Source organism: Semicossyphus pulcher, unplaced genomic scaffold (genome assembly GCF_022749685.1).
Source record: "Semicossyphus pulcher isolate SPU_LCO1_2020_fin unplaced genomic scaffold, fSemPul1.0.p SCAF_13, whole genome shotgun sequence".
Classification (NCBI taxonomy): domain Eukaryota; kingdom Metazoa; phylum Chordata; class Actinopteri; order Labriformes; family Labridae; genus Semicossyphus; species Semicossyphus pulcher.
In genome coordinates this window covers 31555312-31685723 of record NW_027211637.1, presented here as the reverse complement: position 1 = coordinate 31685723, position 130412 = coordinate 31555312, and the positions used below count along the sequence as shown (strand labels likewise).

The window sequence follows — 130412 nt, the reverse complement described above, 5'->3', positions numbered from 1 at the left end:
TACACAAATACACACAGACATATACACACAAACACTCTGACAGGCCTACAAACAAGGTTGGCACACACACAAATACACACATTTGTCTGCACAATCATGCATGCATACTTTCTTTTGCTCTTTTTGGCTCTCACTTTCTCTCACACACACGCACACACACTCAAAAAGCACACACATTTAAACACGCTCGGCTCTGCTGCCCCCTGGTGGTGGTTTTACTGGGAACCAGAGCCAGCTGAGAAAAACTCGATCCGACTCGAATACTGATGAAACCACTTTCCTGAATGTGTTTGTGGGTTTTTGTGAGAACAAACTGCACAGTGAGAACATTTCTGCAGTGTGAGGACAGATTTTGGCTGCTCCTCACTTTCCTTTGTTTTCGGATCCTAATTCTTCACTCCACTCTACTACAGTACATCAGTGGTTCCCAACCCTTTTTGGCCTGAGAACTCCCACAGCCCTGTCAGATAGATCCACCTACCACTTCATTATTTCCCCACCATCATGTTCCAAATGCACACTACTGATGTTTAACAGTAGATATTAAAATATTCTTTTATACATTAAAAGTTTTTTAAAAAAAAGTAAATTTAAATGAACTGTTTACTTTTATCTTACTATATCAATGGTTTATTTATAACTTTGGCTAACTATTTCAACTGTTTACTTTAGCTAACCTTGTCAACCGTTTAACTTTTACATTAAGCTTACAGTTTAAACAGTTTATCTACTAGTTAAGCTGACAAGCACAGTTTTTATCCATTACTTCTGTCTGACCATTTCAACTGTTTACTTTAGCTAACTGTTTTAACTGTTCATCCATGACTGAAATATTTATCCTTTATTTTAGCAAACTATTCAGTTTATCCTTTACTTTAGCTAACTACTGAAATGGTTTACTTTAGCTAACTATTGAAATGGTTTACTTTAGCTAACTACTGAAATGGTTAACTTTGGCTAACTACTGAAATGGTTTACTTTAGCTAACTACTCAAATGGTTAACTTTAGCTACCTATTTAAATGGTTTAGCTAAGTATTGAAATGGTTAACTTAAGCTAACTATTGAAATGGTTTAGCTAACTATTGAAATAGTTAACTTTAGCTTACTATTGAAATGGTGTACTTTAGCTTACTATTGAAATGGTGTACTTTAGCTTACTATTGAAATGGTTTACTTTAGCTAACTATTTTAATAGTTTACTTTAGCTAACTATTGAAATGGTGTACTTTAGCTAACTATTTAAATGGTGTATTTAGCTAACTGTTGAAATGGTTTACTTTAGCTAACTATTGAAATAGTTTACTTTAGCTAACTATTTAAATGGTGTATTTAGCTAACTTTTTAAATGGTTTACTTTAGCTAACTATTGAAATAGTTAACTTTAGCTAACTATTGAAATAGTTTACTTTAGCTAACTATTTAAATGGTGTATTTAGCTAACTTTTGAAATGGTTTACTTTAGCTAACTGTTGAAATAGTTAACTTTAGCTAACTATTGAAATGGTGTACTTTAGCTAACTATTGAAATGGTTTATTTTAGCTAACTATTGAAATGGTGTACTTCAGCTAACTATTTGAATGGTGTATTCAGCTAACTATTTGAATGGTGTATTTAGCTAACTATTGAAATAGTTTACTTTAGCTAACTATTCGAATGGTTTATTTAGCTAACTATTGAAATAGTTTATTTTAGCTAACTATTTGAATGGTTTATTTAGCTAACTATTGAAATGGTGTACTTTAGTTAACTATTGAAATAGTTTATTTTAGCTAACTATTGAAATGGTGTACTTTAGCTAACTATTGAAATTGTTTACTTTAGCTATACTCAGAGGTGGGAAGTAACGAAGTACAAATACTTTGTTACTGTACATAAGTAGTAATTTACATTTGAACAGTTTGAATGCATGTGAGAGGAAATTTCACTTATTTTTATTGTGCTCTCTGCACGCTGCCTTCCCAACATCAAGCATGATTCCCGAACTGTAAAAAATGATCCAGGTCTTTATTTTTCTGTCTGAAATTTGGCTTGCAGCAAAACCAGACAGTGTAAACGAAGAAAACTATCCTTGTGTGCAGAGGACTGTTCTTTTTGCCCAGTTATCAAAAGAGGTATCGTGTATCGCTGAAGTTCAAAATTCTGCTGTTGTTACAACTCGAGAACAAAGTTAATGTTCATTATTGGCAGTATGTTGTTTTATTTTGTTTTAAGCTAGAATGTTTAAGTTCAGTCGTCTTTGAATCATTATTATAGTTATTATTATTGTTTGGTTGTGAGGAGTTGAATCAGTACTTCTACTTTTACCAAAGTCTTTTTTTACACAAGTATCAGTACTTCTACTTAAGTATTGAATGTGTACTTTTGCCACCTCTGACTATTCTTGCTTACTTGACGGTGTTTCATCAATTGATTTTAAAACAGTTATTTATTATTACTTAAAATATCTTCATAGTGCTGCTTTTATAAACTGATCAATTATTTTGATTAAATCGTGTCTGAAATGTTTCTAATTAGTTAAGCCACCAACTTCTTTTTTAATTCTTTATGCCACCCCTGAATCCCGATGACATCAAAGTCTGGTGATATTTTCTGATTGTCAACACATTGATTCATTGATTTGTATCGATCTAAAAGTACTGTGTGTGTAAAGCCTGCCAAAGTAACCCTAACCTGGAAGCGTCATGTGACAAAGAAAGAATCAGCTGGTAGTTTATTACAAACATCAGTTAAGTTTAGGACACTGAGGGAAACGTTTACTTTGTAGTATTTAACATGAGTGATATTTATATTTTCAGATGTCTTTGCTTTGGCCCGTCGACAAACAACCTGCAGTTCTGCTTTTCGCCACTAGAGGGCGGTGTTGTTCTGTGTTTGTGAGTCTGAGACTGATGGAGTCGCAGGACTTACCTCCTTTTCTTGGTACACTGATACAACAAGCAACTAATAAGAAGGTTCAGATCATGTACTGCAGTTTCCCCACATTTTGACATTAATCAACCTGCTGATTTCACTTCATTGTAACTGCTAGAAATTATGGCTGCAGGTACAACCCCCACCTGCCCGCCCCCCTTCCTTAAATTTCACCTAATCCGACACATTTGTCAGTCGTGTCGAGCGCACATACAAGAAGAAATGTAAGTCAAAAAGTTCTGAGAAAACTGCAGAAACACAGAACAGAACAGGAGATGAAACTTTAGGATTAACAAAGGTCACCTTATCAGGATGCTCTCAGGTCTCTGTGTAAATAACTGCTTCTCACACACACACACACACACACACACACACACACACACACAGCTTCTCATGGCGTTCAAACAGGAGGTGAGCATGTTGTTACAGTGATGTTATTTTGTCTGTGTGTGTGTGTCTACATTAATACAGTGTGTTGTGTGAGAACATCACCTGTATGTCGAGTGAATGTACAGTTAATGTACTGGTTGAGTGGGAGGTGTGAGTGTGTGTGAACAGGGTCTGTACAGTGTTTGCTAAATGGGCGGTGTGTTTGTGTGTGCGTGTCAGTCATCAGGTGGTTTCCCATGATGCATCAGGGCCGTGTTGATGTCAGGTGTCACAGCTCTGGATTGTTTTCACTCTCCAACACTTACATGTTTATATAACCGTATATTTAATATCTTGTGTTTGATAAAATATCAGAATGTATTATTTAGAGTGTTTATCAAGACTGTGTGCTTTACGAGCTCCCCAGCAGTTTATAAAGTGATTAAGATAAGCTGCACTTTCACCTGCTGCAACAATGAAGTGAGTAATGAACAAACGACACTCAAAGATTCAGAGACGGACAAAATAACATGCTCGTATATTTGGCTCATTATTACAGTATGCTGTATATCCCCGCTGTCCTCAGGAGGAGCTGCAGAACCAGAGGAGGATTCCTGACGACGGTCACCACGCTCCCAAAACCTGGATAAGCAGCGGAAAATGGATTTCCAGAAGATTAACTTTAATATCATTAATGCTTTCGACTCTTTTGGTGGCGTACAGCCTGCATTAGGAAGAACACTTAAACCTGCTGACTCACATTCTGCAGAACGCTCCTCGTCTGCCAGGACAGGCTGCCACCTGCCCGCCTGAATCACCTCATCCATCAGAGCTGACCCGTCTGACACAGAGCGGGCGGAGACAATGACTGTAACTGTTTCAGTTCAGGTTGACTTTTTACCTGCTGCTGCCAGTCTGTTGGCCAACACCTGTAAACAACTTTCACAACTAATCAGACTAAAACTAACGCAGACTTCTCATCCAACAGCAGGCCAACATTTCCTCTAGTCGAGCACTCAAAAGAGAATTCTCTTTTTTTTGTTTTGTTTTTTAACCACAAACAGACGTTACATCGCTCTCTTCAAAGACACCAGACTCCATTGACGAAAACAGTAATTTTACTGCACAGAACACAGGAGCTGCTGATCTGCTGCCGCCTCCTTTGGTTGGTGTGTTTGTGTGACTTTGGTGTTTTGGATGGTTAGTTTGGATCCAACACAACGTCTATGTAACAGACAACAACATAAAAACTAATCGATTGAGGCAGCAGGAGAGCAGCTCCTCCTGTGTGCTGTGAGGTAAAATCAGTGTTTTTGTAAATGGAGTCTGGTGTGTTTGCAGAGAGCGATGTAACGTCTGTGTGTGGTTAAAACAATCATCTTCCTCTGTAACAAAAAGGTCTATCTCTGTAGGGATCCTTTCTGTCATGTTGTCACACACTTAGAATAACAATCTGAGCCTGTCAGTGGAAACAACAAGAACTTTTAGTGGACGACCTTTGACCCATCAAGGATTATGTTGCAGCCGTTACAGCCTGTTTCACTGCTGCAGGATGAACACATCTACTGGAGACGTTCACACACTTTTTTACCTGTGAGTCATTTAAACCTGAAATATTTAAAAACAGGACCCAGGTTTAAAATGTTTTTCCTTTTAGTTCATGTTACCATGCTTACTTAACACATGACCACATTTAGCGTGTTAGCTGCTTTTACACTGAATGCCCCCGTGCATGTATGCCCCTCAATGAGAACAACAAAGAGATTCCATCTTTGCCATGACTTTTAGAACATTTCTAATCATTTGGAAGATTTTACTTTAAAGTTTGGCTGAATTTGTGAACTTTCGTGCCTGAAGAACATAAAAATCCTGCAATGAAAACGATATTTTCTGGCCCCGGTTTAAAACTAAAAGAGGTAAGACGTTTGCTGTTAAAATACTAAACTTAGTATTTCTGCATGAGGAGCTGTTCCTGTGCGTCTCTCTTCATGGACTCTATTGCCCCAAAACGTTTATACTTTTCACATGGTTTATTAATGTTCTGAAGATCTGTAAAAAACGTTACAGTTAATGTTATATTAAATGTTAAACTCAGCCCAAAGGATCTTCAACCAGGTCCAACTTAATGTGACAAATGTCTGCTCGGGCACATCCACATGAGACACTTTGCTTCACCGTCAGGAGTCATTTTTTCCTCACTGATAACAAGTGCTGAACGGAGCAAAGTGGGTTCAGCTCTGTTTTTAATCAAGCTTTAAAGATCCGACCACCGAGGATGGAAACAAGGAGAGGATGTTATTTTAAAAAGCCTGGAGGCAGGATGGTCTTAGTGGGCATTCAGACCAAACATGGCCTGAGGCTGCGCTGCTTCAGGTACCAGGGAGACCATGAAACCCAGAGAGGGAGTCTGAGCTACAGAGACGGTGCTGCTCTGTCACGGCCGGATGTGTTTCAACTATCAGGAGGTTAAACTGCAGAAATATGACGTTCAAGCTCGTCCACTTCTCATATCCAGTCTATGATCTTAACACACGGTGACATAAGCATCCTGATGTGTTTATCTTTGACGTGTGATTGACAGGTGTCCGGAGATGCAGCCTCTCAGGTGAGCTGACAGATATGGACACGCGGCCCTGCTCGGTCCTCTCTGCTGCTGCAGCTCTATATAAGGCTGTCAGTCTCTGCTGGAGAGACATGGAGGGCAGCGAGGGTCAGCACACACACACACACACACACACACACACACAGACACACACACACACACACACAAACACCTTATATGGGGCAGAAAGTCGGTGGAAAATGTTGGTGTGAAACAACAGAGCGTGAAATTCCTCCTTTCTGATAAATCCAGCGTAAATCTGCCGGAGCTGACGCTCGTGTTTGGCTTGGAGGAAGCTTCACTCTGCAGCTCTGAGACGACCTGGAAAATAATCTGCTGGGATTTAACCCACATTCACACATGATCCTCGTCCACTTCACCCACCGATCACACCGCCATCACACGACGGCAGCTCCCACACAGTTCCCCCCCCCCCGTGTCCTCACCTGCAGGTTCCTGATGACGTGTTTTCACCTCTTCAGCTTTGTTGTTCAAAGTTTGTTACTGATGCCTGACAGTTGGTCCGTAACTGTTGGTAACAATGTTTTCAAAGGATGAAGCGGAGAAATGTTAAATACTCCACACATTGAAATCATCACACAAAGACGCGTTTGAGGGAATCACTTCGTCTTTTGAAAAAGCTTCCTTCTTCCTTTTCTTGCTGAGGTGCAGAAATGATCGATGATCAGATTTCTGTTTGTATAAAACGTTGATTGATCAGCTGAGCACACACTGAACAAACCGAAGTGTAACAACAAAATGTGAATGTGCTACTCTACCTGTAAAGTTCAGACAGCTGACACCTGACGAGAGGCTTGAACTTTGCACTTGTGCTCGGTCTCGTTTGTTACACCGTACGCATCCTGTGTGCTGTGTGCTACACTGTGTACTTACCTGTGTAGGACATGAATTTGACAGGTGAGTGTTGTCTAAAATTAAACATGGCCGCTGTGCTCCTGAAATAAAGACGTTTGACGCTTCCTCTTCTTTTGTATCCATCTTGTTTTTTTGGGAGCCAGAAGTGACCATATTTGGTCGAGACGGTGGAGCAGCAGAGGAACGAGGGGTTACAAAACATTAAGGTATCAGCTGTAACTAGCACTGACCTGGTTAGCAAGGTGCATCCTTCATTTCTGACTAGTTTAAACTTTAAATAAAACGTACCTGCTGCAAAAATCATCAGCCGACTCCTCAGAGCGTCTTTGGCACAACCAGACATTTATAATCACAGGTAGCCCCGCCCTAACCCCTCCCCTCTCTGGTCTGTGTGACTCTCAGTGGGAGCATCAGTGACTAAATGAACATCATGCTGTGTTGAAGAAGACTTGAAACTAGAGACTGAGACCATAAACTCATTAGGAACATGTTTACTGAGGGAATAACTCAGGAGAGGAGGAGGAGCATGTTACAGCAGAGGGAGTGCTGATATACTGAATATCAGCACAGCAGTTATTCTCTTCTGTTGTAGCATCTTTCAGACCTGAAGGCTACGTCGCCTTCTTCTGTACAGTCTGTGGTTGTTGTGTACAAGCCTACTTCACTTCCTGTTAGGCTCTGCCATACTGATGTAAGGAGAGGAGGGGCTAAATGATTGAAATGTAACCTCACTTTTTATCACAGATGGTCCAAAAAAAACGTCCACAACTCGTAAAAGCAGACTAATAAAAAGTTCCGGCTGTGCTTTCATCGACTTTCGCTTTGCTTCCTCCTCCCTCTCCTCATTCCAGTTATCCGGCCTCGTGCGGAGAAGTTTGTGTTTTCAAGTTCAGATGGAAAATCTCGCCTCTACTCTCCTTTTTTTAAAATCTTCTCCCTATTTAGACAGCTGCTTTTTCTAAATCTGTCCATCCTCTGAGCGAGCAGCCCACATCACTTCAAGAGGTAGACCCAACTGTGTCACACGCTCTGACACACACACACACAAACACTCACACACACACACACACACTGCCACATGATGATCGGTCAGAGAAACATGGACTCTTCATAGCCTGATTCCTGAAACTTAAGAGCACAGTGAGGTCTGTGTCAGAGGAGGATTAGAGAAGAAGAGTCGTTAGACGTTAGAAAACGTTAGATAAAAATGTAACATGTAAAATGTAAGAAACCCACACGGAGCTCTGATTACCTGGTCACTTCTGTGAATGTTCTCTCGCTGCGTTGTGTTTGCTCTAAGCCTTCAGGTCCGTCCATCATCTATACAGCTTCTCCTGTTCAGGCTCACGGGGAGGCTGGAGCCTATCCCAGCTGTCATTGGGCGAGAGGTGGGGTTACACCTTGACAGGTCGCCTGTCAATCACAGGGCTGACACAAAAGCTCTCAGTTCAGGAGCTTCATCCTTCAACAGGATTTCCTGTTTGCGTCACCAGCTAACGCCTAGCAACATGTAGCTAGCCAACTAGCTATCACACCTAACGTCACTAACTTTGTATTTTGAGGATTATTTGAAGTTTCAACGCCCCTTTCCTTTTTCAATATTTGTAAATATTGTATATTTGCTTTTCGACTGAGTAGAAACCAAAATCTGCTACATATAAAGTGTCTTCCTCGGCTGCCTGAGAGTCCGCCATCTCGTTTGAAGTGGCACGCAATGGATCTTGGGATATCTTGGGCCATGAAGGATGCACCCGATGGATCCTTCGTGGCCCGGGAAACGGAGGACGCCTTCAAAATGGGACAGCCCCTCGACGCACCACTGTGACATAATCAGCCTTCAAATACGTCCGGACACAGCTAGAGGCAGATAGCCTCACGCTCACATTCACACCTGCGGACAACTTAGAGGCACCACTGAACCTAACGAGCATGTCTGTGGACTGTGGGAGGAAGTCGGAGTACTCGGAGGGAACCCACGCATGCACGGGGAGAACATGCAGACTCCACACAGAAAGGCCCACTACGTCTGTACCGGGACTCGAACCAGGAACCTTCTAGCTGTGACTCCGGCTTCCTCCCTCAGTCCAAAGACGTGCTTGTTAGGTTCACTGGTGCTTCTAAGTTGTCCGTAGGTGTGAGTGACAGCTGGGATGGGCTCCGGCCCCCCCACAGCAGCAGGTGGGATGGATGTTTAACTCCTCAGCCTCGTCATACTGCGTTAATGGTAAACAAATTATAACTTCATGTCAGTATGGAGTGACATTAAAACAAAATAAACAAAGTGAAAGTAACGATGATCACTCAGATGCAGGAATATTAGAGGTAACCTGCAATGATCAAATATAAAGTGAGAGAAGCACAAAGTTCACAATATCAAAAATGTAAACATTATAAACATTAGTCACAGAAGTAAAAGCATCAAAGCCCTCTTAAAGAACCAATAAAAGTAGTTCTAGTTCATCGTGTTTAGGTTATTGATCAGCTTCTCCTTCAGAAGTTGTTTTTGTTTGGTACTTTGTTCCTTCCTTCTTTTTCCTGGGGTCTTATACCTGGGACTTTCCAGGGAACGTAACACTCCCAGGTAGATCATAACATGACGATGAAGTCGGCAGTAAAGAGACTAAAGATTCTGCAGCCAGAGAGGAAAACGTGTTCCACAAGCTGTGAACCTGAGACACAAAGTTTGACCTTTCTCATTATTAAGTTCTGTGAACATGAACAGAAAGCAGCCAAGGTACAAGAAAGGATGTGAACTGTACCTCTGTTCTGAGGCATCACACACACACACACGCACACACACAGACACACGCACACGCACACGCACACGCACACACACACGCACGCACACACGCACACGCACACGCGCACACACACACACACACACACACACACACACACACAGAGGCTAGATTTATTCCTCACACTCTGCGGAAGTTTTATGCCTCCCGTGAAACAGGCGTGCTGTTGGCCTGTTGTGTCATCGTCATGGAAACCACAGGACCCCTGACTGCACACACACACACACACACACACACACACACACACAGTCCAGATGATAAATCTCTCTCCGGAGCAGACAGGTGGAGCGAGTAGACTGCTAATTAAAACATTAGTATTGGTGTTCACTCGTCTTTACTGAAAGCAGCTTAAAGCTGGAGCGAGGGACGTCTTCTTCTTCATCACATTTGTCTTTTGTTGTTTTGACGTTTTTATAGAGAGACCTCTAGTGGACAAACTTGACATGAACATGAAAAAGGAAGAACGAGAGCTCGTCCTTTGTTTGTCCTGAGGGAAACACAGCAGAACGAGTACGTCAAGATAACTTGTTCTACTGCCGGAACGCTCCAAAGTTACACAAAGATAAAAACTAAGTGAAATATAAAGTGTGTCTGTTGTTCATGCAAAGAGACAGCGCCTGAAACAATAAAACATTTACAGAATGAAGCTGAGTGGAAAGTAACAGTTACAGTGACATTTGCAGGGATAATAAACTTACATTGCAGGAGTTGATGAATGTAACGATTTATTACTGCATGAGATCAAATGTGACTGAACATGATAATAATAAAAAGTAATATTGCACGAGATAGAGAAAGTAATTTGCGCTCTATGAATAAAAACATGGCCGCTGATATTGGAGGAGATATTGCACATGATAGCAAACATAATTATGACGGAGTATTAGTGCACATCACGGGGCCGTGGCTCGCCTGTGTGTTATTATGAAGGGGCAGAGCAGGAGAGCAGCTGCGCTACAGTGACTCAAATCACAGTCCTGATGCTTGTGACAGAGTGGAGCTGATGTGCACATTCACTATTGTGTTGTTAGTGAAACTACACAAGATGCTCCACGCTCTTCATGTTAGCGCAGGCAGCTCCTCTGGTGTTCCTTCATAATAACATGCAGGCTAACGTAAGCCTCAAATTATACTTGTATTATTCCTACATTTTTCTCACATTTTTACGACTTTATTCCCGTGATATTGCGCCTTTGTCCTCATAATTAAATAACTTTATTCTCATAAGATCACATTATTCTTTTTTTCCTTAACGTGGCCCTAATGCCCCGACGTACATCATACGTCCTGATCCTTCACAGTATTATTGCACACGATATGAGAAGTTGTTTTGTAGCTGTAAGGGAGAAGCTGCACGAGGATGAAATGAAAAGACCTTCATGCTCCATGTTTCCTCCTGCTGAGCGGGGAGGAGTGCTACTGTCTGAAGAAGACTTCCTGTGGGGCTCCTCGGGGGTCTCAGCTGACCGCTGAAGGTGCTCTGGTCTGACTCCATTGCGGTGCTATATCAGCACCTGCAGGTGATGATGAAGTTTTAACCTGCGGTGGCATTGTGTAACCAAAAATCGAATACATTTAAAAATCTCCTGCCGACGCCGCCAAGACGAAGCTAAACGTTTAGTGAGCGGTGGGTTATCTGAAGTCAGTGTTTCTGATCAATCCGAAAATAACTTCCAACCAAAATGTCAGCTTCTGTCCAACGATGGAGGTTAATGTCTGATTTTAACTTTGAACCGACAAATGTTTTGGATCCGATATTGCATCAATATTTAACAGAGTGTGTGGTAGTGTGTTGCTGTGGGGGGGGGTCAGGATGGAAGACGTCCATGAATAGTTTAACTTTCAAGGTTTGGATTACAGGACTTGAACTTGTTATTTATAGAACTTCTACCACAGTAGCTAGGTTTTTTACCCAACAGACCGTGTGTGTGTGTGTGTGTGTGTGTGTGTGTGTGTGTGTGGAGTCATGCTGACTGGACTTCCTGTTTGAGCTGTTAAAGCAGCAGGTCTGATTCTGTGTTCCAGTAAACTCACCACAGACACCAGGAGGACGACCAGCGCTGCTTTACGTCCCTCTTGGCTCCATGTCTGTGTTTTTGTTGTGGTTTCTGTAAAGGACACACGCACACACACACACACACACACACACACACACACACACACACACACAGGGTGGAGATTTTGGGGCATTTTCAACTTGTTTTAGTTTCTTCTGTTCAGTTTGTTCTCCCTCTTGTCGTCTCTCTTCTCTCTGTTCTCAATGAGGAGAATAAACTCATTAACAGCGATACCAAACAAAATAGTTCCTCCTGATTGGCTGGCAGGTGCCTGTTAAAATCATCCAACATCACACCTCAAACACCGGCCTGTTTTCAGACCTCTGAATATCTCTGCCGAACCATGTCTCGTGTGTGACAGAGGGTAACAGATATATGACATGAGAAATTAAATCAATATAAAACTTTCCAACTTTTTTGTTTCTGTTATTTCTCAGAATATGTGCTTTACAACAACAACAACAACCCACAAACATCCACAGTTAACATGAAACACACCAAAACATGAGTCTTTATTTTAGTGACATTACAGTACTATATGATGCCACACTACATATTTCATAGTAAAAATATAACAACAGGTATTGTATTGTTTCCAGGTGTGTATAAAGTCAAGGTAGGTTTACTGACCACATTTACATGGCAGCCCTTTCCCTCCCACGTCACGCTCAGGGTGTGTTCCAGGTTTCTTAGTCGTACAGATTTCAGGTTTGTGCCATCGATTCTGTGCTTCTAGATTCATCAGCAACTAAAAAGACAAACAGCTTTTGATCTTATAATTCAAGATCAAACAACACATTGGACAATACATTAACTACGGTCAGGAAACAGCTAACGTTAGCGTCCCGCCACCGTCTAGCTAACGTTACTGTTGACTAGGAGGTCGTTGTAAGCTACCATTTAACACACAATACAAAATGAAATTCATAGCTAATGTAATGTTAGCTTGTAACAAATAACCATTTAAAGTACTTACTAGCTAACGTTATATTAGCTTACATTACGTTATCTAGGCAGAGCTTGAATGCTAGCATTAGCTGTTGCCTAATGGTAGCTAGTGGATTATCAGTTATGTTGTTTTACTTTGAAATACAGCCCAGCTGCCCACCAACATGGTTAGACACTGATATCTGGCTGAATGTACGTTGAGACGTCAGAGGATCAAAGTGAAATGTCAGAACGACTCTTAAAGCCACCTACAGTTAAAATTGAGTCCTGACAACAGCTGACTTTATATTTTGTTTCTAAGATGTTGATGTCGCAGCAGAAGCTGTATGAACGGGATGATGGAAGAAGCTAGCCTCGTAGCCTTCTGCTGTGTCACATGTTTTGTTGTTCTGATCGGTCGCAGCATCCAGACACGTTTTGGTCTGTGAGGTTGATTCTGCTGCTTAGAAATCATGTGATGTGCTGAAAGAAGGAGAGCTCTGGGACTGACAGGTAAGAGGACTGTTAGGTGATCCTTGTGTTAGATTTTAGTCAAACTATTTTAGAGGTCAAGACTTTGCTGGTTGTTACAGTGCACAGAATATGGTTAATATTAGTCTGAAGTACAGTTGCTAGCTAAAGGCACGTGTTAGCTAGCATTAAAACGTTGTCAGGGTGGTTATGGATGCGTGGGAAGTTTAGTTTTCTGCTTTTTCTCGTTTAAATCTTTTTTTTGTGTCTTTGTTGGAAGAGCTGACTTTGTTTGAGGTGATGTTCGTTTTCATGATATTTGGATGAAGATAAATCTAAATAAATGTTTGACAAACAACCGTATATTGGTTTAAATCTGGGAATATGTCACTTAACTTTGTTTAGTTAATGGGGGCTGATTTGGGGGGCGTGCACGTGCTTCAGAGGCATGTCTGTGCACGCTCCCTGCAGGCTGTCACGCCTGTGTTGCATACATGCATGTGTGTTTGTGTAGTGTGAGTGTGTGTGTTTGTGCCTGCAGCAGTTTTTCTTGCTTGAAGCTGTCTGTCAGCCTTATCAACACCTCGGCTCACTTCCTGGTTTTAAATACCGGAGTCTTCGGCGTGTATGCGCTCGTGCACGCCCACATACACATAGGCAGCGCGCGGAGGGAGGGAACAGCAGCTGAGAAGAGTTACGTCTGACTGTACACCTCTGTGAGCACACTTTAACCTCCTGGGCGACACACACTCACACACACACACACTCGGGGAGTTTCTCTGCTCTGATATGTCTGCAGTCTCGGCGAACGAGCTCCCGTTTCTTCTTCGTTTGGACTTCTTGAACTCCTCCGGACGTCTTCGGAGGGTTTCAAAGTTTGCTGCCTGCAGAACCCGGCAGTGACTGCGTGAGGGCTCACAGGGTGAACACAGCACTCTGCAGGTTGAATGTTGAGAGCGTTTTCTCCTCTTTGGACTCCAGCTGCTGAATGAGAGGAACAAACGGAACTTTATTATTGTTCGTGAAGTTTTCCCACGCGCACACAGAGCGGCGGGAGACGGGAGGAGACAGGTTGTGTCCGTCTCTACCTGTGGTTTTATTCTGACTGTCGGAGTCTGAACCAGCTGCAGGATGTCGGACTCTGCCTCCAGTTTCCTTCACATCGGGGATATCGTGTCCCTGTACGCGGAGGGATCAGTGAATGGCTTCATCAGCACCCTGGGGTGAGTGTGCAGTCTCTGTGTTCCCTCTAAAAAGGCATAAAAACGCCTCCATAAAACTCTAATCAAGTGCTACATTTACTTACCTGAGTACCTGTGCTTTGCTTCCAGTTCATGCTACTTTATACCGTCAGGGCTGTGTACTGGCACGGCGACATTCAAGGCGATATTTCGCTTTTTAAAAAAAAATCTAATTTTGGAAAAAAAAAGTCATCGTACAAGGAAGACGCCGGCATATATATGCTCAGAGTATCAGTAATAGTAGTTATATTTTATTGAATCACAGCAGTAGGACTGTGAGATGTTTATTACTGTCCCTGTAACATCCTACAACATGACACTGCTGTTAATGTAAAGTACACAATTAAAGCTCAACAATAGCTTCTAATAGAAAAACACTGAAGATGTAATAAAGTATAAACCTTCAATGCAGCGAGGTTGATGGGAGCACATTACACCTCGTCACAAGAGAAACAGGATCACAAACCATCATATTCAATCCTCAGGTGTGTCTGTGCAGACCTACCTAATACCTCCTCCACGGTATCTTAGAAGACAACATCCTACGTTTAACTCCACCTGAATCAACCGTCAGTTTAAGATTTAAAGTGTGCAGGCTGAAGTGTGTCGTTGTTATTCACAGTTTTGTTTCTGGTTTAATCTGAAGAAAGAAGAAGTGAGCCCGTGTTTAACAAAGAGTAAAGATGAATATGGATCCTGTGTAGGAACAAAGGGTCGGCCTTTTGAGCAGCCCGACCCTTATGTTGGAAAGACTGGACTCAAATAGATAACTGAACATACGGTGGTGATTCAAAGTGTGTTCACCTTCAGTTTAATATCTAATGTTTAGTGTTTGTACACAAAGTGATGTATGTGTGTACCTGCCAATCAAGCTGATTCTGATTCTTCAGCAGCTCTCACAGGACAGTGCTGCCCCGACACCATGCGTCAGTGTTCGCAGCATAATAATGTCCCGCGCAGTCATTTATCTGTGATACTGTGACGACCTGAGGCTGAGGATACGCCAGCACGTTTACACCGTTTGACTTAAAGGATGTGAGTGCTTCTTTGCCCGCTGCTTCGACTCATGTACTCCTCAGATACCCTGCAGAGGTTATGTGAGGATATTTATTCATGCAAAGTCTCTTCTAAGAATTTAAATCAGCAGCGTTATCCCTTAAAGGCGGGTTTATTAAAGGCAAATAACACAGGGATGTGAATATTAAGCCTGTTAGCTCAGTGTTCCTTAAATGGCTGAACGTTAATACTTCAACTTTTCACTTTCCTGACAGCCAAAGAGCCTCTGATAGATAAACAGATCAGATTAGTTTATCTGTTGTTTCAGCTCAGAGAGTCAGTGAGTAACGACACATGGCATCCTTAGATCAAACGGGACTCTAATAATTGACTGCCAGGACTAAAACAACCATTGCAGATGTTAAAAGTGAATTTACATGTAAAGTCGTTGAGAATCGTCATATTTTCATTACGAATAATAAGAGAAATAACTCAGCCTGGTGTCACAGCTGAGTGACAGACCAGACAGTCGACCCTGAGCAGGGGAAACATGACGCTGAAACAGGTGCAGCACTTTAGACAGGATGCTGTGGTTAATGAACATGCAACATCTGAGCATGCCCAAACGTAATGCAAGACCCCCCCCCGACTTCTGAGTCGCCCCCCAGCGTTGAAGCAGGAGGCTGGAGGAGCTTAAAAAGAGGACAGAGCCGGACGGTGTGCAGGCTGCGTCCTCTGAGGAGCACGATGCTCACCGCTGGTTACAGCAGAGTGATCGTTGGAAATGTTTCACTCTGGATTAAAGTGTTAAAACTCAAAGATATGTTGGGTGGGATTGTTAGAGGCGTACACGTGTTAGCGGTGCTCTGTGTGTTTATGGTCCCCTTATCTCACTCGGAGGTGTTCTGCATTCACTGTAATGTTTCTAACAGTGGCTCCTCTGGTTTATCTGCTGGGAGTTACATAAGCTTTAAAGGTGGTTAGTGTATGTTTAGGAGGGGTGTCGTATCAGACTTACCTTCGTCTTCATGCTGAGCTAACATTACAAACTGTGAGGGTCTGAGAGGTGGTCATTCCTCGTCCTCTTGATTTGAAGGAATTTCTGTCCATTGAAGGAAAAATCTGGAAATTTGGCCTTTTTGTTTCCTCCTATAAAAACACAGAACCTGCAGGGACGTTAAGATACGTGGACGAGTCCTTTACAGGAAGTTACTTTGTTACTACAGTCACAGTCATGACAGCACATCAAACACTGAACTGTAACACACTGAGGCACAAAGACAAACTGGAGGAGTCATGACGCGGCGAGTCAAAGTCACTGGGAAATCTGTGGAGAGCGCCAAAATATCTGTCAGCCCATCGATGATTGTGTTACATGAGTCATGACGACGATATATTATCAATATTTTGTCCCACACCTAGTTATAATAATGTTAAAAGAAAATACAACTCTGTCTATAGATAGCTAACGTTAGCTAGCTGAGAAGCTAATTCTCTTGTCTGGGCGAGTCTGCATCGTCCTCCGCTCCATCGTGCCTTCTCTTCAGATGCTCGCTCATCAGCGACGTGCTCAGTGATGATCACGCTCCACGTGACTCCTGCAGGCGATCCTTCTTTCTGCAGCGTCGAGGTTGAAGAACAAGATGGTGTCGCATCGGCCTCCGACATTTTGCTGTTTTGTTTACCTGTCGCTTCCCGGTCGCTGTTTTGCATGAGCAGCTCTCAGCAGAGAGAGTAAGGAGGAGAGATGTCTCACCCCTCAGCAACTCACCTCCAGAAAACGATGTTATGTCCTCGCACAGTGTGAAAAACACGTGATGACGTAAACAACTAATTATCAACAATTAAATTTGTTGGCAGCTAATTTTGTCATCGGTTTTCGCTGACAGTGTCGACTGATCGCTGCACTCCTTCCTGTAATGTGTGAAAGTCCTGCTGCCTGCTAAACGTAGGTGAAACTTTTTAGGTAAACTTGTAAATATCATTTTTGAAAATGAGGCTGCACGTTGAGAACGGTCAGGGGTCACGTGTTTGTGATGTATTCCATGTTTCTAAAGCATGCATTGACTCAGTGTTCACACTTCTTAAGTGTTCTAGAAGATTTCCGAGGTGTCAGAGAATGATATCGAGTGTCTGCGTGAAATGTTCAGTGACCTGCTTCAGTGAAAGGGTGAGAAAAACCCTTCAGACTGCCAGGAGCTGTTCAAAGCTTCATTTAGTGGTACAACTATTTTAGTTTCTATTTCTAACGCCGTCCTCTTCCTGCTTAGAATAATGTTTTAAACTTGTAGCTCATCTTTGCACCTCTCTTATTTTGAAGTTGTCTGTTTATTCCTATATTTCAGTCGTAAAGTGAACGACCTTTCTGTAATTTATCGGTTCATTTTTCTTGGTTTTATTTTGAGCCGTCGTCCTCGGCTGTCTTCGGCTCCCTGACTTGTTGCTGGTGTGTTTTGTATTTTGCAGATGAACATTTGTATCAAGGTTAAACATTCTGCAGAATGTGATGATTCTGCAACATTCTCCAGAGAGTTCATGAATTTCTCACGTACTGTCGACGCACGTACAACCTTTAACACACACACACACATACACACACACACACACACACACACACACACACACACACCAAATAGTGGCAGCCTTGTGTGATTGTATGGCCGGAAAAGGAAGTGGTACCAAGTATGTCCAGGAGAGATTTCCACTGTGCCAGTTTGTGTGTGTGTGTGTGTGTGTGTGTGTGTGTTTCCTGTGCTGTGGTCTTACACCCACTCTCCTGTGTCTGACTCTATCTTGACCTTTCCAGCGTCTCTGTAGCCTTTAGCTTCACGTGTTGACTTTCACTGCCTCCCATTGATCTAAATGGCAACATTAGAAACAATAGGCCAATATTTTTAGCTGCATTAGCGTCATATGCTAACCCCTGTGAGGAGGGATAGTTTGAAGTGACATTTGGTTAAGACATTTCTGTATCCAGAGCCATCAACAGGTTTGTAACTGATTCCTTTAGCTTTGGTGCTAGTTAGCCGATAGCATCGTTTCAAACACCTTTGTAACACCACTTCGTATTGTTGGGGGTTATTTTCTTGTAAAAGCTAAGAAAGTTTTTTAAACGTGCTTCATGATGTTCAAACTTCAAACGAGCTGGGCGAATGATAAAAACACTACTGAGCATGTGCAGTTGGCCACATAGCCTTTCATGACACCTGGAGGCTGGATGACCTGTTTGCCGCCATCTTGGATTCTGCTGAACAGTTTGTTTAGTACAGCTGTGGTTTCACAGAACACGCTACAGTTGAGATGCTACAGGTTATGTTTTATGTAGCTTCATGCTAATTTGCCCTCATTTGGGTTTTGGTCCGGACTTGCTTCTGTTTGTTGTATGTTTGTAGTCCGCGTAGTATTGACCAATCACGTATCAGCAGGCGTTGGTTACAGTCCGCGTGGAGAGCAGAACCGCAGAACATAATCCACCGTAATGACAACCCGGCTTCCACTGGCGTTCATCTGACTACAATTTAGCTTCTTTTTAATCTCTATAAACAGACATCTGCATGCTAACCGCTAACAATCTGTTCTTAGACGTCGTCTCAACTCCACTCTCGCTTCTCAAGTTTCTGTTGGACTGTAAACAATGCTGCGCACGGAACAGGAAGTCTTGGCAGGAAGGCCTTTATCGCTGACGCTGGCTACTCCGGAAGCCTTGAAAAGTTAGCCTTAGCTCCCACAGGCTAAATCGTCATCAGGCGATAGCAATCTAATAATGTTAGCATACTTAATATCAGTTTATTAACATACAAGCTGCTAACTTCACTGTGACATGCTAAATGTAGCTCCATGGTGTTTTAAATGATACAAATGTTGGTCAGCCAGTCCTTACACTTCGCTGCAGACTGAAATACAACGACTGTGATCACGCTCCCCTAAAAGTATTACCTCATGTGATCCTCTGTTTTAATGTAGCTGCATCATCAGGTCAAAATGTCCACATTTCCAGCACACAGGACGTCTCCAAAGCTTTGCAACATCAGGCTACATTTCAGTGTGCACAATATTTTTACTTTAAGGCCAAATTCCTGCAGAACTAATGCCATTCCACCTGCTTCAGCTGTTTATTTAGCATGCTAACATGCTAAACTATGTTAGCGACCTGCATGTTAACACTGTCTGACACACGGACAAGACAAATGTAAATAATCCTGGCCCTCTTTAGGCATCTGACCGTGTCCGTCCTCCGCCCGCTTAATCAAACAAACTGAACCGTTCCTGCAGCTCAGTGAAGAGCTCCGCTCACGTCATACACATCAGTCCTTTCTGATCACGAAGCTTCACGTTTGACCGGCTCTTTTTCTGGAGAAGGATGATCTCGTGCTTTAATTGAGTATCATGTCCTCTCGTCATCGCACTCCTCACCTTGGAGCCAGGTGTCCACATACTTTTGGCCATGTGGTGAACGTTTTAATTTGCCTTCCACTCTCAGTGAGTGTCGGCTGTTTGCTCAGAGAGTTTTATTACAAGTTTACTGCCGGTGACCGAATGAGAGATTTGAATAGGAAGTACCTGCCGAGTGAGAGAGGGAGGGTGGGCGAGAGACCTGATGTACATACAGAGAGAGAGAGATGAGTGGATGAACCTGCTGCTTTCCCTACAGTCAAATTGTGCTGCATAAACACAAACTGGATTGAACCAGGACGCAGCAGCTGCACTTTAACACAACACTGAGCAGAAACACAAACAAGCTCCTCGTCAAACCCCCCACACGTCTCCCTTCAGCTCTCGCCTCACCTGTTCACCTCACGTTCTTCATTTCACAGGAAGGTTCATCATTCATGATCTCTGATCTGCCTCCAAGCAGAATGAATGTCGATACGACGGTCGAATCGGTGCAGAGAGAGAAAAAGACTTTAAATGAAATCAAATGATTAATCGAGACTTTGACACATTCATTGCCGCTGAGTGAACCTGTGCTCGTTCAGATGCACGAATCCATATTCAAATGTGTTCTTAATAAGGAGCAGGGAGGTCGAACAAAACGCTAGAGAGGACCCGCAAACAGCTGCAAGATGGTACTTCAAATAGATGCTAATGGCTACCTTAAAAAAGGCGAATGGGTCCGTTAAAACAGAAGCTGAAGGGCACCTTGAAACATGCTAAATGACATTTAAAAAAGACGCTTTATGGCGCCTTAATAAGATAATAAGAGTTACCTTAAAACTGAGGCACATGTGCGTTAGTCACATCGCAGGACGTGCGATAGTGAAGCAAATGAACTGAAACAAGTCCAGCTGTTACTTTACTGTTTCTCCGTTTCCATCACTGATCTACAGGAAGCATCCGTCTGATTTCACATCAGCTCTTTGTGCGAGCACAGAGTGAACCGACCGCTGAGCTGCAGTCTGTGTGTCACCTGCATGAAAACATGCGCTGCAGCAGTCACAGAAAATGTCGACTCGATGATCGAGGCAAAGCCTCCTTTCATCGAGGCGGCTTGTGAGTGAGCGTATCCCTGTTTTCAGCGACACCTCAGCGCTGTGCTTGTTAACGCTGTGGCCTCGTAGACGGACCGTTCGCGGAGCAGACGTGCCGCAGACTGTTTACTTTTAGCGGATACACCTGCAGAGCACACACGCCGCGAGGTTGTGTGTGCTGACAGGAAGTAACGGACGGTGAGCTTTCGTTTCCGTCACGGGCTGATCCCGCTGATTAAACATACATGTGAACACTGTTAGAAATGGTACGTGGCATACTGTACAGTAACGACACTGCAGCTCACACGTCTGTTTGTATTATGTTAAACAGAAACGTGTCGCTCCTCCTGAACTCTACTCTTTCATGCAGGTGTCAGAGTCTCTGGAGCAAGAGTGTTAAAGAAGGTTTTTGTTTTCTTAGAAGAAAATAGACTTAAAATAATAAAATGTCTGATTGTTAATTGTTTATATAAATCAGAGTTTATCTGCTATGATTTCCTTTTATGTCGCAGAACAAAAAGTTCTCGCAAAGTCTGTTTTTTGTTGTGCAGCATTATTAAAAGGCAATTGAAGAAGACGCTTTATGGCAACTTATTAAGATGATGTAATCAACACCTGAACACGGACGCTTAAAGGAGTCTTAAAACAGATACTAAAGGTGCATCCTGCATCTATGAGCAACAAACAGGCCCAACAAAGAGTCAGTATGTACACGCTGGGATGACGGAGCGTTACCTGTGGAGTAACAAGTAAGTAGGAAACAACGAAACGATGTTTGACAGACTCAGACCTGCTGATTCACTGCTGAACAGATGTTACTCATCAGAGAGCTGAACATGTCTGTCACTGAGGCAACACACCTGAGTGTGTGTGTGTGTGTGTGTGTGGCAGCCCTGTGAATGGAGCAATCAGCAGACACACGTTTCCTAAAAAGGAACGCACACGCCTGTGACACACCTGGCAGGCAGACAAAGGACCTGATTGGCTCTTGTGGTTGTAGTGATGGCGGACTCCGTGGGTGGCAGGAAAGTCAGATGAAGGGGAAAGTGGGGAGAAAGAATGAAGGATTTAAAAGAAGGAAAGTGGTTCAGAAAAGGAGCACAGATGAAAGAGAAGGAGACATTCCGGACAAGAGAAAGAGGAGGGGACATTCGGCTGGAAGAACAGAAAGTAGATCGGAAATAGTAAAAAGAAGTTCTCAGCAAAGAAAAAGTGAAAAGGCAGGAATCAAGAAGAAAAGAGACAAACTGTTAGCTGAAAATCTTTTCAACACCACAAACACAAAAGGAAAAGTGTCAGGAATGGATGAAAAGGTTTCTCTGCTCTACTGTAGGCTAAAGATAGCATGCGGCTGCTAACCGCTACCTTACTAGCTTACTACCTGAAGTCGAAACATTGTATTATTTCCAAAGGTTAGCTTTAGCATTGCATTTGCTAACTAGATTAATTTGTAAGGTGTCTGGTGAGGTCAGAAGATCTTCAGGACTGGAACATCCACTGTTTGAGAGGTGCTCTGGATGATATCAGAGTTTAGGCTAAATCATGAATCCAATGTAAATGTGTGGCCTAGTCCGGGAAGTCTGTTTCAAAATCAAAAGGTTCGTGTTGAAACTTTTGTAGCTAACATTAGCGAGCTAGCTATGACAACCGCAGTCATTCTTTGTTTGAGAGCAGGCTGTGTCATGTGCTGAGACAGTAACTAAGGGTGGCGGGTTGGGTCAGCTGCTCATAACAAACATGCTAATTAAGTTTGGATAAGTGTTGTTCTCTTTGTGCTGATGAGATCTGCATTTACATACCGGGTGTGTTCAGTGTTTATTAAGTGAGGCTCAGTGATTTACATGATGGGCAATTAAGTCAATGACGTTTATACACACATGTAGGGCGGCGATGAGCTGTGTGTGTCAAGTCAAGTCAAATTTATTTATATAGCACATTTAAAAAAACGTAAGCTGACCAAAGTGCTTTACAGAACAGTGGCAGATAAAACAGTGCAAGAGATACACAGATTATGAATATAATACACCACAGTATACAATTTCACATGCATACACAACACCTATATACACCTATGCATACAAGATACTCATGAAGCATTTCAGAACTTCTTCATGCGCCTCAAGTATTTTCAAAGGCCAAGGAAAAGAGGTGGGCTTCGTGTGTGTGTGTGTGTGTGTGTGTTTGTGTGTGTGTGTGTGTGTGTGTGTGTGTTTGGTTTGACTGAGAGGACAGAGTACTGAAGAGACTGTTGTACAGATATTTTATAAACTTCTGGATAAGGACGGTATCCTAAGGTTGAACTATTTAAAGAAACATTTAATTACCAACGTGTTCCCGTGATAAACGAGGTCTGCTTTACAGATCCTGCAGGCGATCCTTTTCTTTGCAGCGTTGAGGCTGAAATGCTCCCAGACTCCCAGAAGTTTTAGGATTTGATGATGTTACATCGGCCGCCGCCATTTTGATATGTTCTGTTTACCTGTCGCTTCCTGGTTGCTGTTTTGCATGAGCTCTCATACCCCTTTCCCACCGAAATGCGCACGTTGACGCGTTCCGACGATGTTGGAGCGCTGCTCGGACGGAGACGGCCGGAATTTGTAGCTGAGATGACGAGGAGTCGCAGAAGTTACCGATGGAGCATAGCATCGCGCCAGAAAGGGGGCGTGTCAGGTTAGCGTGTCGAAACGGGTGTTGTGTTCCCATCTATGTCAATCGGAGCCGAGGTGATAATTACCCGGGTCTACTGCAGAGTCATGTGACCCGGGTCTGAATGCAGATTGTAACCTTTCCCACTAAACAAGAAGCCGAGTGTTAGCAGGTGTTAGCAGGTGTTAGCAGGTGTTAGCAGGTTTTTTGACCAGTGGGGAAGCGTCTTCAGCAGAGGTAATAAGGATCGAGATGGCCGGTGAGGACATGTTGGAAAATAATTATTAATTCATTTACCTTTAATCAAATCCAACACGTCTTTCGCACCATTGTTGTGTGTTTACGCTGTGTGGGAAAAAAAGAATTCAATGATTTAAATCTTAAATTTTGAAGCTAACGGTTCACCTTCGGCCTGGTACGGTTAACCTGACTGACAACCTCTGGAGGAAACAAATACATAACTACCAGCAACATTTTTAATGTCACAAACAACCACATCAGCCTGGACAGTTTCCATCTGTGCTCATTGTTTGTCTTCTGGTTTTGGTTATCTGATGAATCATGTGTACGGAGCTCATGAGCGCAGCATGTTTGGCAGGTGGTCAGGAGATACGGAGGCTTCCCACAGTCCACTGCAGACACCTGATTTGTTTACACGCTGTGGTTTCTAATTTGATCCTGAATGCAAATCTATGACTCAGGTGAGTTCAGTGAAAGAAGCTCAGCAGAGTGTAAATCATACAAAACAAGACTTTTATTGTGAAAGGATTGGTGGTCAACTTCTCAAAGAGATTTCAGTTGAAGCTTCTTGTTGTTCTGCAGTGCATGCACACACACACACACACACACACACACACGCACACACACGCACACACGCACACGCACACACACACGCACACACGCACACACACACACACACACACACACAGCTGGTAAATGTGTCTCTTCATGCAGAGCAGACGGTGTGCAGTCAGCAGGATTACCTGCTCATTCATACACACATTAGGTGCATTCAGCAGGGGGCCAGGTGTGTGTCTGTCTGTCACTATAGCGCCCCTCTGTTGCCTAAACACTGATGGTAAGAGAGATTTACTCTAATAGCCCCCCCCCCCCCCACACACACACACACACATCTATAAACTATCTGTGACGAATGCCCTTAAAAAGCTCTTAAAGTACCTCAACACATTGTTAAAACTACACTTCTTCTTCTTCTTTGGTTTTTGTCTGTAGGTTGGTAGATGACCGCTGTGTGGTCGAGCCAGCTGCTGGAGATCTGGAGAACCCTCCAAAGAAGTTCAGAGGTATGGCCGAGTTATGTGTGTGTGTTGTACTGTGTGCATGCACTGAGTAAAGGTGGAACAGTGAGACCAGAAATCTGAAATGTAATTGCGTGTTCAGACGTCACATCAGCCCAACCTGACAGACGTAGGCAGTGTGGAATGAAAGTGTGTTGGGTGCTCTGTGTCTGTCTCTCACAGCCGTTGACCTGACCTCTCATGTCAGACACCTCCTGACTTCTTGACATATAGAGGAGCATGTCCCAAGTCCTTCATGACAAAAAGGAGCCATCGACTGTAAACATGTAACAGAGAAACAGAAATGATGTTGCTGCTGCGCAGTGGATATTCAAACAGTTTCTGTTACTGTATTACATCTGTGATTCAGATGGTTAGTTCAGATCCAACACAACATTTGTATAAAACACAACAACACAGAAAGTCACAAGTACACAATCTCCTCCTGTGACTCTTAAAGCTTAAATCAGTGTTTTTCTGAATGGAGTCTGGTGTGTGTGCAGAGAGCGATGTAATGTCTGTGTGTGTGGTTAAAACAATCATCTTCCTCTGTAACAAAAAGGTCTATCTCTGTAGGGATCCTTTCTGTCATGTTGTCACACACTTAGAATAACAATCTGAGCCTGTCAGTGGAAACAACAAGAACTTTTAGTGGACGACCTTTGACCCATCAAGGATTATGTTGCAGCCGTTACAGCCTGTTTCACTGCTGCAGGATGAACACATCTACTGGAGACGTTCACACACTTTTTTACCTGTGAGTCATTTAAACCTGAAATATTTAAAAACAGGACCCAGGTTTAAAATGTTTTTCCTTTTAGTTCATGTTACCATGCTTACTTAACACATGACCACATTTAGCGTGTTAGCTGCTTTTACACTGAATGCCCCCGTGCATGTATGCCCCTCAATGAGAACAACAAAGAGATTCCATCTTTGCCATGACTTTTAGAACATTTCTAATCATTTGGAAGATTTTGCTTTAAAGTTTGGCTGAATTTGTGAACTTTCGTGCCTGAAGAACATAAAAATCCTGCAATGAAAACGATATTTTCTGGCCCCGGTTTAAAACTAAAAGAGGTAAGACGTTTGCTGTTAAAATACTAAACTTAGTATTTCTGCATGAGGAGCTGTTCCTGTGCGTCTCTCTTCATGGACTCTATTGCCCCAAAACGTTTATACTTTTCACATGGTTTATTAATGTTCTGAAGATCTGTAAAAAACGTTACAGTTAATGTTATATTAAATGTTAAACTCAGCCCAAAGGATCTTCAACCAGGTCCAACTTAATGTGACAAATGTCTGCTCGGGCACATCCACATGAGACACTTTGCTTCACCGTCAGGAGTCATTTTTTCCTCACTGATAACAAGTGCTGAACGGAGCAAAGTGGGTTCAGCTCTGTTTTTAATCAAGCTTTAAAGATCCGACCACCGAGGATGGAAACAAGGAGAGGATGTTATTTTAAAAAGCCTGGAGGCAGGATGGTCTTAGTGGGCATTCAGACCAAACATGGCCTGAGGCTGCGCTGCTTCAGATACCAGGGGAAATATTGAAGTAACAGACAATTACACGTGAAAACAATCAAGCAGTTAAATCAGTGTTTTTCTGAATGGAGTCTGGTGTGTGTGCAGAGAGCGATGTAACGTCTGTGTGTGGTTAAAACAATCATCTTCCTCTGTAACTAAAAGGTCTATCTCTGTAGGGATCCTTTCTGTCATGTTGTCACACACTTAGAATAACAATCTGAGCCTGTCAGTGGAAACAACAAGAACTTTTAGTGGACGACCTTTGACCCATCAAGGATTATGTTGCAGCCATTACAGCCTGTTTCACTGCTGCAGGATGAACACATCTACTGGAGACACTCACACACTTCTCATTTAGAGCTCAAAAAATTTGTGAAAAATAAAGGCCAAGGTTTAAAAACAGGAGAATTACTTTAAATCGAAAAAAACAAAACAAATGCTGTAACCTTGTTATTAGATACCTAATCTCTGTTTACAGATCTACATAGAAATGTAGAATCTGTAGAAAGGGACGCTGATTTCCGGGAGGGCACGTGTTCTGTTTGAACTACGCTTGTAGTCCGAGTAATATTGACCAATCACGTGTCAGCAGGCTGCGGCGTATGCAGGAAAAACAGCCCGTGAGGAGAACAGAAGCAGGCAGGATGTGATCCTCCGCAATGACATCCCGACTCCCATCAGCATCATCTGATGACGATTTAGCTTCTTATTAATCTCTATAAACAGACATCTGCATGCTAACAGCTAACAGCTAACAATCTGTTCTACATCTAAAAATTAATTTGAGATGAACTCCCTTGACGCTATGTCACCAAAGCTGTTCAGCGTTCAGATTTCCCAACTTCCTTGAATGCATCCGATCGATCCGACCTCCGTTCAACAAACAAGCATTGTAAAAGTTTTCTTCTCCTCTTGAGGACAGACCTGACAGAGCTTCAATTTTTACTTCTTACAAATCTGCATCATGATGTTGAAATGTGGGCAGAGGTCAGAGCCGTTAATAACAAATACATCACAAGAGAACGTTTCTCTTTCTGCAACAATGCAGCACGCGGAAAAGGAAGTGGATTATCGCTTACTGTCCGGCACGTTCACCGGTGTCCCCAGAGGCTGCATCGTCTCAGACTGCAGCCAGTGGGATCAGAGATTATTAGGTACCACCACAACCAGAAATCAGCAGCAACACTTAATAATGATTCAATATTCACTTGTTACTTTTCTATTAAAAAGCAGTTTGATCGAACATCAGGGCAGATGTGTCGTCCGTATCCCTCTTCAGCTCTTTATCTGTTCACAAACACAGCAGGTCGTATGTGAGTCAGCTGGTGCTGTCACTTTACTCGACAGTGTGAACATGAGGTAACAGCTAACCTCCACATAACAACTGGTTTCTGTGGTTGAACCTGTTTTAAATAAGTGTATGATGACAGCTGGGACAACCTGCTGCCGGACAGGAGTGTGTCATCGTCCTCAAACTTCACGACATTAATGACACATTCCGATGTCAGTGCAGTTTGGTTTGATTACATTGTTTTTACAGACCAGGCTTTTATTTTGAAGAGACAGGAGCATTAGACATCCAACACACACACCTGAGCCTCTCGGCCTATCAGACTTCAGGAAACTGCTAGAGAGTTTGAATACGGCTCCACTGGTTTCACGTTTATTTTGTCCTCTATGGCAGCGTTGGAAATATGAAAGATATAATATAGATATAAGATATAAGAAGATATAATCTGGAAGATTTTCATGTAAATTAATGTCTGTTAAGTCTCTATCGCCGAATGAGGTAACACAAGGTGACGATGGAAGCGTCTGAAGAAGAGCATATGCTCTGAACGTCACTCACCCGTGGTGGTAGTTAAATAAAAGAACTACTTGGGAGCGTGATCCAGTATGTGGACTCTATGTGCCTTCTCTGCCCAGCACCTGGACGTTATCGCCTGGATGTGCGCACCTTGGTAAACTTTACGATTGAGCTTACGGCCCACTGATGAAAGCCTTTGCATCTGCAGTATATAGTATTATTATGGGCTGGGTGTCTGTGGCGGCGCCCAGTTAGTGACGCGTTTCCCATCAGCCAGCAGTGGTTGGTCTGCCAGAGAGGGTAGGCGGAGCTAAGCGGCTGCTTTTCCGCTCTCTGCAAGTGTTGCGAGTAAACAGTAATCTACTATGGCTGAACAAACAAAGAAAAGATGGATGACTACAGATACAACTTCAACAAGAAGTGAAAATCCAAAGAAGAAGAAACAAACTCGACGCTCAGATGAAGCAAACAGTCTGAAAAGGAAAGCGACCGTCAGCCAGGAAAATCAAGAGTTACAACCGGAGCCAGCCGTGGACGTCACACATGCAGCACTGTGTGGATATCTGAAGAGTGCTCCTGCAGTTACCGTTTATCACCACAAGTGCCGCCAAAGAGAACGAAACAGAGATCTTTGAGATTACAACTTTAAGTTAAAGTAATAATTTGTATCAAGGCCGAAATATTAAAGATGAGCAGTAAAGTTATTCCAGAAACACAACCAAAGAGTGGACCATGACTTCGCTGTCAGCAGGTGAGCGTCAGAATCAGGTAACAAAGAGCCGGTCCGATTATCACCAGTGTCTCTGAGCTCAGTTTAACAGCTTGCAGTACCTGCAGGAGTGCTGACATCACAGCTGGTTTTGAGCCAATCATTGTCCAGTATACGACGGTGGAAATAATGATGTCAAAAGTAAAAACGGAGTGTTTACTGTGAAGACTTCTTGTGTCCAGCAGGTAAACCTGAGTGATGTCACGTCTGTGACTCTTCTGCTATTTTAGACTCAAAGCCTCCAGTGAAATATCAACAAGATGTGTGTGTCTGATGTAAGTCCAACTGTGGTCACTGGAGGCTGCTGGTGAAGTTTTCCACTGACTGCCTTCTGATGATGTCTAACACACACACACACACACACAAACACACACACACACACACACACACACACACTAATATGTGCTGTATATAAAACCGCATGTCGCACCATCTGTTCTGTGCTGTTTTGGGAGACTGAACTAGTTTACAAGTAGATCACAGTGACTGACTGACAGCTACAACTTTAATCCAGAGCACACACAGGTCATTAGAGGGCTTACAGGTGAGATAGCCCCGCCCCCTTTTCAAATGCACCTGGAGACGATACTAAAGGTGCGTTTACATCAAAAGCAAAGCAAACCTTTCACACGGTAGATCATTTATTTGGTGATTAGAGAAAGAAGAAAGAATGTTGTTTTAATCAGATACACCTTCAGGTGTTACGAGGTCCCCATCGATGCTTCGTAATGCTCCAACATGTCCGTTTCATCGTGTCTCTGCTGCTTCATCAGCTCAGACACAGAGAGACTATATTTGGTTGTAGGACGGATTAAACACACACTGACGCTCAGAGATGGGCTTAATGTCAGATGCTTCACCGCTTTGAGGTTCTGAAACCAAAACAACCAATTAGCCTCAGGTGCTGGTCCGCTGGTCCACTGGTCCACTGGTCCACTTGTCCACTGGTCCAAGCATCGCTCTGGAACTAATCACTTGAACTGACCACAACACAGTGAGACTTCACGTAACTGCACATCGTGTGAGTTTAAAGAGAATTCACGGAGAGTGTGGAGTAAAAGATTGTCCTGTCTTCTCTCAGACTGCCTGTTTAAGGTTTGTCCCATGAGCCGGTACTCGGCGCAGAAACAGTTCTGGAAAGCCAAACAAGCCAAACATGAGAAGGACAAGATCGGTGACGTGGTCCTGCTGCAGAAACTACAGGTAGGAGACATGCACATGTCACTTTATTTCATAACTGCACTTGCTGTTTAACTTTTTCTTGAGTAACACAGGTTTTAAACTTTAACAGATTAAGTCTTGCTTTAAAAAAACAATCCACCAAAGTGACAGTGATGGAAACCCAGTGCACCACACCTCCTGTTGGTTGCTCTGATGCTCTCTGCTGCTGTGCTGAATGTTATTGGAGTCGACCACATTAATCTGGAACCAGACGCTGGTTTAACCTCCTCTACTGCCATCCAGTGTGACCGAGCCGTCAGCAGCCAATCAGCAGAGAGCTACGGGCAGGACACAGCATTTTATTGCTCTTCATAAATACGCTTTCATATCACAGATTATAAAAACAGCATAAAAATATGACTCCTGGAGGTCAAACATGAAGCTGTTGAAGCTGATAAAGGAGCTTACTGTGTGTTGGAGTTAGCTAGGCTAACTGTTCCATCTGCTTCCAGTCTTTGTGCTAAGCTAAACAACTTCTTTGTAGTGGACGCACACACACGCTGATATTCCTCTAAAACATGCAACAGTGGAGAGTAAAGAGAGCATGAGGTTTACAACCACCACTACATCTGACTGTCTGCTGTACATGGTCATTATTTGGTGTATTGTAGAGCATGATGTGTGTGCGTGTGTGTGTGTGCGTGTGTGTGTGTGTGTGTGTGTGTGTGTGTGTGTGTGTGTGCGCGTGTGTGTGTGCGTGTGTGTGTGTGTGTGTGTGTGTGTGTGTGTGTGTGTGTGTGTGTGTGTGCGTGTGCGTGTGCGTGTGTGTGTGTGCGCGTGTGTGTGTGTCTTACAGCATGCGTCCAACCTGGAGCAGAAGCAGAACGAGACAGAAAACAAGAAAGTTCACGGAGACGTTGTCAAATATGGAACGGTCATGCAGGTAAATAATTTGTGTATTTAACTCTTTCAACAAGCACACACACACACACACACACACACACACACACACACACACACACACACTGTTTAGAGATCATTTACATGTTCAAACATGAAACTTGTGACCTGTTGCCACATGTTTCTGACACATTGTCATAACTCGTGAAAGCTGATGTTTCTGTTGTAATCCAGCACTAAGAATCAAACTGTTGACCTCAACAGGAAACTAAAGCAAAATCAACAGAACAACAAGTGTAGGTCGCTTTGTGAATGGCTTATAGGGCAGGGGGCCTCAGCGCTCAGGGGGCAATAATCCAGAGCCTCAGTTTGTAGTGACAAGTCAATGTGGGCTATCACATGAGAATAAGACACTAAACAACTCTGAAAAGATGCAAAGCGACTAAATGAAGACATAAAATGAACACAAAGACACAAAAATGAACTACAACAAGAAACATAACGACTTAACAAAACAACAAAGAGACGTGAAAAATTAAAAAGATACAAAAGCACCATAAAACGACATAAAATGAGCGGAGAGACACAGAAACAACCACAAAGAGACATAATGACTGTACAGAGATGTGTAACGGCCACAAAGAGACATAATGACTGTACAGAGATGTGTAACGACCACAAAGAGACATAATGACTGTACAGAGATGTGTAACGACCACAAAGAGACATAATGACTGTACAGAGATGTGTAACGACCACAAAGACACATAATGACTGTACAGAGATGTGTGACGACCACAAAGAGACATAATGACTGTACAGAGATGTGTAACGACCACAAAGAGACATAATGACTGTACAGAGATGTGTAACGACCACAAAGAGACATGATGACTGTACAGAGATGTGTAACGACCACAAAGAGACATAATGACTGTACAGAGATGTGTAACGACCACAAAGACACATAATGACTGTACAGAGATGTGTAACGACCACAAAGAGACATAATGACTGTACAGAGATGTGTAACGACCACAAAGAGACATGATGACTGTACAGAGATGTGTAACGACCACAAAGACACATGATGACTGTACAGAGATGTGTGACGACCACAAAGAGACATAATGACTGTACAGAGATGTGTAACGACCACAAAGACACATAATGACTGTACAGAGATGTGTGACGACCACAAAGAGACATGATGACTGTACAGAGATGTGTAACGACCACAAAGACACATAATGACTGTACAGAGATGTGTAACGACCACAAAGAGACATGATGACTGTACAGAGATGTGTAACGGCCACAAAGAGACATAATGACTGTACAGAGATGTGTAACGACCACAAAGAGACATGATGACTGTACAGAGATGTGTAACGACCACAAAGAGACATAATGACTGTACAGAGATGTGTAACGACCACAAAGAGACATGATGACTGTACAGAGATGTGTAACGACCACAAAGAGACATAATGACTGTACAGAGATGTGTAACGACCACAAAGAGACACAAACCAGCGACAGGAGACACAACACATCTAGTGATAGCTGCAAAGAGACCACGAAAAGACAGAACGACTAGAACAAAATGCACACTGTCCACAAACAGAAGCAGGGACAGGGACTCTTATATCTCTGGCAGATAACCGAACCTGACGTTTTCACCTTGTGTTATTTGCTCTCATTCGACAGCTGGAGGGTTTTTTGCCATCCCTGTTTATTCACTACAAACAGCCAAAGGACAGAGACCTGACACAGTCAAACAGCTGTGAGAAAACACCTCAGTTATTTCACCCTGGATGAACTGCTGAATGGTCTTTGTGTCTTTACCTTGAGTTTCGTTTCTACCTGTTCAGTCTGAAGACACCGTTACACCACTGCAACATCAGGATCTGTCTCCAGTGCAGCCAAACAGCTTCAGGTTGTTTTCATAAAGAAGTCAGTCAATAATAATTACAGCCTTCATCGGATTTCATGCTGCAAACACAGGAAGTCGTCTACCGCTCAGGACACAGTGAGAGGTGTAACGCCTGCAGCTCTGCGCCTAACAACTGAAAGATTAACAACTCATCCTCTGACATCATCGTCTGTGTGTAGAAGCACTTTTGATTGACAGATAACCCATTGTACTGTACTTCCTGTGGGTTCTTCAGAATAAAAGCCACCTGCTGTTTGTGCAGTTAACAGAGTGAACAGTGATGTCAGATTAAGTTACAAACATGAACACTGAATGACACGCTGCATCCAGGCAGTCCCTCGTGCAACAGTGATGATGTGGTGTGATGTTTTATACAAGAAGACCATGTTGTGTTTTTAAAAGTAAATGCAGAAGACGAACAACATAAAATATACAAGCTACGTTCAAGAAGCTCGAAGTTGTGCTACAGTTCGGTACTTAATATACTGAGAAACATGTCACACCTGGACGGTTTGATAGCATCCAAAATGACTCACCTGTATGCTATGACAACTAAATGACTCTGGCCCCTCCCCCCTGCCATCCTCACCATGGCAACAGGTGTCCTTTTACTATGATTACACATCTGGGATCACTTACTGTATCTGTCCAACACACACACACACACACACACACACTGTTCCTGTGTTTCACTCTGTGTATCGACGTTTTACTATCTGTTAGTGTCAATATTGACCGTACTCCATGGCTGAAGATTTGTCATAAAGACACACACACAGACACACACACAGACACACACACACACACACAGACACACACACACACACACACCGTGGCAGCCTGGGTGTGGTCACTGCTGAGTGAAGCTGTGTCAGATTGTTAAGATAAGGATCCCTGTCAGAGAAAGGTGTGTGTATGATGTGTGTATTGAAGGTGTGTAACAGGTTACGTTGATCTGTATCTCTACATTAAAACCAACTACAAATAATAACTGAGCTGCACCTTCCAGTTGTTTAAAGAGGCTCAGTACATTCCTTAAAGGACGGGTTAACAAGTGTCTTAAACCTGCCTTCTTTCTCACGTCCAGCAGGGGGCGACTCCAGAAGTCTGTTCCTATAGAAGTCTATGAGAAACTGCTCCTCCTCCTCTCCTGAGTTATTCCCTCAGTAAACATGTTCCTAATGAGTTTATGGTCTCAGTCTCTAGTTTCAAGTCTTCTTCAGCACAGCATGATGTTCATTTAGTCACTGATGCTCCCATTGAGAGTCACACAGACCAGAGAGGGGAGGGGTTAGGGCGGGGCTACCTGTGATTGACAGGTTGATGACAGCGATCTTTCAAAAGAAGAAATAACAGAATTACATGAGGAAAAATGTTTTGCAGAGTAATAAATGTTCGTGTTCTGTGTCTGCAGCTGCTCCACATGAAGAGTAATAAATACCTGACGGTGAACAAGCGTCTACCTGCTCTCCTGGAGAAGAACGCCATGCGGGTCACTCTGGACGGGACGGGGAACGAAGGCTCCTGGCTCTTCATCCAGCCCTTCTGGAAGCTCCGCGCCAACGGAGACAACGTAAACACACCTTCTACTACACACCTGTGTCTCACACACGACAGGCCTGCGCGTCAAGAGAGGATGAATCTTAATGACTTCATGACATCCTGTCTTTACATGCAGCGCCACCATCAGGCCAGACTTTACACTGGGACACACATAGATCAATATACACAGATTTCCGGAACAGTTTGACCCAAACCTTCTGTCCGGATCTGTCAAGGTCCTCGAGGAACACCACAGATAGTGTAGCAGCACCATTAGCAGGCGTAGTGATGGAAGTTTGAACAGATTTTACTCTTATATTACTTACTGTGCTCGTCTAATCTAATCCTGTACTTATTCAGAAATCATTCTTACCATAAGGTTTTATATATTTATGGATCTTTTATCTCGTCACATCACTGAATTCTGCTTTTATTCTGCTCTTCTGCTGCTCTTTGTAACTTCAGTTTTTAAAGGTGCCATACAAATAAATTACTTCTTTCATTACGATCCCACAGAGATGAGTAGTCCTGGTAAGTGAAGCAGCTGTATTTGTAGCAGTATTTAGTGTCTGCGTCCCGTTGCAGGTGGTGGTGGGAGACAAAGTGATCCTGAACCCGGTGAACGCCGGGCAGCCGCTTCACGCCTCAAACTACGAACTGACCGACCACCCGGGCTGCAAGGAGGTGAGACACACAGAGGCCCCCCTCTGTCTCTGACTCTATATACTGTATCAGGAGCTGTCAGTCAGCAGCTGTGTCTCCCTCTGCAGGTGAACTCTGTGAACTGCAACACCAGCTGGAAGATCAACCTGTTCATGATGTTCAGCGACCACAGAGAGGAAGTCCTCAAAGGAGTGAGTCACTTCACCGACACAATACTGCAGTTAAAAGTTTTCTCTATTCTAGCACTATTATTACAGAGTCATAGAAGTATTATATGTTTCCCTGTGCCGTGCAAAGAGTCGTATATGTGAGTGCTGAGCTACGATATCTTTAGTTTTTGGTAACATGGCAATGATTCTTTTTTTTGTAACATTATGTAATAAATGTAGATTCCAGCATAAATGACGATCAGTTATCACGCCTCATTTATCATCATATTTCCTTGATTTTACTTTGTGGACTGCCGAAAGTTGCAAACTTTGTTTTGCTTTAACTCAGTGATAACTTGTTATTATCAAACCATTTCTTTAATAGCCGACTAGTATAGATATTAATTGGATAAAATGTGAACAATCTAGACACTTTACAGCGTTAGAGACTTGAATTTCCATCAGGATTATTAATGACTTCCTGTCTCTCAGGGCGACGTGGTGCGTTTGTTTCACGCCGAGCAGGAAAAGTTTCTCACCTGTGACGAGTACAAGACCAAAATCCACGTTTTCCTCCGAACCACGCTGAGACAGTCCGCCACCTCGGCCACCAGCTCCAACGCCCTGTGGGAGGTCGAGGTACGCGCACACACACACATAAAGACACACACACACACACAGTAAAGCTGAAGTGATATTAAACTCTCTGTGTGCTGATTGGTCTATCAGGTTGTCCATCATGACCCGTGTCGTGGGGGGGCGGGACATTGGAACAGCCTCTATCGATTCAAACACCTGGCCACAGGGAACTACCTGGCTGCTGAGGTAAACATGGAGAGAGTGTGGAAGGACGGATGAATGAGTGAATTCATGTGATCTACGGGTCGGACTGTAAACAGGAACAGCTGTTTGTAACCAAAGGAACTCACACTTTTTTAATCACCAAATTAAACTGAAACATCAAAAGAAAAAGAGACATGTTGGTGCCTCACTGATATGAATGTTTGTGTGTGTGCTGACGGTTAAATAGGAAATCATGTTTTCTCATTTGAGATGATGAATTTAAGATTTGTTCAGTTGGTCATTTAGCTTTTGTTTTAGTTCACTGATTCTGGGGTAGGGTTAGTTATTCTATGAACTGTTTATAGACTATATTTTATTCTATTACTCTTTTATACTTTACAGTAAATCTCAATGTACATATTTAGCATAGTTATTATAGCATAGCATATTTAGTGTGCTCTAACTTGAACACTATGAACATTTTTTGTTGATTGTTTTCTAAATTAATGGATAAATGAATTCATTAAATTGATAAATTAAACATATATATAATTCATATATTTCATATACTAGGATTAAACATACAAAAGGTTAATTGATAATCAAAATCCATGCAGATATTTTCCCCATGACTAATTGATCTTTGATGAGCTGTTTCAGCAACATGTCACTTTTAATGATTATTAATTATTATTATTATTTGTGTTTTTTCATGAATTGAGGACGTTAAGAAATGTACGGGAACCAGAAAGAGTTCAGTTATTAAAGAATCAAACATCTAGTTTTTTTTTCAACATAATTTTTATTTAAAGGAAAGTTAAAGTTTCCTGTCGGAGGGAAGTTTAGACAGATGGATGTGGTTATTTTAAAACAGTTATTCTCTTAATCTCTGACAGTAAGAAATTCTTATTGACTGAAATCATTAATTGAATATGACTGAAGTGTTGCTGTCGTTTTAGGAGAACCCGGGCTATAAAGGAGACAACGCAGAGCCGCCGTCCTCGGTGAGTCACCGTTTTTACTTCTTTACCATCATCACTTGTTCAGCACCTCCTCCTCATCCTCACCCTGACCTCTGACCTCTCTGCAGATGGACGGTAGTCGAAGCAACAAGCGTTCCCACGGCGAGAGGATAAAGTACAAGTTGGTGGCGGTGGCTCATGGGAACGACATCGCCTCGCTGTTCGAGCTCGACCCGACCACGCTGCAGAAGACCGACTCCTTCGTACCGCGGTAGGATCTCACAGGAGTTTCTTTTACTTCCTGTTGATGTTTCACATTAAACAGAGCGTGATTTCGTTTAACTACGTTTTAAAACATAGAGATAAATTGGAAGTATCCACACATTGAAATAAAGCTCCTAAAACGTTATTGTCGTGAATCTCACTGACAGCTTGAAAACGATCAAACAAACCGAACAAAAGAGAATTATTTATTGAGTGGAAACAGGAATATTGTGAAACTCAAAGCAGCATCTCAGTGAGACATTATAGTGCAACCAACCCTGCAAAGTTTTCTACCAGGCTGGTATTTATTCCTCATCCCAAATACAAGAGTTTAACTCTGAATGAGGGGAAGCAGAGAAGCAGAGTGATCAAAACTGTTTGTCTTCCAGAAACTCGTACGTACGACTGAGACACCTGTGCACCAACACCTGGATCCAGAGCACCAACGTCCCCATCGATATCGATGAAGAGAGGCCCATCAGGCTCATGGTGAGTCCCACTCCGGGTCAGACATGCTTTGAATTGTTTGTCTGCAATGGTTCCAGAAATTGTTTATTTGAATGATAAAAGGCATTAATTCTGTAATTAGATTTATAACCTGTTTCCTTTTTCTGACCAGGTAGCTCCCGACGTGTGTGTGTGTAGAGTCTTGTTACATAGAAGAGATTTAAAAACCAAAAAGTAGCCATAACTTAAAATACCTTTGACCTCATCTGGAGCAGAACAAATGTTACAACATGTGCTACAATAATGTGCTTGTATCTCTATTGTTGAATACATATGAGCTGGAGATTTTATCGGTCAGTGTGAGAAGTGTACATTACTGTCACTCCTCCTGCAGCTGGGAACGTGTCCCACTAAAGAGGATAAGGAGGCGTTCGCCATCGTCTCAGTTCCTGTGATGGAGATCAGAGATCTGGACTTTGCTAACGATGCCAGCGCCATGCTGAGCGTCGTGGTCGACCAGTTCAGTCAGGGCTTCATCAGCCAGAACGACCGCCGGTACGACACTCTGTCTGTGTGTGTGTGTGTGTGTGTGTGTGTGTGGGCAGTGGTGGGAGAAGGTTTCAAATCAAAAGGAAAGTACTCATCCAGACAAGTGAAATACCTTCATGTAAGGCTGCAAGTTTGAGCCAAAATGTGTTTAGTTTAAGGTTTGGGTAGATGAAGCAGATTGTGGGAAGATTCGTGGGAACAAAGTCTTGATGGAAAAGTTAATCACCATTTTTTTGTTGCTGGCCAGGTATGCCATCAAGCTGCTGGAGGACGTGGTGTTCTTCGTAGCTGATGTCATCAACAGCGGTCAGGCGGTCCTGGAAGTCGTCATGACCAAAGCCAACCGAGAGAGACAGAAACTGATGAGAGAACAGAACATCCTCAAACAGGCATGATCCAGGAATTACTCGGGGATCAGAAGGAAATGTTTGATAAAAAAGTCACTGACTGCCAACTTACTGCTGTGTGTGGCTGTGTGTTCAGATCTTTGGCATCCTGAAGGCTCCCTTTAAGGACCGGGGGGGAGGGGAGGGTCCTCTGCTGCGTCTGGAGGAGCTGGCTGACCAGAAGAACTCTCCCTATCAGTACATGTTCAGACTCTGTTACCGAGTCCTTCGACACTCCCAGGAGGACTACCGCAAGAACCAGGTGAGGAGGAAGTGGATGATGAAAAGGATGAAGATGATGCCCCCCCAACAACTATCTCAGTATATGTCTGTATGAAGTTCTCCGCTGAGCCAAGGATTCTTTAATAGCACCATATTTGTTTTCTTCACTACACTGTATATAAAAGGCTTGTGATAACTTGTGATACTGTTGCTAACCCTCCTCCCACCTCCAGGAGCACATAGCGAAGCAGTTCGGTGTGATGCAGAGTCAGATCGGTTATGACATCCTGGCTGAAGACACCATCACCGCCCTGCTGCACAACAACCGAAAACTGCTCGAGAAACACATCACCAAGACCGAGGTGGAGACTTTCGTCAGCCTGGTCCGCAAGAACCGAGAGCCCAGGTACACATGCCGGGGGTGAAGCTGGGGGGAGGAGCCGTCAGAATGTTGTTGTGCTGAGTTTATAATTATTACGTATTTAGATTTATAATTATTTTCTGTGTGTGTTTGTGCAGGTTTCTGGACTACTTGTCAGACCTCTGTGTGTCCAATAATGTAGCCATCCCCGTCACTCAGGAGCTCATCTGCAAATGTGTGCTGGACCCCAAAAACCAGGACATCCTCATCAAGACAGAGTGAGAACGCAAGGAGGGATGATAACCTTTGACCTGTCAATAACTGTACAGGGGCATGATGGGATTTTTTTTATTTATTTGTTTTATTTAACCTTTATTTAACCAGGTAAAAGCTTGTTGAGATATAGAATGTCTTTTTCAAAAGTGACCTGGACATTTTTAACCATGGTGTTGAGAAAGCTCAATATATTCAAAAATGTGTGGTGAGAGTCATAAATAGTTATACGAGTTGTTTCTGATGTCTATCCATGAAAAGGTCCATAAATCCATCACGCTGTTCGGAGGTTTTCTTCTCTATCTAAGGACCGAATCATATTTGTCTACTCATTCATTGGTTCACTGCTAATAGCTTAATATGTGTACTTTAAAAGGCCAAGGCTCAAAAAAGAATACTGCAACATTTGTTGATGTAGCTGACAATATGACATCTAATCTAAAGAGTAACATGTTGGTGTCAGATGTCGAACTCAGCTTATGATCTAATGGAAAATTGTACAAGCAGTTTTTCCTGACGAGCAGAACTTATATGACAGGTGGAAAACACGAGGCAGTTGAGGCTGAGATTATTACTGGGGTGTAGGTGATCTGTTGCACTGTAACCAGATGATGTTAAAATTACTTCACCTGCCATCGAGACAAAAACACACTCCCAGTGTGTCTTTAGATAACGCTGTACATCAGCGGTCTGATCTGTCTGCGTTGTAAGCTTTTGGAACTTCTCTTGATTTTTGTTTGACTTCATCCAGACGGCGGGTCCCGAAGGAGGCGCCCCCTGGTGGTGTTCAGGGGGAATACATGGGGATGGATGACTATGGAGATGAGGACGAGGTAGATATACGCCTGCTGTCTGTTTTTTACTTTTGTAAAATGGTTCGTTAAATGTTAAAGATTGATCTGAATTGGTTATGTTGAGTCTGTTAATAACAGATGTTGTTCTCTGTACCAAAGAGAATGTCTGTGAAGGTTCTCAGTCATCCTGGTCCTGGTATTTCGAAGCTTAATCCAAAAGGCAACTGGACTTGAACTAGGTGATTAGTATGCTAATAGAGGTGTAATCAAGGGTGAGTCGTTAACCTGAGCTGTCTCAGTATCACTGAGACTCGGTAGTACCCTCTGGTGCTGATGGGTCGTTAAGCTCACATGATCCTGAGTGTGATCTTAGCTGTTTGGGCAGAGAGTTCAACACTGCGTTGTAAGATAAGATAAGGTAGTCCTTTATTCGTCCCACAACACAGACATTTACAGCAGTGGGTGATTGGTGGTGTCTTTGGCCACCACCTCTGTTAAGGGATGGTTTTTCCATCTTAACATAGATGGCTTCCTTGACCGCTGTGTGTGATCCTTGCTGTCTTCAAAGGAGTGTCCTTCGTCCTTTAGATCAGTGGTTCCCAACCTTTTTGACTACACGGACCTGACTAGCTATAATACTTCCCATGGACTGGTGGGGGGGGATCCATGATCCATCAGGATCAAACAAAGTTTCATATCACATCATGGTATGCGAAGCCAGGGTTGCCAGGTCTGCGTTTTTTTCAGCTGAATTGGGTTACACTTTTGTTGCTGCAGGTGCAAGGTCCTGTGTGGTTGCACACTTGGCACAGCCCATGCGACAACTCTGACTCCGTGTATGTTTGGAATATCAGAGACCTATTGGGCAGCCCGGTACTAAACGACCCAAGGTCCGGTACCGGTCTGCGAATCGGGGGATGGAAAAACCCTGCTTGAGATGTAGGTGATGACAGCTGAGTCCTGACGTGAGCTGGAAACCTACGCTGGGCCATGTGTTTGTGGAGGTTGTTTTTATGTTTGGTTTCCCTCTCAATCCCTTGATTACACATCTATTAGCATACGAATGACCTACAGAGGCTTATGTCTCGCTCCGTCCACCAGTCAGTTTAGAACTGAAGAAGCCTTTCGGATGAGCGGTGAAACTTCAACCAGTCCAGTTGCCTTTTGGATTAAGCTTCAAAATACCAAAGACAAGGCAAACTGCATGTATAACCATGAATTACATCAAGGGGGATAAGATCATACCTGACAAAGCACTTGTATTTTACTCTTGGCTCTCTCTGTAGGTGTGGCTGGTGTGGACTGACAAAACTAATGAGAGACAGGAGAAGGGCATCAGACAGCTCGCTCAGGAGGCAAGACAAGGAAACGCTCACGATGAGAATGTCCTGACCTACTACAGGTAGACAAACACAAGAGATAATCCTACAATTAACAGTCAGTTTACTGTAAATAAACCGTAAAGTCTCAAAGATCCTGTCTGTCCCTGTGGACATCAGGTACCAGCTGAAGCTCTTTGCCCGGATGTGTCTGGACCGTCAGTATCTAGCCATAGACGAGATATCGAAGCAGCTGGACGTGGAGCTCATCTTCCTGTGTATGATGGACGAGACACTGCCCTTTGACCTCCGAGCCTCCTTCTGTCGCCTCATGCTTCATGCCCACGTCGATCGAGACCCTCAAGAGTTGGTGACACCTGTCAAGTTTGCTCGCCTCTGGACAGAGATCCCCACCTCCATCACCATCAAAGAGTTGGTAGATTTTACTACTGAAAAAATTCTCAGTTAAAAGAATTGTCTTATCTTTGTTCGTGTGTTTCCAAAGGCTTTCAAAGTCTCTCCGAAGGTGTGTCATTATACTGCCTGGGTAGCGGCACCTCACCCCTGTCCGACTGTTTCTGAGCCTCCAAGCACGTCTTCCTAATTTCAGCCTTTAAAGCCAATTGCGTCACGGGGATTTCACAATTCTCATCTTTCCCAGCCATGGCGTTCAGAGGATTTCAGTTTCCGAGCTCCCGCCCCCCTCTTGCTTTCAGCCAATCCCAACCATGCAAGCCCAGCTTTCACGGGTCATGGTCTGCACCAGATGCGGTGGCAAGCCCAAACTCAAAGCGGAATTTCATCTCTCAATCTCAAGGTAAATGCCATCAATAAAATTATTGTCATCCATATATTACTATTGATCGTGCATCGTAGTTAGCGTCTTTGTGTCAAATCCAGTTGTCGGTAAAAAGACCGACAGTCGTCGATGTCTTCATTCACTACAATGATTATTGTTGTCAGAGTTAGAGACGTGTAAGTTATGTTTGTATTGTATTTTGTTACATCGTCATGCATCCGGTATCTCCGCACGTTGTTGTCGTAACCTCGATACTAACGTTGTTGAGGCCATTTCGGCTAATATATTTATATATAGAATATAACATTGCCCTATTTCATGAGCGCATTGATTATTTATTAACATCCTGTGGAGGGAGTTCAGTTAGTAAAAAAGAATGGGGAGTGTTGCTGTGATGTAGGCTAAATAACAAGATGAGATGTTTTCTCCGTGTTGTCACAGTAACAGTGTTTTGTTTACAGTATGACCTTATAACTTATAATGAAACTAGAATTATGACACACAGCATTACCTTGTGACCCTTACTTTTACCTTTTGTACCCTTCATTTATGTATTTTTGCCCTATATACCATGCTTAAGCTCTATGTTTTATTATACTATATTAACATTGAGTTTGTTCCATCTTATCTTATCTTATGATGGTAGCATTTTGTGTGAAGATGGTGGGATTTGATAGTGTAGTCTACACGTCTTTTCTCCTCTTTGGCCACAGATGGATTCAACACAAAGAAAACACAGGGCATGACCTCTATCAGAAGGTTGAGTTGTATAAACCACTTAGCATACAGTTATAAATGATAAAGCTAAATGTTTTTAAAAAGACACTTGCTTATTTGTTGTCATGAAATATTACAGATTGAGAAATGCCCAATGCAGCTGAGGGGGCAGGCAACTCTGTTCAGGGGCCCACAGACATGTGACTGTGGTTTCCATACTAAGAAGGTATTTGTAAACTAATATCAAATTGTCATGTGCAGATATTTAATGTTGTGTTCTTTAAACTAATGTTTCTGCTTCTCTTTAGCCTCCCAAGAAAGTGTGGCCACCAAAGAAAGTTACCACAGCCAATTTTATGGGACCATCTTCTGTCAGACCCATGCAGGGATGCCACTGTAGACGTGGCTAGAAGACAAAAGGGCAGAGAAGAAGAAAATATATATTTTATTTATTTTTTTGTATTGTATTTATTCATTATTGTGTTCTTTTGCACTACTGGAGTCATTCGATTAATATTTTCTGGTATCATTTTTGTTATTTATTTTGTTGTGTTCAATTAATTGTCGTTCCATAATTTTGTGTGTGTGTGTGTGTGTGCGTGTGGAGATGGGGTGCATGAAAGAGAGGGTTTGGGGGGTGGGACATGAAGTTTGTTTTTACAGTTGTTCACTGTTTTTTTTTTTACTCTGTTTCAACTTTTCCATTTATAATAAATGTGTGGTTTGTTTCTAGAACAATTCTTTCATTTGACTTGTTTAAATCTCAGTGTAATACCAGGAGTCAAACAAGGTTTTGCAAGATGATAACACAATACAGTACCATAATATTGTGACAATAAAATAACCCTTTCTTAAATGGAAAGGAGACGATAGAAGATAATATTTTCGATTCGTTAGTAATAATATCTTATACCTAAAACAGTTCTGTGAATTAATGTCAATAAAACTTCTGAGGGGGAATGGAAATCATAATAATAATAATCACTTTGCTGCACATCATGAATGCATAATAGAATACAGAATAACAAGAGTACTGATTTAATTAAATTTTAATACTAATAAGTGTTTTCTTATGTCATATAGCTCATTTAACTTTATCCAAAGGACTTTGGATAAAATGTGTTTTGATCCAGGCTGGGTTTGAACTGGCGACCTTTGGATCCATAATTCCCATTCACAGACATAGCAAACTTCAACATTTGGGTAATTTCTGGAATTATTATGAAGAATGACGACCTGGAGGGGCTTTTCACATGCAGAAGAGACATGAAGAGTCCTCACTTCATCTCTCTTCCTTATCTTGCGTATTCATTTTGGCATTTGTTCTCTCCAGAGGATGGCCTTCTTGGAGCCTGGGTAGCTCAGTCGGTAGAGCATCAGACTTTTAATCTGAGGGTCCAGGGTTCAAGTCCCTGTTCAGGCGAAACCTTTATAATTTCATGTGTCTGAAGTGCTCCTTCCTCATGGCCACTCTAGGCCTTCAATAAATTGCACATTTGGAGAGGTGAAAGCATGCAACCAATGCCAGTTGACTTTCAGCCAATAATTCTTGTATAAGAACTGCAACCGTCCACCCTATGGTTCCTCATCTTGCATATTCATTTTGGCATTTGTTCTCTCCAGAGGATGGGCTTCTTGGAGCCTGGGTAGCTCAGTCGGTAGAGCATCAGACTCTTAATCTGAGGGTCCAGGGTTCAAGTCCCTGTTCAGGCGAAACCTTTATAATTTCATGTGTCTGAAGTGCTCCTTCCTCATGGCCACTCTAGGCCCTCAATAAATTGCACATTTGGAGAGGTGAAAGCATGCAACCAATGCCAGTTGACTTTCAGCCAATAATTCTTGTCCGGGAACTAACGACCCTATTGGCATTTGTTCTCTCCAGAGGATTGGGATATTGATGCCTGGGTAGCTCAGTCGGTAGAGCATCAGACTTTTAATCTGAGGGTCCAGGGTTCAAGTCCCTGTTCAGGCGAAACCTTTATAATTTCATGTGTCTGAAGTGCTCCTTCCTCTTGGCCACTTGAGGCCTTCAATAAATTGCACATTTGGAGAGGTGAAAGCATGCAACCAATGCCAGTTGACTTTCAGCCAATAATTCTTGTACGGGAACTAACGACCCTATTGTTCCTTATCTTGCGTATTCATTTTGGCATTTGTTCTCTCCAGAGGATGGCCTTCTTGGAGCCTGGGTAGCTCAGTCGGTAGAGCATCAGACTTTTAATCTGAGGGTCCAGGGTTCAAGTCCCTGTTCAGGCGAAACCTTTATAATTTCATGTGTCTGAAGTGCTCCTTCCTCATGGCCACTCTAGGCCTTCAATAAATTGCACATTTGGAGAGGTGAAAGCATGCAACCAATGCCAGTTGACTTTCAGCCAATAATTCTTGTATAAGAACTGCAACCGACCACCCTATGGTTCCTCATCTTGCATATTCATTTTGGCATTTGTTCTCTCCAGAGGATGGGCTTCTTGGAGCCTGGGTAGCTCAGTCGGTAGAGCATCAGACTTTTAATCTGAGGGTCCAGGGTTCAAGTCCCTGTTCAGGCGAAACCTTTATAATTTCATGTGTCTGAAGTGCTCCTTCCTCATGTCCACTTGAGGCCTTCAATAAATTGCACATTTGGAGAGGTGAAAGCATGCAACCAATGCCAGTTGACTTTCAGCCAATAATTCTTGTATGAGAACTGCAACCGTCCACCCTATGGTTCCTTATCTTGCGTATTCATTTTGGCATTTGTTCTCTCCAGAGGATTGGGATATTGATGCCTGGGTAGCTCAGTCAGTAGAGCATCAGACTCTTAATCTGAGGGTCCAGGGTTCAAGTCCCTGTTCAGGCGAAACCTTTATAATTTCATGTGTCTGAAGTGCTCCTTCCTCATGGCCACTCTAGGCCTTCAATAAATTGCACATTTGGAGAGGTGAAAGCATGCAACCAATGCCAGTTGACTTTCAGCCAATAATTCTTGTATAAGAACTGCAACCGTCCACCCTATGGTTCCTCATCTTGCATATTCATTTTGGCATTTGTTCTCTCCAGAGGATGGGCTTCTTGGAGCCTGGGTAGCTCAGTCGGTAGAGCATCAGACTCTTAATCTGAGGGTCCAGGGTTCAAGTCCCTGCTCAGGCGAAACCTTTATAATTTCATGTGTCTGAAGTGCTCCTTCCTCATGGCCACTCTAGGCCCTCAATAAATTGCACATTTGGAGAGGTGAAAGCATGCAACCAATGCCAGTTGACTTTCAGCCAATAATTCTTGTATAAGAACTGCAACCGTCCACCCTATGGTTCCTCATCTTGCATATTCATTTTGGCATTTGTTCTCTCCAGAGGATGGCCTTCTTGGAGCCTGGGTAGCTCAGTCGGTAGAGCATCAGACTCTTAATCTGAGGGTCCAGGGTTCAAGTCCCTGTTCAGGCAAAACCCTTATAATTTCATGTGTCTGAAGTGCTCCTTCCTCATGGCCACTCTAGGCCTTCAATAAATTGCACATTTGGAGAGGTGAAAGCATGCAACCAATGCCAGTTGACTTTCAGCCAATAATTCTTGTATAAGAACTGCAACCGTCCACCCTATGGTTCCTCATCTTGCATATTCATTTTGGCATTTGTTCTCTCCAGAGGATGGCCTTCTTGGAGCCTGGGTAGCGGCACCGCACCCCCGTCCGACTGTTTCCCAGCCTCCAATCGCGTCCTCCCGATTTCAGCTTTCAAAGCCAATCGCGTCGCGGGGATTTCAGAATTTTCATCTTTCCCAACCAATGGCGCTCGGGGGATTTCAACTTTCTAGCTCCCGCCCCCCTCCCTGCTCTCAGCCAATCTTAGCCACGCAAGTCCAACTTTCTGCGGGGAACCGGATGCGGCGGCAAACTCAAACTCGAAGCGGAATTTCAGCTCTCAATCTCAAGGTAAATGGCATCAATACAACTATTGTCATCCATATATTATTATATTGATCGTTCGCGCCATTGTGGTTAGCGTCTTTGTGTCAAATCCAGTTGTCGGTATAAAAAAAAAAAAGACCGACAGTCGTCTTGGTTAACACGGTCAATGTCTTCATTCACTACAATGATTATTGTTGTCAGCGTTAGAGACGCGTAAGTTATGTTTGTATTGTATTTTGTCGTGTTACATCGTCATGCATCCTGTATCTCCGCACGTCGTTGTCGTATCACCTCGATACTAACGTTGTTGAGGCCATTTCGGCTAAGTTTTTTATATATAGAATATAACATTGCCCTATTTCATGAGCTTATTGATTATTTATTAACATCTCGTGGAGGGAGGGGTCAGTTACTAAAAAAGAATGGGGAGTTTTGCTGTGTGGTAGGCTAAATAACAATTTCACAGTAACAGTGTTTTGTTTACAGTATGACCTTATAACTTATATATACTTCTAATGAAACTTGAATTATTACACACAACATGACCCTTACTGACCCTTACTTTTACCTGTTGTACCCTTCGTTTATGTATTTTTGCCCTATATTCCATGCTTAATCGCTATGTTTTATTAGTAGTTGTGAATAAGTTAATTCCACATATCTATACTATATTAACATTGACTTTGTTCTGTCTTATCTTACCTTATGATGGTAGCATTATGTGTTAAGATGGTGGGATTTGATAGTGTACATTTTTTCTCCTCTTTGGCCACAGATGGCTTCAACACAACAAAAACACAGGACTATGGGTGATGATGAATGGATGTGACGCCTGCGGAGGTTTGCTGCCGCAGGTGTTTGGCCGTCCGATGCAAGAAACAGGCCTGCTCCCCGCCAGAAGAAGTGGCATGACCTCTATCAGAAGGTAGAGTTGTATAAAGCAATTAGCATACAGTTATAAATGATGAAGCTAAATGTTTTTAAAAAGACACTTGCTTATTTGTTGTCATGAAATATTACAGATTGAGGAATGCCCAATGCAGCTGAGGGGGCAGGCAACTCTGTTCAAGGGCCCACAGACATGTGACTGTGGTTTCAATACTAAGAAGGTATTTGTAAACTAATATCAAATTGTCATGTGCAGATTGTTGATGTTGTATTCTTTATACTAATGTTTCTGCTTCTCTTTAGCCTCCCAAGAAAGTGTAGCCACCGAAGAAAGCGGCCACAGACCATCTACTGTCAGACCCACGCAGGGATGCCACTGGAGCAGTGGCTGGAAGACATTTAGTGGAAAAGGGCAGACATTTGTATTTTATTCTTTTTTTTTGGTATTGTATTTATTCACTATTGTGTTCTTTGCACTACTGGAGTCATTTGATTAATAATTTTTGGCATAATTTTTCTTATTTATTTTGTTGTGTTCAATTAATTGTCGTTCTATAATGTTGTGTGCGTGTGTGTGGAGATGGGGTGCGTGAAAGAGAGGGTTTGGGGGGTGGGACGTCTTTGTTTTCACTGTGTTTTCTATTTATAATAAATATGTGGTTTGTTTCTACAACAATTCTTTCATTTGACTTATTTAAATCTCAGTGTAAAACCAGGAGTCAAACAAGGTTTTGCTTTTTGCCCCACCATGCAGATGATAACACAATACAGTACCATAATATTGTGACTATAAAATTACTTAGATGGAAAAGAGACAATAAAAGCTAATATTTTCAATTCATTAGTTCGGAATAATGTCTTATAACTTATACAGTTCTTTGAATTAATGTCAATAAAACTATAAAACAATAAAACTAAAAACTGAGGTGAAATGAAAATCACACTATCACTTTCCTGCACATCATGAATGCATAATAAAATACAGAATGACAAATAGTATTGATTTCACTAAATCTGAATACTAATAAGTGTTTTCTTATGTCATATAACTCATATAACTCATTTAACTTATTTCACTTTTTTAATCTAAACAATCCAAAGCACTTTGGGTGAAATTTGTGTTGATCCAGGCAGGGATTGAACCTGCGACCTTTGGATCCATAATTCCTATTTACAGAAACCACAAATATTCAACATTTGGGTGATTTCTGGAATTATTATAAAAAATGATGAGCTGGAGGGGCTTTTCACATGCAGAAGAGCCATTAAGAGTCCTCATTTTCTCTCCTTTTCTCTCTTTTTCTCTCTTTTTCCTCTCTTTTCCCTCTTTTTCTTCCTTCCCCCTTCTTCCCCTTCTTTCCTCTTTCTTCCCCCCGCCATACAGACTATTGTTCCCCAGCTTTAGCGGAGTCGGTAGAGCATCAGACTTTTAATCTGAGGGTCCAGGGTTCAAGTCCCTGTTCAGGCGAAACCTTTATAATTTCATGTGTCTGAAGTGCTCCTTCCTCATGTCCACTTGAGGCCTTCAATAAATTGCACATTTGGAGAGGTGAAAGCATGCAACCAATGCCAGTTGACTTTCAGCCAATAATTCTTGTATGAGAACTGCAACCGTCCACCCTATGGTTCCTTATCTTGCGTATTCATTTTGGCATTTGTTCTCTCCAGAGGATTGGGATATTGATGCCTGGGTAGCTCAGTCGGTAGAGCATCAGACTTTTAATCTGAGGGTCCAGGATTCAAGTCCCTGTTCAGGCGAAACCTTTATAATTTCATGTGTCTGAAGTGCTCCTTCCTCATGGCCACTTGAGACATTCAATAAATTGCACATTTGGAGAGGTGAAAGCATGCAACCAATGCCAGTTGACTTTCAGCCAATAATTCTTGTATAAGAACTGCAACCGTCCACCCTATGGTTCCTTATCTCGCCTATTCATTTTGGCATTTGTTCTCTCCAGAGGATTGGCATATTGAAGCTTGGGTAGCTCAGTCGGTAAAGCATCAGACTTTTAATCTGAGGGTCCAGGGTTCAAGTCCCTGTTCATGCAAGAAGCTTATCCTGAAACTGCAGTGCTCCTTCCTGGTGGTCTGCAGGGTCAATCATTGTGGCTACTTGTCAACTTTATCAATTGAAAATTTGTGGAGGCAGCGGCTTGCAACCACAACCAGTTAAATAGAAGCTGATGGATCTTGGACTTTAACTACCAAGGTTGGTAAATATCCATCTTCTTCTTTTTTCCTTCTGTAGACTGTGAGCTTTTAGGGTTGGGCATTTCTTCACTCCAGAGGATGGCCTTCTTGGAGCCTGGGTAGCTCAGTCGGTAGAGCATCAGACTTTTAGTCTGAGGGTCCAGGGTTCAAGTCCCTGTTCAGACAAAACCTTTATAATTTCATGTGTCTGAAGTGCTCCTTCCTCATGGCCACATGAGGCCCTCAATAAATTGCACATTTGGAGAGGTGAAAGCATGCAACCAATGCCAGTTGACTTTCAGCCAATAATTCTTGCACGGGAACTAACGACCCTATTGTTCCTTATCTTGCGTATTCATTTTGGCATTTGTTCTCTCCAGAGGATGGCCTTCTTGGAGCCTGGGTAGCTCAGTCGGTAGAGCATCAGACTTTTAATCTGAGGGTCCAGGGTTCAAGTCCCTGTTCAGGCAAAACCTTTATGATTTCATGTGTCTGAAGTGCTCCTTCCTCATGGCCACTTGAGGCCTTCAATAAATCGCACATTTGGAGAGGTGAAAGCATGCAACCAATGCCAGTTGACTTTCAGCCAATAATTCTTGTCCGGGAACTAACGACCCTATTGGCATTTGTTCTCTCCAGAGGATTGGGATATTGATGCCTGGGTAGCTCAGTCGGTAGAGCATCAGACTTTTAATCTGAGGGTCCAGGGTTCAAGTCCCTGTTCAGGCGAAACCTTTATAATTTCATGTGTCTGAAGTGCTCCTTCCTCTTGGCCACTTGAGGCCTTCAATAAATTGCACATTTGGAGAGGTGAAAGCATGCAACCAATGCCAGTTGACTTTCAGCCAATAATTCTTGTACGGGAACTAACGACCCTATTGTTCCTTATCTTGCGTATTCATTTTGGCATTTGTTCTCTCCAGAGGATGGCCTTCTTGGAGCCTGGGTAGCTCAGTCGGTAGAGCATCAGACTTTTAATCTGAGGGTCCAGGGTTCAAGTCCCTGTTCAGGCGAAACCTTTATAATTTCATGTGTCTGAAGTGCTCCTTCCTCATGGCCACTCTAGGCCTTCAATAAATTGCACATTTGGAGAGGTGAAAGCATGCAACCAATGCCAGTTGACTTTCAGCCAATAATTCTTGTATGAGAACTGCAACCGTCCACCCTATGGTTCCTTATCTTGCGTATTCATTTTGGCATTTGTTCTCTCCAGAGGATTGGGATATTGATGCCTGGGTAGCGGCACCGCACCCCCGTCCGACTGTTTCCCAGCCTCCAATCGCGTCCTCCCGATTTCAGCTTTCAAAGCCAATCGCGTCGCGGGGATTTCAGAATTTTCATCTTTCCCAACCAATGGCGCTCGGGGGATTTCAGCTTTCTAGCTCCCGCCCCCCTCCCTGCTCTCAGCCAATCTTAGCCACGCAAGTCCAACTTTCTGCGGGGAACCGGATGCGGCGGCAAACTCAAACTCGAAGCGGAATTTCAGCTCTCAATCTCAAGGTAAATGGCATCAATACAACTATTGTCATCCATATATTATTATATTGATCGTTCGCGCCATTGTGGTTAGCGTCTTTGTGTCAAATCCAGTTGTCGGTATAAAAAAAAAAAAGACCGACAGTCGTCTTGGTTAACACGGTCAATGTCTTCATTCACTACAATGATTATTGTTGTCAGCGTTAGAGACGCGTAAGTTATGTTTGTATTGTATTTTGTCGTGTTACATCGTCATGCATCCTGTATCTCCGCACGTCGTTGTCGTATCACCTCGATACTAACGTTGTTGAGGCCATTTCGGCTAAGTTTTTTATATATAGAATATAACATTGCCCTATTTCATGAGCTTATTGATTATTTATTAACATCTCGTGGAGGGAGGGGTCAGTTACTAAAAAAGAATGGGGAGTTTTGCTGTGTGGTAGGCTAAATAACAATTTCACAGTAACAGTGTTTTGTTTACAGTATGACCTTATAACTTATATATACTTCTAATGAAACTTGAATTATTACACACAACATGACCCTTACTGACCCTTACTTTTACCTGTTGTACCCTTCGTTTATGTATTTTTGCCCTATATTCCATGCTTAATCGCTATGTTTTATTAGTAGTTGTGAATAAGTTAATTCCACATATCTATACTATATTAACATTGACTTTGTTCTGTCTTATCTTACCTTATGATGGTAGCATTATGTGTTAAGATGGTGGGATTTGATAGTGTACATTTTTTCTCCTCTTTGGCCACAGATGGCTTCAACACAACAAAAACACAGGACTATGGGTGATGATGAATGGATGTGACGCCTGCGGAGGTTTGCTGCCGCAGGTGTTTGGCCGTCCGATGCAAGAAACAGGCCTGCTCCCCGCCAGAAGAAGTGGCATGACCTCTATCAGAAGGTAGAGTTGTATAAAGCAATTAGCATACAGTTATAAATGATGAAGCTAAATGTTTTTAAAAAGACACTTGCTTATTTGTTGTCATGAAATATTACAGATTGAGGAATGCCCAATGCAGCTGAGGGGGCAGGCAACTCTGTTCAAGGGCCCACAGACATGTGACTGTGGTTTCAATACTAAGAAGGTATTTGTAAACTAATATCAAATTGTCATGTGCAGATTGTTGATGTTGTATTCTTTATACTAATGTTTCTGCTTCTCTTTAGCCTCCCAAGAAAGTGTAGCCACCGAAGAAAGCGGCCACAGACCATCTACTGTCAGACCCACGCAGGGATGCCACTGGAGCAGTGGCTGGAAGACATTTAGTGGAAAAGGGCAGACATTTGTATTTTATTCTTTTTTTTTGGTATTGTATTTATTCACTATTGTGTTCTTTGCACTACTGGAGTCATTTGATTATATAATTTTTCTTATTTATTTTGTTGTGTTCAATTAATTGTCGTTCTATAATGTTGTGTGCGTGTGTGTGTGGAGATGGGGTGCGTGAAAGAGAGGGTTTGGGGGGTGGGACGTCTTTGTTTTCACTGTGTTTTCTATTTATAATAAATATGTGGTTTGTTTCTACAACAATTCTTTCATTTGACTTATTTAAATCTCAGTGTAAAACCAGGAGTCAAACAAGGTTTTGCTTTTTGCCCCACCATGCAGATGATAACACAATACAGTACCATAATATTGTGACTATAAAATTACTTAGATGGAAAAGAGACAATAAAAGCTAATATTTTCAATTCATTAGTTCGGAATAATGTCTTATAACTTATACAGTTCTTTGAATTAATGTCAATAAAACTATAAAACAATAAAACTAAAAACTGAGGTGAAATGAAAATCACACTATCACTTTCCTGCACATCATGAATGCATAATAAAATACAGAATGACAAATAGTATTGATTTCACTAAATCTGAATACTAATAAGTGTTTTCTTATGTCATATAACTCATATAACTCATTTAACTTATTTCACTTTTTTAATCTAAACAATCCAAAGCACTTTGGGTGAAATTTGTGTTGATCCAGGCAGGGATTGAACCTGCGACCTTTGGATCCATAATTCCTATTTACAGAAACCACAAATATTCAACATTTGGGTGATTTCTGGAATTATTATAAAAAATTATGAGCTGGAGGGGCTTTTCACATGCAGAAGAGCCATTAAGAGTCCTCATTTTCTCTCCTTTTCTCTCTTTTTCTCTCTTTTTCCTCTCTTTTCCCTCTTTTTCTTCCTTCCCCCTTCTTCCCCTTCTTTCCTCTTTCTTCCCCCCGCCATACAGACTATTGTTCCCCAGCTTTAGCGGAGTCAGTAGAGCATCAGACTCTTAATCTGAGGGTCCAGGGTTCAAGTCCCTGTTCAGGCAAAACCTTTATAATTTCATGTGTCTGAAGTGCTCCTTCCTCATGTCCACTTGAGGCCTTCAATAAATTGCACATTTGGAGAGGTGAAAGCATGCAACCAATGCCAGTTGACTTTCAGCCAATAATTCTTGTATGAGAACTGCAACCGTCCACCCTATGGTTCCTTATCTTGCGTATTCATTTTGGCATTTGTTCTCTCCAGAGGATTGGGATATTGATGCCTGGGTAGCTCAGTCGGTAGAGCATCAGACTTTTAATCTGAGGGTCCAGGATTCAAGTCCCTGTTCAGGCGAAACCTTTATAATTTCATGTGTCTGAAGTGCTCCTTCCTCATGGCCACTTGAGACCTTCAATAAATTGCACATTTGGAGAGGTGAAAGCATGCAAGCAATGCCAGTTGACTTTCAGCCAATAATTCTTGTACGGGAACTAACAACCCTATTGTTCCTTATCTCGTGTATTCATTTTGGCATTTGTTCTCTCCAGAGGATTGGCATATTGAAGCTTGGGTAGGTCAGTCGGTAGAGCATCAGAGTTTTAATCTGAGTGTCCAGGGTTCAAGTCCCTGTTCATGCAAGAAGTTTATCCTGAAACTGCAGTGCTCCTTCCTGGTGGTCTGCAGGGTCAATCATTGTGGCTACTTGTCAACTTTATGAATTGAAAATTTGTGGAGGCAGCGGCTTGCAACCACAACCAGTTAAATAGAAGCTGATGGATCTTGCACTTTAACTGCCAAGGTTGGTAAATATCCATCTTCTTCTTTTTTCCTTCTGTAGACTGTGAGCTTTTAGGGTTGGGCATTTGTTCTCTCCAGAGGATGGCCTTCTTGGAGCCTGGGTAGCTCAGTCGGTAGAGCATCAGACTTTTAATCTGAGGGTCCAGGGTTCAAGTCCCTGTTCAGGCAAAACCTTTATAATTTCATGTGTCTGAAGTGCTCCTTCCTCATGGCCACATGAGGCCCTCAATAAATTGCACATTTGGAGAGGTGAAAGCATGCAACCAATGCCAGTTGACTTTCAGCCAATAAATCTTGCACGGGAACTAACGACCCTATTGTTCCTTATCTTGCGTATTCATTTTGGCATTTGTTCTCTCCAGAGGATGGCCTTCTTGGAGCCTGGGTAGCTCAGTCGGTAGAGCATCAGACTTTTAATCTGAGGGTCCAGGGTTCAAGTCCCTGTTCAGGCAAAACCTTTATGATTTCATGTGTCTGAAGTGCTCCTTCCTCATGGCCACTTGAGGCCTTCAATAAATTGCACATTTGGAGAGGTGAAAGCATGCAACCAATGCCAGTTGACTTTCAGCCAATAATTCTTGTCCGGGAACTAACGACCCTATTGGCATTTGTTCTCTCCAGAGGACTGGGATATTGATGCCTGGGTAGCTCAGTCGGTAGAGCATCAGACTTTTAATCTGAGGGTCCAGGGTTCAAGTCCCTGTTCAGGCGAAACCTTTATAATTTCATGTGTCTGAAGTGCTCCTTCCTCTTGGCCACTTGAGGCCTTCAATAAATTGCACATTTGGATAGGTGAAAGCATGCAACCAATGCCAGTTGACTTTCAGCCAATAATTCTTGTACGGGAACTAACGACCCTATTGTTCCTTATCTTGCGTATTCATTTTGGCATTTGTTCTCTCCAGAGGATGGCCTTCTTGGAGCCTGGGTAGCTCAGTCGGTAGAGCATCAGACTTTTAATCTGAGGGTCCAGGGTTCAAGTCCCTGTTCAGGCGAAACCTTTATAATTTCATGCGTCTGAAGTGCTCCTTCCTCATGGCCACTCTAGGTCTTCAATAAATTGCACATTGGAGAGGTGAAAGCATGCAACCAATGCCAGTTGACTTTCAGCCAATAATTCTTGTATAAGAACTGCAACCGTCCACCCTATGGTTCCTCATCTTGCATATTCATTTTGGCATTTGTTCTCTCCAGAGGATGGCCTTCTTAGAGCCTGGATAGCTCAGTCGGTAGAGCATCAGACTTTTAATCTGAGGGTCCAGGGTTCAAGTCCCTGTTCAGGCGAAACCTTTATAATTTCATGTGTCTGAAGTGCTCCTTCCTCATGGCCACTTGAGGCCTTCAATAAATTGCACATTTGGAGAGGTGAAAGCATGCAAGCAATGCCAGTTGACTTTCAGCCAATAATTCTTGTACGGGAACTAACAACCCTATTGTTCCTTATCTCGTGTATTCATTTTGGCATTTGTTCTCTCCAGAGGACTGGCATATTGAAGCTTGGGTAGGTCAGTCGGTAGAGCATCAGAGTTTTAATCTGAGTGTCCAGGGTTCAAGTCCCTGTTCATGCAAGAAGCTTATCCTGAAACTGCAGTGCTCCTTCCTGGTGGTCTGCAGGGTCAATCATTGTGGCTACTTGTCAACTTTATGAATTGAAAATTTGTGGAGGCAGCGGCTTGCAACCACAACCAGTTAAATAGAAGCTGATGGATCTTGGACTTTAACTGCCAAGGTTGGTAAATATCCATCTTCTTCTTTTTTCCTTCTGTAGACTGTGAGCTTTTAGGGTTGGGCATTTCTTCTCTCCAGAGGATGGCCTTCTTGGAGCCTGGGTAGCTCAGTCAGTAGAGCATCAGACTTTTAATCTGAGGGTCCAGGGTTCAAGTCCCTGTTCAGGCGAAACCCTTATAATTTCATGTGTCTGAAGTGCTCCTTCCTCATGGCCACGTGAGGCCTTCAATAAATTGCACATTTGGAGAGGTGAAAGCATGCAACCAATGCCAGTTGACTTTCAGCCAATAATTCTTGTATGAGAACTGCAACCCTATTGTTCCTTATCTTGCGTATTCATTTTGGCATTTGTTCTCTCCAGAGGATGGCCTTCTTGGAGCCTGGGTAGCTCAGTCGGTAGAGCATCAGACTTTTAATCTGAGGGTCCAGGGTTCAAGTCCCTGTTCAGGCAAAACCTTTATGATTTCATGTGTCTGAAGTGCTCCTTCCTCATGGCCACTTGAGGCCTTCAATAAATCGCACATTTGGAGAGGTGAAAGCATGCAACCAATGCCAGTTGACTTTCAGCCAATAATTCTTGTCCGGGAACTAACGACCCTATTGGCATTTGTTCTCTCCAGAGGATTGGGATATTGATGCCTGGGTAGCTCAGTCGGTAGAGCATCAGACTTTTAATCTGAGGGTCCAGGGTTCAAGTCCCTGTTCAGGCGAAACCTTTATAATTTCATGTGTCTGAAGTGCTCCTTCCTCTTGGCCACTTGAGGCCTTCAATAAATTGCACATTTGGAGAGGTGAAAGCATGCAACCAATGCCAGTTGACTTTCAGCCAATAATTCTTGTACGGGAACTAACGACCCTATTGTTCCTTATCTTGCGTATTCATTTTGGCATTTGTTCTCTCCAGAGGATGGCCTTCTTGGAGCCTGGGTAGCTCAGTCGGTAGAGCATCAGACTTTTAATCTGAGGGTCCAGGGTTCAAGTCCCTGCTCAGGCAAAACCTTTATAATTTCATGTGTCTGAAGTGCTCCTTCCTCATGGCCACTCTAGGCCTTCAATAAATTGCACATTTGGAGAGGTGAAAGCATGCAACCAATGCCAGTTGACTTTCAGCCAATAATTCTTGTATGAGAACTGCAACCGTCCACCCTATGGTTCCTTATCTTGCGTATTCATTTTGGCATTTGTTCTCTCCAGAGGATTGGGATATTGATGCCTGGGTAGCTCAGTCAGTAGAGCATCAGACTCTTAATCTGAGGGTCCAGGGTTCAAGTCCCTGTTCAGGCAAAACCTTTATAATTTCATGTGTCTGAAGTGCTCCTTCCTCATGTCCACTTGAGGCCTTCAATAAATTGCACATTTGGAGAGGTGAAAGCATGCAACCAATGCCAGTTGACTTTCAGCCAATAATTCTTGTATGAGAACTGCAACCGTCCACCCTATGGTTCCTTATCTTGCGTATTCATTTTGGCATTTGTTCTCTCCAGAGGATTGGGATATTGATGCCTGGGTAGCTCAGTCGGTAGAGCATCAGACTTTTAATCTGAGGGTCCAGGATTCAAGTCCCTGTTCAGGCGAAACCTTTATAATTTCATGTGTCTGAAGTGCTCCTTCCTCATGGCCACTTGAGGCCTTCAATAAATTGCACATTTGGAGAGGTGAAAGCATGCAACCAATGCCAGTTGACTTTCAGCCAATAATTCTTGTATGAGAACTGCAACCGTCCACCCTATTGTTCCTTATCTCGTGTATTCATTTTGGCATTTGTTCTCTCCAGAGGATTGGCATATTGAAGCCTGGGTAGCTCAGTCGGTAGAGCATCAGACTTTTAATCTGAGGGTCCAGGATTCAAGTCCCTGTTCAGGCGAAACCTTTATAATTTCATGTGTCTGAAGTGCTCCTTCCTCATGGCCACTTGAGACCTTCAATAAATTGCACATTTGGAGAGGTGAAAGCATGCAAGCAATGCCAGTTGACTTTCAGCCAATAATTCTTGTACGGGAACTAACAACCCTATTGTTCCTTATCTCGTGTATTCATTTTGGCATTTGTTCTCTCCAGAGGATTGGCATATTGAAGCTTGGGTAGGTCAGTCGGTAGAGCATCAGAGTTTTAATCTGAGTGTCCAGGGTTCAAGTCCCTGTTCATGCAAGAAGTTTATCCTGAAACTGCAGTGCTCCTTCCTGGTGGTCTGCAGGGTCAATCATTGTGGCTACTTGTCAACTTTATGAATTGAAAATTTGTGGAGGCAGCGGCTTGCAACCACAACCAGTTAAATAGAAGCTGATGGATCTTGCACTTTAACTGCCAAGGTTGGTAAATATCCATCTTCTTCTTTTTTCCTTCTGTAGACTGTGAGCTTTTAGGGTTGGGCATTTGTTCTCTCCAGAGGATGGCCTTCTTGGAGCCTGGGTAGCTCAGTCGGTAGAGCATCAGACTTTTAATCTGAGGGTCCAGGGTTCAAGTCCCTGTTCAGGCAAAACCTTTATAATTTCATGTGTCTGAAGTGCTCCTTCCTCATGGCCACTTGAGGCCTTCAATAAATTGCACATTTGGAGAGGTGAAAGCATGCAACCAATGCCAGTTGACTTTCAGCCAATAATTCTTGCACGGGAACTAACGACCCTATTGTTCCTTATCTTGCGTATTCATTTTGGCATTTGTTCTCTCCAGAGGATGGCCTTCTTGGAGCCTGGGTAGCTCAGTCGGTAGAGCATCAGACTTTTAATCTGAGGGTCCAGGGTTCAAGTCCCTGTTCAGGCGAAACCTTTATGATTTCATGTGTCTGAAGTGCTCCTTCCTCATGGCCACTTGAGGCCTTCAATAAATTGCACATTTGGAGAGGTGAAAGCATGCAACCAATGCCAGTTGACTTTCAGCCAATAATTCTTGTATGAGAACTGCAACCGTCCACCCTATGGTTCCTTATCTCGCCTATTCATTTTGGCATTTGTTCTCTCCAGAGGATTGGCATATTGAAGCCTGGATAGCTCAGTCGGTAGAGCATCAGACCCTTAATCTGAGGGTCCAGGGTTCAAGTCCCTGTTCAGGCAAAACCCTTATAATTTCATGTGTCTGAAGTGCTCCCTCCTCATGGCCACCTGAGGCCCTCAATAAATTGCACATTTGGAGAGGTGAAAGCATGCAACCAATGCCAGTTGACTTTCAACCAATAATTCTTGTATGAGAACTGCAACTGTCCACCCTATTGTTCCTTATCTCGTGTATTCATTTTGGCATTTGTTCTCTCCAGAGGATTGGCATATTGAAGCTTGGGTAGCTCAGTCGGTAGAGCATCAGACTTTTAATCTGAGGGTCCAGGGTTCAAGTCCCTGTTCATGCAAGAAGTTTATCCTGAAACTGCAGTGCTCCTTCCTGGTGGTCTGCAGGGTCAATCATTGTGGCTACTTGTCAACTTTATGAATTGAAAATTTGTGGAGGCAGCGGCTTGCAACCACAACCAGTTAAATAGAAGCTGATGGATCTTGCACTTTAACTGCCAAGGTTGGTAAATATCCATCTTCTTCTTTTTTCCTTCTGTAGACTGTGAGCTTTTAGGGTTGGGCATTTGTTCTCTCCAGAGGATGGCCTTCTTGGAGCCTGGGTAGCTCATTCGGTAGAGCATCAGACTTTTAATCTGAGGGTCCAGGGTTCAAGTCCCTGTTCAGGCAAAACCTTTATAATTTCATGTGTCTGAAGTGCTCCTTCCTCATGGCCACATGAGGTCCTCAATAAATTGCACATTTGGAGAGGTGAAAGCATGCAACCAATGCCAGTTGACTTTCAGCCAATAATTCTTGCACGGGAACTAACGACCCTATTGTTCCTTATCTTGCGTATTCATTTTGGCATTTGTTCTCTCCAGAGGATGGCCTTCTTGGAGCCTGGGTAGCTCAGTCGGTAGAGCATCAGACTTTTAATCTGAGGGTCCAGGGTTCAAGTCCCTGTTCAGGCGAAACCTTTATGATTTCATGTGTCTGAAGTGCTCCTTCCTCATGGCCACTTGAGGCCTTCAATAAATTGCACATTTGGAGAGGTGAAAGCATGCAACCAATGCCAGTTGACTTTCAGCCAATAATTCTTGTCCGGGAACTAACGACCCTATTGGCATTTGTTCTCTCCAGAGGATTGGGATATTGATGCCTGGGTAGCTCAGTCGGTAGAGCATCAGACTTTTAATCTGAGGGTCCAGGGTTCAAGTCCCTGTTCAGGTGAAACCTTTATGATTTCATGTGTCTGAAGTGCTCCTTCCTCATGGCCACTTGAGGCCTTCAATAAATTGCACATTTGGAGAGGTGAAAGCATGCAACCAATGCCAGTTGACTTTCAGCCAATAATTCTTGTCCGGGAACTAACGACCCTATTGGCATTTGTTCTCTCCAGAGGATTGGCATATTGAAGCCTGGGTAGCTCAGTCGGTAGAGCATCAGACTTTTAATCTGAGGGTCCAGGGTTCAAGTCCCTGCTCAGGCAAAACCTTTATAATTTCATGTGTCTGAAGTGCTCCTTCCTCATGGCCACGTGAGGCCTTCAATAAATTGCACATTTGGAGAGGTGAAAGCATGCAACCAATGCCAGTTGACTTTCAGCCAATAATTCTTGTCCGGGAACTAACCACCCTATTGGCATTTGTTCTCTCCAGAGGATTGGCATATTGATGCCTGGGTAGCTCAGTCGGTAGAGCATCAGACTTTTAATCTGAGGGTCCAGGGTTCAAGTCCCTGTTCAGGCGAAACCTTTATAATTTCATGTGTCTGAAGTGCTCCTTCCTCTTGGCCACTTGAGGCCTTCAATAAATTGCACATTTGGATAGGTGAAAGCATGCAACCAATGCCAGTTGACTTTCAGCCAATAATTCTTGTACGGGAACTAACGACCCTATTGTTCCTTATCTTGCGTATTCATTTTGGCATTTGTTCTCTCCAGAGGATGGCCTTCTTGGAGCCTGGGTAGCTCAGTCGGTAGAGCATCAGACTTTTAATCTGAGGGTCCAGGGTTCAAGTCCCTGTTCAGGCGAAACCTTTATAATTTCATGTGTCTGAAGTGCTCCTTCCTCATGGCCACTTGAGGCCTTCAATAAATTGCACATTTGTAGAGGTGAAAGCATGCAACCAATGCCAGTTGACTTTCAGCCAATAATTCTTGTATAAGAACTGCAACCGTCCACCCTATGGTTCCTCATCTTGCATATTCATTTTGGCATTTGTTCTCTCCAGAGGATTGGCATATTGAAGCCTGGGTAGCTCAGTCGGTAGAGCATCAGACTTTTAATCTGAGGGTCCAGGGTTCAAGTCCCTGCTCAGGCAAAACCTTTATAATTTCATGTGTCTGAAGTGCTCCTTCCTCATGGCCACGTGAGGCCTTCAATAAATTGCACATTTGGAGAGGTGAAAGCATGCAACCAATGCCAGTTGACTTTCAGCCAATAATTCTTGTACGGGAACTAACCACCCTATTGTTCCTTATCTCGCGTATTCATTTTGGCATTTGTTCTCTCCAGAGGATTGGCATATTGAAGCCTGCATAGCTCAGTCGGTAGAGCATCAGACTTTTAATCTGAGGGTCCAGGGTTCAAGTCCCTTTTCAGGCAAAACCTTTATAACTTCATGTGTCTGAAGTGCTCCTTCCTCATGGCCACTTGAGGCCTTCAATAAATTGCACATTTGGAGAGGTGAAAGCATGCAAGCAATGCCAGTTGACTTTCAGCCAATAATTCTTGTACGGGAACTAACAACCCTATTGTTCCTTATCTCGTGTATTCATTTTGGCATTTGTTCTCTCCAGAGGATTGGCATATTGAAGCTTGGGTAGGTCAGTCGGTAGAGCATCAGAGTTTTAATCTGAGTGTCCAGGGTTCAAGTCCCTGTTCATGCAAGAAGTTTATCCTGAAACTGCAGTGCTCCTTCCTGGTGGTCTGCAGGGTCAATCATTGTGGCTACTTGTCAACTTTATGAATTGAAAATTTGTGGAGGCAGCGGCTTGCAACCACAACCAGTTAAATAGAAGCTGATGGATCTTGCACTTTAACTGCCAAGGTTGGTAAATATCCATCTTCTTCTTTTTTCCTTCTGTAGACTGTGAGCTTTTAGGGTTGGGCATTTGTTCTCTCCAGAGGATGGCCTTCTTGGAGCCTGGGTAGCTCAGTCGGTAGAGCATCAGACTTTTAATCTGAGGGTCCAGGGTTCAAGTCCCTGTTCAGGCAAAACCTTTATAATTTCATGTGTCTGAAGTGCTCCTTCCTCATGGCCACTTGAGGCCTTCAATAAATTGCACATTTGGAGAGGTGAAAGCATGCAACCAATGCCAGTTGACTTTCAGCCAATAATTCTTGCACGGGAACTAACGACCCTATTGTTCCTTATCTTGCGTATTCATTTTGGCATTTGTTCTCTCCAGAGGATGGCCTTCTTGGAGCCTGGGTAGCTCAGTCGGTAGAGCATCAGACTTTTAATCTGAGGGTCCAGGGTTCAAGTCCCTGTTCAGGCGAAACCTTTATGATTTCATGTGTCTGAAGTGCTCCTTCCTCATGGCCACTTGAGGCCTTCAATAAATTGCACATTTGGAGAGGTGAAAGCATGCAACCAATGCCAGTTGACTTTCAGCCAATAATTCTTGTATGAGAACTGCAACCGTCCACCCTATGGTTCCTTATCTCGCCTATTCATTTTGGCATTTGTTCTCTCCAGAGGATTGGCATATTGAAGCCTGGATAGCTCAGTCGGTAGAGCATCAGACCCTTAATCTGAGGGTCCAGGGTTCAAGTCCCTGTTCAGGCAAAACCCTTATAATTTCATGTGTCTGAAGTGCTCCCTCCTCATGGCCACCTGAGGCCCTCAATAAATTGCACATTTGGAGAGGTGAAAGCATGCAACCAATGCCAGTTGACTTTCAACCAATAATTCTTGTATGAGAACTGCAACTGTCCACCCTATTGTTCCTTATCTCGTGTATTCATTTTGGCATTTGTTCTCTCCAGAGGATTGGCATATTGAAGCTTGGGTAGCTCAGTCGGTAGAGCATCAGACTTTTAATCTGAGGGTCCAGGGTTCAAGTCCCTGTTCATGCAAGAAGTTTATCCTGAAACTGCAGTGCTCCTTCCTGGTGGTCTGCAGGGTCAATCATTGTGGCTACTTGTCAACTTTATGAATTGAAAATTTGTGGAGGCAGCGGCTTGCAACCACAACCAGTTAAATAGAAGCTGATGGATCTTGCACTTTAACTGCCAAGGTTGGTAAATATCCATCTTCTTCTTTTTTCCTTCTGTAGACTGTGAGCTTTTAGGGTTGGGCATTTGTTCTCTCCAGAGGATGGCCTTCTTGGAGCCTGGGTAGCTCATTCGGTAGAGCATCAGACTTTTAATCTGAGGGTCCAGGGTTCAAGTCCCTGTTCAGGCAAAACCTTTATAATTTCATGTGTCTGAAGTGCTCCTTCCTCATGGCCACATGAGGTCCTCAATAAATTGCACATTTGGAGAGGTGAAAGCATGCAACCAATGCCAGTTGACTTTCAGCCAATAATTCTTGCACGGGAACTAACGACCCTATTGTTCCTTATCTTGCGTATTCATTTTGGCATTTGTTCTCTCCAGAGGATGGCCTTCTTGGAGCCTGGGTAGCTCAGTCGGTAGAGCATCAGACTTTTAATCTGAGGGTCCAGGGTTCAAGTCCCTGTTCAGGCGAAACCTTTATGATTTCATGTGTCTGAAGTGCTCCTTCCTCATGGCCACTTGAGGCCTTCAATAAATTGCACATTTGGAGAGGTGAAAGCATGCAACCAATGCCAGTTGACTTTCAGCCAATAATTCTTGTCCGGGAACTAACGACCCTATTGGCATTTGTTCTCTCCAGAGGATTGGGATATTGATGCCTGGGTAGCTCAGTCGGTAGAGCATCAGACTTTTAATCTGAGGGTCCAGGGTTCAAGTCCCTGTTCAGGTGAAACCTTTATGATTTCATGTGTCTGAAGTGCTCCTTCCTCATGGCCACTTGAGGCCTTCAATAAATTGCACATTTGGAGAGGTGAAAGCATGCAACCAATGCCAGTTGACTTTCAGCCAATAATTCTTGTCCGGGAACTAACGACCCTATTGGCATTTGTTCTCTCCAGAGGATTGGCATATTGAAGCCTGGGTAGCTCAGTCGGTAGAGCATCAGACTTTTAATCTGAGGGTCCAGGGTTCAAGTCCCTGCTCAGGCAAAACCTTTATAATTTCATGTGTCTGAAGTGCTCCTTCCTCATGGCCACGTGAGGCCTTCAATAAATTGCACATTTGGAGAGGTGAAAGCATGCAACCAATGCCAGTTGACTTTCAGCCAATAATTCTTGTCCGGGAACTAACCACCCTATTGGCATTTGTTCTCTCCAGAGGATTGGCATATTGATGCCTGGGTAGCTCAGTCGGTAGAGCATCAGACTTTTAATCTGAGGGTCCAGGGTTCAAGTCCCTGTTCAGGCGAAACCTTTATAATTTCATGTGTCTGAAGTGCTCCTTCCTCTTGGCCACTTGAGGCCTTCAATAAATTGCACATTTGGATAGGTGAAAGCATGCAACCAATGCCAGTTGACTTTCAGCCAATAATTCTTGTACGGGAACTAACGACCCTATTGTTCCTTATCTTGCGTATTCATTTTGGCATTTGTTCTCTCCAGAGGATGGCCTTCTTGGAGCCTGGGTAGCTCAGTCGGTAGAGCATCAGACTTTTAATCTGAGGGTCCAGGGTTCAAGTCCCTGTTCAGGCGAAACCTTTATAATTTCATGTGTCTGAAGTGCTCCTTCCTCATGGCCACTTGAGGCCTTCAATAAATTGCACATTTGTAGAGGTGAAAGCATGCAACCAATGCCAGTTGACTTTCAGCCAATAATTCTTGTATAAGAACTGCAACCGTCCACCCTATGGTTCCTCATCTTGCATATTCATTTTGGCATTTGTTCTCTCCAGAGGATTGGCATATTGAAGCCTGGGTAGCTCAGTCGGTAGAGCATCAGACTCTTAATCTGAGGGTCCAGGGTTCAAGTCCCTGCTCAGGCAAAACCTTTATAATTTCATGTGTCTGAAGTGCTCCTTCCTCATGGCCACGTGAGGCCTTCAATAAATTGCACATTTGGAGAGGTGAAAGCATGCAACCAATGCCAGTTGACTTTCAGCCAATAATTCTTGTACGGGAACTAACCACCCTATTGTTCCTTATCTCGCGTATTCATTTTGGCATTTGTTCTCTCCAGAGGATTGGCATATTGAAGCCTGCATAGCTCAGTCGGTAGAGCATCAGACTTTTAATCTGAGGGTCCAGGGTTCAAGTCCCTTTTCAGGCAAAACCTTTATAACTTCATGTGTCTGAAGTGCTCCTTCCTCATGGCCACTTGAGGCCTTCAATAAATTGCACATTTGGAGAGGTGAAAGCATGCAACCAATGCCAGTTGACTTTCAGCCAATAATTCTTGTATGAGAACTGCAACCGTCCACCCTATGGTTCCTCATCTTACATATTCATTTTGGCATTTGTTCTCTCCAGAGGATTGGCATATTGAAGCCTGGGTAGCTCAGTCGGTAGAGCTTCAGACTTTTAATCTGAGGGTCCAGGGTTCAAGTCCCTGTTCAGGCAAGAAGCTTATCATTAAACTGCAGTGCTCCTTCATGGTGGTCTGCAGGGTCAATCATTGTGGCTACTTGTCAACTTTATGAATTGAAAATTTGTGGAGGCAGCGGCTTGCAACCACAACCAGTTAAATAGAAGCTGATGGATCTTGGACTTTAACTGCCAAGGTTGGTAAATATCCATCTTCTTCTTTTTTCCTTCTGTAGACTGTGAGCTTTTAGGGTTGGGCATTTCTTCTCTCCAGAGGATGGCCTTCTTGGAGCCTGGGTAGCTCAGTCGGTAGAGCATCAGACTTTTAATCTGAGGGTCCAGGGTTCAAGTCCCTGTTCAGGCGAAACCTTTATAATTTCATGTGTCTGAAGTGCTCCTTCCTCATGGCCACTTGAGGCCTTCAATAAATTGCACATTTGGAGAGGTGAAAGCATGCAACCAATGCCAGTTGACTTTCAGCCAATAATTCTTGTACGGGAACTAACGACCCTATTGTTCCTTATCTCGCGTATTCATTTTGGCATTTGTTCTCTCCAGAGGATTGTGATATTGAAGCCTGGATAGCTCAGTCGGTAGAGCATCAGACTTTTAATCTGAGGGTCCAGGGTTCAAGTCCCTGTTCAGGCAAAACCTTTATAATTTCATGTGTCTGAAGTGCTCCTTCCTCATGGCCACTTGAGGCCCTCAATAAATTGCACATTTGGAGAGGTGAAAGCATGCAACCAATGCCAGTTGACTTTCAGCCAATAATTCTTGTATGAGAACTGCAACCGTCCACCCTATTGTTCCTTATCTCTTGTATTCATTTTGGCATTTGTTCTCTCCAGAGGATTGGCATATTGAAGCTTGGGTAGCTCAGTCGGTAAAGCATCAGAGTTTTAATCTGAGGGTCCAGGGTTCAAGTCCCTGTTCATGCAAGAAGCTTATCCTGAAACTGCAGTGCTCCTTCCTGGTGGTCTGCAGGGTCAATCATTGTGGCTACTTGTCAACTTTATGAATTGAAAATTTGTGGAGGCAGCGGCTTGCAACCACAACCAGTTAAATAGAAGCTGATGGATCTTGGACTTTAACTGCCAAGGTTGGTAAATATCCATCTTCTTCTTTTTTCCTTCTGTAGACTGTGAGCTTTTAGGGTTGGGCATTTGTTCTCTCCAGAGGATGGCCTTCTTGGAGCCTGGGTAGCTCAGTCGGTAGAGCATCAGACCCTTAATCTGAGGGTCCAGGGTTCAAGTCCCTGTTCAGGCGAAACCTTTATAATTTCATGTGTCTGAAGTGCTCCTTCCTCATGGCCACTTGAGGCCTTCAATAAATTGCACATTTGTAGAGGTGAAAGCATGCAAGCAATGCCAGTTGACTTTCAGCCAATAATTCTTGTATGAGAACTGCAACCGTCCACCCTATGGTTCCTTATCTCGCCTATTCATTTTGGCATTTGTTCTCTCCAGAGGATTGGCATATTGAAGCCTGGATAGCTCAGTCGGTAGAGCATCAGACCCTTAATCTGAGGGTCCAGGGTTCAAGTCCCTGTTCAGGCAAAACCCTTATGATTTCATGTGTCTGAAGTGCTCCCTCCTCATGGCCACCTGAGGCCCTCAATAAATTGCACATTTGGAGAGGTGAAAGCATGCAACCAATGCCAGTTGACTTTCAACCAATAATTCTTGTATGAGAACTGCAACTGTCCACCCTATTGTTCCTTATCTCGTGTATTCATTTTGGCATTTGTTCTCTCCAGAGGATTGGCATATTGAAGCTTGGGTAGCTCAGTCGGTAGAGCATCAGACTTTTAATCTGAGGGTCCAGGGTTCAAGTCCCTGTTCATGCAAGAAGTTTATCCTGAAACTGCAGTGCTCCTTCCTGGTGGTCTGCAGGGTCAATCATTGTGGCTACTTGTCAACTTTATGAATTGAAAATTTGTGGAGGCAGCAGCTTGCAACCACAACCAGTTAAATAGAAGCTGATTGATCTTGGACTTTAACTGCCAAGGTTGGTAAATATCCATCTTCTTCTTTTTTCCTTCTGTAGACTGTGAGCTTTTAGGGTTGGGCATTTCTTCTCTCCAGAGGATGGCCTTCTTGGAGCCTGGGTAGCTCAGTCGGTAGAGCATCAGACTTTTAATCTGAGGGTCCAGGGTTCAAGTCCCTGTTCAGGCAAAACCTTTATAATTTCATGTGTCTGAAGTGCTCCTTCCTCATGGCCACTTGAGGCCTTCAATAAATTGCACATTTGGAGAGGTGAAAGCATGCAACCAATGCCAGTTGACTTTCAGCCAATAATTCTTGTACGGAACTAACGACCCTATTGTTCCTTATCTTGCGTATTCATTTTGGCATTTGTTCTCTCCAGAGGATTGGCATATTGAAGCCTGGATAGCTCAGTCAGTAGAGCATCAGACTCTTAATCTGAGGGTCCAGGGTTCAAGTCCCTGTTCAGGCGAAACCTTTATAATTTCATGTGTCTGAAGTGCTCCTTCCTCTTGGCCACTTGAGGCCCTCAATAAATTGCACATTTGGAGAGGTGAAAGCATGCAAGCAATGCCAGTGGACTTTCAGCCAATAATTCTTGTATGAGAACTGCAACCGTCCACCCTATGGTTCCTCATCTTGCATATTCATTTTGGCATTTGTTCTCTCCAGAGGATTGGCATATTGAAGCCTGGATAGCTCAGTCGGTAGAGCATCAGACTTTTAATCTGAGGGTCCAGGGTTCAAGTCCCTGTTCAGGCAAAACCTTTATAATTTCATGTGTCTGAAGTGCTCCTTCCTCTTGGCCACTTGAGGCCTTCAATAAATTGCACATTTGGAGAGGTGAAAGCATGCAACCAATGCCAGTTGACTTTCAGCCAATAATTCTTGTATGAGAACTGCAACCGTCCACCCTATGGTTCCTTATCTTGCGTATTCATTTTGGCATTTGTTCTCTCCAGAGGATTGGGATATTGATGCCTGGGTAGCTCAGTCGGTAGAGCATCAGACTTTTAATCTGAGGGTCCAGGGTTCAAGTCCCTGTTCAGGCAAGAAGCTTATCATTAAACTGCAGTGCTCCTTCATGGTGGTCTGCAGGGTCAATCATTGTGGCTACTTGTCAACTTAATGAATTGAAAATATGTGGAGGCAGCGGCTTGCAACCACAACCAGTTAAATAGAAGCTGATAGTTCTTGGACTTTAACTGCCGAGCTTGGTGAATATCCATCTTCTTCTTTTTTCCTTCTGTAGACTTTGAGCTTTTAGGGTTGGGCATTTGTTCTCTCCAGAGGATAGGCTTCTTGGAGCCTGGGTAGCTCAGTCGGTAGAGCATCAGACTCTTAATCTGAGGGTCCAGGGTTCAAGTCCCTGTTCAGGCGAAACCTTTATAATTTCATGTGTCTGAAGTGCTCCTTCCTCATGGCCACTTGAGGCCTTCAATAAATTGCACATTTGTAGAGGTGAAAGCATGCAACCAATGCCAGTTGACTTTCAGCCAATAATTCTTGTACGGGAACTAACGACCCTATTGTTCCTTATCTCGCGTATTCATTTTGGCATTTGTTCTCTCCAGAGGATTGGCATATTGAAGCCTGGATAGCTCAGTCGGTAGAGCATCAGACCCTTAATCTGAGGGTCCAGGGTTCAAGTCCCTGTTCAGGCGAAACCCTTATAATTTCATGTGTCTGAAGTGCTCCCTCCTCATGGCCACCTGAGGCCCTCAATAAATTGCACATTTGGAGAGGTGAAAGCATGCAACCAATGCCAGTTGACTTTCAACCAATAATTCTTGTATGAGAACTGCAACCGTCCACCCTATTGTTCCTTATCTCGTGTATTCATTTTGGCATTTGTTCTCTCCAGAGGACTGGCATATTGAAGCTTGGGTAGCTCAGTCGGTAAAGCATCAGACTTTTAATCTGAGGGTCCAGGGTTCAAGTTCCTGTTCAGGCAAAACCTTTATAATTTCATGTGTCTGAAGTGCTCCTTCCTCATGGCCACTTGAGGCCCTCAATAAATTGCACATTTGGAGAGGTGAAAGCATGCAACCAATGCCAGTTGACTTTCAGCCAATAATTCTTCTATGAGAACTGCAACCGTCCACCCTATTGTTCCTTATCTCTTGTATTCATTTTGGCATTTGTTCTCTCCAGAGGATTGGCATATTGAAGCTTGGGTAGCTCAGTCGGTAGAGCATCAGAGTTTTAATCTGAGGGTCCAGGGTTCAAGTCCCTGTTCATGCAAGAAGCTTATCCTGAAACTGCAGTGCTCCTTCCTGGTGGTCTGCAGGGTCAATCATGGTGGCTACTTGTCAACTTTATGAATTGAAAATATGTGGAGGCAGCGGCTTGCAACCACAACCAGTTAAATAGAAGCTGATAGTTCTTGGACTTTAACTGCCGAGCTTGGTGAATATCCATCTTCTTCTTTTTTCCTTCTGTAGACTTTGAGCTTTTAGGGTTGGGCATTTGTTCTCTCCAGAGGATGGCCTTCTTGGAGCCTGGGTAGCTCAGTCGGTAGAGCATCAGACTCTTAATCTGAGGGTCCAGGGTTCAAGTCCCTGTTCAGGCAAAAACTTGATAATTTCATGTGTCTGAAGTGCTCCTTCCTCATAACCACTCTAGGCCTTCAATAAATTGCACATTTGGAGAGGTGAAAGCATGCAACCAATGCCAGTTGACTTTCAGCCAATAATTCTTGTATGAGAACTGCAACCGTCCACCCTATGGTTCCTCATCTTACATATTCATTTTGGCATTTGTTCTCTCCAGAGGATTGGCATATTGAAGCCTGGGTAGCTCAGTCGGTAGAGCTTCAGACTCTTAATCTGAGGGTCCAGGGTTCAAGTCCCTGTTCAGGCAAGAAGCTTATCATTAAACTGCAGTGCTCCTTCATGGTGGTCTGCAGGGTCAATCATTGTGGCTACTTGTCAACTTTATGAATTGAAAATTTGTGGAGGCAGCGGCTTGCAACCACAACCAGTTAAATAGAAGCTGATGGATCTTGGACTTTAACTGCCAAGGTTGGTAAATATCCATCTTCTTCTTTTTTCCTTCTGTAGACTGTGAGCTTTTAGGGTTGGGCATTTCTTCTCTCCAGAGGATGGCCTTCTTGGAGCCTGGGTAGCTCAGTCGGTAGAGCATCAGACTTTTAATCTGAGGGTCCAGGGTTCAAGTCCCTGTTCAGGCGAAACCTTTATAATTTCATGTGTCTGAAGTGCTCCTTCCTCTTGGCCACTTGAGGCCCTCAATAAATTGCACATTTGGAGAGGTGAAAGCATGCAAGCAATGCCAGTGGACTTTCAGCCAATAATTCTTGTATGAGAACTGCAACCGTCCACCCTATGGTTCCTCATCTTGCATATTCATTTTGGCATTTGTTCTCTCCAGAGGATTGGCATATTGAAGCCTGGATAGCTCAGTCGGTAGAGCATCAGACTTTTAATCTGAGGGTCCAGGGTTCAAGTCCCTGTTCAGGCAAAACCTTTATAATTTCATGTGTCTGAAGTGCTCCTTCCTCTTGGCCACTTGAGGCCTTCAATAAATTGCACATTTGGAGAGGTGAAAGCATGCAACCAATGCCAGTTGACTTTCAGCCAATAATTCTTGTATGAGAACTGCAACCGTCCACCCTATGGTTCCTTATCTTGCGTATTCATTTTGGCATTTGTTCTCTCCAGAGGATTGGGATATTGATGCCTGGGTAGCTCAGTCGGTAGAGCATCAGACTTTTAATCTGAGGGTCCAGGGTTCAAGTCCCTGTTCAGGCAAGAAGCTTATCATTAAACTGCAGTGCTCCTTCATGGTGGTCTGCAGGGTCAATCATTGTGGCTACTTGTCAACTTAATGAATTGAAAATATGTGGAGGCAGCGGCTTGCAACCACAACCAGTTAAATAGAAGCTGATAGTTCTTGGACTTTAACTGCCGAGCTTGGTGAATATCCATCTTCTTCTTTTTTCCTTCTGTAGACTTTGAGCTTTTAGGGTTGGGCATTTGTTCTCTCCAGAGGATAGGCTTCTTGGAGCCTGGGTAGCTCAGTCGGTAGAGCATCAGACTCTTAATCTGAGGGTCCAGGGTTCAAGTCCCTGTTCAGGCGAAACCTTTATAATTTCATGTGTCTGAAGTGCTCCTTCCTCATGGCCACTTGAGGCCTTCAATAAATTGCACATTTGTAGAGGTGAAAGCATGCAACCAATGCCAGTTGACTTTCAGCCAATAATTCTTGTACGGGAACTAACGACCCTATTGTTCCTTATCTCGCGTATTCATTTTGGCATTTGTTCTCTCCAGAGGATTGGCATATTGAAGCCTGGATAGCTCAGTCGGTAGAGCATCAGACCCTTAATCTGAGGGTCCAGGGTTCAAGTCCCTGTTCAGGCGAAACCCTTATAATTTCATGTGTCTGAAGTGCTCCCTCCTCATGGCCACCTGAGGCCCTCAATAAATTGCACATTTGGAGAGGTGAAAGCATGCAACCAATGCCAGTTGACTTTCAACCAATAATTCTTGTATGAGAACTGCAACCGTCCACCCTATTGTTCCTTATCTCGTGTATTCATTTTGGCATTTGTTCTCTCCAGAGGATTGGCATATTGAAGCTTGGGTAGCTCAGTCGGTAAAGCATCAGACTTTTAATCTGAGGGTCCAGGGTTCAAGTTCCTGTTCAGGCAAAACCTTTATAATTTCATGTGTCTGAAGTGCTCCTTCCTCATGGCCACTTGAGGCCCTCAATAAATTGCACATTTGGAGAGGTGAAAGCATGCAACCAATGCCAGTTGACTTTCAGCCAATAATTCTTCTATGAGAACTGCAACCGTCCACCCTATTGTTCCTTATCTCTTGTATTCATTTTGGCATTTGTTCTCTCCAGAGGATTGGCATATTGAAGCTTGGGTAGCTCAGTCGGTAGAGCATCAGAGTTTTAATCTGAGGGTCCAGGGTTCAAGTCCCTGTTCATGCAAGAAGCTTATCCTGAAACTGCAGTGCTCCTTCCTGGTGGTCTGCAGGGTCAATCATGGTGGCTACTTGTCAACTTTATGAATTGAAAATATGTGGAGGCAGCGGCTTGCAACCACAACCAGTTAAATAGAAGCTGATAGTTCTTGGACTTTAACTGCCGAGCTTGGTGAATATCCATCTTCTTCTTTTTTCCTTCTGTAGACTTTGAGCTTTTAGGGTTGGGCATTTGTTCTCTCCAGAGGATAGGCTTCTTGGAGCCTGGGTAGCTCAGTCGGTAGAGCATCAGACTCTTAATCTGAGGGTCCAGGGTTCAAGTCCCTGTTCAGGCAAAAACTTGATAATTTCATGTGTCTGAAGTGCTCCTTCCTCATAACCACTCTAGGCCTTCAATAAATTGCACATTTGGAGAGGTGAAAGCATGCAACCAATGCCAGTTGATTTTCAGCCAATAATTCTTGTATGAGAACTGCAACCGTCCACCCTATGGTTCCTCATCTTACATATTCATTTTGGCATTTGTTCTCTCCAGAGGATTGGCATATTGAAGCCTGGGTAGCTCAGTCGGTAGAGCATCAGACTTTTAATCTGAGGGTCCAGGGTTCAAGTCCCTGCTCAGGCAAAACCTTTATAATTTCATGTGTCTGAAGTGCTCCTTCCTCATGGCCACGTGAGGCCTTCAATAAATTGCACATTTGGAGAGGTGAAAGCATGCAACCAATGCCAGTTGACTTTCAGCCAATAATTCTTGTACGGGAACTAACCACCCTATTGTTCCTTATCTCGCGTATTCATTTTGGCATTTGTTCTCTCCAGAGGATTGGCATATTGAAGCCTGCATAGCTCAGTCGGTAGAGCATCAGACTTTTAATCTGAGGGTCCAGGGTTCAAGTCCCTTTTCAGGCAAAACCTTTATAACTTCATGTGTCTGAAGTGCTCCTTCCTCATGGCCACTTGAGGCCTTCAATAAATTGCACATTTGGAGAGGTGAAAGCATGCAACCAATGCCAGTTGACTTTCAGCCAATAATTCTTGTATGAGAACTGCAACCGTCCACCCTATGGTTCCTCATCTTACATATTCATTTTGGCATTTGTTCTCTCCAGAGGATTGGCATATTGAAGCCTGGGTAGCTCAGTCGGTAGAGCTTCAGACTTTTAATCTGAGGGTCCAGGGTTCAAGTCCCTGTTCAGGCAAGAAGCTTATCATTAAACTGCAGTGCTCCTTCATGGTGGTCTGCAGGGTCAATCATTGTGGCTACTTGTCAACTTTATGAATTGAAAATTTGTGGAGGCAGCGGCTTGCAACCACAACCAGTTAAATAGAAGCTGATGGATCTTGGACTTTAACTGCCAAGGTTGGTAAATATCCATCTTCTTCTTTTTTCCTTCTGTAGACTGTGAGCTTTTAGGGTTGGGCATTTCTTCTCTCCAGAGGATGGCCTTCTTGGAGCCTGGGTAGCTCAGTCGGTAGAGCATCAGACTTTTAATCTGAGGGTCCAGGGTTCAAGTCCCTGTTCAGGCGAAACCTTTATAATTTCATGTGTCTGAAGTGCTCCTTCCTCATGGCCACTTGAGGCCTTCAATAAATTGCACATTTGGAGAGGTGAAAGCATGCAACCAATGCCAGTTGACTTTCAGCCAATAATTCTTGTACGGAACTAACGACCCTATTGTTCCTTATCTTGCGTATTCATTTTGGCATTTGTTCTCTCCAGAGGATTGGCATATTGAAGCCTGGGTAGCTCAGTCGGTAGAGCTTCAGACTCTTAATCTGAGGGTCCAGGGTTCAAGTCCCTGTTCAGGCAAGAAGCTTATCATTAAACTGCAGTGCTCCTTCATGGTGGTCTGCAGGGTCAATCATTGTGGCTACTTGTCAACTTTATGAATTGAAAATTTGTGGAGGCAGCGGCTTGCAACCACAACCAGTTAAATAGAAGCTGATGGATCTTGGACTTTAACTGCCAAGGTTGGTAAATATCCATCTTCTTCTTTTTTCCTTCTGTAGACTGTGAGCTTTTAGGGTTGGGCATTTCTTCTCTCCAGAGGATGGCCTTCTTGGAGCCTGGGTAGCTCAGTCGGTAGAGCATCAGACTTTTAATCTGAGGGTCCAGGGTTCAAGTCCCTGTTCAGGCGAAACCTTTATAATTTCATGTGTCTGAAGTGCTCCTTCCTCTTGGCCACTTGAGGCCCTCAATAAATTGCACATTTGGAGAGGTGAAAGCATGCAAGCAATGCCAGTGGACTTTCAGCCAATAATTCTTGTATGAGAACTGCAACCGTCCACCCTATGGTTCCTCATCTTGCATATTCATTTTGGCATTTGTTCTCTCCAGAGGATTGGCATATTGAAGCCTGGATAGCTCAGTCGGTAGAGCATCAGACTTTTAATCTGAGGGTCCAGGGTTCAAGTCCCTGTTCAGGCAAAACCTTTATAATTTCATGTGTCTGAAGTGCTCCTTCCTCTTGGCCACTTGAGGCCTTCAATAAATTGCACATTTGGAGAGGTGAAAGCATGCAACCAATGCCAGTTGACTTTCAGCCAATAATTCTTGTATGAGAACTGCAACCGTCCACCCTATGGTTCCTTATCTTGCGTATTCATTTTGGCATTTGTTCTCTCCAGAGGATTGGGATATTGATGCCTGGGTAGCTCAGTCGGTAGAGCATCAGACTTTTAATCTGAGGGTCCAGGGTTCAAGTCCCTGTTCAGGCAAGAAGCTTATCATTAAACTGCAGTGCTCCTTCATGGTGGTCTGCAGGGTCAATCATTGTGGCTACTTGTCAACTTAATGAATTGAAAATATGTGGAGGCAGCGGCTTGCAACCACAACCAGTTAAATAGAAGCTGATAGTTCTTGGACTTTAACTGCCGAGCTTGGTGAATATCCATCTTCTTCTTTTTTCCTTCTGTAGACTTTGAGCTTTTAGGGTTGGGCATTTGTTCTCTCCAGAGGATAGGCTTCTTGGAGCCTGGGTAGCTCAGTCGGTAGAGCATCAGACTCTTAATCTGAGGGTCCAGGGTTCAAGTCCCTGTTCAGGCGAAACCTTTATAATTTCATGTGTCTGAAGTGCTCCTTCCTCATGGCCACTTGAGGCCTTCAATAAATTGCACATTTGTAGAGGTGAAAGCATGCAACCAATGCCAGTTGACTTTCAGCCAATAATTCTTGTACGGGAACTAACGACCCTATTGTTCCTTATCTCGCGTATTCATTTTGGCATTTGTTCTCTCCAGAGGATTGGCATATTGAAGCCTGGATAGCTCAGTCGGTAGAGCATCAGACCCTTAATCTGAGGGTCCAGGGTTCAAGTCCCTGTTCAGGCGAAACCCTTATAATTTCATGTGTCTGAAGTGCTCCCTCCTCATGGCCACCTGAGGCCCTCAATAAATTGCACATTTGGAGAGGTGAAAGCATGCAACCAATGCCAGTTGACTTTCAACCAATAATTCTTGTATGAGAACTGCAACCGTCCACCCTATTGTTCCTTATCTCGTGTATTCATTTTGGCATTTGTTCTCTCCAGAGGATTGGCATATTGAAGCTTGGGTAGCTCAGTCGGTAAAGCATCAGACTTTTAATCTGAGGGTCCAGGGTTCAAGTTCCTGTTCAGGCAAAACCTTTATAATTTCATGTGTCTGAAGTGCTCCTTCCTCATGGCCACTTGAGGCCCTCAATAAATTGCACATTTGGAGAGGTGAAAGCATGCAACCAATGCCAGTTGACTTTCAGCCAATAATTCTTCTATGAGAACTGCAACCGTCCACCCTATTGTTCCTTATCTCTTGTATTCATTTTGGCATTTGTTCTCTCCAGAGGATTGGCATATTGAAGCTTGGGTAGCTCAGTCGGTAGAGCATCAGAGTTTTAATCTGAGGGTCCAGGGTTCAAGTCCCTGTTCATGCAAGAAGCTTATCCTGAAACTGCAGTGCTCCTTCCTGGTGGTCTGCAGGGTCAATCATGGTGGCTACTTGTCAACTTTATGAATTGAAAATATGTGGAGGCAGCGGCTTGCAACCACAACCAGTTAAATAGAAGCTGATAGTTCTTGGACTTTAACTGCCGAGCTTGGTGAATATCCATCTTCTTCTTTTTTCCTTCTGTAGACTTTGAGCTTTTAGGGTTGGGCATTTGTTCTCTCCAGAGGATAGGCTTCTTGGAGCCTGGGTAGCTCAGTCGGTAGAGCATCAGACTCTTAATCTGAGGGTCCAGGGTTCAAGTCCCTGTTCAGGCAAAAACTTGATAATTTCATGTGTCTGAAGTGCTCCTTCCTCATAACCACTCTAGGCCTTCAATAAATTGCACATTTGGAGAGGTGAAAGCATGCAACCAATGCCAGTTGATTTTCAGCCAATAATTCTTGTATGAGAACTGCAACCGTCCACCCTATGGTTCCTCATCTTACATATTCATTTTGGCATTTGTTCTCTCCAGAGGATTGGCATATTGAAGCCTGGGTAGCTCAGTCGGTAGAGCTTCAGACTTTTAATCTGAGGGTCCAGGGTTCAAGTCCCTGTTCAGGCAAGAAGCTTATCATTAAACTGCAGTGCTCCTTCATGGTGGTCTGCAGGGTCAATCATTGTGGCTACTTGTCAACTTTATGAATTGAAAATTTGTGGAGGCAGCGGCTTGCAACCACAACCAGTTAAATAGAAGCTGATGGATCTTGGACTTTAACTGCCAAGGTTGGTAAATATCCATCTTCTTCTTTTTTCCTTCTGTAGACTGTGAGCTTTTAGGGTTGGGCATTTCTTCTCTCCAGAGGATGGCCTTCTTGGAGCCTGGGTAGCTCAGTTGGTAGAGCATCAGACCTTTAATCTGAGGGTCCAGGGTTCAAGTCCCCGTTCAGGCGAAACCTTTATAATTTCATGTGTCTGAAGTGCTCCTTCCTCTTGGCCACTTGAGGCCCTCAATAAATTGCACATTTGGAGAGGTGAAAGCATGCAAGCAATGCCAGTGGACTTTCAGCCAATAATTCTTGTATGAGAACTGCAACCGTCCACCCTATGGTTCCTCATCTTGCATATTCATTTTGGCATTTGTTCTCTCCAGAGGACTGGCATATTGAAGCCTGGATAGCTCAGTCGGTAGAGCATCAGACTTTTAATCTGAGGGTCCAGGGTTCAAGTCCCTGTTCAGGCAAAACCTTTATAATTTCATGTGTCTGAAGTGCTCCTTCCTCTTGGCCACTTGAGGCCTTCAATAAATTGCACATTTGGAGAGGTGAAAGCATGCAACCAATGCCAGTTGACTTTCAGCCAATAATTCTTGTATGAGAACTGCAACCGTCCACCCTATGGTTCCTTATCTTGCGTATTCATTTTGGCATTTGTTCTCTCCAGAGGATTGGGATATTGATGCCTGGGTAGCTCAGTCGGTAGAGCATCAGACTTTTAATCTGAGGGTCCAGGGTTCAAGTCCCTGTTCAGGCAAGAAGCCTATCATTAAACTGCAGTGCTCCTTCATGGTGGTCTGCAGGGTCAATCATTGTGGCTACTTGTCAACTTAATGAATTGAAAATATGTGGAGGCAGCGGCTTGCAACCACAACCAGTTAAATAGAAGCTGATAGTTCTTGGACTTTAACTGCCGAGCTTGGTGAATATCCATCTTCTTCTTTTTTCCTTCTGTAGACTTTGAGCTTTTAGGGTTGGGCATTTGTTCTCTCCAGAGGATAGGCTTCTTGGAGCCTGGGTAGCTCAGTCGGTAGAGCATCAGACTCTTAATCTGAGGGTCCAGGGTTCAAGTCCCTGTTCAGGCGAAACCTTTATAATTTCATGTGTCTGAAGTGCTCCTTCCTCATGGCCACCTGAGGCCTTCAATAAATTGCACATTTGTAGAGGTGAAAGCATGCAACCAATGCCAGTTGACTTTCAGCCAATAATTCTTGTACGGGAACTAACGACCCTATTGTTCCTTATCTCGCGTATTCATTTTGGCATTTGTTCTCTCCAGAGGATTGGCATATTGAAGCCTGGATAGCTCAGTCGGTAGAGCATCAGACCCTTAATCTGAGGGTCCAGGGTTCAAGTCCCTGTTCAGGCGAAACCCTTATAATTTCATGTGTCTGAAGTGCTCCCTCCTCATGGCCACCTGAGGCCCCCAATAAATTGCACATTTGGAGAGGTGAAAGCATGCAACCAATGCCAGTTGACTTTCAGCCAATAATTCTTGTATGAGAACTGCAACCGTCCACCCTATTGTTCCTTATCTCGTGTATTCATTTTGGCATTTGTTCTCTCCAGAGGATTGGCATATTGAAGCTTGGGTAGCTCAGTCGGTAAAGCATCAGACTTTTAATCTGAGGGTCCAGGGTTCAAGTTCCTGTTCAGGCAAAACCTTTATAATTTCATGTGTCTGAAGTGCTCCTTCCTCATGGCCACTTGAGGCCCTCAATAAATTGCACATTTGGAGAGGTGAAAGCATGCAACCAATGCCAGTTGACTTTCAGCCAATAATTCTTCTATGAGAACTGCAACCGTCCACCCTATTGTTCCTTATCTCTTGTATTCATTTTGGCATTTGTTCTCTCCAGAGGATTGGCATATTGAAGCTTGGGTAGCTCAGTCGGTAGAGCATCAGAGTTTTAATCTGAGGGTCCAGGGTACAAGTCCCTGTTCATGCAAGAAGCTTATCCTGAAACTGCAGTGCTCCTTCCTGGTGGTCTGCAGGGTCAATCATTGTGGCTACTTGTCAACTTTATGAATTGAAAATATGTGGAGGCAGCGGCTTGCAACCACAACCAGTTAAATAGAAGCTGATAGTTCTTGGACTTTAACTGCCGAGCTTGGTGAATATCCATCTTCTTCTTTTTTCCTTCTGTAGACTTTGAGCTTTTAGGGTTGGGCATTTGTTCTCTCCAGAGGATAGGCTTCTTGGAGCCTGGGTAGCTCAGTCGGTAGAGCATCAGACTCTTAATCTGAGGGTCCAGGGTTCAGGCGAAACCCCTATAATTTCATGTGTCTGAAGTGCTCCTTCCTCATGGCCACTTGAGGCCTTCAATAAATTGCACATTTGGAGAGGTGAAAGCATGCAACCAATGCCAGTTGACTTTCAGCCAATAATTCTTGTATGAGAACTGCAACCGTCCACCCTATTGTTCCTTATCTCGTGTATTCATTTTGGCATTTGTTCTCTCCAGAGGATTGAAATATTGAAGCTTGGGTAGCTCAGTCGGTAAAGCATCAGAGTTTTAATCTGAGGGTCCAGGGTTCAAGTCCCTGTTCATGCAAGAAGTTTATCCTGAAACTGCAGTGCTCCTTCCTGGTGGTCTGCAGGGTCAATCATTGTGGCTACTTGTCAACTTTATGAATTGAAAATTTGTGGAGGCAGCGGCTTGCAACCACAACAAGTTAAATAGAAGCTGATGGATCTTGGACTTTAACTGCCAAGGTTGGTAAATATCCATCTTCTTCTTTTTTCCTTCTGTAGACTGTGAGCTTTTAGGGTTGGGCATTTCTTCTCTCCAGAGGATGGCCTTCTTGGAGCCTGGGTAGCTCAGTCGGTAGAGCATCAGACTTTTAATCTGAGGGTCCAGGGTTCAAGTCCCTGTTCAGGCAAAACCCTTATAATTTCATGTGTCTGAAGTGCTCCTTCCTCATGGCCACTCTAGGCCTTCAATAAATTGCACATTTGGAGAGGTGAAAGCATGCAACTAATGCCAGTTGACTTTCAGCCAATAATTCTTCTATGAGAACTGCAACTGTCCACCCTATGGTTCCTTATCTTGCGTATTCATTTTGGCATTTGTTCTCTCCAGAGGATTGGCTTATTGAATCCTGGGTACCTCAGTCGGTAGAGCATCAGACTTTTAATCTGAGGGTCCAGGGTTCAAGTCCCTGTTCAGGCGAGAAGTTTATCCTGCAACTGCAGTGCTCCTTCATGGTGGTCTGCAGGGTCAATCATTGTGGCTACTTGTCGACTTTATGAATTGAAAATTTGTGGAGGCAGCGGCTTGCAACCACAACCAGTTAAATAGAAGCTGATGGATCTTGGACTTTAACTGCCAAGGTTGGTAAATATCCATCTTCTTCTTTTTTCCTTCTGTAGACTGTGAGCTTTTAGGGTTGGGCATTTCTTCTCTCCAGAGGACTGGGATATTGATGCCTGGGTAGCTCAGTCGGTAGAGCATCAGACTTTTAATCTGAGGGTCCAGGGTTCAAGTCCCTGTTCAGGCAAAACCTTTATAATTTCATGTGTCTGAAGTGCTCCTTCCTCTTGGCCACTTGAGGCCTTCAATAAATTGCACATTTGGAGAGGTGAAAGCATGCAACCAATGCCAGTTGACTTTCAGCCAATAATTCTTGTATGAGAACTGCAACCGTCCACCCTATGGTTCCTTATCTTGCGTATTCATTTTGGCATTTGTTCTCTCCAGAGGATTGGGATATTGATGCCTGGGTAGCTCAGTCGGTAGAGCATCAGACTTTTAATCTGAGGGTCCAGGGTTCAAGTCCCTGTTCAGGCAAGAAGCCTATCATTAAACTGCAGTGCTCCTTCATGGTGGTCTGCAGGGTCAATCATTGTGGCTACTTGTCAACTTAATGAATTGAAAATATGTGGAGGCAGCGGCTTGCAACCACAACCAGTTAAATAGAAGCTGATAGTTCTTGGACTTTAACTGCCGAGCTTGGTGAATATCCATCTTCTTCTTTTTTCCTTCTGTAGACTTTGAGCTTTTAGGGTTGGGCATTTCTTCTCTCCAGAGGATGGCCTTCTTGGAGCCTGGGTAGCTCAGTCGGTAGAGCATCAGACTCTTAATCTGAGGGTCCAGGGTTCAAGTCCCTGTTCAGGCGAAACCTTTATAATTTCATGTGTCTGAAGTGCTCCTTCCTCATGGCCACTTGAGGCCTTCAATAAATTGCACATTTGTAGAGGTGAAAGCATGCAAGCAATGCCAGTTGACTTTCAGCCAATAATTCTTGTACGGGAACTAACGACCCTATTGTTCCTTATCTCGCGTATTCATTTTGGCATTTGTTCTCTCCAGAGGATTGGCATATTGAAGCCTGGATAGCTCAGTCGGTAGAGCATCAGACCCTTAATCTGAGGGTCCAGGGTTCAAGTCCCTGTTCAGGCGAAACCCTTATAATTTCATGTGTCTGAAGTGCTCCCTCCTCATGGCCACCTGAGGCCCCCAATAAATTGCACATTTGGAGAGGTGAAAGCATGCAACCAATGCCAGTTGACTTTCAGCCAATAATTCTTGTATGAGAACTGCAACCGTCCACCCTATTGTTCCTTATCTCGTGTATTCATTTTGGCATTTGTTCTCTCCAGAGGATTGGCATATTGAAGCCTGGATAGCTCAGTCGGTAGAGCATCAGACTTTTAATCTGAGGGTCCAGGGTTCAAGTCCCTGTTCAGGCAAAACCTTTATAATTTCATGTGTCTGAAGTGCTCCTTCCTCTTGGCCACTTGAGGCCTTCAATAAATTGCACATTTGGAGAGGTGAAAGCATGCAACCAATGCCAGTTGACTTTCAGCCAATAATTCTTGTATGAGAACTGCAACCGTCCACCCTATGGTTCCTTATCTTGCGTATTCATTTTGGCATTTGTTCTCTCCAGAGGATTGGGATATTGATGCCTGGGTAGCTCAGTCGGTAGAGCATCAGACTTTTAATCTGAGGGTCCAGGGTTCAAGTCCCTGTTCAGGCAAGAAGCTTATCATTAAACTGCAGTGCTCCTTCATGGTGGTCTGCAGGGTCAATCATTGTGGCTACTTGTCAACTTAATGAATTGAAAATATGTGGAGGCAGCGGCTTGCAACCACAACCAGTTAAATAGAAGCTGATAGTTCTTGGACTTTAACTGCCGAGCTTGGTGAATATCCATCTTCTTCTTTTTTCCTTCTGTAGACTTTGAGCTTTTAGGGTTGGGCATTTGTTCTCTCCAGAGGATAGGCTTCTTGGAGCCTGGGTAGCTCAGTCGGTAGAGCATCAGACTCTTAATCTGAGGGTCCAGGGTTCAAGTCCCTGTTCAGGCGAAACCTTTATAATTTCATGTGTCTGAAGTGCTCCTTCCTCATGGCCACTTGAGGCCTTCAATAAATTGCACATTTGTAGAGGTGAAAGCATGCAACCAATGCCAGTTGACTTTCAGCCAATAATTCTTGTACGGGAACTAACGACCCTATTGTTCCTTATCTCGCGTATTCATTTTGGCATTTGTTCTCTCCAGAGGATTGGCATATTGAAGCCTGGATAGCTCAGTCGGTAGAGCATCAGACCCTTAATCTGAGGGTCCAGGGTTCAAGTCCCTGTTCAGGCGAAACCCTTATAATTTCATGTGTCTGAAGTGCTCCCTCCTCATGGCCACCTGAGGCCCTCAATAAATTGCACATTTGGAGAGGTGAAAGCATGCAACCAATGCCAGTTGACTTTCAACCAATAATTCTTGTATGAGAACTGCAACCGTCCACCCTATTGTTCCTTATCTCGTGTATTCATTTTGGCATTTGTTCTCTCCAGAGGATTGGCATATTGAAGCTTGGGTAGCTCAGTCGGTAAAGCATCAGACTTTTAATCTGAGGGTCCAGGGTTCAAGTTCCTGTTCAGGCAAAACCTTTATAATTTCATGTGTCTGAAGTGCTCCTTCCTCATGGCCACTTGAGGCCCTCAATAAATTGCACATTTGGAGAGGTGAAAGCATGCAACCAATGCCAGTTGACTTTCAGCCAATAATTCTTCTATGAGAACTGCAACCGTCCACCCTATTGTTCCTTATCTCTTGTATTCATTTTGGCATTTGTTCTCTCCAGAGGATTGGCATATTGAAGCTTGGGTAGCTCAGTCGGTAGAGCATCAGAGTTTTAATCTGAGGGTCCAGGGTTCAAGTCCCTGTTCATGCAAGAAGCTTATCCTGAAACTGCAGTGCTCCTTCCTGGTGGTCTGCAGGGTCAATCATGGTGGCTACTTGTCAACTTTATGAATTGAAAATATGTGGAGGCAGCGGCTTGCAACCACAACCAGTTAAATAGAAGCTGATAGTTCTTGGACTTTAACTGCCGAGCTTGGTGAATATCCATCTTCTTCTTTTTTCCTTCTGTAGACTTTGAGCTTTTAGGGTTGGGCATTTGTTCTCTCCAGAGGATAGGCTTCTTGGAGCCTGGGTAGCTCAGTCGGTAGAGCATCAGACTCTTAATCTGAGGGTCCAGGGTTCAAGTCCCTGTTCAGGCAAAAACTTGATAATTTCATGTGTCTGAAGTGCTCCTTCCTCATAACCACTCTAGGCCTTCAATAAATTGCACATTTGGAGAGGTGAAAGCATGCAACCAATGCCAGTTGATTTTCAGCCAATAATTCTTGTATGAGAACTGCAACCGTCCACCCTATGGTTCCTCATCTTACATATTCATTTTGGCATTTGTTCTCTCCAGAGGATTGGCATATTGAAGCCTGGGTAGCTCAGTCGGTAGAGCTTCAGACTTTTAATCTGAGGGTCCAGGGTTCAAGTCCCTGTTCAGGCAAGAAGCTTATCATTAAACTGCAGTGCTCCTTCATGGTGGTCTGCAGGGTCAATCATTGTGGCTACTTGTCAACTTTATGAATTGAAAATTTGTGGAGGCAGCGGCTTGCAACCACAACCAGTTAAATAGAAGCTGATGGATCTTGGACTTTAACTGCCAAGGTTGGTAAATATCCATCTTCTTCTTTTTTCCTTCTGTAGACTGTGAGCTTTTAGGGTTGGGCATTTCTTCTCTCCAGAGGATGGCCTTCTTGGAGCCTGGGTAGCTCAGTCGGTAGAGCATCAGACTTTTAATCTGAGGGTCCAGGGTTCAAGTCCCCGTTCAGGCGAAACCTTTATAATTTCATGTGTCTGAAGTGCTCCTTCCTCTTGGCCACTTGAGGCCCTCAATAAATTGCACATTTGGAGAGGTGAAAGCATGCAAGCAATGCCAGTGGACTTTCAGCCAATAATTCTTGTATGAGAACTGCAACCGTCCACCCTATGGTTCCTCATCTTGCATATTCATTTTGGCATTTGTTCTCTCCAGAGGACTGGCATATTGAAGCCTGGATAGCTCAGTCGGTAGAGCATCAGACTTTTAATCTGAGGGTCCAGGGTTCAAGTCCCTGTTCAGGCAAAACCTTTATAATTTCATGTGTCTGAAGTGCTCCTTCCTCTTGGCCACTTGAGGCCTTCAATAAATTGCACATTTGGAGAGGTGAAAGCATGCAACCAATGCCAGTTGACTTTCAGCCAATAATTCTTGTATGAGAACTGCAACCGTCCACCCTATGGTTCCTTATCTTGCGTATTCATTTTGGCATTTGTTCTCTCCAGAGGATTGGGATATTGATGCCTGGGTAGCTCAGTCGGTAGAGCATCAGACTTTTAATCTGAGGGTCCAGGGTTCAAGTCCCTGTTCAGGCAAGAAGCCTATCATTAAACTGCAGTGCTCCTTCATGGTGGTCTGCAGGGTCAATCATTGTGGCTACTTGTCAACTTAATGAATTGAAAATATGTGGAGGCAGCGGCTTGCAACCACAACCAGTTAAATAGAAGCTGATAGTTCTTGGACTTTAACTGCCGAGCTTGGTGAATATCCATCTTCTTCTTTTTTCCTTCTGTAGACTTTGAGCTTTTAGGGTTGGGCATTTGTTCTCTCCAGAGGATAGGCTTCTTGGAGCCTGGGTAGCTCAGTCGGTAGAGCATCAGACTCTTAATCTGAGGGTCCAGGGTTCAAGTCCCTGTTCAGGCGAAACCTTTATAATTTCATGTGTCTGAAGTGCTCCTTCCTCATGGCCACCTGAGGCCTTCAATAAATTGCACATTTGTAGAGGTGAAAGCATGCAACCAATGCCAGTTGACTTTCAGCCAATAATTCTTGTACGGGAACTAACGACCCTATTGTTCCTTATCTCGCGTATTCATTTTGGCATTTGTTCTCTCCAGAGGATTGGCATATTGAAGCCTGGATAGCTCAGTCGGTAGAGCATCAGACCCTTAATCTGAGGGTCCAGGGTTCAAGTCCCTGTTCAGGCAAAACCCTTATAATTTCATGTGTCTGAAGTGCTCCCTCCTCATGGCCACCTGAGGCCCCCAATAAATTGCACATTTGGAGAGGTGAAAGCATGCAACCAATGCCAGTTGACTTTCAGCCAATAATTCTTGTATGAGAACTGCAACCGTCCACCCTATTGTTCCTTATCTCGTGTATTCATTTTGGCATTTGTTCTCTCCAGAGGATTGGCATATTGAAGCTTGGGTAGCTCAGTCGGTAAAGCATCAGACTTTTAATCTGAGGGTCCAGGGTTCAAGTTCCTGTTCAGGCAAAACCTTTATAATTTCATGTGTCTGAAGTGCTCCTTCCTCATGGCCACTTGAGGCCCTCAATAAATTGCACATTTGGAGAGGTGAAAGCATGCAACCAATGCCAGTTGACTTTCAGCCAATAATTCTTCTATGAGAACTGCAACCGTCCACCCTATTGTTCCTTATCTCTTGTATTCATTTTGGCATTTGTTCTCTCCAGAGGATTGGCATATTGAAGCTTGGGTAGCTCAGTCGGTAGAGCATCAGAGTTTTAATCTGAGGGTCCAGGGTACAAGTCCCTGTTCATGCAAGAAGCTTATCCTGAAACTGCAGTGCTCCTTCCTGGTGGTCTGCAGGGTCAATCATTGTGGCTACTTGTCAACTTTATGAATTGAAAATATGTGGAGGCAGCGGCTTGCAACCACAACCAGTTAAATAGAAGCTGATAGTTCTTGGACTTTAACTGCCGAGCTTGGTGAATATCCATCTTCTTCTTTTTTCCTTCTGTAGACTTTGAGCTTTTAGGGTTGGGCATTTGTTCTCTCCAGAGGATAGGCTTCTTGGAGCCTGGGTAGCTCAGTCGGTAGAGCATCAGACTCTTAATCTGAGGGTCCAGGGTTCAGGCGAAACCCCTATAATTTCATGTGCCTGAAGTGCTCCTTCCTCATGGCCACTTGAGGCCTTCAATAAATTGCACATTTGGAGAGGTGAAAGCATGCAACCAATGCCAGTTGACTTTCAGCCAATAATTCTTGTATGAGAACTGCAACCGTCCACCCTATGGTTCCTTATCTCGCCTATTCATTTTGGCATTTGTTCTCTCCAGAGGATTGGCATATTGAAGCCTGGATAGCTCAGTCGTTAGAGCATCAGACTCTTAATCTGAGGGTCCAGGGTTCAGGCGAAACCCCTATAATTTCATGTGTCTGAAGTGCTCCTTCCTCATGGCCACTTGAGGCCTTCAATAAATTGCACATTTGGAGAGGTGAAAGCATGCAACCAATGCCAGTTGACTTTCAGCCAATAATTCTTGTATGAGAACTGCAACCGTCCACCCTATTGTTCCTTATCTCGTGTATTCATTTTGGCATTTGTTCTCTCCAGAGGATTGAAATATTGAAGCTTGGGTAGCTCAGTCGGTAAAGCATCAGAGTTTTAATCTGAGGGTCCAGGGTTCAAGTCCCTGTTCATGCAAGAAGTTTATCCTGAAACTGCAGTGCTCCTTCCTGGTGGTCTGCAGGGTCAATCATTGTGGCTACTTGTCAACTTTATGAATTGAAAATTTGTGGAGGCAGCGGCTTGCAACCACAACAAGTTAAATAGAAGCTGATGGATCTTGGACTTTAACTGCCAAGGTTGGTAAATATCCATCTTCTTCTTTTTTCCTTCTGTAGACTGTGAGCTTTTAGGGTTGGGCATTTCTTCTCTCCAGAGGATGGCCTTCTTGGAGCCTGGGTAGCTCAGTCGGTAGAGCATCAGACTTTTAATCTGAGGGTCCAGGGTTCAAGTCCCTGTTCAGGCAAAACCCTTATAATTTCATGTGTCTGAAGTGCTCCTTCCTCATGGCCACTCTAGGCCTTCAATAAATTGCACATTTGGAGAGGTGAAAGCATGCAACTAATGCCAGTTGACTTTCAGCCAATAATTCTTCTATGAGAACTGCAACTGTCCACCCTATGGTTCCTTATCTTGCGTATTCATTTTGGCATTTGTTCTCTCCAGAGGATTGGCTTATTGAATCCTGGGTACCTCAGTCGGTAGAGCATCAGACTTTTAATCTGAGGGTCCAGGGTTCAAGTCCCTGTTCAGGCGAGAAGTTTATCCTGCAACTGCAGTGCTCCTTCATGGTGGTCTGCAGGGTCAATCATTGTGGCTACTTGTCGACTTTATGAATTGAAAATTTGTGGAGGCAGCGGCTTGCAACCACAACCAGTTAAATAGAAGCTGATGGATCTTGGACTTTAACTGCCAAGGTTGGTAAATATCCATCTTCTTCTTTTTTCCTTCTGTAGACTGTGAGCTTTTAGGGTTGGGCATTTCTTCTCTCCAGAGGACTGGGATATTGATGCCTGGGTAGCTCAGTCGGTAGAGCATCAGACTTTTAATCTGAGGGTCCAGGGTTCAAGTCCCTGTTCAGGCAAAACCTTTATAATTTCATGTGTCTGAAGTGCTCCTTCCTCTTGGCCACTTGAGGCCTTCAATAAATTGCACATTTGGAGAGGTGAAAGCATGCAACCAATGCCAGTTGACTTTCAGCCAATAATTCTTGTATGAGAACTGCAACCGTCCACCCTATGGTTCCTTATCTTGCGTATTCATTTTGGCATTTGTTCTCTCCAGAGGATTGGGATATTGATGCCTGGGTAGCTCAGTCGGTAGAGCATCAGACTTTTAATCTGAGGGTCCAGGGTTCAAGTCCCTGTTCAGGCAAGAAGCCTATCATTAAACTGCAGTGCTCCTTCATGGTGGTCTGCAGGGTCAATCATTGTGGCTACTTGTCAACTTAATGAATTGAAAATATGTGGAGGCAGCGGCTTGCAACCACAACCAGTTAAATAGAAGCTGATAGTTCTTGGACTTTAACTGCCGAGCTTGGTGAATATCCATCTTCTTCTTTTTTCCTTCTGTAGACTTTGAGCTTTTAGGGTTGGGCATTTCTTCTCTCCAGAGGATGGCCTTCTTGGAGCCTGGGTAGCTCAGTCGGTAGAGCATCAGACTCTTAATCTGAGGGTCCAGGGTTCAAGTCCCTGTTCAGGCGAAACCTTTATAATTTCATGTGTCTGAAGTGCTCCTTCCTCATGGCCACTTGAGGCCTTCAATAAATTGCACATTTGTAGAGGTGAAAGCATGCAAGCAATGCCAGTTGACTTTCAGCCAATAATTCTTGTACGGGAACTAACGACCCTATTGTTCCTTATCTCGCGTATTCATTTTGGCATTTGTTCTCTCCAGAGGATTGGCATATTGAAGCCTGGATAGCTCAGTCAGTAGAGCATCAGACCCTTAATCTGAGGGTCCAGGGTTCAAGTCCCTGTTCAGGCGAAACCCTTATAATTTCATGTGTCTGAAGTGCTCCCTCCTCATGGCCACCTGAGGCCCCCAATAAATTGCACATTTGGAGAGGTGAAAGCATGCAACCAATGCCAGTTGACTTTCAGCCAATAATTCTTGTATGAGAACTGCAACCGTCCACCCTATTGTTCCTTATCTCGTGTATTCATTTTGGCATTTGTTCTCTCCAGAGGATTGGCATATTGAAGCTTGGGTAGCTCAGTCGGTAAAGCATCAGACTTTTAATCTGAGGGTCCAGGGTTCAAGTTCCTGTTCAGGCAAAACCTTTATAATTTCATGTGTCTGAAGTGCTCCTTCCTCATGGCCACTTGAGGCCCTCAATAAATTGCACATTTGGAGAGGTGAAAGCATGCAACCAATGCCAGTTGACTTTCAGCCAATAATTCTTCTATGAGAACTGCAACCGTCCACCCTATTGTTCCTTATCTCTTGTATTCATTTTGGCATTTGTTCTCTCCAGAGGATTGGCATATTGAAGCTTGGGTAGCTCAGTCGGTAGAGCATCAGATTTTTAATCTGAGGGTCCAGGGTACAAGTCCCTGTTCATGCAAGAAGCTTATCCTGAAACTGCAGTGCTCCTTCCTGGTGGTCTGCAGGGTCAATCATTGTGGCTACTTGTCAACTTTATGAATTGAAAATATGTGGAGGCAGCGGCTTGCAACCACAACCAGTTAAATAGAAGCTGATAGTTCTTGGACTTTAACTGCCGAGCTTGGTGAATATCCATCTTCTTCTTTTTTCCTTCTGTAGACTTTGAGCTTTTAGGGTTGGGCATTTGTTCTCTCCAGAGGATAGGCTTCTTGGAGCCTGGGTAGCTCAGTCGGTAGAGCATCAGACTCTTAATCTGAGGGTCCAGGGTTCAGGCGAAACCCCTATAATTTCATGTGCCTGAAGTGCTCCTTCCTCATGGCCACTTGAGGCCTTCAATAAATTGCACATTTGGAGAGGTGAAAGCATGCAACCAATGCCAGTTGACTTTCAGCCAATAATTCTTGTATGAGAACTGCAACCGTCCACCCTATTGTTCCTTATCTCGTGTATTCATTTTGGCATTTGTTCTCTCCAGAGGATTGAAATATTGAAGCTTGGGTAGCTCAGTCGGTAAAGCATCAGAGTTTTAATCTGAGGGTCCAGGGTTCAAGTCCCTGTTCATGCAAGAAGTTTATCCTGAAACTGCAGTGCTCCTTCCTGGTGGTCTGCAGGGTCAATCATTGTGGCTACTTGTCAACTTTATGAATTGAAAATTTGTGGAGGCAGCGGCTTGCAACCACAACCAGTTAAATAGAAGCTGATGGATCTTGGACTTTAACTGCCAAGGTTGGTAAATATCCATCTTCTTCTTTTTTCCTTCTGTAGACTGTGAGCTTTTAGGGTTGGGCATTTCTTCTCTCCAGAGGATGGCCTTCTTGGAGCCTGGGTAGCTCAGTCGGTAGAGCATCAGACTTTTAATCTGAGGGTCCAGGGTTCAAGTCCCTGTTCAGGCAAAACCCTTATAATTTCATGTGTCTGAAGTGCTCCTTCCTCATGGCCACTCTAGGCCTTCAATAAATTGCACATTTGGAGAGGTGAAAGCATGCAACTAATGCCAGTTGACTTTCAGCCAATAATTCTTCTATGAGAACTGCAACTGTCCACCCTATGGTTCCTTATCTTGCGTATTCATTTTGGCATTTGTTCTCTCCAGAGGATTGGCTTATTGAATCCTGGGTACCTCAGTCGGTAGAGCATCAGACTTTTAATCTGAGGGTCCAGGGTTCAAGTCCCTGTTCAGGCGAGAAGTTTATCCTGCAACTGCAGTGCTCCTTCATGGTGGTCTGCAGGGTCAATCATTGTGGCTACTTGTCGACTTTATGAATTGAAAATTTGTGGAGGCAGCGGCTTGCAACCACAACCAGTTAAATAGAAGCTGATGGATCTTGGACTTTAACTGCCAAGGTTGGTAAATATCCATCTTCTTCTTTTTTCCTTCTGTAGACTGTGAGCTTTTAGGGTTGGGCATTTCTTCTCTCCAGAGGACTGGGATATTGATGCCTGGGTAGCTCAGTCGGTAGAGCATCAGACTTTTAATCTGAGGGTCCAGGGTTCAAGTCCCTGTTCAGGCAAAACCTTTATAATTTCATGTGTCTGAAGTGCTCCTTCCTCTTGGCCACTTGAGGCCTTCAATAAATTGCACATTTGGAGAGGTGAAAGCATGCAACCAATGCCAGTTGACTTTCAGCCAATAATTCTTGTATGAGAACTGCAACCGTCCACCCTATGGTTCCTTATCTTGCGTATTCATTTTGGGATTTGTTCTCTCCAGAGGATTGGGATAATGATGCCTGGGTAGCTCAGTCGGTAGAGCATCAGACTCTTAATCTGATGGTCCAGGGTTCAAGTACCTGTTCAGGCAAAACCTTTATAATTTCATGTGTCTGAAGTGCTCCTTCCTCATGGCCACTTGAGGCCTTCAATTAATTGCACATTTGGAGAGGTGAAAGCATGCAACCAATGCCAGTTGACTTTCAGCCAATAATTCTTGTCCGGGAACTAACCACCCTATGGTTCCTTATCTTGCGTATTCATTTTGGCATTTGTTCTCTCCAGAGGACTGGCATATTGAAGCTTGGGTAGCTCAGTCGGTAGAGCATCAGACTTTTAATCTGAGGGTCCAGTGTTCAAGTCCCTGTTCAGGCGAGAAGTTTATCCTGCAACTGCAGTGCTCCTTCCTGGTGGTCTGCAGGGTCAATCATTGTGGCTACTTGTCAACTTTATGAATTGAAAATTTGTGGAGGCAGCGGCTTGCAACCACAACCAGTTAAATAGAAGCTGATGGATCTTGGACTTTAACTGCCAAGCTTGGTAAATATCCATCTTCTTCTTTTTTCCTTCTGTAGACTGTGAGCTTTTAGGGTTGGGCATTTGTTCTCTCCAGAGGATGGGCTTCTTGCAGCCTGGGTAGCTCAGTCAGTAGAGCATCAGACTTTTAATCTCAGCATCTAGGGTTCAAGGCCATGTTCAGTCAAAAAGTTAATGAAAAGATGTTTCTGGAGTGTGCCTTAATCCCTGCCACTTGAGGACTTCATAAATGGCACATTTGGTTAGGTGAAAGCATGCAACCACTGCCAGTTCAATTAAAGCTAATCATTCTTGCATAATAACTGCCAAGACCTGCAATTATCCACCTTATTGTTCCTTATCTTAGTTAGTAATTTGGGCAGTTGTTCTCTCCAGAGTATGGGCTTCTTGAAGCCTGCGTATTAGACTTTTAAACTCAGGGTCCTGGTATCAAGTCCCTGTTCAGGTGATAAAGTTAATAATTTTACATGTCTGTCGTGCTACCCCCTAATGGTTCTAAATTTTATGTGTCCAAGGATATTTTCATTGAAAGTTCACATTTTTTTGACCAATACTCTTTGGCTGTTCATTAACTTTTTCTTTTGTTAAGTAAAAAATACATAATTTGTCATGTTTTGTGTCATCCCCAGTTATGACTCTAACATGGACGACAGCAGAGACAACAAGAAGAACCGTTTCTCCAACACCATGGTGTTCATGGAGGAGTATCTCAACAACGTTCTGAATGACGAACTGCCATTCCACAATGAGGAGAAAAACAAACTCACATATGAGGTCTTTTTCTACTTTCTTACTTCCCCTCTCATTTTACAGTTTCAGTCATCATTCCTCTTTCCTTCTATGTTCACTTCCTTTTTTTCTTGTTTTCCTTTAGGTTGTCAGTTTGGCCAGACATTTGATCTACTTTGGTTTCTACAGTTTTTTTGAACTTCTTAGACTAACTAGAACCCTGCTGGGCATCATCGACTGTAGACCCAATCCTGGATATACTGGGCTCTTATTCCATGACGATGGATCAGGTACTGTCTAGAGTGATTGTTGTTCACGTATTTAACAAATACAGACCTCTCAATTCACTGGTAATAAAGAAAGTGGGTTCCAGACACTAGCCACTTTCCCACTGGCCAAAAAACTCTTTAACACACAGCTTTTTTTTTGCTTTATGGGAAAGGTTACAATCAGCATTCAGACCCGGGTCAGATGACTTTATAGTAGACCCAGGTAATTATCGCCTCTGCTCCGATCAGCAATGATGGGAACACAAAACCCGTGTTAACAGCTAATCTCCTACCCCTCTCCAGCGCGATGCTATGCTCCGTCAGTAACTTCTGTGACTCCTCGTCATCTCGAGCAGACGAACATCAATCCAAATTTGTCGGCGCCGAGTTTGATACACAAACTCAATGAGTAATAGATACAATAAGGACCTAAGCACTGTAAGATCTTCACTTTACTAACCCAGTGAACTGAATTGGTGTGAAATGATTTGAAACTGATGATGAAAGACTCTAAAAGCCCGGATCTCTTCTGGGAGCCCCTCAAGTAGAGGTGAAAAGTTCTCTTTGAAATGTTGTAGGATGTCTTCAGTAATTCATGTAAAAATAAACAGTTAACTCATAGTGTGAAGTGATGATCGCGATAGTGACAATGTCCCTTCACTTTGGAAATACAGGACTTATGTTGTCAAACTCTCATAAAATGTCTAAATGTTTCAAATAATTTTGTGATGTTTAAAGATCATAATAGAGGCCATTGTTATTTTCTTCTGTGTCTGTCTGAAGGGAAGAATGTGAAGCGCTCCATACATGGGATGGGTCAGATGATGTCCACCATGGTCCTCAACAGGAAGCAGTCCTTATTTGGCGGTCCAGGCGCGAGAGGGGCGGGGCTGGGGGCAGGTCTTGATGGACAGAGAGGCAGTAAAGATAGTATTGACAAAATGGACCTGACAGTGATGGACACCAAGCTGAAGATACTGGAGATATTACAGGTAACCTCGTAAAGAGAAGTTATGGCAGTGATGACGTACCAAAGTGCATTATATTGTAGAGATTTCTGTAATAAAGTGGCTGATAGTGAACCAATTTGTTCAAATAAACACTAATTAAAAAAGATTAATTTAAAAAAAAATGTTCTGGCCTGACGAACATGAACCCTCTGGCTGATACGGCCTCTGTTAAACAGTTATTATTGTAAGCTGTGCAGCTGTAACTCAACCTAACTCTTCTCTTCATCAGTTCATCCTGAACGTCCGTCTGGACTACCGCCTCTCCTTCCTGCTGTCTGTGTTTAAGAAGGAGTTTGTGGATGTTTATCCCATGGCTGATGCTGATGCTACCACTAATATGGAGCATGCAGGTACAGAGACACATGAAGATATAAAAACACTCCCTTCCACTTTTTAAAACATGCATGTGTGTGATTGTGAGTACGGAATCATTTCTATTTCTGTTACTCTTTACATTATGAAAGATTTGAGGTTCATATTTTGTTAACATATTTAAGATTGTAAAATTCCAACTTTAATAAGTACTATAAATATAAAAAGATGTCTCTACTCTTCTCTTACATTTTGACATTATATTGTGTATACTGTGACGTCCTGCCCTCTCTGCCTGCTATTGGCTTGGTGGTTAGACTTCCTGGTTTAGGAGCCAATGGGCAGAGTCGTGAAAGACATCAGAGAGAACACTGGAGAGACAGAAGTTAGAGTGGAAGCCACTTAGATAAGATGAGAACCAATTAACTCAGGTGCAGGCGGTTTCCTGATGTCCCTGATGACTCCTAAACCAGAAAGTCAAACCACCAACCAACAGCAGGCAGAGAGGGCAGGACGTCACAGGAGTGCGACTGTTGTCTTAAGCCATTTAGGAAGTTTGTGTTAATTGTAGTGGCAGTGTTTTCATGTTGGCCTCTCGCTCAGATCTCTGTGCGGTGCTGCAGCTGTGCTAACAATAAGAAACATACATTCACATGCGCTTCACATGAAGAAAGACAGAATGAACATATATAAATCAGAGAATGTTATTCTGCACAACAAAGAAAGATTCCACTCTAGTATTCCTCTCGTAGAGTTTTTATCTCTCGTGGGATTTATCTGGTAAGATAAGTTAAATCATTTCCAGAATAAAACGAGCTGCCATTTTTATTTCTTTGATCTAATTCAACACACACACCCTGCAGTGTTTGGTAAAGGTGTGTGTTTTTACTTCTCCCAATGCTTCCAGACGTCCCAGTCATCGTGGATGTGACAGGTAGAGCCAAGAGAAATCCAAAGGCAGCGTTCACATGCATTTAAAAAATGTTCCTGTTCCCATTTTAATTCTCCTTCACGTGTGTGTGCGTGTGTGTGTGTGTGTGTGTGCGTGCGCATGTGTGCGTGTGTTTGTGTGTGTGTGTGTGTGTGTGTGCGCGTGTTTGTGTGAATAATCTGGATCCCAATTACATTTTGTGATTGCAGTGCTTTCTGTGTTTTTTGTCCCTCCTCAGCCACCATCAACCTGCAGCACATTGGAGAGCAGGCAGAGGCCATGTTTGGTGTTGGGTATGTAAGGCTGTAAATGTACATGGTTCACATGTAGAGCCATCTAACAGCTGCATCACTGTCCAGGAACATTTTAAGAAGCAGATATTCTGTAGATGTTGTGTATTTTGTGTATTTTGTGTGTTTGTGCGTTCAGGAAGGGAAACAGTATCCTGGAGGTGGATGATGAGGGCGGTCGTATGTTCCTGCGGGTGCTGACCCACCTCACCATGCACGACTACCCTCCCCTGGTGTCTGGAGCGCTGCAGCTGCTCTTCAGACACTTCAGCCAGAGACAGGAAGTGCTGCACACCTTCAAACAGGTGCTCACTAAAACACACACATACACAACTAACCAGAAGGCAAAACTTACCGTAACTACAATACAAAGACTTATAGATATAAATATTCTTCATAATTATCTGAGTTGTCTTTTTGAGTGGGACACGATTTGTTTAAAAGTCTTTGAGCATCAGACAAACATGGATGTGTGTGTGTGGAGGATCGCTGCCTTCAGTGGGACTTCAGTGGGACTTCAGTGAATAAAAAAACTACAGCGTAACAGTTTTACTGGTGCGAAAAGGTGTCTAATTAATTTTAGAGAATACAAACTGTGGACACAGGCCACGACTCTTTTCTGGATTTTTATGTTTTAAGAACCTGTTCAGTGAAGAATTCACACGATAAACTGTCGAGGTAAATCTGTTAGGGTGCTCGATACACAGGTAAAAGTAAAAGCCAATGTTTAGTGTCTTAGGTTGAATTTAAATGTCCACTCTCTAGAGTCCTTTGCCCAATCCCAACCCCCACACTCACAGACTCACGTAGGTGAGTGCTTAGTGCTGTCCCACTGCCAAACCACAGAGTGCGTGAGGGCTCTGATGCGGACTTTCCGTGAGTCCGCATATCTGCAGACTTTCCTGTGGTAGTTACCCAGAGTTCATAGCAAACTTGGTGACGTATACAAAGGTGTTTGTCCAGCCCCCCACTGAATGTAAACAAATGTTCAAATATTGAAGTCGTGTTCAATAAAGTTTGAACAAAAAAGACTAAATGCAAACAAAGTGAGTGTGGATGTGACAGGAACCACAGACACGTTTATCTGTCAGTGACAACAGTTAAATATTAACAGATGATTAACATTAATGTCTTTCTGACTTTTGATGTTTGCTAAAACATGTAAACACTGAAATGTGACACAGTTACATGCTGGAGGCTTTCTGTCCTTTGCATCATAATCTCAGGTGTCACCTTTTCAGCAACGTGTCTGCAGATTGTCCTGCTCTGTTTTCTGTCTGACGACTGCAGACTTCAGCACCTCTTCACATATGCAGTATTTCAGGGTGCTGAGTTTGTGGGCTGTTCAACAGCGTAGAACAGTAGGATGCTTTACGTTTGGTCTGTGCTTAAGTAGTTCTGAAGTTGTGTTTGTTTGTTTTTCATACTTTATTTGACATTGTTCCACATACATTATATTTAGGTGTAACTCTTCTGTTCTCATTCTGTCTTTGCTCCTGTTTGTTTTGCTTGTACTGTCTTGTAAGCCTGTGTGGGCTGGGCACCTTTTTGTGCATGACACAATGAAATCAACTCAAACTAAACAAAAAAAAACTAATTCGATTCAATGCCGCATCTTGTGACTCATGTTTATCCTCCGAAATGTGTTCCTGTGCGTCTGCAGGTCCAGCTGCTGATCTCATCTCAGGATGTGGAGAACTACAAGCTGATCAAGTCGGACCTGGATCGCCTCCGAACACTGGTGGAGAAATCTGAGCTGTGGGTGGAGAAGAAGAGCTCAGGTGGAGGCGACGGGAAGAAGGACAAGAAGGAGAAGAAAGAGAAGGTAGAGGTGAGGAGCAAAGACATTTGCATTTTCTTTTTAGGCATCAAGACTAAAAAGTTCATATTAAATAACTGAAGAACATTCGAGGAGCAGATGTGAGATGTAAAACTCCGAGGTTGTGGTTAGAATACAGGTTGAAGAGTTTTACCTTTAAAGTCACAAAGTGTTTGTTTTTTTTCTTATTGGAGATTTTAATCCTTTTCACAAATCAAGTTGTTGTTTTCTTACATTCGAACAGTATGAACAGTCTTTATGTATTTATGACATTATGAAGTGGTACATGTGAGGAGGGAGGATAGATGGGATGCAGTGTATAGCACAGTGTCATCAGCGTAACGCTTCATATTGAGAAAGAATGAGCTGAGAAGCTACAACAAAATAACTGCTTAACTTTTAAAGACTTCCATCTTTTCAAAACTAATGTCACTCATTTCTTCACGTCTAGATGGCTGAATGAAAATCCAAGCTGCTGTAAATAGAAACTAAAAACTAACAGTGTTAAACCACTAACAAATCAACTAACTGAAGGTCACTAAACCCAGCACCAGAACTGTTTTCCTGGTAGAAGATTAACTCTTATTAACCAGCAGAATACTACTCATGAAACTAATACACTAAACAGAGATTCAACTTATGTTTGGAACCGTTGCATCCTGGGTTTTGGACTTCCTGTCTCAGGGTTGGTGTTGGGATTGCTGATGTCTCTGCTGCAACTACAGGTTTTGGTTTCATATTTGGCTCGGGACTTCTGTTGCATGTCTCTCTCTTTATTGATCTGTCTTCTGTGCCATGAAGCCACAATGCTCCAAAAATGTCATTATAACATGATTGCATCTTTGTCATACATCTCATACACACTTATACTGCAAATCAAACTGTTAAAGTAACAACTAATCAAGCAATAGGCCGGTTGGGTCCTTGCTGATCACAGTTTAGTTGATTTCTTTTTGGCAGGGGGTTTACTCTGACGCTCAGTCAATACTTCATTTGGCAAAACCAATCAAACATCTTATTTACACTTCTTTTGGGGCCATTTTCCTGTTGCTATTTTTCAGAGATATCATAAGGTAGCCACCTATGTAGGAAAGAGACGCCCCAATCTGTAACTCTGCCTACAGAGCTCTTATAGGTGGATGTTTTTCAACATATATTTGAATATCTGAAGAAATTGGAAATATAGGCAACATTTCATGGCTACAAGTGTCTCTGAAGGTCCACGTGACGTCACTTTCTTCACACGTCCTCGTCTGTGAGACCTCGTCTTGTAGACATCCACGTGCAGCCCAGTATTTCCTCTCCTGTGTTTGTGACCGTAGCACATATTGTGTATTAATCACACGGTTTGATTTGTACATTAAGTGTGTATAATGTAGCACCAGAACCACAGAGAGAACTGCGTATGCTGTCTTACCCTCTGAATCCTTCAGGTGGCATCAGAGGACGTGACGCCCAAGAAGGAGAAACTGGAGAAAGGCAACGAGAACTACCAGAAAGTCAAAGAGGTGAGGAGAACTGTCCATGGGATCTCTTTCAAAACTTCTCTGGGTGTTTTTTGGTCTCCATTTTGGTTGTGGTGAATCTGCAGTGCACTTTCAAGATATGAACTGTCAATCAATCAATGTGGGAGGGGCTGTGATGTCTCTTTCTGTTGACGAGGTAATTTATGAGGTTCTCCCGTCTTTGTCTCTTTAGCATTGGTGGCATTCACCAGCCGGAATAATTCAATCTTATTATTTTTACTCTGGATAAAAGAATCTGCCAAAAGTCACAACTGTTAATAAAGGAGGGAAAAATTAAACATTATGTTTTAAATCTTTCTAAACAAACTTTTGTACATTAAACATGTTGGTTTGTGTAATCAATAATCAAGCTGATACTGGCTCGGAAGCATCTTCCCAACACGACAACGCAGCAAAGGTGTGTTTGGACCAAAAACGAGATTTGCGAGAACCTATGTCGTGAGAATTTCCTGATGTCCTGAGAATGTTTCAGAAATGCTGATTCCAAAACTGCGTTCAAAACTCGAAACAAGGCATTTTAAAAGGTGTGTTTATCGCAGCGATGCATAGATACAGTGGAACTGCCTCTCAGTGGAGAGAGGCGCAGGTGCTCCACAGCTGACACAGAGCGCTGGCAGCTGAAGCAGAATTAAAATGAACCCAGACACATTCGGGAGGCGCTGTCGCTCTGTGTGTGTGTAAGTCCAAATGATCTGTGCACCACTGATCTTTTGAATTAGTTTATCTTTCAAGATATTTCTGTTTTCAATCAAATCAAATCAATTAAACTATCAGAGTTGAAATTCAAGATGTTTTCACCCTCTTCACCACCGTCAAATCTGAATCATGCTGTTTGATGACAGAAACTTTTAGTCTGGACTGGTCGATCATTAGACACGTTAGAAATGTTTAATTTCTGCTCAATAAATTTCTTCCAATTTGAGAATATTTAACATAATTTTTTTTTTAAATGTTGGGCCATTTTTGCCTATATTATAGAACAGCTGAAGAGAGACAGGAAGTATGGGGGGGAGGAGACTGTGGATGACATACAGCAAAGGGCCAAGGACAGCAGTCGAACCTGCGGCCCCTGCATCGAGGACTGTAGCCTCCGTGTATGGCCTGCTCTACCAACTGAACTGAACCAGCGTAGCCTCAGGGTGTAGCCCAAAACCCAAACCACTTTCCTCCTGAGAAAAGACACATCATTCTTACAATGTATAACCGAAATGTTAAAGCAAACAAGTGTAAAACAATTCTTCCCTTCGTTGACAAAGTGTTGTTTATTTAATCATTTTTAAAACTTTTAAGCGAGACAGGTTTTCTATAATTATCTGTACCTCCCAAATGTTTTCAGATACAATCATTATTTTTTATTTATCAGTCTTCAGGGTCAAAATGAATCCTGATTTTTAAGTTTGTATTATCTGCAAATAAAATGAATTTTAACTTTTTGGAAACTTAAAAATAGCCTTTTAGGTATGTAAAAAAATAACCATACATGGGCCTAACATTGAGCCCTGGGGAACTCCTCAGTTCTTTGAATTATAGTTAATTACATAAACACACAAGCACCTGTTCTCCAGGTAGCCTTCATGTATAACGAACAGTTTTTCACAAAGCCGGATAGAGGAAACTCATATACTGTAAACTGCATTGTGAGAAACTCCGACACTTTCTGAGTGACTTCAAACAAAAGTGATATCATATTTTATTTGTATTTATCTATTAGTATTTAAACCCACATCACTTGCAATAAGATTACTTTATCAATATAGATGTTACTTATGCAAATACGGACTTTCCTTGGCAGAAAGATTACATCATCTATCGAAAGAGAATATTTTATTTAAAATGCGTCTTCTAATCATGCGCCACCTCTCTGTCAACCCTTTCTCTCCTGTGTAGATCCTGGAGAGGTTGAATAAGATGTGCAGCACGGGAGTTTGGAAGAAGCAGCAGAGGTTGTTGAAGAACATGGGAGCTCATAAAGTCATGCTGGACCTGCTGCAGGTGTCCTACGACCAGGTAAGACCGGCTACCTCCACAATACTAGTACCTGAGCAGATTCACTGAGCCGTGTCTGATGAGCTCTTAGAGTATCTGTCACTGATGCTTTTAGTGTTTCAGACTGTTGCTTCTCTACAATCCTGCTTCAGTTTCTTATGGATGAGGTCGCTTTGGTTCAGACTATGACGTCTCTCTTAAATCCTTGAAGGCTGATGAGAAATGCAGCATTGTTCTTACAATGTTTTCAGCCTGGTAGTTCTGTTAGTCGGAGTTTAAAAAGAGCAAAAATTAAAGTGAAAACTAAAACAATTCTTTTCACGGTAAACCCTCTCGTCTCTGCCTCTCTGTCTGCCTACAGAACGATGTGAAGATGCAGGAGATCATCAGGTACACTCATCTGTTCCTGCAGAAGTTCTGTATGGGGAACCAGGAGAACCAGGCTCTGCTGCACAAGAACCTCAACCTTTTCCTCAACCCCGGGGTACACTGCTGTTTTTACTGATCCTTTGATCGGCAGATAATGAACAAAAAATGACGTTGAAGGTTGTTTGATTTAATTGTGTGCTTGGATCTTGGGTTGGTTGACTGGCCTTGACCTGAGGAGCCTTGCTGTACTGTACAGGTGTAGAAGTTCAGTTATGTAAGTCGGGGTGAGAACTTGCAGAGCTTTAAACGAAAACATGAAAATCAGGAACTGTAAATTTAACTTCCTGTTCCAGTGACATGCTCCCTTTTTCTACATCTGCTAAAACAGGGAGCTGCAATAACTGATTCCTCAGGATATCAGAGGATGACAAGTTTTATTCTGGATGTGATAAGAAAGTCCTGTTTTTAATGTGACTTTGAGCTGGAAGAAACTGGATTTGGTTTTAACCGGTTTATCAAACTTAAGAACGTTCAACATCTCAATTCTTTATTTGCATTATGTCATTGGATAACTGATGCTGTTGGAGTTTGTCCAGTCTGGTCACTGGGTTGAACTGAGGTACAGCTTGGTGTCATCAGCGTATCAGTGAAATTTGATGCTGAGGTTCTGAATAATTTAGCTAAGCAGAAGCATATTGATGGAAAATAGAAGGGGACCAAGGATTGAGCCTTGAGGGACTCCACATAAGAGATGCGCGAGGGTTGAGTTTATATTTTTTCCATTTGTCATGTGTTTAAGAAAAGATCTAAGCCAGTCAAGAGCTTTGTCAGGGACTCAACTCAGTGATGCAGGTGATCAATAAGTAATAGTTTGAGTGATCCATCAAGGAAAAATGTCAAACAGAAGTGGGTCCAGTTTCTCCAGTTTGGTGGTTTTCTGTCTCATATAACACCGTATGAACTTTTTTGGTACTTGGGACTTTTTTATTTGTCAACTGGTTTTCAGCAATTGATAATGTAACTCTGTACAGAAACATGAGCTCAGTCTACCTTTTGGTGCAAGAAAAACCTGCAAACATTTGCTGGTTAATATATCAAAAACGTGTTGTTATTGTCTTATTATCTTATTGAATAAATAATCACGTGATTAAGCAGAGTAAAAATAGTTGTCGCATTGTGATCTTTCCTCCTCCGTCTGCAGCTGCTGGAGGCAGAGACGGTGCAGCACATCTTCAGTAACAACTTCCAGCTCTGCACTGAGATCTCTGAGAGCGTCCTGCAGCACTTCATCCACTGTCTGGCCACGCACGGCCGTCACGTTCAGTACCTCAACTTCCTCCACACCATCATCAAGGCCGAGGGCAAGTATGTCAAGAAGTGCCAGGACATGATCATGACCGAGGTGAGGAAGAGGAGCAGAAGAGTCGCTTTGTTTCAGACTGTCAGTGTGTTTGTGATCATGTAACACTGTTTTCTCTCTGTAGCTCACCAACGCAGGCGAGGACGTGGTCGTCTTTTACAACGACAAGGCCTCGTTCAACGTCATGCTGGAGCTGATGGCAGAGAGCAGGGAGGGGGTCGGTGAGAGCAGCCCACTCAGGTAATCATGACGACTATGTACCTGTAGTAGTGGAGGAAGTATTCAGATCCTTTACTTTAGTACAAGTACACTGAAATGGCTCCAACGCAAGGTATGAAAACAGTTATATAAAGTGGTTCAAACGTAGCAGCAGTACAGCTGAAAACTCGGAGCCTGTAAGAAACCATCACCATCAGGAAGAAGACGTTTGTAACCTCCCCGTGCTTTGTGCAGTTCTTAGGGGAATAATAAGCCAACATTTACATGAAGCCAGTGAACCTCATGACGTATTTTTCAGGATGTTGTTTAGTAAATGTAAACACTGATGGTGCAGCGCTGTATTGCACCTCTTTATATTTCTACCAGAAATAGCCTGCCGTGGTCAGGGGCTGTATTGCAAAGAGGGTCCATCATATAAACAAGTGCCCAACAGAATAATACATCACAGTCAGATGTCCCCGCCATAGCTTGAACGCTGCTTTCCTCTGTGCAGGTACCACATCTCTCTGGTGGAGCTGTTAGCAGCCTGTGCAGAGGGCAAGAACGTTTACACTGAGATCAAATGTACGTCCCTGCTGCCGCTGGAGGACGTGGTCCGAGTGGTGACACACGAGGACTGCATCACTGAGGTACCGACTGTGTGTGTTTGTGTGCGCAAATCATTATTTTAATCAGCTCCATGTCTTCAATCTGGTCCCACCCACCTTTTCCACACTGTAACTGCTCTTTCAGAGTTTCCGTCATAGTATTTGTTTTAATACACTTGTAATTCATATCCATCTCTCTGCCTCTCCGTCTGTCTCTCCAGGTGAAGGTGGCCTATGTGAACTTTGTGAATCACTGCTACGTGGACACAGAGGTGGAGATGAAGGAGATCTACACATCCAACCACATCTGGAAGCTGTTTGAAGACTTCACAGTGGACATGGCCAGGGTAACAGCTCCGCCCTGCTGACTGTACTGATGGAGAAACAGTTATTAGGATCAGTAATAACCTCCAGTCATGACGTGTGTGTGTGTGTGTGTGTGTGTGTGTGTGTGTGTGTCAGTTTACACATAGACACACAGTTTTTTCATGTGTGTGTGTGTGATGTCTGCAGGTGTGTAACAAACGAGAGAAGCGCCTCTCTGATCCCATCCTGGAGAAATACATCATCAACGTGGTCTTTGACACCATCAACGCCTTCTTCAGCTCCCCGTTCTCTGAGAACAGCACGTCTCTGCAGGTCAGGACCACCTGCATACCTGTTATCAACACACCTTAAAGAGGACTTCCTGTGTTTTCAATAACATAACTTTTAAATGGTTTGTCTCAGACTCATCACACCATCGTGACTCAGCTGCTTCAGTCGTCTGTCAGACTGTTGGACTGTCCCTGGCTGCAGCAGCAGCACCGAGGACAGGTGGAGACCTGCATCAGGACGCTCGCCATGACAGGTAACACACACACACACACACACACACACACACACACTATTGATGGGGAATAACGAATTGCATCTACTCAAAGAGAAACCTGCAGGCTGAAAAGATTGTGATGAGTGTTTACACTGCTAACATAGATGTGACTGTCTCTCTCTGTAGCAAAGAGTCGCTCCATCGCTCTCCCTCTCGACCTGGAGGCTCAGATCAGCACCATGTTGTCCACGTCTGCTCTCAACTCTCTGTCCCGCTCCAACCCAAACTACAAGTCCTCGTCCCGCTCCTCCAGACCCATCGCTCCCAGCAACCCCTGGGACTACAAGAACATCATCGAGAAACTACAGGTACCAGAACAAACAAAAACACAGTGAAACCAGAAAAATACACACAAGAACAAAACCCTCACTGATAAAAATTGTAGGGTACGATTTCTGCTGCTTTACTCAAACGTAACAGAAATTGTGATAATTGGCTCCCAGTGTATAGTGAAAACAATCCTGCTATCTGCTGGTTCCCTTGTTGCAAAGAATCTCTCTCTTCAAACACACCAGACTCCATTGATAAAAACAGTGATTTTACCTCACAGGACACAGGAGCTGCTGCTGCTCTACTGCTGCATTCATCTGTTTTCTTTGTGTTACTGTGTGACTAGTTTGGATCAACACAATGTTTGTGTAACTCAAAACAACCAAAAGAAACTAACAGATTAAGGCAGCAGCAGAGCAGCAGCTCCTGTGTCCTGTGAGCTAAAATCAGTGTTTTTATCAATGGAGTCTGGTGTGTGTGCAGAGAGCGATGTAACGTCTGTGTGTGGTTAAAACCATCATCTTCCTCTGTAACAAAAAGGTCTATCTCTGTAGGGATCCTTTCTGTCATGTTGTCACACACTTAGAAGAACAATCTGAGCCTGTCAGTGGAAACAACAAGAACTTTTAGTGAACAGACGGACGCGTTTACCCCCTCGGATTATGTTATTTTAGAGTTTCTGCTTTCATTTGCAAAAAAACAACAGCTGCTGACTTCAAAATTCCACTTTAAATCTCTTCCTAAAACATACTTTTATCAGACAGATTTTATTTTTATTGACTGCCCTCCTGCTAGAGAATCAAGTGTGATCAAGTGTGATTTGAAACTATGGAAACAAGTTCTTATACCGTCTGATGAGAGATTTCACCACAACCCTCGTCTAAAGCCAAAAAGAAATCACTCCAAATGTCAATAAACGAAGTCTGAGTCACAGACTTCTTATTCTGATAATATAATGGTGCTATTGACATTGTGTGTGTCTGTGCGTGCTCGTCAGGACATCATCAACACTCTGGAGGAGCGTCTGAAGCCGCTGGTGAACGCTGAGCTGTCCGTGTTGGTGGACGTCCTGCATCAGCCCGAGCTGCTGTTTCTGGAAGGAACCGACGCCCGACAGCGCTGCGAGTCCGGAGGATTCATCTCCAAGTAGGTCCTCAGACTCCAAGAGCTACTGCTGTGCTGACACACACACACAGATGATGGGAAAATGAATGTGTGTGTGTGTGTGTGTGTGTGTGTGTGCAGGCTGATCCAGCACACCAAGGCCCTGATGTGTGCAGAGGAGAAGCTGTGTATTAAAGTTCTGAGAACTCTGCAGGAGATGCTGATCAGGACTCTGGACTTTGATGAAAAGGTCAGTGAGGAAACAGTTAATGTGAGAATGTTGATCCTCATTCATTGATCAGTATTTAACAATATTCTTTAATGTCTCTGTAAAAGCACTTTGGTGAACACTTGTTTATAAATGTGCTCTTGGACTTCAGTTATCTTTCTTAAGTCTGTTTCCTGAGCTTCACATCAAACATGTTTGTTAGCAGTAGTTTTTAGTCTGCTCATGCAAATACAAAAGTTAAGTGACATGAACATTGTCAGCAACCAATAGGAGCGCTCTCTCCAGCACCAAGCAGGAAGTAGCAAACTAGTTAGATAGTAAACATGGAGGCTGGCCTGCTAGCTCGTAATGCTAACCCAGCTAACAGATATCACAGCACACACAGGAGCAGCTGTGGACAAAAGCTGATTCTGTCTCAGGAGCATGATGGGAAATAATCTCAACAGGAAGTTAGCTGAAGTCTGTAAAAAGTTACTCTGTGACTGAAACGTCTTTAGATGTGAGTATGTTCAGGCTCTTCTTGTGTGCTGCAGGCATCACTAGCTATGTGGCTAAGCTAGGTTAGCATAGGGAGCACATGAGGGTATAGCATGCTAACCGGCTAACAAAATGGATTTCTTGTCATTTCAGTATCCAAGCAGTCAACGTTTACATTGTTCAGGAAAAAGTGACTCAATTATTCTTTAATACGTTAATTCAAAATCATTTATTTGTTGTATTGAACTTTGTTTACCAAATGTTTGTTACATGAGCTGCTACCTGTATCACCTGCTGTTCATGGGTGCAAACTGCCAAACAGGAAGTGAGAGTATCCAATGGGCTTTGTAGTAGAGGTCACTCGGACCGTACCATGTTGAGTGGAGTGCAGAGGGGTGTTTAATCAGTTTCAGGGACACGTCTTTCTTAAGTTCTCTGAACAAACGTGTGGTGTTGATGTTTTTGTTCTGGGACGATGAGGAACACGATTAGAAAAAGTTTTTATTGTTTGTACAAAGAAATGTTACAAGAACGTCTTAATTGATAATGATCGAACTTTGGTTTGTCTGTAGGAGGAGCTTCCTGTTCAAAGCAGGAGTCGAAGCTCCTCAGTGAGTTAGTTCAGTTAGGATGTAGACCTGCTAGCTGCCAGCTGCCAGCTGCCAGCTGCCCAGGAGCTGTGGGCCTAGCTGTGGGCCTAGCTGTGGGCCTAGCTGTGGGCCTAGCTGTGGGCCTAGCTGTGGGCCTAGCTGTGGGCCTAGCTGAAGTTCTCTTGTTTCTTTTAAAGTTTATTTTGCTTTTATCTTTGTGTGTCGACCATAACAAGCTGAACTGTTTGTTGTTCTGATGTAAACTTTGATTAAAATGACACCAGGTGCAGATTTCTGCAGCTTCAGAGCTTTAATAACCTGGAATATACTGATCTAACATGTCCGCAAAGGCAGCTATGTTTACTGCCTGCAAAGACCAACCAAACAAAACGCTGGTCAATATCTTACAACTATTAATAACTGTTATTTTCTTATGTTACAGTCTGAATTTGTTTCCACACATTCACGTCTGTCTCATTGTTCTATAAAGAGAACTGTGACATTCTACTGACTGAACATGTGTGACATCCCAGTGTAGCTTTAAAGTTATTAAAGAGGATTTTAAAGTGACTTCCTGTTTATGTCGTCTTTCAGGGAATTTCACTGCGGAAAGTTTTGCTGCAGAATTATTTGTTTCCGAACAAGAAGAACAACCCGAAGAACGACCTGGCCGAGCTCGGAGCTGCAGGTACTGACCACAATCACTGACCCGGTCTGTGTTCTCATTATGGTCACGTCTCGCCCCAAAATTCAAGATGGCGACGGCCTTAAATGTCAAACTCAAGACTCTGTTCCCACGCATGATTGGTGTTTGAGAGGAATGCCAATCTGGAGAGACAGACTCCAATTTCCATCATCACATAATTTACTTATTGGGGAGAACTCCAAACAGCCGTGTGTTGTTTTTACTAACTTTATAGTTACATAGATTTAAGTTTTCATTGATAAAGTGTTTGTTTGTGCGCCAGGCGGGGAGCAGGAGCGGGACTGGGCGGCGGTGGCTGCGGTTCAGTGTCGTCTGGATCGAGAGGGAGGCACGAAGCTGTTCACTGATCTGGTGATGAGCACCAAGAACGACAAGATCTTCCAGGAGAGCATCCAGCTGGCCATCTGTCTGCTGGAGGGAGGCAACACGGAGATACAGGTCACACACACACACACACACACACACACACACACACAATTTGCCATATTAGTCAAAGGTGACTGTCTTAAAATGATTGATTGGGCTCTTCACATATCTTGTGTATCTTCTTTCTCACAGCTCTTTGGTCTCGTTCATTCTTATTCTTGATTCTTATTAACCGCAGAACTCGTTCTACAAACTGATGATGGGCGACAACAAGTCCGAGAAGTTCTTCAAGGTTCTTCATGACAGGATGAAAGAAGCTCAGACCGACATCAAGGCTACCGTGTCTGTTAACGTGGGAGAGATGACGCACAAAGCCAACGAGAAGGAGCTGGAGGGCGGTGAGAGACACGTTTCACTTCCTCCACATCACAGCGTTAAACTGTTGGACTGTTCTGTTGTTAGGTTTCATGACATCGACTCTCTGTGTGAGCTCCGGTCTGTGACTTGTTTTTAAGTCACAAGTTAATATATATAATGACTTATACTGTCCCCTTGGTGCAGGTGGCTCTTCAGCACTAGTCCTTCCTGGTTCAGGAGGTCACTCCCTGCTGGTCCAGGGTCAGTCCATCGCCCCGGTACCGGGCGCCTCGGTCCTCCCGGTTCAGCCGGCAGCAGAGCAGAGGGAGGTGGAGACGGAGATGGGACCAGCTGTCATCATCATGAAGCCCATCCTGAGGTTCCTGCAGCTGCTGTGTGAGAACCACAACCAGGACCTGCAGGTTAGTTAATACTAACTAACTAACTAACTAACTAACTGAATGACTAACTGTATATAAACATGCATGTCGGCCATTTTAGACCTTGTGTTTGTCTGTGTATGTTTGCAGAACTTCCTGCGCTGCCAGAACAATAAGACCAACTACAACCTGGTGTGTGAGACGCTTCAGTTCCTGGACATCATGTGTGGAAGCACCACCGGAGGCCTGGGCCTGCTGGGCCTCTACATCAACGAATCAAACGTCCACCTGATCACTCAGACCCTGGAGACGCTCACAGAGTACTGCCAGGGGCCCTGCCAGGAGAACCAGGTAGGCATCACAGGAGGGGGAGGGGCTTATCTCTGAGTGTCAGAAGATGGGGGACGTGGACATTCAGTGTGTGTGTGTGTGTGTGTGTTTCAGACGTGTATCGTGACCCACGAGTCGAACGGCATCGACATCATCACAGCTCTGATCCTGAATGACATCAGTCCTCTGTGTCGGTATCAGATGGAGATGGTGCTGCAGCTGAAGGTAAAACACACGCTGTGCACGGAGGGGAAGAACTGAGAGGCACAAGTTAGGTCGCTACGTCCACACTCAAACTAATGAATTTGATACCAAAGCTGTGTTGGTGTTTGTTTGCACCACAGAGGGGTATACTGGTCCTGACCAGGTGAGCTTTGCAGAGGAAGTTACCATGGTGATTTAGCCAGGTTGAAAGAGGGCCGGCTTCAGGCACACTCTGTAGTACACCCCTCTGATGTAACGTCCATCTGAGAGACTCTGGTGTAAAGTTCAGACTAACCCAATAAGTGCTGCAGAAAATGATGTTTACACTTCCTGTGGCCAGTCCTGTTTCGTCTCTCGTGGCCTGCGCAACAACCAAGCTCACATTAATCATCAAACAACAACAAAAGGAACATAACTAGTGCGAAGTATCAGGACTATGCATCCTTAAGCTGCAGCTTGAAGAAGTGTTCGTGTTTAATGTTGAGTTTAGTGGAGTTAGCAGCTTTAGCAGCCCTATAACTTAGTGTAACTCTATGTTGACATAATGTCTGTGAAGGTTGTCAGTCATGGTTTTGGATTAAGCTCAGAATATGTTGACACGAGTTTGAGTAATTGATACTGTATGCTTTTTTCTGTATAATTTGCTAACTGGAGCTGAAATAGAGGAATAACAAGAAGTGAAGTCTGAAAACTGCACAAGTGTGACGCTCGAAGTCTCGAGGTCACAAATAATTAGAGGGAACTTTCCAGGCAAACAACTCGAGCCAGAAACAGGAAGAAAGAGTGGGGGCGACGCTGCAAGGGGTCGAGGGTGGGAGTCCAACCCGGGGCCGCCGCGCTGAGGGCTGTGGTCTCTGTTTGTGGGACACACGAAAATAAACTTCAAAACAAAAGCCATAAAATTCAGTTCAGGGAAAACCTGCTTCAGTGAATCTCCTCAAACGTTTTAAGATTCAACGTAAAATCGCTGCAACAATGTTTTATTATGACTACACGGATCACATCACACTGCAGGTGTGCACTGATCTACCTGTCAGCTGATGTTTTCTTCTTCCTGGCAGGACAACGCCTCCAAGCTGCTGTTGGCTCTGATGGAGAGTCGACACGACAGCGAGAACGCAGAGAGGATCCTGTTCAACCTGCGACCCCGAGAGCTGGTCAGAGTCGTCCCCACAGATTCCTCTGGAACACTGAGTCAGTATAATAAAATGTTAATGTGTGTGCGTGTGTGTGTGCGCGCGCAGGTGGAGGTGATAAAGAAGGCCTACCAGCAGGAGAGTGAGTGTGAGGAGGTGGAGGTGTCTCCCCGTGAGGTGGGACACAACATCTACATCCTGGCTCAGCAGGTGACCAAACACAAGCTCCTGATTGGCTCCCTGGGTCCTTCTGTCCTCTGCTATTGGCTGACAGGAGGTCTCACTCTGCTCAGTGTTTGCAGGTCTGAACATACGTTCTCTGTTTGTTTGTTTGCAGCTGGCGAGACACAACAAAGTCCTGCAGAACCTCCTGAAGGCTCCGAAGAACAGCAAAGAGGGAGAGGAGGGCATCTCTTCCATGGTAAACCTCTCTTCATCCCTCGCTCCATCCCTCGCTCCATCCCTCCCTCCATCCCTCGCTCCATCCCTCCATCACAGTGTCTGACGTCATTCTGCTGATTGTCTTTTTCTCTCCAGCTGAACCTGAACAACCGACCTCTGTCTCAGATGTTGAAGTCTTCAGCTCCAGCTGCTGTGGTGGAACAGGACCCGCTGGAGTACTACGACCTGCTCACCTCACAGATAGAGGTACTGCTACTACTGCTTATACCTGTATGACCTTCAGTATGACCTTCAGTATGACCCTGGTCTGGTCCAGGTGACACGGAGCTCTTATAATGTGTGTGTGTGTGTGTGTGTGTGTGTGTGTGTGCGTGTGTGTGTGCAGATTGTGCGTGATGACCGCAGCATGGAGCAGATCGTGTTTCCTGTTCATCCCATCTGTGAGTTTCTGACCGAGGAGTCAAAGTTCAGAGTGTTCAACACCACCGAGCAGGACGAGCAGGGGTCAAAGGTCACACACTTCTTTGAACAGACCTCCTTCCTGCACGGAGAGATGGAGTGGCAGAAGAAGCTGAGGAGTGAGTACACGCACACGCACGCACACACACACACGCACACACACGCACACACACACACACACACACACACACACACACACACACACACACACACACACACACGCAATAACAGCCACAAACGAAGCTTTTAATCACTTAAAGAGTTTGTTTTTATTTTTTGACTTCGCTTCGTTTGTCTGAACATGAGAAACGGTTTCTTCTCAGGTTCAGATAAAAAATCAGAATATAACCAACAAACAAATAAAGATTTCTAAATGTTAAACATGAAACTTTATTGATCCCTGCGGATCATTAACAGCCTCATAGTCAGTGAGCTCTTTTACAAGCTGCAACATTAAACTAATAAACACATGAATGCATCTGTAATAATAATCAAATGAGATGATGTGTTGGTGCTTTAAACTGGTTCTGCACAATGAGTACCTTTTACTTTTCTGCTGCTACTTTTCAAGACTTTTACTCACTTATTGCTGCGTTTACTCGAGCAAAAGAACTCTGGGTTCTTCCGCTACTGAAGGCCAGCATTGTTAATCTGTGTATGTGTGTGTGTGTGTGTTGCAGGTATGCCCGTGTTGTACTGGTTCTCCAGGAGGATGTCTCTGTGGGGAACCATCTCCTTCAACCTGGCCGTCTTCATCAACCTCATCATCGCCTTCTTCTACCCGTACGACTCAGGACAAGGTGCAGCTGTTAATACTATCAGAACTACTGCAAACGACTGCTACAGTACTACTGTACTTGTAGCACCGGTACTACTCATGCAAATGTTACTATTTCAGTGAGTGTGTCCACCTGATGCACAAAATAAAATTGCAATTTAGACTTTTGCATTTGAATTTCCTGCTTATTCACAAATTTTTATTTCAAAAAGTTTGAAATAAATAAGTTAGAATAATGTCACCTTCTAAACAAACTTTCCATCAGCAATGTGCGTAATTTATTTATTAAATTGTTTTAATGTTATTGCAAATGTAAAAGTCCAGTTTGTTAAACCAGAGAGGAGGGACCCTGCACCGTTAAACCTGTTACGAATCAGAACTGAAGTTTCGGCAGCTCATTGTCTGCACATTTCAGAATAAAGTTCCATTCTTCAGTTAATCTGTCTTAAACGATGTGAGTGACGAGGACATTAGAGTGATAAAAGTTTATTCTGTGGCGAGCAGATGATTTCATGACCGTCTGTAACGGATCTGCAGAGAGTAAAAATACAGGCGCTCACTGTGGATTTGTGTGTACATTCAGAACTACCAACTGTACGTTTACTTACTAATATTTATTTTACTACATTCTGCACTTTGTCATCATAGTAACTCTGCCTCTCCTCCTCCTCCTCCTCCTCCTCCTCCTCCTCCTCCTCCTCCTCAGTGGGAGCCATCGATGACTCCCTGTTGCTGATGCTGTTCTGGATCCTGACCGGTCTCTCCGTGTTGGGCTTGTTCTTGCAGCGTTACGGCCTGCAGCCTCTCACCCTCGCTCTCATCCTCAGATCCATTTACCACCTGGGCATCGGCAACACGCTCATACTGCTGGGGTCTCTCAATGTGAGAAACACTACATTACCCATCTACCACCTGGGCACATGAGGGACACTCACTTTAGTGTATTATGACCATACACTGTATAAAAAGATGGCTGACGTGACAGCTCCCTAACAGTGAAGCCAATCGCCATCGCCCCCTGCTGACTGGCTGCAGTATAGCTCATAAAGCCCGCCTCCTCCATGTTAACAGATGGGACATGAGTCAAACTATAAAATCTAAATACACGTCAAATACATTTTTCTCAAACATGGTTTCTGTCATTATAGTTAGTTCTTATCTGCTGATTTATGTCCAAGTGTTCATTTTTCTGACAAGTTTACTTTTAATTAGTTATTTGATGCCATAAAAAGGGGGCGTGGCCTCATGATTCCTCCCGAGTAGCAGAGTAGAGGAGGAACGGCGAGAGGAGACATAACTAACACTAACACTACAGTCATTGAACTTTCCATCAGCGTAAATATCTGCTTCAGACCGACACAAGAAGCTGTTCTGCTGCAGACGGAGCCCACCTGAGGGCAAGGACACAAGGTAAAGGTGTGTGTCGGGTAGAGGAAGGGGCGGGGCGTCGATACTGCGGCTCCACCAGCCGATCTCTACTGCACTCACTCCGGATACAGATGATGGCAGCGCCCGCACCGGGGGGGTTCACTTTTGTTCAACAAGAGGAGGTAGAGACGCGTCGGCCATCTTTATATACAATCATTTGTAGCTACATTAAAGACATTTTAAAATGCTTTACCTAACACAGCTCGTTGTGCTTCAAGAGGACTCTAAAGTCTCTGTGACTGATGAGCTCTAAAAAAATCTGTGAATTATTCTCAAACCAAAAACCACAACAGAAGTGTCGGATACCACACGGCAGAAACACTCTGTTACACTTATAAGGAAGTGAGTAAGTCAACTTTATTTATAAGGCACTTTACAAACAACATAATTCACAACATGGTACACTGCTCCTCCGCTGCTCCTCCGCTGCTCCTCTGCTGTCCTCACCTACGTCCGCAGCATACACCTGCTTTCAAACACGTTGTCATCGGCCTCATAAGGACAGTCCTGTGACACACTGACCTGCTGCGGTCAGCCACATACGAGGTGTAGACCTAGTCTTGTTTTCAGTGGAGTCTGGTGTGTTTGCAGAGAGCGATGTAACGTCTGTGTGTGGTTAAAACAATCATCTTCCTCTGTAACAAAAAGGTCTATCTCTGTAGGGATCCTTTCTGTCATGTTGTCACACACTTAGAAGAACAATCTGAGCCTGTCAGTGGAAACAACAAGAACTTTTTGTACCAAAATACGTAAAAAATAAAGAAATGTCTCATGTTTAAAAAGAATATGTTCTGCTCTCTGGTTCTAAGTTATCGGTCTGCTAACCTGCTGCGTGTTCCTCCTGCAGCTGATCAATAAGGTGGTGTTTGTGGTCAGCTTCGTGGGGAACAACGGGACGTTTATTATGGGATATAAAGCCATGGTTATGGATGTAGAGTTCCTGTACCACCTGGCCTACGTCCTCACCTCCACGCTGGGCCTGTTCGTCCACGAGCTCTTCTACAGCATCCTGGTAAACACGCACACACTTATTAATGGCACTGCTCATGCTTCTGATCTGTGTATTAACATGGCCTCTGTGTGTGTGCGCGTGCGCGTGCGCAGCTGTTTGACCTGATCTACCGGGAGGAGACTCTGTTTAACGTGATAAAGAGCGTGACGAGGAACGGCCGCTCCATCCTGCTGACGGCGCTGCTCGCTCTCATCCTCGTCTACCTCTTCTCCATCGTCGGCTTCCTCTGCCTCAAGGAGGACTTCATCATGGAGGTCGACCCGCTGGCGCAGATCGCTGCAGGTAACGCACAAAGAAAGCTCCTGCTTGTGCATGCCTTTCTATCATCTTTGTTAGATTACAACCTCTTTTCCACTGCATGGCACAGCTGGGACCCTTCCTTTTGTGGTTTACGATCAGCAAAAGTTTGGAAAGTACCTGGTACTTTGGTATCACCTGTGTCGATGTTCCAGGAGAGCTGAGCCGATACTGAAGAGTGAAGCTAAATGATTGGTCAGAAAGAACTGTCAATCAAAGAGCATCCTGCTAACGTCTTAGTTCAGATCTGATCTGAAATCAAAGCATTCAAGTTTTCATACGTAAGGACTAAAGACTAAAAAAGACTGAAGGTCCAGGGCTCCTCAGCTCTGAACTCTGTCAGGCTGCAGAATCAGTTTTATATCTTTGGGTTGTTTAAAAAATGTTGTTTCCGAAGTTCTTAATTTGTCATATGCTCAACGATTAACGTGAGCTGTCATCTGGTTCCCCTAACACTCAAAATGTGCACTGTGAAACCAAATGTACAAAATCAAATCACACAAGTTAAATGAGAGAAACTAAGAGGGAAATAAAGCGGACCGATCTGATGCTGCACTTTTTTTTATTTCTGTTGTTTCATCTGTTTTTTTTTCCTGGATTAAACATGAGAAGCAGTTTATACATTTCTCTTTAAAAGTGTTAAATATATTTATTACGGCAATATGATTGTTGGAGAGACAGAGTTGGCATCATTACTCCGACAAGCATGAATTTTTCAGTTCATGGTTCAGTCTTTATTGTGGGACATTGGAGTATTTGTTTGTAGCAAAGAGAAACAGAAAGTGTCCCTAAGTTTAAACAGAAGTACAATGAGACTGTTCTGTGTGTGCTTGTCGTTCAGCTCCTCAGCAGAGTGAAGCCTCTCAGGATTTCCTCAAGTCGTGCACTGCAGACGGAGTCAGCTGCACCGCGGAGACGCAGGATGTGGCAGCAGCGGAGGAGGCAGGTGAGTCAGGAGGAATGTGACTCGCTGTCGGGATCGAAGCTTTCAAAGTTGAGATTAAAGCATGATGAAAACACTTCAAGTTATTACTACAGCAGCTGTGTGTGTGTGTGTGTGTGTGTGTGTGTGTGTGTGTGTGTGTGTGTGTGTGTGTGTGTGTGTGTGTGTGTGTGTGTGTGTGTGTGTGTGTGTGTGTGTGTGTGTGTGTGTGTGTGTGTGTGTGTGTGTGTGTGTGTGTGTTTCAGAGGAGGCCGACTCGGAGCGAGCGTGCGACACTCTGTTAATGTGCATCGTTACTGTGTTGAATCACGGACTGAGGAACGGAGGAGGAGTCGGAGACGTTCTCCGCAAACCGTCCAAGAATGTGAGCAACACTTCATACCGAAACACTCTGTATCCATCCGTCATAAACATCTATCTGCAGGGTTTGTTACCAAGGGGAGCCAAGACCTGCAGTTCCTCTCTTGTCCACTTGAGGCTGTCTCCAGCAGTGAGTCAGTCCCCATAGAGCCCCATGTTAAAATGTCCAAATGAGCTACAGAGACCCAAACTGTTTTTTGTACCAGGCTGTAAACATGTTTGTTTCTGCTGTAAAGTTTAACATGGGGCTCTATGGGGACTGACTCACTGCTGGAGGCAGCCTCAAGTGGACACCAGAGGAACTGCTGGTTCTGGTACTTCAGTGCTGGCTTCATTTCTAAACTCTGGAGGCTGCTGCTCGATTTCACATCAGTATCTTACTACAACATTTTAAATCCAACTGATGATACCTAAGAGCTTTTAATTTACATGGTGCTTTGTGAGCTTGTACTTTAACAGATACTTTTTCTGTGTGTGTGTGTGTGTAGGAGCCGTTGTTTCCGGCCCGGGTGGTGTACGACCTGTTGTTCTACTTCATCGTCATCATCATTGTCCTCAACCTGATCTTCGGTGTCATCATCGACACCTTCGCCGACCTGAGGAGTGAGAAACAGAAGAAAGAGGAGATACTGAAGACCACGTGTTTCATCTGTGGTGGGTACAAACAACCAATCAGAGCGCTCAAAGCAGGGTCACATGTGAGGAATGCTTTAATAACATCAGTAAGAGTTGGATGTGATGACTGATCTGTGTTGTTGCAGGTCTGGAGAGAGACAAGTTTGACAACAAGACGGTGTCATTTGAGGAGCACATTAAATCGGAGCACAACATCTGGAACTACCTGTACTTCATCGTTCTGGTGCGCGAGAAGAACAAGACGGACTACACGGGACCCGAGAGCTACGTCGCACACATGATCAAAGTAAAACACACACACACACACACACACACACACACACACACAGCTTATTTAAATAGGACAACAACAAGGACGTGATGTGAACATGGAAATGTCTTTTGTTTCAGAACAACAACCTGGACTGGTTTCCACGGATGCAGGCCATGTCTCTGGTGGTCACCGACGGCGACGGAGAGCAGAACGAGATGAGGATGTTACAGGACAAACTGTCGTCAACGATGAAGGTGGTGACGACCCTGACCACTCAGCTGACTGAGCTGAAAGAGCAGGTACTAGCACACACACACACACACACACACACACGTGCACGGGTTCAGGAAGACCGGCTGAATTTCGCTCCTGACTAACTAGAAAAACAGATTGTGTAGGTTAGAAGAGAGTTTTTCAAATGGGGTTTTAGTGCCCCTAGGGGTAATTTGGAGTACTGCAGGGGTTAATTGAGATTATATATACATGTAAAGTAAAACAATATTAGTCATACATATTTCCTGAAATAATTATAGTATTCCAAGTTCAAAAAAATTTTGTTTAATGCTCATTAACTTCTGTCGCAACAAACGCAGCTACTTTCAAGTTTCTAATAAAAGTTTGAAATGTTTTTTTACCTCGCCTTTGTTTTTATCTAAGTCAAAGGGTTCAAGGGTCAAAGTTTCAGCTCTCACTTGTGCTGGTTTTGACAGCCATCAGGTTTGACCTTAAAACAAGGCTGCAATTTAAATCCCTGCTAGCTAAACCAGTTGTAAGCTAATAAGATGCTACGTGGCACAGACGTGCTACCTGCTGAAGTTCTGATTTGGAAACTTATTTCCTCTGTTTAGCTCTTTTGTTTTCTCTATCAGAGATCTTTGATTGAAGTTAAATGACGTTATTTTGAAAAGTATGGATTTACTGTACTTCCTGTGTTCCTGAAGATGACCGAGCAGAGGAAGAGGAGGCAGAGGATGGGATTTGTTGACGTGCAGGGAGGAGCTAGTGCTGCGCTGCCCCCTAGTGCCGCGGGAGGAAACCACCAGATCTACAAAACATAAAGACAGACTGCTGATTATCAGACATGTAATCCACATCTGTAAACCACACAGCTGGACTGATGGACTGTTCCAAAGGAGAAAATCACTCACATGGTTATAAAGAAGAACACTAGAATATAAATATAAAACATTCGACTCATTAGCATCTTACAAAAAGCACAAGAAAGGTTGTTTGTTTGCTTTTATGTTTAATGTCTGGATGATCCAGAGTGAGTAAGATCTGCAGTCACCATTACTGTATAAAAATAAATGTTGAAATCATCTAAGTTAAGATTGGTTCATCTTTGACTAATTTAAATATGTTGCTGTTAAGCACAAAAGACCTATGCATGTATAATATAGAACCTTTGTTTTAAAAAGAAAGTTTCTTTTGTCTGAACAGAAATGTCTTAAAAATTAAACGTTAGAAACTGTAACTCAGTTTTTAAGCGCCATATTAGAGGTCTTCATATAAGACTGTTTGAAGTGGGACTGTTTGTGATTGTTTATGTTTAGCTAACATATGCTGCGTATGCTAGCTATCCAATTTGGTAGAAGCTAACATAAGCATATGTTTTTGAGATTTTCTGGTTGACATTTTGCCTCGAAAGAATCCAGAAATTATGTTTTTTTTTTTATTGATTAACCAGGAAGTAAGTGATACTCAAAGTTTCCTCAACAGATCACAGATGGAAATTCTGCTGTTTTTTTAATTGCTACTAAAAAACCTAGCAATACGTTTGAACAGAGGTTTTCAAAGAAGAACCCACATTTTTGGTTTTGTACACAGACAAGTTATAAATGGAAACTCTGTGGATAAAACATTTTGGTAATCTGGAGAAGGATTAGAGTATAACGGACTTCCTGGTTAGAGGACTGCAAGCCGTCACTGCCCATGCTAAAATGTGTGCTCATAGAATAACCAGGCATCAGCTCACTTTAAACATTTTAATACATGTAAATAGAGATTGTGCCGCAGATTGTAAATCTGTGGGAAATAGTAATTTTTGAATGATGTTATTATGGTTTATTAGTGATATATTTATGGAGACAACAGCTCCTGTTTGTTTTTTAACACTGTAACTAGCTCAGTACATACACTGGATCAAAAGTGTGCTGCTTTTAGCAAAACTGCAAGTTTGTGAACAAAAAAATAAAATATACAGTTTTTGTCTATGAGAACAGACAGGTACAGAGAGGGGGAGGAGGACGCTGTAATGACGACCACACATCTTCAAAATAAAATAAAATAAAATATTCATTATGAAGAACATCCTGCATGTTTTGTCATTTCTGACTGCATTCTACTTTGTTGGGATTTTCTTTACATTGATATAGTAAATTATATCATAGTATAGCATGTCACACTATAGTGAGTCAAAAAATAAAAGTCATAGTATAGCATGTCATACTATAGTGAGTCAAAGAAATTTAAAGTCATAGTATAGCATGTCATACTATAGTGAGTAAAAAAAAAAAAAGTCATAGTATAGCATGTCATACTTTAATGAGTCAAAAAAAATTTAAAGTCAAAGTATAGCATGTCACACTATAGTGAGTCAAAGAAATTTAAATTCATAGTTTAGCATGTCATACTTTAGTGAGTAAAAAAACAATTAAAGTCAAAGTATAGCATGTCATACTTTAATGAGTCAAAAAAAAAAAGTCATAGTATAGCATGTCATACTTTAATGAGTCAAAAAAAAAATTAAAGTCAAAGTAAAGCATGTCATACTTTAGTGAGTAAAAAAACAATTAAAGTCAAAGTATAGCATGTCATACTTTAATGAGTCAAAAAAAAAAAGTCATAGTATAGCATGTCATACTATAGTGAGTAAAAAAAAAAAAGTCATAGTATAGCATGTCATACTTTAATGAGTCAAAAAAAATTAAAGTCATAGTATAGCATGTCATACTTTAGTGAGTCAAAAAAAAAAAGTCATAGTATAGCATGTCATACTTTAATGAGTCAAAAAAAAAAAGTCATAGTATAGCATGTCATACTTTAATGAGTCAAAAAAAATTAAAGTCATAGTATAGCATGTCATACTATAGTGAGTAAAAAAAAAAAAAAGTCATAGTATAGCATGTTATACTATAGTGAGTAAAAAAAAAAAAAAGTCATAGTATAGCATGTCATACTATAGTGAGTAAAAAAAAAAAAGTCATAGTATAGCATGTCATACTTTAATGAGTCAAAAAAAATTTAAAGTCAAAGTATAGCATGTCACACTATAGTGAGTCAAAGAAATTTAAATTCATAGTATAGCATGTCATACTTTAGTGAGTAAAAAAACAATTAAAGTCAAAGTATAGCATGTCACACTATAGTGAGTCAAAAAAAATTTAAAGTCAAAGTATAGCATGTCACACTATAGTGAGTCAAAGAAATTTAAATTCATAGTATAGCATGTCATACTTTAATGAGTCAAAAAAAAATTAAAGTCATAGTATAGCATGTCATACTTTAATGAGTCAAAGAAAAAAGTCATAGTATAGCATGTTATACTTTAATGAGTCAAAGAAAAATTAAAGTCATAGTATAGCATGTCATACTATAGTGAGTAAAAAAAAAAGTCATAGTATAGAATGTCATACTATAGTGAGTAAAAAAAAAAAGTCATAGTATAGCATGTCATACTTTAATGAGTCAAAAAAAAAGTCAAAGTAAAGCATGTCATACTTTAATGAGTCAAAAAATAATAAAAGTCATAGTATAGCATGTCATACTTTAGTGAGTAAAAAAACAATTAAAGTCAAAGTATAGCATGTCATGCCATAGTGAGTAAAAAAAAAAAGTCATAGTATAGCATGTCATATTTTAATGATTAAAAAAAAAAAAAGTCAAAGTAAAGCATGTCATACTTTAGTGAGTCAAAAAATAATAAAAGTCATAGTATAGCATGTCATACTTTAATGAGTAAAAAAAAAAAAAGTCATAGTATAGCATGTCATACTTTAATGAGTCAAAAAAAAAAAAGTCATAGTATAGCATGTCATACTTTAATGAGTCAAAAAAAAAAAAGTCAAAGTAAAGCATGTCATACTTTAGTGAGTCAAAAAATAATAAAAGTCATAGTATAGCATGTCATACTTTAATGAGTCAAAAAAAAAAAAGTCATAGTATAGCATGTCATACTTTAATGAGTCAAAAAAAAAAAAGTCATAGTATAGCATGTCACACTATAGAGAGTTAAAAAAAAAAGTCATAGTATAGCATGTCATACTATAGTGAGTCAAAAAAAAAGTCATGGTATAGCATGTCATACTATAGTGAGTAAAAAGAAAAAGTCATGGTATAGCATGTCACACTAGTGAGTAAAAAAAAAATAGTCATAGTATAGCATGTCATACTATAGTGAGTAAAAAAAAAAGTCATAGTATAGCATGTCACACTATAGTGAGTCAAAAAAAAAATGAAAGTCATAGTATAGCATGTCATACTTTAATGAGTCAAAAAAAATAAAAGTCAAAGTAAAGCATGTCATACTTTAGTGAGTAAAAAAACAATTAAAGTCAAAGTATAGCATGTCATACCATAGTGAGTAAAAAAAGAAAGTCATAGTATAGCATGTCATATTTTAATGATTCAAAAAAAAAAGTCAAAGTATAGCATGTCATACTTTAATGAGTCAAAAAAAAAAAAGTCATAGTATAGCATGTCACACTATAGTGAGTTAAAAAAAAAAGTCATAGTAAAGCATGTCATACTATAGTGAGTTAAAAAAAAAAGTCATAGTATAGCATGTCACAGTATAGTGAGTAAAAAAATAATAAAAGTCATAGTATAGCATGTCATACTATAGTGAGTAAAAAATAAAAGCCATAGTATAGCATGTCATATTTTAATGAGTCAAAAAAAAAAGAAAGTCAAAGTATAGCATGTCATACTTTAATGAGTCAAAAAAAAATTGAAGTCAAAGTATAGCATGTCACACTATAGTGAGTCAAAGAAAAAAGTCATAGTATAGCATGTCATACTATAGTGAGTTAATAAAAAAAAGTCATAGTATAGCATGTCATACTATAGTGAGTCAAAAAATAATAAAAGTCATAGTATAGCATGTCACACTATAGTGAGTAAAAAAAAAAAAAAGTCATAGTATAGCATGTCATACTATAGTGAGTCAAAAAAAAAATGAAAGTCATAGTATAGCATGTCATACTTTAATGAGTCAAAAAAAAAAAAGTCAAAGTAAAGCATGTCATACTTTAGTGAGTCAAAAAATAATAAAAGTCATAGTATAGCATGTCATACTTTAATGAGTCAAAAAAAAAAAAGTCAAAGTAAAGCATGTCATACTTTAGTGAGTCAAAAAATAATAAAAGTCATAGTATAGCATGTCATACTTTAATGAGTCAAAAAAAAAAAAAGTCATAGTATAGCATGTCATACTTTAATGAGTCAAAAAAAAAAGTCATAGTAAAGCATGTCATACTATAGTGAGTTAAAAAAAAAAGTCATAGTATAGCATGTCACAGTATAGTGAGTAAAAAAATAATAAAAGTCATAGTATAGCATGTCATACTTTAATGAGTCAAAAAAAATTTAAATTCATAGTATAGCATGTCACACTATAGTGAGTCAAAAAAAAATAAAAGTCAAAGTAAAGCATGTCATACTTTAGTGAGTAAAAAAAAATTAAAGTCAAAGTATAGCATGTCACACTATAGTGAGTCCTGAAATAAGTCACAGTATAGCATGTAGTTTTAAAGTAGGATATAGTATTCCAAGTAGGTCAGAGTAAAGTCAGTCGTGGGAAATTAGTTATAGTATAATATGTCATAATATAGCATGTTAAAAAATGAAGTCAAAGCCGTAGGTCTTTGTATGGTATGTCATGTATGCCATATTTTAAAAGGCCATGATAAAGTAGATCTTTTATAATGTGTCATGTTATAGTAGGACATATTACAGCAAGCCAGGACACACTTTATTTGGTTTCCCTTAAACAAGTGTGGATCTTCTTTTTCATTTCTTTGACCGGAAGGATTTGTTGTGAGGTAAAAAGAAATGTTTGGCCTAATCCCAACATTGACACTAAGAGGTAAATTATTTGATCATGACCTTGTAATTTATTTGAATAAATGGCTTCTTTAACATTATAACATTATATGTTATACCATTGTAATATAGTACATCATATCTTACCATGTGAATAATATGTTTTGATTGATTGATGCCAGTTTGTTGCAAGTTCACAAAAACTAAACAGAAATAAACTGCACACACAAACCTCATCTGTGTGTGTGTGTGTGTGTGTGTTTCTTATATGTGAGGTATGATGGCCTTTAAATAGGGTTTATTGTTCTCAGCTCATCCTCCTGTCAGTTAGTGTGTTTGATGTTATATACGTCAGACCTATGTCTGAATGCATTGGTGTCTTCTAAGTTTGCACAGAACAGGTGATCTCATGTTGTACCTATTGTCTACATGTGTTTTCATGTGTGCTCGTGTGTGTGTGCACAGCTTTCAGCAGGATTTTGGAGCTTTGCTGTGGAGCCTGAGAGGAATGCAGCTCCAGCTGTTCTCTGACACAGGCTGCAGCAGCTGCTCGCTCATTTAGCTCCACTGAATCAGAAACACAAAGGTGATTTAATCAAGAGGGACCTAATAAGGTACTTAAATACGTCTATGTGACACTTTTCACCCAGAGTAAATTACAATGACACCATCGTGCACATACCTTTAGTTTTTACAGTGACATTAAAGTGGAGAAAAATTTCAGCATTTCTAAGATTCAAAATGTGCAGTTTAGTTACACAGTACATTGTGAAGATGCTATTTTTGTTGCAGTGTACATAGTTAACACAGACACGGGGTAAAGAAAGGCTAAAATGCAGGTAGTAAAGGATGTGACGGCTTTATGTCAATTATTTTTAAGTCACAATTGTTATTCGGAATTGTGGCTTGTGGGTAAAGAAGCATCTGTGTCAGAGGGATCTATATCATACATGAAGAGAGGATAAAGATCAGAATCAAATCACTGGTGTGTGTGTGTGTGTGTGTGTGTGTGTGTCATTCTGAGTGACAGCAGGGGGATTGAGGGGACTAGCCTGGGGTTTCTTGTCGTCTCTCTGTTGCTCAACTAAAATAAGTTTATAGCACCGGCCTACTGTTTCTAGGACACACTGGACTGTGTGTGTGTGTTTGTGTGTGTGTGTTTTGCTGGTGTGTTTGCATGTGTATTAGAAGTGTGTGTTTGTGAGAGAGAGCTCTCGCTGGTATGACAGGTGTGTGAATGTGCGGTCTGGCTCATATAGAGGGTTTATGGAGCATTATATCGGCATTAACACTGCAGGATAGTTGTGTGAGTATGTGTTAAAGGGTTACACACAGTGCATGCCTTATTTGTATTAGCATGTGTTACCCTCTGAACAATAAATGATCTCAACGTTGCCTCCTCTGTGCCGTGTTTGATACATTGAGCACCTGTAGAACAGTGGGTTTCCATCGGGGCGGTCACAGGTAAAGGAATTTAAAGGCTAATCAGATGCTGAAACACTAAAAACTAAAACGAATTTTACAACCCTGCACCGATCATTTTACTCTCCATTTCCACAATCGCTTTAGTTCCCCTGCTGATGTTACTTAATATTCCAGCTCTGAATCTGTCCTTGCAACAGAGTGCGTTGCCTTATGTTGCCAAAGGGTTAACCAATGGCATCCCAGTTTTACCGTCACAGTGGACTCACTCAGATAAACTAGGATGGAGAGAGACTTTTGTCTCTGTGGAGCTAACGTTAGCTCACATTACAGACTGACAGCACAGACTGAATGATGATGATCCTGATTAAGGTGATTAAGATGTTGCTCCAAAGAAACTATTATTTACTTTCCACTGGGCTGAACTGTTGCTCAACACTGGCTTGCTGTTGGGCAATGTAGTCAGCAGTAAGCTAACACTAGATTGTTTAATGACCGACAGACAAGACCAAAATAAATAAACAAAGTGTGAAGAAGAAGAGGTGTGTGAGTCAGTGGTAAAGTGTTAGATAACTGCAAGTGTGTGTGCAGATCTGCGGGTGTGTGAACTGCAGGTCTACGGGGTATTACGGGTGTGTGAGTCAGTGTTTAGGCTTCACACAAAGTTACACCGGATTAGAGGGAATCAACAGGAGGGACAACTGGAGGAAGGGAGGGGGAGACAGAGAGACAGAGGAGGGCGAGAGGGGTGAGATAATCAGGAAAAATGAGGGCAGGCCAGAAAGATGGATGAAGGGTTGTGCAGGCTCGGGTTCTGTCAGTGAATATAAGGCATGCAAGAATCAGGGACGTTTTGAAATGTATGTTAAACTCCTCTTTTCTGGCAGAAGCCCTGGTGGGTAACAAACGAAAAGTCAAAGGGAGATGATGGAGACGAAAAAGTCAGCAGATAGAGTCAAATCCCTCTGGGAAAATAACATCCATCATCCAGATATACATACATATATATATATACAATGTTAGAGTGTTCGAGAACAAGACAGGTGATGTATGGAGGGGTGGAGAGAGAGAGGCAGCTGGTAAAGATAGGATGGATAGATGGAGAGCTTACAGAGAAATGTGTCGAGGTATCAGCAGTAAGCCTGGGATTAAACCTTATTCATACAACACCTCTAAACATACGGGTCACAACGGGCTGAGCCGACATGACAGCAACAAGAAAAGAAGCTGCACAGGAGGGAGAGGGGCACATGGGAGTCTTATTAGTTTGTAAGAAAGGAAAGTAGCACTGGTTTCTTTGCTAAACTAAATTATTTCCTGCAATGACAAATGATGTGATTCCACTCTGGGAAGCCACCAATTAGCATAGATAGCTTAGCATGGATTTTAATGTGATATAAACATCGCTGAAAAGTAGAAATGATTAATTAAATGTATAAGCAACAATTTCATTAAAGTCCTTCTTCACTCAAAAACTGTTTGATTGTTCTTTGGCCTTGATCTGACCGCCTGCTCAAATTCACTTTGTGACATTTCCTGATTTATTTTGCAAACTGTGGACTGAAAAAAAAAAACACTTGAAATATGATTTCTGATCCAACCGACACGTGGAGGGAGTCTGAAATGCATCAGGTAAAAACAAACAAAGCTGGTGTGGCGTTAGGAGTTATTGTTTGGACCTTTGTAGCCAGCTGCTACAAATGCTACGTTAGCTGTGGAATCAAACCTACAATTGGGAGTTTAACGAGTAATGCTAAATTGTTGGAGTTACTGTTAAGACTTGCTGAAGATTGGAAGAGCACACTGCTGGGACTGGTCACCCAGAAACGAACAAACATGCACAGAAAGTCTGATGGCAATTAGGCCAAAAATGTATCTTGTGCAAGATGCAACCTGTATCACTATATAATCCAATATTTGTCCGGCACTAATACACAGAGTATTGTTACTACAGCCTTATATGACCCACTCAGACCAGTGGAGTTATCCAAAGACCCGCTTGGCCTTGTTATGACTGCTCAACTTTTATTGGACAACTTCTGGGAGGGGTTACAGTCAAGCTACAGTAAATTTACTGCTGCAATTAAACTTGGACCCAATCTGTTCCTGTGCTCTGTCATTCCAACCAAAAGTTCTTTAGGCTTCACGCGGGACAACCAGAAGCCCCCGAGGTCCGATGTAAACCTACCCTGGGATCCAGGCAGGTCGATAATTCACCCACATAAAGAGACATTTAAAGAACACGTTAGTCTTTACAAGTGTCTTAAAATTGCTCGGGGATTTGCAGCCATGACAGGAAGTGCTGCAGTAACACGAGCGCTCTGTGAGTCTATGTTCGTCTCACTGCTTTGTTTGGATACAGGGATGTCAAACAGTAGAACCATCAGCAAAACTAACTCAAGCTTTAAAAGCAGACTGTAACAGCTGATCTGAGGACAGCAGAACATTTTTATGAGATGGGGAGTTTAAAGTGGTTGCAGGTCAAAGGGCGCGACAGCAGAAGACTAGTCCTGTGACAGAGTGAACTGAAAGAGTTAAAGAGTAAAAACAGCCTCGTGTTCAATCCTGCAGCAGATCCACTGATTCACTTCAACTGTGTAAAGAAATTAAATATCACGATACACTGACCTCCAAATCCTTGTGTAGTGGTGCTGTGTGTGTGTGTGTGTGTGTGTGTGTGTGTGTGTGTGTGTGTGTGTGTGTCATATTATCAGTGTATGAAACATGAGGTGTGTCACTGCCCCATTAATCACCGTCACTCTCTTATCGGGGATTACACAGCGAGGCACAGGAAGGCAGAGGGATGAGGGGAGATGAAGATGGAGCCTATGTTTGGCTGTCCAATCTGATATGACTTAACTCTTATTTTGGTAGTTTAGGCATCATTTCAAAGGATTTCACTCATTCATTTTACATCCCAGATCTGAGAACATGACATGACTATAAAACACGTCTGATGGGCGAAGTAACACGAGGAATCAAACGCTCAACAGGTGCGAACGAGACACACTCTGAGGCTAGCTGTGCAAGTAAATATGATCAGGACGCTTTATGGTCTTAAATCTGATACTTCTAAATCACAAATAATAAAAACATAATTAAGGCTGTTAAAGGGGTTAAATGACTGAAAAAGGAATAATAGTGAGGAGCGGACCGCAGCAGCTTTAAATCTCCACATGAGGCGACATGGTTCATAAACATCAGCCCGACCTTCTGTAACAAGAAATGATTGTAAGAAAGTCATCTGCTCCGTCGTCATATTTCATACGAGTAGTCCTTTTACCATGCAGGACAAGAAAATGGAGGTTTTAGATTTTTATGTAAAAAAAATTGAAGCTGTTTTTGTGTCCTTTCTACAGCGGTGCATTTGGGTCATTGTAAAACGAACAGAGCCGGAGGAGAAGAGTAATACTGTTATAAATAATTGTTTGATTAAAGTCGTAAATTTACCAGAAAAAAATGGAGAATTTGTAAGAATAAACTAACAGATTTATGAGATTATAAAGTCAGAAATTTGCACGAAACAAAAACTAGTAATATCGTGTTTATAGGAACCTTTGGAGCTGCGACCCCCCCTCATAAAAGTAGGTTAAGGTTCACGGCCCCCTCCCCATCGAGTCACCTCTTTCTCATCAGAATCAGGTTTATTGCCAAGTAAGTTTACACATACAAGGAATTTGTTTTGGTGATTTTGGAGCAGAACAATTAACACAGAACTAGAATAAAAATGAGTAAAAGACTTCATAGAAGAATAAAAATATAAAAAGCAATACGTATGAAACAAAATGTGGACAGCTGCAGAAACACACGTTTCTCTGCTCCCCGTTTGCCCCAGACGTTACATCACAGATGACAGTTACCCTACGACCTCATGACGGACACTGACAGGAAACAAACCTGCATTACAGACAAACATATAGAAAACTACTTTAAATCAGTGTTTGAGTCGTAATGCTGTTTGGATGGAAGCTTAGACAACAAACCACAACAAGGTCGTCATTTTGCTAGTTTATTCACGCAAAGTTACGACTTTATAATCTCACACATTTGCCACTTTAATCTCAAGATTTTTGGGGGAATATTACAACTCCGGCTCTTTTGACAGAATGTAACACAAGGTATATAAAATTAAATTAAATTAAATTAAAATCAGGGTTTTCCTGCACATTACACACTTTATTTCCAAGCACCAAATCAGAATAAAAAAAGAAAGAAAAAAGGAACTTTTTTTTTTACAAAAAAAACACAAAATCTTGTGCAAAAATAAAAATTAATCAGAAATATTTTAAAAGGAATTTCAAAAGGGCCCTTCTTTATTACTTTAAAGTGCTCATGTACCATGTGACGCAGGCTTAGAAATGGTAGCTGGGTTGGGGGCGGGGCTTATCAGAAGGTAACTAGTTTTGGAGAACAGTGATCTCATTAGTGGGAAAAAACTGTGGGAAAATCCTAAAATAAGTCAGAATAAACTGCACCTATTATTTAAGAAGAAGAGAAAAAAGAGAGATTATGGTCTGAGGGATGGATGGACGGATGGATGGACGGATGGATGGATCCACGTAGAGACAGACAGGCACATAGACACAGACAGCAGTGAGACCTGCACAGTCACTTTCCATAGATAGACGCTCACACTGAGCCAGTCAGAGAGAAGAGAGGGATGAGGAGGGAGCTTTACTTCTGCTTCATTCTGGGATTCCATCCTGACCACAGCACGCCTTTTATGACCGTCCAGCAGGACCAGCCCGACCAATCAGCTGCAGCCGAGGAGGTCACATGATGCGGTGACCTTCACAGGGAGGTGATAAAGTGAAGTGATGCTCTGAGGGAGAACTTATTCTGTTCTTCTGCTCATCCTCACAAACTACGCTCCGACAACAACACCAGCAAAACGACATCCACCATGAGCTCCAGACCAGACCAGCCGGGCACGGTGAGTACTCGTCCCTGGACTCAGGTCACAACAGTGTTACAGTCTGTGCGGTCAGATCAGAGGTGGTGGATATGCTGCAGGTCATATAAAGAGATGTAAATTCAGCATTGTATCAATTATTCTGCATTAAGTAAAGAAAAAACATCTTCCGATCACAAACTTTACAACACAAATGAACATTTCTGACCTGGTCTACAGGTTTACAGAGTCCTTTCAGGCTGAATGACCAACCAGCAGAGGGTCCCAAAGAGCTGCAGATTAACTAATCGTTTAGCTTCTGCCTTTTGCATCAATTCAGATTAAATGTTACAAACGAAACAAAAACTAAAGTGAAATTTAAATATTGTGCTCCCGTCTTTTTAAGTTATTGTATATGGTCCTCTCCAAAATCAAACTAACCGAAGCGCCTGCCGCCTGCCAGCACGAGACTGAGAACATTTCTGAGTCTGAAACCAACGCTGATTTATGAGTATGATAATTATGATTTATGATAACTGAGATGGAACGAGAACAGGCCTTTGCTACTTGGACTGTGCGCTGAACAGATTTAACTCTGCAAAGGTACGGCAGATTAAAGCTGCAACGATTAATCGATCAACCAATGGAAAGAAGATTAATCGCTAAAACAGAAAGACACTTCTGGTTCTGGGAATTCGTGAGGAGCATTTTTACCTCCTTTACAGACTTAACAATTGATCATAAGATTAATTGATTCCAAAAATAATCGTTAGTTGCAGCCCTACTTCAATATTGTAATTACACAAAGTAAAGACGATTTTTTCATCGTCCTGAATCTAGAATCGAAATGACAGAATCGATTGTTCTGTTACTGTTACAGAAGATCTCGTTGGACGGTCGATGTCAGAAATACTTCAATCTGACGATCGCTGCTGTTTGATTGGTCGGATGTGTTTGGTTTAGATTTCCACCACAACCTCTGTTTTGTTATTCTCTACCCAACTATTTCTGCCGTGGCCAAGACAGCAGCAAATCTGTCACTGGCAAAACAGAACAGATTTTAACATAGACAGGAACAAAGCCTCACAGAGACGGTCTGTAAACATCCTCCGTTCCCCGATATTCAAACAAATATTGTGCCTCACCCTCC

General features: G+C 42.8%; 2 protein-coding genes, 2 long non-coding RNA genes and 134 other non-coding genes across 143 annotated transcripts in view; all 138 read left to right on the top strand.

Moving 5' to 3' along the window:
* Window positions 1–13762: 13762 nt before the first annotated feature.
* Window positions 13763–119194, top strand: itpr3 (inositol 1,4,5-trisphosphate receptor, type 3). 4 transcript variants are annotated; one of them, XM_069660867.1, is made up of 60 exons: window positions 13763–14236; window positions 24598–24668; window positions 29849–29970; window positions 30785–30871; window positions 34179–34337; window positions 34892–34990; window positions 35077–35160; window positions 35611–35757; window positions 35848–35943; window positions 36861–36905; window positions 36992–37134; window positions 37517–37616; window positions 37969–38129; window positions 38371–38512; window positions 38607–38771; window positions 38965–39137; window positions 39251–39370; window positions 40117–40198; window positions 41446–41561; window positions 41659–41910; window positions 92542–92686; window positions 92787–92931; window positions 93694–93902; window positions 94150–94270; window positions 95402–95456; window positions 95593–95758; window positions 97117–97278; window positions 98706–98780; window positions 100686–100805; window positions 101146–101268; window positions 102355–102555; window positions 102638–102753; window positions 103226–103361; window positions 103541–103666; window positions 103833–103958; window positions 104049–104169; window positions 104317–104498; window positions 105458–105606; window positions 105706–105814; window positions 107455–107548; window positions 107829–108004; window positions 108171–108330; window positions 108494–108711; window positions 108820–109020; window positions 109114–109224; window positions 110265–110360; window positions 110448–110549; window positions 110677–110760; window positions 110877–110987; window positions 111127–111319; window positions 111881–112000; window positions 112685–112860; window positions 114254–114418; window positions 114511–114700; window positions 115557–115661; window positions 115904–116022; window positions 116507–116672; window positions 116780–116940; window positions 117045–117206; window positions 117849–119194. In XM_069660867.1, the coding sequence occupies exons 1-60, from the start codon at window positions 14145–14147 to the stop codon at window positions 117963–117965; spliced, it is 8070 nt and encodes a 2689-aa protein (XP_069516968.1). In that variant the 5' UTR covers window positions 13763–14144; the 3' UTR covers window positions 117966–119194. The 4 variants fall into 4 exon arrangements, with proteins under 4 accessions (XP_069516968.1, XP_069516967.1, XP_069516966.1 ...); XM_069660866.1 differs by having other exon boundaries at window positions 97117–97284; XM_069660865.1 differs by having other exon boundaries at window positions 110265–110549.
* On the top strand, window positions 44345–44417 carry trnak-uuu (transfer RNA lysine (anticodon UUU)). The gene has a single exon. It is a non-coding gene; the product is annotated as a tRNA-Lys (tRNA).
* On the top strand, window positions 44635–44707 carry trnak-cuu (transfer RNA lysine (anticodon CUU)). Its single transcript has one exon. It is a non-coding gene; the product is annotated as a tRNA-Lys (tRNA).
* trnak-uuu (transfer RNA lysine (anticodon UUU)) lies at window positions 44894–44966 on the top strand. The gene has a single exon. It is a non-coding gene; the product is annotated as a tRNA-Lys (tRNA).
* On the top strand, window positions 45178–45250 carry trnak-uuu (transfer RNA lysine (anticodon UUU)). The gene has a single exon. It is a non-coding gene; the product is annotated as a tRNA-Lys (tRNA).
* Window positions 45468–45540, top strand: trnak-uuu (transfer RNA lysine (anticodon UUU)). Its single transcript has one exon. It is a non-coding gene; the product is annotated as a tRNA-Lys (tRNA).
* Window positions 45758–45830, top strand: trnak-cuu (transfer RNA lysine (anticodon CUU)). Its single transcript has one exon. It is a non-coding gene; the product is annotated as a tRNA-Lys (tRNA).
* Window positions 46048–46120, top strand: trnak-cuu (transfer RNA lysine (anticodon CUU)). The gene has a single exon. It is a non-coding gene; the product is annotated as a tRNA-Lys (tRNA).
* Window positions 46338–46410, top strand: trnak-cuu (transfer RNA lysine (anticodon CUU)). Its single transcript has one exon. It is a non-coding gene; the product is annotated as a tRNA-Lys (tRNA).
* LOC138590271 (uncharacterized) lies at window positions 46807–48480 on the top strand. 2 transcript variants are annotated; one of them, XR_011307939.1, is made up of 4 exons: window positions 46807–46897; window positions 47649–47798; window positions 47896–47982; window positions 48065–48480. It is a non-coding gene; the product is annotated as an uncharacterized lncRNA (long non-coding RNA). The 2 variants fall into 2 exon arrangements; XR_011307938.1 differs by lacking the exon at window positions 46807–46897 and having other exon boundaries at window positions 47325–47798.
* On the top strand, window positions 49447–49519 carry trnak-uuu (transfer RNA lysine (anticodon UUU)). The gene has a single exon. It is a non-coding gene; the product is annotated as a tRNA-Lys (tRNA).
* Window positions 49737–49809, top strand: trnak-uuu (transfer RNA lysine (anticodon UUU)). The gene has a single exon. It is a non-coding gene; the product is annotated as a tRNA-Lys (tRNA).
* trnak-uuu (transfer RNA lysine (anticodon UUU)) lies at window positions 50065–50137 on the top strand. Its single transcript has one exon. It is a non-coding gene; the product is annotated as a tRNA-Lys (tRNA).
* trnak-uuu (transfer RNA lysine (anticodon UUU)) lies at window positions 50349–50421 on the top strand. The gene has a single exon. It is a non-coding gene; the product is annotated as a tRNA-Lys (tRNA).
* Window positions 50608–50680, top strand: trnak-uuu (transfer RNA lysine (anticodon UUU)). The gene has a single exon. It is a non-coding gene; the product is annotated as a tRNA-Lys (tRNA).
* On the top strand, window positions 50892–50964 carry trnak-uuu (transfer RNA lysine (anticodon UUU)). Its single transcript has one exon. It is a non-coding gene; the product is annotated as a tRNA-Lys (tRNA).
* LOC138590358 (uncharacterized) lies at window positions 51363–52769 on the top strand. Of its 2 annotated transcripts, XR_011307954.1 has the most exons (4): window positions 51363–51451; window positions 52203–52352; window positions 52450–52536; window positions 52619–52769. It is a non-coding gene; the product is annotated as an uncharacterized lncRNA (long non-coding RNA). The 2 variants fall into 2 exon arrangements; XR_011307953.1 differs by lacking the exon at window positions 51363–51451 and having other exon boundaries at window positions 51879–52352.
* Window positions 53992–54064, top strand: trnak-uuu (transfer RNA lysine (anticodon UUU)). The gene has a single exon. It is a non-coding gene; the product is annotated as a tRNA-Lys (tRNA).
* trnak-uuu (transfer RNA lysine (anticodon UUU)) lies at window positions 54604–54676 on the top strand. The gene has a single exon. It is a non-coding gene; the product is annotated as a tRNA-Lys (tRNA).
* Window positions 54888–54960, top strand: trnak-uuu (transfer RNA lysine (anticodon UUU)). Its single transcript has one exon. It is a non-coding gene; the product is annotated as a tRNA-Lys (tRNA).
* Window positions 55147–55219, top strand: trnak-uuu (transfer RNA lysine (anticodon UUU)). Its single transcript has one exon. It is a non-coding gene; the product is annotated as a tRNA-Lys (tRNA).
* On the top strand, window positions 55431–55503 carry trnak-uuu (transfer RNA lysine (anticodon UUU)). Its single transcript has one exon. It is a non-coding gene; the product is annotated as a tRNA-Lys (tRNA).
* On the top strand, window positions 55720–55792 carry trnak-uuu (transfer RNA lysine (anticodon UUU)). The gene has a single exon. It is a non-coding gene; the product is annotated as a tRNA-Lys (tRNA).
* Window positions 56332–56404, top strand: trnak-uuu (transfer RNA lysine (anticodon UUU)). Its single transcript has one exon. It is a non-coding gene; the product is annotated as a tRNA-Lys (tRNA).
* trnak-uuu (transfer RNA lysine (anticodon UUU)) lies at window positions 56615–56687 on the top strand. The gene has a single exon. It is a non-coding gene; the product is annotated as a tRNA-Lys (tRNA).
* On the top strand, window positions 56874–56946 carry trnak-uuu (transfer RNA lysine (anticodon UUU)). Its single transcript has one exon. It is a non-coding gene; the product is annotated as a tRNA-Lys (tRNA).
* On the top strand, window positions 57158–57230 carry trnak-uuu (transfer RNA lysine (anticodon UUU)). Its single transcript has one exon. It is a non-coding gene; the product is annotated as a tRNA-Lys (tRNA).
* On the top strand, window positions 57448–57520 carry trnak-cuu (transfer RNA lysine (anticodon CUU)). Its single transcript has one exon. It is a non-coding gene; the product is annotated as a tRNA-Lys (tRNA).
* On the top strand, window positions 57738–57810 carry trnak-uuu (transfer RNA lysine (anticodon UUU)). Its single transcript has one exon. It is a non-coding gene; the product is annotated as a tRNA-Lys (tRNA).
* trnak-uuu (transfer RNA lysine (anticodon UUU)) lies at window positions 58028–58100 on the top strand. The gene has a single exon. It is a non-coding gene; the product is annotated as a tRNA-Lys (tRNA).
* trnak-uuu (transfer RNA lysine (anticodon UUU)) lies at window positions 58640–58712 on the top strand. The gene has a single exon. It is a non-coding gene; the product is annotated as a tRNA-Lys (tRNA).
* On the top strand, window positions 58924–58996 carry trnak-uuu (transfer RNA lysine (anticodon UUU)). The gene has a single exon. It is a non-coding gene; the product is annotated as a tRNA-Lys (tRNA).
* On the top strand, window positions 59214–59286 carry trnak-cuu (transfer RNA lysine (anticodon CUU)). Its single transcript has one exon. It is a non-coding gene; the product is annotated as a tRNA-Lys (tRNA).
* trnak-uuu (transfer RNA lysine (anticodon UUU)) lies at window positions 59504–59576 on the top strand. Its single transcript has one exon. It is a non-coding gene; the product is annotated as a tRNA-Lys (tRNA).
* trnak-uuu (transfer RNA lysine (anticodon UUU)) lies at window positions 59832–59904 on the top strand. The gene has a single exon. It is a non-coding gene; the product is annotated as a tRNA-Lys (tRNA).
* trnak-uuu (transfer RNA lysine (anticodon UUU)) lies at window positions 60116–60188 on the top strand. Its single transcript has one exon. It is a non-coding gene; the product is annotated as a tRNA-Lys (tRNA).
* On the top strand, window positions 60375–60447 carry trnak-uuu (transfer RNA lysine (anticodon UUU)). Its single transcript has one exon. It is a non-coding gene; the product is annotated as a tRNA-Lys (tRNA).
* On the top strand, window positions 60634–60706 carry trnak-uuu (transfer RNA lysine (anticodon UUU)). Its single transcript has one exon. It is a non-coding gene; the product is annotated as a tRNA-Lys (tRNA).
* On the top strand, window positions 60893–60965 carry trnak-uuu (transfer RNA lysine (anticodon UUU)). The gene has a single exon. It is a non-coding gene; the product is annotated as a tRNA-Lys (tRNA).
* On the top strand, window positions 61177–61249 carry trnak-uuu (transfer RNA lysine (anticodon UUU)). The gene has a single exon. It is a non-coding gene; the product is annotated as a tRNA-Lys (tRNA).
* trnak-uuu (transfer RNA lysine (anticodon UUU)) lies at window positions 61467–61539 on the top strand. The gene has a single exon. It is a non-coding gene; the product is annotated as a tRNA-Lys (tRNA).
* On the top strand, window positions 61751–61823 carry trnak-uuu (transfer RNA lysine (anticodon UUU)). Its single transcript has one exon. It is a non-coding gene; the product is annotated as a tRNA-Lys (tRNA).
* Window positions 62035–62107, top strand: trnak-uuu (transfer RNA lysine (anticodon UUU)). Its single transcript has one exon. It is a non-coding gene; the product is annotated as a tRNA-Lys (tRNA).
* trnak-uuu (transfer RNA lysine (anticodon UUU)) lies at window positions 62363–62435 on the top strand. The gene has a single exon. It is a non-coding gene; the product is annotated as a tRNA-Lys (tRNA).
* trnak-uuu (transfer RNA lysine (anticodon UUU)) lies at window positions 62647–62719 on the top strand. The gene has a single exon. It is a non-coding gene; the product is annotated as a tRNA-Lys (tRNA).
* trnak-cuu (transfer RNA lysine (anticodon CUU)) lies at window positions 62937–63009 on the top strand. Its single transcript has one exon. It is a non-coding gene; the product is annotated as a tRNA-Lys (tRNA).
* On the top strand, window positions 63227–63299 carry trnak-uuu (transfer RNA lysine (anticodon UUU)). The gene has a single exon. It is a non-coding gene; the product is annotated as a tRNA-Lys (tRNA).
* On the top strand, window positions 63555–63627 carry trnak-uuu (transfer RNA lysine (anticodon UUU)). Its single transcript has one exon. It is a non-coding gene; the product is annotated as a tRNA-Lys (tRNA).
* trnak-uuu (transfer RNA lysine (anticodon UUU)) lies at window positions 63839–63911 on the top strand. Its single transcript has one exon. It is a non-coding gene; the product is annotated as a tRNA-Lys (tRNA).
* Window positions 64098–64170, top strand: trnak-uuu (transfer RNA lysine (anticodon UUU)). Its single transcript has one exon. It is a non-coding gene; the product is annotated as a tRNA-Lys (tRNA).
* Window positions 64357–64429, top strand: trnak-uuu (transfer RNA lysine (anticodon UUU)). Its single transcript has one exon. It is a non-coding gene; the product is annotated as a tRNA-Lys (tRNA).
* On the top strand, window positions 64616–64688 carry trnak-uuu (transfer RNA lysine (anticodon UUU)). Its single transcript has one exon. It is a non-coding gene; the product is annotated as a tRNA-Lys (tRNA).
* trnak-uuu (transfer RNA lysine (anticodon UUU)) lies at window positions 64900–64972 on the top strand. Its single transcript has one exon. It is a non-coding gene; the product is annotated as a tRNA-Lys (tRNA).
* On the top strand, window positions 65190–65262 carry trnak-cuu (transfer RNA lysine (anticodon CUU)). Its single transcript has one exon. It is a non-coding gene; the product is annotated as a tRNA-Lys (tRNA).
* trnak-uuu (transfer RNA lysine (anticodon UUU)) lies at window positions 65474–65546 on the top strand. The gene has a single exon. It is a non-coding gene; the product is annotated as a tRNA-Lys (tRNA).
* On the top strand, window positions 65764–65836 carry trnak-uuu (transfer RNA lysine (anticodon UUU)). The gene has a single exon. It is a non-coding gene; the product is annotated as a tRNA-Lys (tRNA).
* Window positions 66092–66164, top strand: trnak-uuu (transfer RNA lysine (anticodon UUU)). Its single transcript has one exon. It is a non-coding gene; the product is annotated as a tRNA-Lys (tRNA).
* On the top strand, window positions 66376–66448 carry trnak-uuu (transfer RNA lysine (anticodon UUU)). The gene has a single exon. It is a non-coding gene; the product is annotated as a tRNA-Lys (tRNA).
* Window positions 66666–66738, top strand: trnak-uuu (transfer RNA lysine (anticodon UUU)). Its single transcript has one exon. It is a non-coding gene; the product is annotated as a tRNA-Lys (tRNA).
* On the top strand, window positions 66994–67066 carry trnak-cuu (transfer RNA lysine (anticodon CUU)). Its single transcript has one exon. It is a non-coding gene; the product is annotated as a tRNA-Lys (tRNA).
* On the top strand, window positions 67284–67356 carry trnak-cuu (transfer RNA lysine (anticodon CUU)). The gene has a single exon. It is a non-coding gene; the product is annotated as a tRNA-Lys (tRNA).
* On the top strand, window positions 67574–67646 carry trnak-uuu (transfer RNA lysine (anticodon UUU)). Its single transcript has one exon. It is a non-coding gene; the product is annotated as a tRNA-Lys (tRNA).
* trnak-uuu (transfer RNA lysine (anticodon UUU)) lies at window positions 67902–67974 on the top strand. The gene has a single exon. It is a non-coding gene; the product is annotated as a tRNA-Lys (tRNA).
* trnak-cuu (transfer RNA lysine (anticodon CUU)) lies at window positions 68185–68257 on the top strand. Its single transcript has one exon. It is a non-coding gene; the product is annotated as a tRNA-Lys (tRNA).
* trnak-uuu (transfer RNA lysine (anticodon UUU)) lies at window positions 68475–68547 on the top strand. Its single transcript has one exon. It is a non-coding gene; the product is annotated as a tRNA-Lys (tRNA).
* trnak-uuu (transfer RNA lysine (anticodon UUU)) lies at window positions 68765–68837 on the top strand. The gene has a single exon. It is a non-coding gene; the product is annotated as a tRNA-Lys (tRNA).
* On the top strand, window positions 69093–69165 carry trnak-cuu (transfer RNA lysine (anticodon CUU)). Its single transcript has one exon. It is a non-coding gene; the product is annotated as a tRNA-Lys (tRNA).
* Window positions 69377–69449, top strand: trnak-cuu (transfer RNA lysine (anticodon CUU)). Its single transcript has one exon. It is a non-coding gene; the product is annotated as a tRNA-Lys (tRNA).
* trnak-uuu (transfer RNA lysine (anticodon UUU)) lies at window positions 69667–69739 on the top strand. Its single transcript has one exon. It is a non-coding gene; the product is annotated as a tRNA-Lys (tRNA).
* trnak-uuu (transfer RNA lysine (anticodon UUU)) lies at window positions 69957–70029 on the top strand. Its single transcript has one exon. It is a non-coding gene; the product is annotated as a tRNA-Lys (tRNA).
* Window positions 70285–70357, top strand: trnak-cuu (transfer RNA lysine (anticodon CUU)). Its single transcript has one exon. It is a non-coding gene; the product is annotated as a tRNA-Lys (tRNA).
* On the top strand, window positions 70575–70647 carry trnak-cuu (transfer RNA lysine (anticodon CUU)). Its single transcript has one exon. It is a non-coding gene; the product is annotated as a tRNA-Lys (tRNA).
* Window positions 70903–70975, top strand: trnak-uuu (transfer RNA lysine (anticodon UUU)). The gene has a single exon. It is a non-coding gene; the product is annotated as a tRNA-Lys (tRNA).
* trnak-uuu (transfer RNA lysine (anticodon UUU)) lies at window positions 71193–71265 on the top strand. Its single transcript has one exon. It is a non-coding gene; the product is annotated as a tRNA-Lys (tRNA).
* trnak-uuu (transfer RNA lysine (anticodon UUU)) lies at window positions 71483–71555 on the top strand. Its single transcript has one exon. It is a non-coding gene; the product is annotated as a tRNA-Lys (tRNA).
* trnak-cuu (transfer RNA lysine (anticodon CUU)) lies at window positions 71811–71883 on the top strand. Its single transcript has one exon. It is a non-coding gene; the product is annotated as a tRNA-Lys (tRNA).
* On the top strand, window positions 72095–72167 carry trnak-cuu (transfer RNA lysine (anticodon CUU)). The gene has a single exon. It is a non-coding gene; the product is annotated as a tRNA-Lys (tRNA).
* trnak-uuu (transfer RNA lysine (anticodon UUU)) lies at window positions 72385–72457 on the top strand. The gene has a single exon. It is a non-coding gene; the product is annotated as a tRNA-Lys (tRNA).
* trnak-uuu (transfer RNA lysine (anticodon UUU)) lies at window positions 72675–72747 on the top strand. The gene has a single exon. It is a non-coding gene; the product is annotated as a tRNA-Lys (tRNA).
* Window positions 73003–73075, top strand: trnak-cuu (transfer RNA lysine (anticodon CUU)). The gene has a single exon. It is a non-coding gene; the product is annotated as a tRNA-Lys (tRNA).
* Window positions 73293–73365, top strand: trnak-uuu (transfer RNA lysine (anticodon UUU)). The gene has a single exon. It is a non-coding gene; the product is annotated as a tRNA-Lys (tRNA).
* trnak-uuu (transfer RNA lysine (anticodon UUU)) lies at window positions 73577–73649 on the top strand. The gene has a single exon. It is a non-coding gene; the product is annotated as a tRNA-Lys (tRNA).
* On the top strand, window positions 73867–73939 carry trnak-uuu (transfer RNA lysine (anticodon UUU)). The gene has a single exon. It is a non-coding gene; the product is annotated as a tRNA-Lys (tRNA).
* On the top strand, window positions 74195–74267 carry trnak-uuu (transfer RNA lysine (anticodon UUU)). The gene has a single exon. It is a non-coding gene; the product is annotated as a tRNA-Lys (tRNA).
* On the top strand, window positions 74478–74550 carry trnak-cuu (transfer RNA lysine (anticodon CUU)). Its single transcript has one exon. It is a non-coding gene; the product is annotated as a tRNA-Lys (tRNA).
* On the top strand, window positions 74806–74878 carry trnak-uuu (transfer RNA lysine (anticodon UUU)). Its single transcript has one exon. It is a non-coding gene; the product is annotated as a tRNA-Lys (tRNA).
* trnak-uuu (transfer RNA lysine (anticodon UUU)) lies at window positions 75096–75168 on the top strand. The gene has a single exon. It is a non-coding gene; the product is annotated as a tRNA-Lys (tRNA).
* Window positions 75386–75458, top strand: trnak-uuu (transfer RNA lysine (anticodon UUU)). Its single transcript has one exon. It is a non-coding gene; the product is annotated as a tRNA-Lys (tRNA).
* On the top strand, window positions 75714–75786 carry trnak-cuu (transfer RNA lysine (anticodon CUU)). Its single transcript has one exon. It is a non-coding gene; the product is annotated as a tRNA-Lys (tRNA).
* On the top strand, window positions 75998–76070 carry trnak-cuu (transfer RNA lysine (anticodon CUU)). The gene has a single exon. It is a non-coding gene; the product is annotated as a tRNA-Lys (tRNA).
* On the top strand, window positions 76288–76360 carry trnak-uuu (transfer RNA lysine (anticodon UUU)). Its single transcript has one exon. It is a non-coding gene; the product is annotated as a tRNA-Lys (tRNA).
* Window positions 76578–76650, top strand: trnak-uuu (transfer RNA lysine (anticodon UUU)). The gene has a single exon. It is a non-coding gene; the product is annotated as a tRNA-Lys (tRNA).
* Window positions 76906–76978, top strand: trnak-cuu (transfer RNA lysine (anticodon CUU)). The gene has a single exon. It is a non-coding gene; the product is annotated as a tRNA-Lys (tRNA).
* Window positions 77196–77268, top strand: trnak-uuu (transfer RNA lysine (anticodon UUU)). The gene has a single exon. It is a non-coding gene; the product is annotated as a tRNA-Lys (tRNA).
* Window positions 77524–77596, top strand: trnak-uuu (transfer RNA lysine (anticodon UUU)). The gene has a single exon. It is a non-coding gene; the product is annotated as a tRNA-Lys (tRNA).
* Window positions 77814–77886, top strand: trnak-uuu (transfer RNA lysine (anticodon UUU)). The gene has a single exon. It is a non-coding gene; the product is annotated as a tRNA-Lys (tRNA).
* trnak-uuu (transfer RNA lysine (anticodon UUU)) lies at window positions 78104–78176 on the top strand. The gene has a single exon. It is a non-coding gene; the product is annotated as a tRNA-Lys (tRNA).
* trnak-cuu (transfer RNA lysine (anticodon CUU)) lies at window positions 78432–78504 on the top strand. Its single transcript has one exon. It is a non-coding gene; the product is annotated as a tRNA-Lys (tRNA).
* Window positions 78716–78788, top strand: trnak-cuu (transfer RNA lysine (anticodon CUU)). The gene has a single exon. It is a non-coding gene; the product is annotated as a tRNA-Lys (tRNA).
* trnak-uuu (transfer RNA lysine (anticodon UUU)) lies at window positions 79006–79078 on the top strand. The gene has a single exon. It is a non-coding gene; the product is annotated as a tRNA-Lys (tRNA).
* Window positions 79296–79368, top strand: trnak-uuu (transfer RNA lysine (anticodon UUU)). The gene has a single exon. It is a non-coding gene; the product is annotated as a tRNA-Lys (tRNA).
* Window positions 79902–79974, top strand: trnak-uuu (transfer RNA lysine (anticodon UUU)). Its single transcript has one exon. It is a non-coding gene; the product is annotated as a tRNA-Lys (tRNA).
* On the top strand, window positions 80230–80302 carry trnak-uuu (transfer RNA lysine (anticodon UUU)). Its single transcript has one exon. It is a non-coding gene; the product is annotated as a tRNA-Lys (tRNA).
* trnak-uuu (transfer RNA lysine (anticodon UUU)) lies at window positions 80520–80592 on the top strand. The gene has a single exon. It is a non-coding gene; the product is annotated as a tRNA-Lys (tRNA).
* Window positions 80848–80920, top strand: trnak-uuu (transfer RNA lysine (anticodon UUU)). The gene has a single exon. It is a non-coding gene; the product is annotated as a tRNA-Lys (tRNA).
* trnak-uuu (transfer RNA lysine (anticodon UUU)) lies at window positions 81138–81210 on the top strand. Its single transcript has one exon. It is a non-coding gene; the product is annotated as a tRNA-Lys (tRNA).
* Window positions 81466–81538, top strand: trnak-cuu (transfer RNA lysine (anticodon CUU)). The gene has a single exon. It is a non-coding gene; the product is annotated as a tRNA-Lys (tRNA).
* trnak-cuu (transfer RNA lysine (anticodon CUU)) lies at window positions 81750–81822 on the top strand. Its single transcript has one exon. It is a non-coding gene; the product is annotated as a tRNA-Lys (tRNA).
* Window positions 82040–82112, top strand: trnak-uuu (transfer RNA lysine (anticodon UUU)). The gene has a single exon. It is a non-coding gene; the product is annotated as a tRNA-Lys (tRNA).
* On the top strand, window positions 82330–82402 carry trnak-uuu (transfer RNA lysine (anticodon UUU)). Its single transcript has one exon. It is a non-coding gene; the product is annotated as a tRNA-Lys (tRNA).
* Window positions 82658–82730, top strand: trnak-cuu (transfer RNA lysine (anticodon CUU)). Its single transcript has one exon. It is a non-coding gene; the product is annotated as a tRNA-Lys (tRNA).
* trnak-cuu (transfer RNA lysine (anticodon CUU)) lies at window positions 82942–83014 on the top strand. Its single transcript has one exon. It is a non-coding gene; the product is annotated as a tRNA-Lys (tRNA).
* On the top strand, window positions 83232–83304 carry trnak-uuu (transfer RNA lysine (anticodon UUU)). The gene has a single exon. It is a non-coding gene; the product is annotated as a tRNA-Lys (tRNA).
* trnak-uuu (transfer RNA lysine (anticodon UUU)) lies at window positions 83522–83594 on the top strand. Its single transcript has one exon. It is a non-coding gene; the product is annotated as a tRNA-Lys (tRNA).
* On the top strand, window positions 83850–83922 carry trnak-cuu (transfer RNA lysine (anticodon CUU)). Its single transcript has one exon. It is a non-coding gene; the product is annotated as a tRNA-Lys (tRNA).
* Window positions 84140–84212, top strand: trnak-uuu (transfer RNA lysine (anticodon UUU)). Its single transcript has one exon. It is a non-coding gene; the product is annotated as a tRNA-Lys (tRNA).
* Window positions 84468–84540, top strand: trnak-uuu (transfer RNA lysine (anticodon UUU)). The gene has a single exon. It is a non-coding gene; the product is annotated as a tRNA-Lys (tRNA).
* Window positions 84758–84830, top strand: trnak-uuu (transfer RNA lysine (anticodon UUU)). The gene has a single exon. It is a non-coding gene; the product is annotated as a tRNA-Lys (tRNA).
* Window positions 85048–85120, top strand: trnak-uuu (transfer RNA lysine (anticodon UUU)). Its single transcript has one exon. It is a non-coding gene; the product is annotated as a tRNA-Lys (tRNA).
* On the top strand, window positions 85376–85448 carry trnak-cuu (transfer RNA lysine (anticodon CUU)). Its single transcript has one exon. It is a non-coding gene; the product is annotated as a tRNA-Lys (tRNA).
* On the top strand, window positions 85660–85732 carry trnak-cuu (transfer RNA lysine (anticodon CUU)). The gene has a single exon. It is a non-coding gene; the product is annotated as a tRNA-Lys (tRNA).
* Window positions 85950–86022, top strand: trnak-uuu (transfer RNA lysine (anticodon UUU)). Its single transcript has one exon. It is a non-coding gene; the product is annotated as a tRNA-Lys (tRNA).
* On the top strand, window positions 86240–86312 carry trnak-uuu (transfer RNA lysine (anticodon UUU)). Its single transcript has one exon. It is a non-coding gene; the product is annotated as a tRNA-Lys (tRNA).
* On the top strand, window positions 87124–87196 carry trnak-uuu (transfer RNA lysine (anticodon UUU)). Its single transcript has one exon. It is a non-coding gene; the product is annotated as a tRNA-Lys (tRNA).
* trnak-uuu (transfer RNA lysine (anticodon UUU)) lies at window positions 87452–87524 on the top strand. The gene has a single exon. It is a non-coding gene; the product is annotated as a tRNA-Lys (tRNA).
* On the top strand, window positions 87742–87814 carry trnak-uuu (transfer RNA lysine (anticodon UUU)). The gene has a single exon. It is a non-coding gene; the product is annotated as a tRNA-Lys (tRNA).
* On the top strand, window positions 88070–88142 carry trnak-uuu (transfer RNA lysine (anticodon UUU)). The gene has a single exon. It is a non-coding gene; the product is annotated as a tRNA-Lys (tRNA).
* trnak-uuu (transfer RNA lysine (anticodon UUU)) lies at window positions 88360–88432 on the top strand. The gene has a single exon. It is a non-coding gene; the product is annotated as a tRNA-Lys (tRNA).
* Window positions 88688–88760, top strand: trnak-cuu (transfer RNA lysine (anticodon CUU)). The gene has a single exon. It is a non-coding gene; the product is annotated as a tRNA-Lys (tRNA).
* On the top strand, window positions 89262–89334 carry trnak-uuu (transfer RNA lysine (anticodon UUU)). The gene has a single exon. It is a non-coding gene; the product is annotated as a tRNA-Lys (tRNA).
* trnak-uuu (transfer RNA lysine (anticodon UUU)) lies at window positions 89552–89624 on the top strand. The gene has a single exon. It is a non-coding gene; the product is annotated as a tRNA-Lys (tRNA).
* On the top strand, window positions 90158–90230 carry trnak-uuu (transfer RNA lysine (anticodon UUU)). The gene has a single exon. It is a non-coding gene; the product is annotated as a tRNA-Lys (tRNA).
* trnak-uuu (transfer RNA lysine (anticodon UUU)) lies at window positions 90486–90558 on the top strand. Its single transcript has one exon. It is a non-coding gene; the product is annotated as a tRNA-Lys (tRNA).
* Window positions 90776–90848, top strand: trnak-uuu (transfer RNA lysine (anticodon UUU)). The gene has a single exon. It is a non-coding gene; the product is annotated as a tRNA-Lys (tRNA).
* Window positions 91104–91176, top strand: trnak-uuu (transfer RNA lysine (anticodon UUU)). The gene has a single exon. It is a non-coding gene; the product is annotated as a tRNA-Lys (tRNA).
* On the top strand, window positions 91394–91466 carry trnak-cuu (transfer RNA lysine (anticodon CUU)). The gene has a single exon. It is a non-coding gene; the product is annotated as a tRNA-Lys (tRNA).
* On the top strand, window positions 91678–91750 carry trnak-uuu (transfer RNA lysine (anticodon UUU)). Its single transcript has one exon. It is a non-coding gene; the product is annotated as a tRNA-Lys (tRNA).
* Window positions 119195–129238: 10044 nt separating the features above from the next.
* LOC138589178 (myosin-7B-like) overlaps window positions 129239–130412 on the top strand; it is a 22439-nt gene continuing 21265 nt past the window's right edge. The window contains exon 1 of the mRNA XM_069659357.1: window positions 129239–129304. Coding sequence (XP_069515458.1) covers window positions 129275–129304 — 30 coding nt within the window. The 5' untranslated portion in view covers window positions 129239–129274. The remainder of the gene's footprint in view (window positions 129305–130412) is intronic.

What these genes read in the sequence shown, in the direction of transcription:
- itpr3 (XM_069660864.1), top strand. Translation starts at nt 14,145, where the DNA reads ATGTCGGACTCTGCCTCCAGTTTCCTTCACATCGGGGATATCGTGTCC. An exon ending in GAGAGGAAGTCCTCAAAGGA is followed by an intron (nt 35,161 to 35,610) that starts GTGAGTCACTTC and finishes CCTGTCTCTCAG; the next exon opens with GGCGACGTGGTGCGTTTGTT. An exon ending in AGATGGTGCTGCAGCTGAAG is followed by an intron (nt 109,225 to 110,264) that starts GTAAAACACACG and finishes TCTTCCTGGCAG; the next exon opens with GACAACGCCTCCAAGCTGCT.